Here is a 144,179-nt window from a genome sequence, read left to right as displayed (position 1 = left end):
TATAAATAAAAAATAAAAAGGAGAGTTAACTCATTGATACTAGCAATTAGAGGAAAAAAAATAACACCCCATGAAATAAAAAAGTAATTAAAATTCAAGTTTAGAAAATTGTAGCAATGAAGTTGTTATCAAAATATTAACATTAAGAAAATAATCCTTACCAAATGGTCCCTAATGTTGTGCCAGTAAATTATCACATAGTAATCTCTCTTTTGAAAATATATATGTATATATATATTGATGTAATGAAAATTTTGAGACTATGCATTCTTTATGTTTTTTGTCTATAATTTTATCCTTTTTCTTTGTTTAGCTAAATTATATTCCTAAAACCCATTATAACCTTAATAAAAGACCTTTTGATCTTTTTAATTGTGTGCATATTTTGGAGAATGGATGACTAATTTTACCTATGGAAATGTTAAAGTTATATGGTTAAACATCTTATTTAAAAGTTAATAATTTTTGTGAAAATTCATATTCTATTTGTCATAACTTGAAAAAATATTGGTGTTGAAGATCTTATTAACATATGTTTAAATTAAAGAATGTGTTTTGTTGAGAATTGAATTTTTGCAAGAAAATAATTAGTATATGAAACATTTGATTTATTCTCATGTGAATGATTTTTTGAAATTTTTGAGATTGTGAATAATTGTTCCCAACCATATTAAGCTAGTTTTGTTAATTTGTTTAATTTTATTTTGCTTTTAGTTTTATTGCTTAAGGACAAGTAATATTTTAAGTTTGAGGAATTTTGATAGTGCTATTTTTATATTATTTTTAATATAATTTTTATTATGATTTTTATTTACTTTAATTAGTTTTTATTTAATTTTATTTATATTTTTACTTAATTGTTAATTTTTACTTCCTTTATTGTTTTGATCTTGTTTTGGAAGGTTTTTGTAGGGATTTAATTAAGAATTTGCCAAAAATTAAATAAGGAAAAGTGGGGACCACAAAGTTACTATCTAATTCGAGCTCTATCCTGATTGATAAATTTGGACTTCTAATTGGGAAGAAATATAAGACTTAATTGTTTCCTATTGTAATTCTATTTCTTCCTCAACAAATTAGGTGGTTTTCCTAATTAGACTCAAAGAAGCCCTAAGAAGTCTATATAAAGAGAAATGTCTACAACAATAGGGGAGATGAACATCATTATTCATTTTATATTCTATCTCTTGTACTATTATTTTCTACATAGTTTTCTCTCTCTTTAAAACTTCGAGTACTCAAATTGGTGACAAGATTCAAAGAAGCCGCTTAAGTCAATCGTTGACTAGTTTTTATTTCTAAACTCTCTTTTTGTTTATTATTCTTTATGAGATTATTTACAAATTTAATTGAGTTTGATTTATTTACTATGTCGAATTAAATCTCTTTACTAGGAATATGATATAGCTTAAATTCAATTCCAGTTTGTAATATTAGATTTGATATCTTTATTCAAGTAAAGTTTATTATTGATCTTAATGCTTCTAGGTATAATTTCTCTCCTGAATTGATTTATTTCATTAATCATTGTCGAGAGAAAGATTTTTTATATGAACATGGTAATAAATTTCATCAGAATAACAATTTGATGGGAGAGTTAGATGGTTTGACTCATGGGAGATTTTCATAACATTTAAAGCCTTAATTTGTAAATTCCTAAATAATCATAGAACTTAATGATTTGATCTATATTTGGTTGTGCCATTGGAGATGAGTAATTGAATTGGATTAAAATAGTTAATAAAACATTGAGAGAGCTTATTAGCGATTCTATGATTATTTCTCCTTTTTGAATAATTAAAATTGATTATCAAACTAATAGGATAAACTGGATATAATTAAGTGAAGTCAAAATCTCAAGTATCTTTTAAACCTTGATTCTTTTCTATAATTTCTTACTTGATCTTGTTCTTATTATTTTACTTTAATTCTTTTATTTTTAAATATATTTTCTTTATTGTCGTTTAAATAATAATAGGTTAACACAATTTTAGTACTTAGGTATATAATCTTCGTGGAGCGATACTCTACTCATTTTTTATTACTTGTTTGTGATTTCGTGCACTCACAAAAAAGCCTATCAATTTTTTGAGATGCGAGCAGGGGTTTATAATGTTATAGGAATAGGAAAAATGAAATGAAAAATTATTAAAAAGATCAAAATACATAATTTTATATCATAATTTAATTTATTCAATGGAAATATATAAACTTGTATAAAAAAACTAATTTTCAATGACTTTAACTTTTCTTTTGTTACATTACATTTTTTTTCCAACTTATTGTTTTTTAATTTTCTAGTCCAAAAAAGTTTATAGGTCTAAACACTCTTTAATTGCTTGATATAATGAACAACTTTTGATTCAAATATTTCTTTTTTATTAATAATGATGTGGTGGCAATGGTGGTGGTGGAGTGGTAATTATGGTGGTGGTGATAGTCGCAGAGCAGTAGTAGTGGTGGTGGAGATGGAGTGATGTTGGAGATGGTGTGCTAATTAGATAACATATTAGCGAACAAATATAAAAATTGAATGGCAATTATATTTCATAAATTTTCTGAACCCACTCCTTGTCATGGAGCGCCAAATAAGCCGATTTGACTGTGAACTTCCCATTGGCAGTGAATCCCCACTAACAAGAGTCAATTGTTCCTGGAATGGGGATATTACCAATATCTGCAATTTTTTGCAAGATAGTGAACGGAAGAAGATGTGAAAATTCCTGCCATTTCCATTTACCATTACCTTCAATTCAATCCTTCAAAGACCGATTTAATTCCAAGCGATTCAGTGGCGTGCTCAGAAAGGTCCAAAGAGGTGGAACATTATGAATCCACTTATCAAGCCAAAATTTAATAGTCTCACTGTTTCCAACTGTCCAGTAGAGACCTGTTTCCAACAAAGGCCAAACACGAACAATGCTTTTCCATAACCAGGATGAATTAGCACTAGCCTGAACGAAAGGGATCGGATTGTTATCTCTGACATATTTACTTCGGAGGATTCTGACCCATAAAACATCCTTCTTAGTGATCATACCCCATGCCAATTCTAATATGAAAGCATCATTAAGCTATGCAATTTCTTCAGGCCAAGCCCACCCAACGATTTAGGCTGATGAAGAGTCTTCCAGTTAACCAAGGAAATGCCTTTTTTCTCATTATTGCCACCCTAAATAAAATTTCTACAATATTTCTCAATTTCCACACAAACCGAAATGGGAATCGAAACCGTTTAAAACACATAGGTAGGAAGAGCTAAAAGAACTGCCTTAACTAGACTGATCCTGCCCTATAAGGAAAGATGTTTGCTTTCCAACCAGACAACTTGGAATGAACTTTCTCCAAGATGAAGGAAAAAGCCTCTTTTTTAGATCTGCCATACATAAGCGGGATACCAAGGTACTTCCCTAAGTCGGAGGTAACTTTAAAATGGCAAGCTTCGCTAATCTCTCTTACCTCCCGAGGCGTGCGTTCTTAGAGAAGTATAGCCACATTTTGGACATATTAAATTTCTGGCCCGATGCAACTGCATAATCCGAGGAAATACCCATAATAACATTTATATGTCTTCTAGATGCTTCCACAAAAAGAAAAAGGTCATTTGTGAAGAACAAGTGAGTAAGCGCAGGTCCATTTTGATTAAGGTGAATCAGCCTCCAAGAATTATTATCAACTGCAGATTTAATGCCTTGAAAAAACCTCTCCATGCATAGGAAAAACAAATATAAGGTGATTGGGGATCGCCTTGTCTAAAACCACGGGAAGGATTAAAATATTCAGATTGTGTACCGTTCCAGGAAACATTAAGGAAGAACAATGTGATACATCTCATAATTACAGTAATAAGAGAATCTGGGAAGCCAATATCGTGGAGCGTCTGATCAACGAAACTCCAACCCAATCTGTCAAATGCTTTTTCTAAATCAATCTTAATTGCCATCCATCGATTCCCTATTCTTTTAGATTTCATGGAATGAACCACTTCCTGTGCTATAACCACATTATCGAAAATATGCCTTCCTGCTACAAAGCTAACTTGTTCCGGACCCATCAACTTCGTCATAAGAGGCTTGAGCCTGTTGACCACTACTTTGGTAATTATTTTATAGATGGTGTTACACAGGCTAATTGGCCTAAAGTGGGAGATATCATTCAGCTACTTAACCTTAGGAATAAGAACCAACATGGTTTTATTTAATTGTGCCACATCAAAAGTACCCTGAAAAACCAAACTCACTAGTTTGAAAATATCCTGACCAATAATATTCCAGTTGCTCTGAAAGAAAAAAGCGTTGTAACCATCTATTCTAGGAGCCTTTAAAGGATCTAACTAGAATAGAGCCATTTGCACTTCCTCCAACACCATATTGCAGCTCAACAAATCTCGGTCAGTCATGCTAAAAGAGGGAAAGAGATTGGGATAGTTGTAACTAGATCAATGAGTCCGATCCTCAGTATAAAGGTTAACAAAATAATCCACTACCCACTTACAAAGAGTAGTCTGATCATTGCAACATAGATCGTCAGGTCCTTTTAGCTGTAAAATTCGATTACTTTGATGATGATTCATGGTAATGGCATGAAGATATTGAGTATTTCTATCCCCACTCTGAATCCATTTACTTCTCGACTTCTGAAACCAACAAAGTTCCTTGTCTGATAGGAGCTATTCAAACTCCTCTGAGATTGGTCTCTAAATTAACCAAGTAGTCCCAAGGATTTCTTTCCAAAGCACGTTAAACCGCCGCTAGCTCGAACCCCCGCTAGCCGAGCTAGCAGCATCTTTTTCCTATTCCGAATGCTCCCCACTAACTTAGAATCCATTGCTAAAATGCTTGAGCTAACTTATCCAGATTATGAAAAGATTGCCCCCTGTTTGCCAGTTTTTATTTAAGAGCTCTTGAAACCCATCCTTCGATTGCCACAAAACAAGGAACTTGAACTTCTTAAGGGTGGGAGATAAGGAATCGTCCCTGCCAAAGGAAAGCAAGATAGGAGAATGATCTGACTGAACCCTAAGGAGATGAGTAACTAGGGTATTAAGAAAGGCTGTTGTCCAGAGAGTGTTACACAGGACCTTATCCAATCGCTCAAACAGTAAACCCCGTCTCCAAGTAAAATGAAAGCCTTGGAAACCAAGATCAACAAGCCTCACGTTATCAAAGAAGGATTGATTACAGAAAGAGAAGTCTTTAACACTACCTTTTTTCTCGTTAAGGGGAAGAACGACATTGAAATCACTAGCTAAAGCGCAAGGACTTGAGCAAGAGTTTTTCATATCCATTAACTGCCCCCAAAGATCTCTCCTAATTGAGGGATTAGGACTTCCATAGATAGTAATGAAGCAAAAGAGAGGGAGATTAACTAAATGTTCCAAGTGGATGAACTGCTAGTGGTTTAGAAAGATATTAATTTTTAGCCAAAGAAGCCAAATACCCCCCGAGAAACCCCTCGCCTCAAATTTGTGGGAAAAAGGAAACCCCAAATTGGATATCACCCCATCTGCTTTAACTCCACTAACTCTAGTTTCCAGCAAGACAAGAAGAGAAATACGGTTTAGCTCCACCAAGCTCTTCATGTTTCAGACAAAACTATTACTAGCTGCCCCTTGGTAGTTCCAAATGAGAAATTTAAAATCCATAGATCAATTTCACTTGCATGGATGCCCAGGATCCCCATGACAATCCTCAAAATCCTCAATGGTATCATTCTCCTCTTGGGTATCAATAACCGTGTCGGCATTATGGCCAAGATTAGCCAAACTATCTGAAATTTCGTTCACAAAATCAGCCAATGGAACAAAATCAGCTACTGTAGGAAGAGGCGGCTTGCGTTTAAAAGCAAAACCTTTTTTTTTTTTATCCTAGTACCCTTCCTAGGATTAGGAGGTTTCTTATTAAGATCAAAGCGCTGGGAGGGGAGGGGCAAATCTTTGGAAGACCGAACCACGTTATTTGAAACCAGGGAAATAGTGTCAAGCAAAATACTCTCACAATAGCTACAACAGTATGATTTTCATCCAGGGTTGTAGGGATTGCCATGATGGAGTTGGGTGGGGTATTTCAAAGGGGCCAACTCACTATTACTTAGCCCAGGAGTAGGCTTCTTCTCTTTGTTAATCTTTTGGACTGCATTATTAATACTTAGGCGGGCTGCCATGTTAATTCTAGATGGGCTCAGAGGTCTAACAGGCCTATTTTGAACATGAGACATAAAGCCATCTGTTTTATGAAATGTAAATGGGCTAGATACCTGCTGGTTTGAACCACTTGGCTCGCCTTGAGAATTTCTAGTATCCTATCTTGCAATTTCAATAACTTGCACCTCTTGAAATGTCTACTGAATATCTGCAAGAAGGCCAAATCCAGATCCCAACTGATCTTTACTCTTGTCCTGCACATTCCAATCGGCTTTTTTTGCACTTACCTTATTTGGACCCTGCCTCCTTCGCCTGGCCGGAGCAATCATCCCCTCCTCAAATAGCTCCTCTTTAGGTTTATGCTCTTCTGGGGATGGCACAACAAGCCCTCGCTTATAATTCTCAGTTGTAGCCGGAAGAGTATGAGGAACCTTAACACACCAGTCTTTGGTATGACCAAAGCAGCCGCATGCAAAGCATATGTGATGGAGATTTTCATACTCAAGTCTTTGAATGTGCCTATCAATTCTTTAGATCAAGCTCAAGAGCTACCCAAATAAACCTCCCATGACTCATCTCTTCTGTGTTGTAGTTTATATGAAGTAGCTTGCGTACACAATCGGCAATAGTTCGTAAGACTTTCTTGTTATAATGGTCCAACGGCATATCGTGAAATCTTACCTAGGCCACAATTGACGTCAAAGAATCATCTGAGGTTCTAAAGGAGGGGCTATAGGGATGACAGTCAGATAATGGCCACAGATCAGCCAAGGGCTGTTCAATATCACATAATATCTGTTTGAAGGCCGATCAAAGTTCACTAGAAAAAAGTTATTAGTTAGGTCAATAACTTTATACGCCCCACAAGGTTTCCATAAACTTTTTGAATCTTGGTGCAGAACCCTTTGTAGCCAATATCCCCTCCTAAATCTCACAATCACTGCATTCTCCCAAGGTCGGCAAATAATATCTCGTGCTTTGTCCCTAAGAATGATTCGGAGGATTGATCCAGACTTACCTACCCTAATATCATCAGAGCTCTGGTTAGGGTTAAGGTTTTCAGGCTGTAATTCATACCCTAAGTCTGCATTGTCTTCCTCAGGTAGATTCTCATGTTTTTCATGTATAACACTATCCATGTCATCGGTGGTTCTGTCATCCTCAAATAGAGGGTTTAAGGACCCTCTACGGTTCCCGTTAACAATAGAAGAATCCTTTAATCCTTTGCGGTTCTCGTTCCAAGGAGTCGTGCGCCATATTTGCTTCATCCTAGGTTCTAAATTTAACCATCTTGGTTGGACGATCATCCATAGGCGACAGAGAGGCAGTTTTCTCGAGGTTTCCCGCGAGAGAGAGCATGAGAGAAGACATTAAAGGGGATTAGCTTTTTCCTTTTACAACCCTTTTATAATTTTATCCACATTTACTTTATAATTTTTTGCATATTTCAATGCGCAATAATGCAAATCTAAGTAGTTTGAAATCATGACGGAGAAGGCTTTTTTAATATTATTGTATTTCAAAGATCGATTTTCCTTTTTTAACTTTATTCAAATAAAATAAATTGACTTTTGAAAAAATTTATTGCTAAACTAATTTTTAACTATAATAAAATCATTAAAAAACATACTTACTTTAAAAATAAAACTAAAGTTAAAAGAATTTACGCCTTATTCCTTTTTGTCTCTATTCAACTTTTCAATTTTTTTTAAATAAAAATATCATCTAAAATAAAAGGAAAATATAAGTTTTTTTTTATATATGTTTTATTTTTAAGATTTTAATTTATATTGAAAATTTTATATGTTAAATTTTTTTATATATATAAAAACAATTTTTAAATCACACACCAGAAAAAGATCGGTATTTACTAAAGGAAATTTCCATTGATGAATTAATAAATTCGGTTAGTAAATTAATATACTGATGGATTGCTGACAACCAAAATCCGTCACTGTTGACGCGTGTCTTTATGCTCCCGCTTGATCCAATGAGGATACGAGGATGCGGAATGAAGAGTTAATGCTATCTAGAAGTCTTTTAATCCAAGGATTTAAATTAAACCGATTTTAAGTTTCTGGTTGGGTCAAAGTTGCGTCACATAGCTAAGCAGGCGCGTGACGGCACTGTCAGCTGCGTCACGCAGCTCTAATCCAAATGCAATTCGGATTTGTATAACGTCACCAAAAATGACGATATAACGGTTTTTTATTCTGTCTGAGCGACACGTGGCTGTGGTCCAGAAAGGAAGCTGCGTCACGCATCTAACCAGATCTGTTACGTAGCCGTAAGCTGCTTGACGCAGCTACCCACTGCTGCCCTACATCTATAAATTGATCTTTTTCTCTCATTTGAGGGGGCTTTTTGAAAAACTCACTTTCAGTTATATTTTTCTCCAGAGACTCTTCTGAGTTCATTAGATATCAATTTAGGTAAAAACAAAATCATAAAAAAGAAAAAAATCAAGAGAAAAGAATAAGTGTTGGAATCCTTGGTGATAAAGCTTCTGGAAGGCCTTAACTATCATTTTTTAAGGCATTTAAGCCACTTACAATCCTCAATCTGAGGATTAGGTAACTCCTTTACCCTTCTTTGTATTTTTATTTATTTTTGTGGTTTTAGTAGTTTAAGCTTCTTTAAACTGTATTCTGTTCATCTTTGGTCATTTTAGGTTTTCTTAAAGCATATTTAGAAAAAAAAAATGATCTAAACAAATCATTTGAAAAATAAGCTTGGGCCAGAGCTGTTGCGTCACGCAACTAATGGATCTGAAAGATGCGTGACGGATTTATTCATATCTAAAATTTTATTTCTAAACCCAATGTTCTATTTTCTAGATTGTGGATTTAAAATAAGTTTCTAATGGATCTGGAGTTTTAGGGACAGTTCCGTCACGGAACTATTAGATCTATCACGGAACTAGAAGATCCGTGATGCAACTGTTCTAAGATTCCATAAATAATTTTTTTTTAAATAATAAATTTTGCTCAAAATGAAGTTTAATTTCTCCAATAAATCCGAAGATGTCCAATTATGAACAGATTGCAATTTAATTAAGTTTAGAGTACTAAAATGTAATTTTGCGTATTTACTTGTATGAATTTTACAATTTTAGGTTGAATGAAAAATGAAATTAAATTTATGTATTTGTTAATAATTTGCATGTTTAGGATTAAATTAAAAAATAAAATGTGATTTAGGTGCTAAATAATAATTATGCATGATTTTGGTTTTTGGTTTTTGGGTTTAATTTTGAATCAGGTAGAATGTATTTTAGGTTCGGTTTGTTACCCTCCTTGAACCATAAGGCAAGAGCGGGTCTTTTATTTATTCGATTTAATTGCTTTAGTTTGAATGATTATAAATGCGATAATTGGATTTGATTGGGGCGATTAAGTAATTTTTCATATAAGAACTTGGTCCAATTCATTTGGTTTGGGTTTAAGTAAATAAATAATTTGGCTTTTCTAACTAAAATAAATTAGAAATTATAGGTTAAAAGAGGACGGTTTTTCCGTGCGTCGGTTCGAACGGGCCGACGTACCCAATTCCCTTATCCAGAATCGCATTGGTGCGCCTGACCAGTCTTTTTAATAATTTGGCCTCAAATAAAATTGGGTTTAAAATGGAGTCATTTTTATAAAATAAAATTGAAAATGGTGCCACTGCCGAAATAATGGGTGGCGACTCAAAAACTGTTTATAAGACCGATTTATCGGCATTGTATCCAATAAAGTGTTTTATCACCATTTTTCATAATAAGATTACTTTCCACATCAAAATAAAATAAACAACATAAAAATAATAAATAAAAAGGATGTTTTCGAGTCACCCGGGGGTGTGGTACGAAAACAGATTAGCGACTTCACTAGGGACATGCACCCGCTAATCCCCGATTATTTTTAATAATTAATCGGTTGTAATTAGGAATTAACTCTAAAAACCTACGTTTTCTAAAATTGGAAATAAAATTAGTTAGAAAGCCGTCGAAAAATTCTTTAATCGTCCTTGTTTGTTTATTTGCTTTCCTTTATTTTTCTAAGTTCTTGCATCCATACTGCATTCCTTTCTTCTCACCACTTTCTACCCGAAATTATCCCTCGGTATTGTTGTCAACTTCGGAGGTGGATCCAGCCTAAACCTTGCGTTTTAGGCACATCCACCCGAGAATTAGCAATTTTACCAACCGCAAGCCCAGTACCTTAAAAAGTGCGTCAAAAGGAGTATGCCCACGTGAAAGCCCGAATCCTGTTTGCGGAACCCAGACCTTGTAAGCCCAATGGATCAAAGCCCATGCATGTAGTTGAAAGCCCTAGTCACTTCCCTATAAGGAAAACCTGAGTCTGTTTGCTGTTGTTCTGTCGCATTCATTCCGAGAGTTTATATCGCCAATCTCAAAACCCCCTACTGGTTGTCGAGATTAGACTAAATCCTAGGAAACAGATGTCGAAATTTTTACCAACGGAATTCGTGTGCGGGAGAGATAAGGTTGGAAGGCATGCATTTCCCAACTCCCGTTCCCTGCATGTTATAAACTGTTCATATGCTGTGACATTCATGCATCACGTGATATTTTCGTTTCAGCCATGCATTAATAAGAGCTAATTTTCGGTATGGACATTTGATCTTGATTTTGAGAGTGGACCTCTAATTCGTTTTGAATAACATAATGCAATCATTTATAGTGAATTGATATCCAAAAGAAAAGGGAGTTATAAGGGGTTGCGATTCCTTTGAATTTTCACATTTCTCGCGTTATTTGAAAGTAAGCGTGAGATTGCAAAAAATTTGTAATTAATCAAAATAAGATCCTGCTTGGGACCATCTGTTCCAAGGTAAAAAGTAAGGACACAAAAACAAAAATAATAATAAGAAATATCTCGCTTGGGAATTCTTTCATTCCAAGGCAAAAATTAGGGACTCGAGAGAAAATAGCCGACTGTAAAATCCAAAAGGAGCGGTCGACGACAGATAATGCCGAAAATGTTTGAGTACAAAGTAAATTATTGCTATGTTATTCATGCAGAATTTTAGGTCCAGTCGTAAAAAACGAGATCTTATTTCCATACTGGTTATTAGCACATTAGATTTGCATTTCTCATCCTATGTGCCTATATTCTTTATGCATACATGCAGAACCCCCTTTAACTTAGGTCCTTTTATCTATCAGCCGGAATTGATACGTCCCGAGAAATCACTTCGGGAGTTTGGCACCGACATCCTGGTCAACGTCTGGTCAGAGTGTCCCCAATCCCCGAGCGTGCTCTGGTTAGTTCTGTGGTTAGTTTAAGTTTGTCTGGTTTGATTTTTGGTTCAGATCTGGTTGTAGTTGAGATGGCTGACAGTGGTGTGAATGAGACTGATTTTTCTCCGGCCCAGTTAAAGGCTACATCTGATATAATAGCCACTGCTTTTGCTCAAGAGAGGGCACAGAATCAGGTTCCTCCTTCTTCAAGTAATCAACCGTCTTCTCCTGTAGTTGTGGAAAGGGAGGCTCCAGAACCCACTTTGGGTAACCAAGCATAAGTTGGTAATGTTAGTCCGGTTGAGAACGATCTGATAAAGCAGTTAGCAGAATTGAAGGATAAGTGGAGAAGATGTTTGTTTTGAAAGAAAAAGATCTAGTCACCAATTTTCATGTGGTCGAATATGTCTTGAAGCCCACAAGTTCTACTTCTTCCAAGACCTTTAAACATACCTTATTCGAAGGAGATAATGACCCAAGGTCTCATTTGTCTGAGTTCATTCGTGTTGCCTAGATGAACCGGTATGATGAAGAGGATGTGTTACGGGCATTTCCTCAGACGTTGCACAAGAGCTATCAGAAATGGTATGACGGTTTGGATGTGGAGATACAGAGAGATTGGGTCAAGCTTCAGACTGCTTTTCTCAAGAATTTTTAAATAGATGATAGTTTGATGAGTTTGGTCTCTGCGATTTGGAGAGTTTAAAGCAAGGGAAGGATGAAAGCTTCTCCGATTACTATAGAAGATGGAGAACAAAGTTGTTTATGGTCTAGATGAGGCCAAAGGATCAAGAGTTGATCCGGATTTTTAGTCGAAGCTTATTACCTTATTATAAGGAGAGGATGTTGGCTCAACCTCTCACCGACTTTTCTCTAGTATAAAGGGCTGGATTAAATATTGAAGAGATGTACAACGAAGAGAAAAAGAAAAGTCGGGGGTTTGGTAATTATCAGTCTTCCTACGGTGATCAGAATAGAAATGCTGGTAATGCTGCTACAAACCAGTCGGGGAGTAGCAATACAGTTGGAGTTGTTAATGAGAAAATGAGAAGGGAATTCACTAATTTAGGTAGACCTTTAAGCACAGTTATGAGATCTTGCATCAAGAATGGTGTATTGTCAAAGTTACCAATTGATCTGTCTAGGCCTATTCGGGGTAGTTTTGTTGATCAAGACTGTGAGTATCATCAATGCAAAGGTCATTCTACCGATGATTACTTCAGTTTCAGACATGATATACAAAATTTGATAGATAGTGGGAAGATCTCTAAGCCTTCTGAGCGTAGTAAGCTGAGCACACGGAATAATCCTTTGTCGCAGTACCAGTATAACTATCCATCTCACAAGTCTCAAACAAGTGGATCAGTTAATGCGATTGGAAGTGGTTTGCCTGAAGAGTTGGTATTGGCAGAGGCGAAGTTGGAAGAGAGGATGTGTGCTATGTCAAACATTTGGGATGACTGCGCAGTGAAGCAGAAGTGGAAAGGAAGCCAGTGAAAGTCGAGATAGAAAAGAGTATCACAGTCAAGATTGGGGAGATACCAGACAATGAAGATGAACAGGTTCAACTAGCAATTCAGAACAGTTTGGCTGATCAAGTGAACCAGTGGTATTACAGTAGTGATGATGATGTGAATGAAGTTGGTGTCCAGAGTTTGACCCGGAGCGGTCATGTATACAATCCTAACAACAATTCCCTGGTCAGAGGAAATGGAATTGTCATTGATGGGACAGAAAAGAAGATATCAGAGAAGGGTGAAGAGCAACTCAAAGAGAAGAAAAAGGAAGTTGAAGCGGATAAAGCACAGAAGAAGGTTACTGAAATAGGTGAAAGTAGCCATAATCGAGTACCGAGTGAGGTGACAGCAAATTCAGTACTAAGTCAATTACAGAGGACTAAGGCTGACATCTCATTATGGGATTTATTGGTAGCTTCGAAGAACATAGAGAAGCTCTGTTGGAGGCTATGACGTTCGTCAGAGTTCCTGCAAGAATTCAAAGTGTGGATGTGATTAACGTGCTGCAGCGGAGGATAGGTGAGGTAACTTTCTTCAATTTCGATCTTCCTCCCGAAGGTAGGAACCATTTTAAACCTCTGTACATCCAAGTTGGTGTTAATGGAAGAGAGACCCGTAATGTGATGATTGATAATGGGTCAGCATTGTGCGTTTTTTCAATAAAAATGTTATCCAAATTCAAGATTGAAGAGTCGGAGCTCGAGCCATCTACCATGATTGTAAAAGCTATGATAACACCATGCGTAGTGCTAAGGGAATATTCAGAGCAAAGATTTCAACAGGAGTAGTAGAGAGTTGAGTGGAAGTGATAGTCTTGGACATCTTGGCTAATTATGCTTTACTATTGGGAAGGCCGTGGCTTATTCCTTTGGGTGCGATTCCATCCACATGGCACAAAAAGGTCAAGATACCTTGGGGCACTGATGTTGTAATGATTAATGCTCAGGAAGAACTTAATGTTGCTATTGTGGAAGGTTTAGAGGCAGTTGTGCCCTTATCTGGATTTCAAGTAGCTGTAATTGACAACGTTATAATCACTGAAGAGAAAAGTGCAGTTCTCCTGAAAGATGATGAAGAAAATGCAGTGGAAGTACGGCAAGGGGTTAGGCCGAGATTTGCAAGGCAGGTTTGAACCAGTGCCATCTTCATGTGGTCAGAAGCACCGATACGGTTTGGGGTACTTAAAGAACAGGAAGAAAGAGAAGTGTGAGTTCAGTCTCTGAAGAAAGAGCCGAGATTGAACAGGATTTTCTTTATCCTAGAGGTTTTCGAAGTGTTTCAGAGCAGAGGAAAGACGTATCTAGGCTTGGAGATTTTTATGATAGATTTTGAGGAACAGATCATCAAGTCTCCACGGCCTTCCTTTGAGCAATTAGTGGATGGCACACAATTTATGATTGGCATGGTTCAGGCAGGAAGTGGGTCAGAATGGTCCTAGAAGATGCCAGAGTTTGAAGACTTTCTCGAGATTGGGTACAAAGCTTTAAAGATGATTCAAGAGCAGAAGTCCAAGGCGAGGATCCTCCACTCATTGCTAGCACTAAGAGATGCAGAGGAAGCTGAGAGGAAGATGCTGGAGATGTCAAAGCACACAGAGATGAAAGAAAAAGCTGCCCTAGAGACTGAGGATGCTCCTGGTGCCGATGAAGTAGTACAAACCATTAAAGATAGTTGTGTTGAGTGTATTGAACAAGCTCTGAATCCTGTTTTTTGTTTTTCTGAATGTTGCATTGAGAACGATCTGGATGGATTTCCTTTACTATTTCAATCAATGGAAGTGAATTTTGATTACTTGTTTTCTTGTTTTCCTGATTGTCGTGTTCATAGCATTGATTATACCACACACATATTTAACATAAATGCATTCCATCATTTCGCATTTAACCTAAGCACCGCCGAAGATCCCAAAATAATCGAAATCAGATCAGACTTTAAGCTTGAGCTCAGAAAGGATCTCCAAGAATGTCTCGAGAGGAATTTAAAAATCTTTGCTTAGAGTTATGCTGATATGTCGGGGATTGACAGGTCAATTGCAGAGCATTTCATCCCTACTGATCCGAATATCAAGCCAGTAAAGCAGAAAAGAAGACTGGTCAGACCAGAGTGGCAAGACAAGATCAAGGCTGAGGTTCAGAAGCAGCTAGATGCAGGTTTCTTGGAGGTAGTGCATTACCCTGAGTGGTTAGCAAACATAGTCCCTGTGCTTAAGAAGGATGGGAGACTAAGAGTCCGTGTCGACTACAGAGATTTAAACAAAGCCTCGCCCAAAGATGACTTCCCACTTCCCTATATAGATGTTCTGATCAACAGTGCTGCAGGAATGGGATGTTATTCCATTATGGACGGATTCTCTAGGTACAACCAAATCCTGATGGCTTTAATTGACAAGCACAAGACCGCCTTCACTACCGATTTTGGGACCTTCTGTTATAGGGTGATGCCGTTTGGGTTGAAGAATGCCAGAGCAACATATCAGAGAATGGCTACAACCTTGTTTCATGATATGATCCATAAAGGATTGGAGGTATATGTGGATGATATGGTGATCATGAAAAAAACACAAGAAGAATATACGGAGATGTTGGAAAAGTTCTTCGCGCGGGTCAAACAATACAATTTAAGACTCAATCCCAAAAAGTGCATATTTAGAGTAATGAAGGGGAAGTTGTTAGGTTTTGTTGTGGGACCTAACGGGATGGAGATTGACCTAGATAAAATAAAAGCCATTCAAGACATGGAACCGCCGAGAATAGAGCATCAGGTGAGAAGTTTCTTGGGGAAGATCTAGTATATAAGCAGGTTCATTTCCAAATTATCTATTACCTGTGCTCCAATCTTCAAGTTGCTTAGGAAGAACCAGCCGGTCAAATGGAACGAGGGTTGTCAGAAGGCCTTTAACCATATAAAGGATTACTTGATGAATCCACCAGTGTTAAGTTCTCCTAAACCGGGAGAACCTTTGATTCTATACTTGTCTGTAGAGGATGCAGGAGTTGGAACTATGTTGGCACAGCCAGATGCTGCTGGAGTAGAAAAGGGCCATCTATTATATCAGTAAGAAATTACTGCCTATTGAGAAGAAGTGTAATTTGATAGAGAAGACATGTATAGCAGTGGTGTGGTCGATCAAGAAGTTGAGGTCTTATTTTGATTCTTTCAAGATCACCTTTGTTTCTAAAATTGATCCTATGAAGTATCTTTAGAAAACACCTACTTTAGAAGGACGGTTGTCCAAATGGTTAATTCAGATGTCCAGTGTAGATGCGGAGTTTGTCACAAAGAAGACGGTCAAAGGTCGGGTTGTTGTAGAATTACTGGCTGAGAATCCCATCGCAGATGATGAACCATGGGAACTAGAATTTCTAGACGAACATTTGTTATGTGTTGAAAAAGGGGTCTGGAAACTATACATTAATGGATCAGCCAATAGGAATCGAGCTGGAGCTGGTATTGTGATAGAAGCGCCCAATGGCGAGGTGAAAACAATGTGCAGAGGGTTGTTGTTCCCAGTCACCAACAATACGGCAGAATACGAAGCATGTATTATGGGAATCGAGTCTCTTCTTACTGTTGTTTATTGAACATGCCAGTGAAAAATGGAAAGTTAAGGAAGATAGGCTGAAGCCCTATGTTGAATACTTGTTAAAGAAAGCAGCACTCTTTGACAAGATCACTTTTACTCACATAGGTAGAACTCATAACAGAATCCCAAATGCTTTGGCAAACCTAGCCTCAGCGTGGCAGGATTTGAGTAAGATCCCAAAGAAGCCATTTCATTACCGCAGCAAATATGCCATGCTATGAAGAACATTTTGTGAATCAGGTTGAGTCAGAGGAAGAACCTTGGTTTATGGATATTATGTAGTACATGAAAGATGGAACCTTTTCTGATGATGCAATAAAAGAAAACCGATCGGTTAGAAGGAAAATGGCTTTGAAGTATGTCCTAGCCGACGATGAACTGTATAGGAAGGCCTGGAATAGAATGCTTCTAAAATGTGTAGGCAAGAAGGAAGGAGAAGAGATAATGAAGAAGATCCATGATGGAGTCTGTGGTACTCATTTGAGTGGCATGAGTTTGGCCAGAAAGATTATGAGGCAAGGCTACTTTTGGGTGCAGATAGAAGGTGACTGTGTCAGTTATGTTTGTCATTGCAAAGCCTGCCAGTACCACGATAACAAAAATCATTTGCCTACTGTTGAGCTCCATCCAACAACTCCTTCTTGGCCTTTTTCAGCCTGGGTTATAGATGTTATTGGCAAGATCACGCCGGCAGCATCAAATGGTCATCAGTATATCTTAGTCGCTGCGGACTACTTTGCCAGATGGATTGAAGCTCAGTCCTACAAAACTTTGACTGCCAAACAGGTGGCTAGATTTATTGAGCAGAACATTTTATGTCGCTATGGTGTTCCTCATCACATAGTTACAGACAATGGTTCTCACTTCTAAGCAAACGTCAGTCAGTTGTTATACAGATATAAGGTTAAGCATCACCACTCTTCTCCTTATCGACCTCAAGCTAATGGTGCAGTGGAAGCCGCCAATAAGGAGATTAAGAGAATTCTGTCCAAAATGTGCGAGAAGTATAGAAGCTGGGCTGAGAAACTTCCTTTCGCACTGTGGGGGCATCGAACTATCTCCAAATCAGTGAATGGAGCTTCTCCTTTTGAGCTTGTATTTGGGATGGAGGCAGTGTTACCAGTAGAGCTCGAAAAGAAGTCTCTTAGGGTTCTTGTGGAAGCTGGTCTGATCGAAGAAGAGTGGGTCAAGAAAAGATATGAAGATCTGGCACTTTTAGATGGCAAAATATTGAATGCTAGATTCCAAGATTAGATGAGAAAGAGAAGGATTACTCGTTTCTACAATAAGCAGGTACATCCAAGGGCTTTGAAAAATGGAGATTTAGTGTTGGTCAGATTGTTAGACCACGAAGCCCAGAGCCATCCTGAAGGGAAATTTAGACCCAACTGGCATGGACCGTTCAGAATTCAGAAGCTGTTGGCCAAGGGTGCCGCTGAATTGGTAATAAGCGGGTACATCCAAGGGCTTTGAAAAATGGAGATTTAGTGTTGGTCAGATTGTTAGACCATGAAGCCCAGAGTCATCCTGGAGGGAAATTTAGACCCAACTGGCATGGACCGTTCAGAATTCAGAAGCTGTTGGCCAAGGGTGTCGCTGAATTGGTCACTATGGAAGGGAAGCCTTTTAATCGGATCGTTAATCAAGACTAGATGAAAAGGTTCTATGTCTGAGATGATGATTTTGATCATTAAAAAAAATAAATAAATAAATAAAAATTGAGATTAACGCATGGTGCTTAGTTTAAATGCGAAATCTATGCCAAGCATTTGTGACATACTTGCGACTGGTTGCTCAATGCCATCAACCTGACTAGAAGGAGAATAGGCGAATGAGTAGTTAGAATGAACGACTATTGTATTAAAGTAGTTTATTTTTACTTCTGTATGATGTTGAAAGAAGTAAGATCAATAAAGAGCTTGATTTTCAGATTTTTCTTCCCTTTTGCTTCTGGGGTATGATTGTTGATTACAAGACCTTCCTCTCTGCTTATTTGGTCAGAATTTGCTAATTTGTTTTGAAGATTTTTGGCTGTTGGTCCTGCCTGAGTGTTGGATTCTTTTGGACGGCGATCAGGAGGTCAAATGCTATTTTCTCGGTGATTTCCTTGGAAGGATCGATAAAGAAAAACCATGAATAAAATCCCTAGCACTTAAATAGGTTCATGCATACATGAGGGAGTTGGATATCTTATCTCTTTTTGAATATTACAGGTGATAAAAATGTAAGTTTCTGTCCGTAATTAAATAATCCACTTTAATGTGCTTTCATTTCTTAATCCAAGGGCAGGAGGCCCAAATGCTAATCCAGCAAATAATTTCGAAAGAAAAGATCTGTTGTTGTCTTTTGCTTTCTCTAAGTGCAGAAAACATGAATCAATAAGAAGAGAACCGATTTAATTATTCATTGAAAAGAAAGAGAAAAAAAGGATACAATGATTGGGAGTTCATAGCCCTCCGAAATAAAGGAAATTGAATAAAAAGAAAAGTAGCAACAGCAATCATCACAGTGGTTGGATCATCAAACACCAACCCCTCCAAGACCCAGTTTCATCACTAGGAATAAAACCAATCAGCATACTCGGGTGTCACGATCTCATGCATCACCCCCTGACCCATGTACAAGGTATTTCGATTCTGCCAATGATCAGCTAGGTTGGTCAACAGACTCTGCATCATGGGACCGCTTTCGAAGTAATGGACTCTGGGAACATGCTGAACGCCACCATACTGGTGGTTGACTCTGTCTAGAAAGTAGGCCATGGAGCAATCAAGACTAGCATATAGCACATAGTTGAGGTTCATGCTCTTGGCAATAACCAGTCTAATCCTCCACCAAGGGCAAGTCCACCGAATCACGGAGTTATCTCCAAAATCAAAGTGTCCTCGGCAGCGGGTGCGAAAATTGGCAGGACCATAAGTTGGGATTGAACGAGCTGGGACTGGAGGAATCATGCTCAGTTTATTTAAAGCCCAGGCTTGTAGTAACATCGGGCAACCCTGATGGTGAACGTTGAAGTTGGTGACCTGAAGGGCAATGTACCTAGCCCAGCACGTGGTCTCTCCCATGATCATCATGAAGACGGTGCAATGATACACCTGCATGTCTCAGACAATGATCAGTAGTCGAAAATCTCCAATTCCAGGTTGGCGATTTTTCATAGTATACATGTTCAGCAACAGGAAACAATAAGCTCGAACCCAAGAGTTCACATCCATGGACAGAACCCTATTTAGGAAAGGCTCTAAGGGAAGACCTTGGTCCGGATCTATTCCACAAGAAAGGTAAACTGGCCATAGAGCAGAAACCTCAGTCAGATCATATCTTGGGCCTTGGGGCAAAGCTGGAGTTTCATCCTGTTCAGGGTGGTGACCCATTATGGCGCACATCTCCTCGTAGGTCGGCGTCACTTCAGAATCGTCAAATAAAAAAACGATAGTATTGGGGTTGAAGTGCCTTACAAGCCAGGATAAGAAACCATGGTTAGGCTTCAAGTCTTTGAAGTATTTCAGTCAGGCTAGTTGATTCATAGGGTGGATCCCCCATAGGTTATTAGGAAATGATTAAACAAAAGATGAGACTTGATTTCTGAAAGCCATGGAAGAAAAGAGTTGTTAAAACAGTTTGTTTCGAATGCGGTGGAATGAGGAGAGAATGAAGAATGGAACTCCTATTTATAGGAGGGGGAAGGCCTTACTGGGTTGAAAATGATGCTCATCACTAGCTGGCTAACATCTGCTTTCGATTGGTGATAGGGTGCGGATTCACCATTACAAGGAATCAAATAGGAAAAAGTAGCAGTGGAAGCATCCGGAGATACAACAGATGGGCAATTGGCATCCGAATAAAGCGGTAACTCTTATTTTGTGTCAATTCTAGCTTTCATTTTATTGTCTTTTGTCAATTTTGGAATAAAGTAGATGGGCATTTATGCCCGCGTTAACAAGGTGGACCATTCTTGCAAGTGAGTGGGATGCCTCCTTTTTGTTTCTGTGGTTTTGTTTTCTTTATGCAAGAATAAAGCAAAGTCTCAAAAAATATATATATCATAAATAAAATCAAAATGCCTACAAATAAAATAAATGTGCAGAAACCAAAAGAAATGTAAATAATACTGTAATGAGCTCAAAGGAGCTACAAAATATCAAAAAATCTAGTCAAAAATGAGGAGCCTAAGATCGCCTCCGACTGGGACCAGCTGGCGCTTACCTGACAGAAGATGGTGGAGGTGGTGGAGCATCGTCAGACGAAGCATCATCATCATCCTCCTCCTCTTCATCTGAGAAGTCTAAGGGAATCCCCTCAACCTCCAGTCTGGTGCGGAGCCTGTCATTCTCCATCTGGAGACGAGAAACAGCAGCGGCCTGGTGAGTCTGATGTCTCCATAGCCTGCCAATCTCTAACTCTTATGAAATAAAAAAGGGAAGAAAGGTAAGAGAAGTACACAAAGCAAGAAAGCAAAAAGAAAAGAGTGAAAGAACCATACCATCTCGCGGTGCTCCGGGTACAATGTGGCAATATAGGTTCGGGCAAAGCAGAACCTCTGATGTAGCTCCTGATACCTCTGAGCAGGCACCTGCAAGTGAAGAAAGGCACTCAATGAAGAATCCTCCAGTAAATATTCCTGACTTAATAAATTCATTTTTATACTTACATGTGTGGCATGCTCAGGATCCAGCTATAGCTGTGGCGGAACCTGCCTGAGATCAGCAGGAATAGCAAGGGTTGGTGCAAGCCCTAGAGTAGGATCCAAGGTAACCTCCATGCTCGGAGGGAAAAATCATCAAATTTACCAAAATACCCTCAGGTAAGTTTTCTTTCAACACCGTATCAGGAAGAGTATACCTGAAAATTTAGGACTAGAAAAATTTAACAAAATTTTTGCTAAAATTTTTGCAATGAATAAAAAAATAAATAAAAATAAAAATAATAAAATAATAGATAAATAAATAAAAATAAGATTTTCAAGGTTTGCTTAAAAGATAATATTTTTGGTCTCGGGACGGAATTCCAGACTGGGGGCAAAAATAAAATCTTTTGCCCTAATGCAAAATTTCAAATTTTAAAGTTTATGATTATTAATGCATGGAGGCATGTGACACTCCAACATTTAACAAAGGCAAGATCTGTTTGTACACAGAAATTGCTCTTTTCTGACTTAGTAAATTCATTTTTATACTTACATGTGTGGCATGCTCGAGATCCAGCTATAGCTATGGCGGAACCTGCATGAGATCAGCAGGAATAGCAAGGGTCGATCCAAGCCCCAGAGTAGGATCCAAGGTAACCTCCATGCCTGGAGGGAAAAATCATCAAATTTACCAAAATACCCTTAGGTAATTTTTCTTTCAACACCGTATCAGGAAGAGTATACCTGAAAATTTAGGACTAGAAAAATTTAACAAAATTTTTGCTAAAATTTTTGCAATGAATAAAAAAATAAATAAAAATAAAAATAATAAAATAATAGATGAATAAATAAAAATAAGATTTTCAAGGTTTGCTTAAAAGATAATACTTTTGGTCTCGGGACGGAATTCCAGACTGGGGGCAAAAATAAAATCTTTTGCCCTAATGCAAAATTTCAAATTTTAAAGTTTATGATTATTAATGCATGGAGGCATGTGACGCTCCAACATTTAACAAAGGCAAGATCTATTTGTACACAGAAATTGCTCTTTTCTGACTTAGTAAATTCATTTTTATACTTACATGTGTGGCATGCTCAGGATCCAGCTATAGCTATGGCGGAACCTGCCTGAGATCAGCAGGAATAGCAAGGGTTGGTCCAAGCCCCAGAGTAGGATCTAAGGTAACCTTCATGCCTGGAGGGAAAAATCATCAAATTTACCAAAATACCCTTAGGTAATTTTTCTTTCAACACCATATCAGGAAGAGTATACCTGAAAATTTAGGAATAGGAAAATTTAACAAAATTTTTGCTAAAATTTTTGCAATGAATAAAAAAATAAATAATAATAAAAATAATAAAATAATAGATAAATAAATAAAAATAAGATTTTCAAGGTTTGCTTAAAAGATAATATCTCGGGACGAAATTCCAGACTGGGGCAAAAATAAAATCTTTTGCCCTAATGCAAAATTTCAAATTTCAAAGTTTATGATTATTAATGCATGGGGGCATGTGACGCTCCAACATTTAACAAAGGCAAGATCTGTTTGTGCACAGAAAATGGTCTTTTCTCTTAAAAATATTTTCAGGCCAACTGGTGATGGTTTCTCAAAGCCGTTTAGTCCCACCAAGTAGTGATGGTGTATTGCAAAGTTGTTTGGATCCTTTTCTCAATTAGTGATAATGCATTACGAAACTGATCGAGTCAATCCTTAATCGAGTCAGTGATAGTTTTTTGAAGCTAACTCTAATCCTGATTAGTGATAGTGTATTACGAAGATGATCAGGACAATCTCAGTACCTATTAGTGATGATGCATTACGAAACTGAATGGTCAATAGAACATTGGACGTGACCAGATGACTACTGACACTTAGAACGCTGATGTAGTCCGACTGGAGCATTCAAGTCAACACAACCAAACCCTCTAAAGCTGATCAGACTGAGCTGAGGAGGTGAACAACAAAGCCGATTAGACTGAGATTTGGACATAACTAAAATCTTTCAAGCTAATCAGACCGAGCTTCGGAGGTGACTTCAAAGCCAATTAGACCGAGCTTTGGAGATGATTACAGATCCGACTAGAACATTCAAGTCAACTCAACCAAACTCTCTAAAGTCGATCAGACTGAGCTGAGAAGGTGAACAACAAAGCCGATCAGACGAAGCTTTGGACATAACTACAATCCTTCGAGCCAATTAGATCGAGCTTCGGAGGTGACTTCAAAGCCAATTAGACCGAGCTTTGGAGATGATTACAGATCTGACTGGAGCCAACAAAGTCGATCAGACTGAGCTTTGGACGTGATTAGATGATCAAGACAGCTACTTCATTCAACCCAAGATTGAAGGTGCGTCAGTGAGCCACTTTAACATTAATTGTTTACACGATTAATGATAAAGTGGGGGGGGGCAAACTGTTGACGCATGTCTTTATGCCCCCGCTTGATCCGATGAGGATACGAGGATGCGGAATGAAGGGTTAATGCTATCTAGAAGTCTTTTAATCCAAGGATTTAAATTAAACCAATTTTAAGTTTCTGGTTGGGTCAGAGTTGCGTCACGCAGCTAAGCAGGCGCGTGACGGCACTGTCAGCTGCATCACGCAACGCTAATCCAAATGCAATTCGGATTTGTATGACGTCACCAAAAATGATGACATAACAGTTTTTTATTCTGTCTGAGTGACACGTGGCTGTGGTCCAGAAAAGATGCTGCGTCATGCATCTAACCAGATCCGTCACGTGGCCACAAGCTGCGTGACGCAGCTACCCTCTGCTGCCCTACTTCTATAAATTGATCTTTTTCTCTCATTTGAGGGGGCTTTTTGAAAAACTCACTTTCGGCTATATTTTTCTCCAGAGACTCTTCTGAGTTCATTTGAAGAAAAATTGCCATTAGATATGAATTTAGGTAAAAATAAAATCATAAAAAAGAAAAAAAATCAAGAGAAAAGAATAAGTGTTGGAATACTTGGTGATAAAGCTTCTGGGAGGCCTTAGCTATCATTTATTAAGGCATTTAAGCCACTTACAATCCTCAATTTGAGGATTAGGTAACTCCTTTACCCTTCTTTGTATTTTTATTTACTTTTGTGGTTTTAGTAGTTTAAGCTTCTTTAAACTGTATTCTGTTCATCTTTGGTCATTTTAGGTTTTGTTAAAGCATATTTAGAAAAAAATGATCTAAACAAATCATTTGAAAAATAAGCTTGGGCCAGAGTAGTTGCGTCACGCAACCAACGGATCTGGAAGATGCGTGACGGATATTTTCATATCCAAAAATTTATTTCTATACCCAGTCTTCTATTTTCCAGATTATGGATTTAAAATAAGTTTCTAATGGATCTGAAGTTTTAGGGACAGTTCCGTCATAGAACTATTAGATCTGTCACGGAACTAGAAGATTCGTGACGCAGCTGTTCTAAGATTCCAGAAATAATTTTTTTAAAAAAATAATAAATTTTGCACAAAATGAAGTTTAATTTCTTCAATAAATCTGAATATGTCCAATTATGAACAGATTGCAATTTAATTAAGTTTAGAGTACTAAAATGTAATTTTGCGTATTTACTCGTATGAATTTTACAATTTTAGGTTGAATAAAAAATGAAATTAAATTCATGGATTTGTTAGTAATTTGCATGTTTTGGATTAAATTAAAAAAATAAAATGTGATTTGGGCGCTAAATAATAATTATGCATGATTTTGGTTTTTGGTTTTTGGGTTTAATTTTGAATCGAGTAGAATGTATTTTAGGTTCGGTTTGTTACCCACCTTGAACCATAAGGCAAGAGCGGGTCTTTTATTTATTCGATTTAATCGCTTTGGTTTGAGTGATTATAAATGCGATAATTGGATTTGATTGGGGCGATTAAGTAATTTTCCATATAAGAACTCGGTCCGATTCATTTGGGTTGGGTTTAAGTAAATAAATAATTTGGCTTTTCTAACTAAAATAAATTAGAAATCATAGATTAAAAGAGGCCGGTTTTTCCCAGCGTCAGCTTCCAACGGGCCGGCGTACCCAATTCCCTTACCCAAAATCGCATTGGTGCACCTGACCAGTCTTTTTAATAATTTGGCCTTAAATAAAATTGGGTTTAAAATGGAGTCACTTTTTTATAAAATAAAATTAAAAACGATCCCATTGCCGAAATAATGGGTGGCGACTCAAAAACTATTTATAATACCGATTTATCGGCATTGTTTCCAATAAAGTGTTTTATCACCACTTTTCATAATAAGATTACTTTCCACATCAAAATAAAATAAAATAAACAACATAAAAATAATAAATAAAAAGGATGTTTTCGAGTCACCCGGGGGCGCGGTACGAAAACAGTCACTAAATAAATGGACAGTATGAAACGAGATTTGATTGAAGGAAAATGAAATCTTATATTTATTAATCTGTAAGTTTTGATTATATACAAGAATAAAAAGATAACGAAAAAGCAATAACAAAGGAGGAAGTTGTAACTACCTGTAGAGCTGTGCTAACAAACTAAATAAGTTACAGCTAATCTAACAAACTAAATAAGTTACAGCTAATCTATTGCTAGTTAAGCAATTAGTTACTTAGTGGGCCAGTCTCTTTCTTTTGCTTTCTTTTCATTTTGTTTTCGTCTGCTGTGAATTTTTCATTATCATTTATGGTTAATACCCCCTCGCAAGCTGGAGAATGGATATTCACCATTCCCAGCTTGAGCACAAATGAGTGGAAGGATGAGGAAGGAAGGGGTTGGTGAAAATGTCGGCTAGTTGGTTGAGGAGGAGATGGGAAGGAGGTGAATGAAACCTGAATTAACTTTTTCCCTGACAATATGGCAATCAAGCTCAATATGCTTGGTTCTCTCATGGAATGTAGGGTTGGCAGCAATGTGTATAGCTAATTGGTTATCACAGTAAATGATAATAGGTTGAGGGTGTGGGATAGAAAGCTCAGTCAACATGTATTTTAACTGTTGGACTTCACAAGTTACTGCTGCAAGGGCTCTGTACTCAGCCTCAGAGGATGATCTAGAGACAGTTTGTTGTTTCTTAGATTTCCAACTGATTAAGGAATTTCCAAGATAAACACTAAAGCTAGAGATGGATCTTCTAGTATCAACACAGCCTGCCCAATCTGAATCACTGAAGGCTTTGAGAGTGCAGGAAGAAGTAGGGAAGAAAAGGCCTTTTCCTGGGGCTGATTTGATGTACCTCAGTATTCTATGGTGTGCTTGTAAATGAACTGTGGTAGGCTTGGATAAAAATTGACATAAGTGGTTGGCTGAGAATGTGATGTCGGGCCTTGTCGTTGTGAGGTAAAGAAGTTTCGCTACCAATCTTCGATAAACAATTGAATCTGGTAATGGGGATCCAGAATGAGAGTTAAACTTATGGTGGGAATCCATGGGAGTGGAAGTAGGCTTAGCTGTAAGATAGCTCGTGTTTGAGAGAAGCTCTAAAGCGTATTTCCATTGACATAAAGAAATACCTCTTTGTGACCTTACAATTTCAAGACCTAAGAAAAACTTCAAAGGACCTAGATATTTAATCTTGAATAAAGAATCAAGGTTTTGTTTGACCAAATCAATCTTAGAAATCACCTGTCAAGAGTATATCATCAACATATACAAGCAAAATGGTAAAGGAAGCTAACTTATTTTTTGTGAACATAGAATGATCATTTGAGGACTGTGAGTAGCTAGAATAGATAAGGACTTCAGATAACTTTAAAAACCATTGCCTGCTTGCCTGTTTGAGGCCATCAAGGGACTTTTGTAAAAGGCAAACTTGCTTAGGATTAGAGAAAATTAAGCCTAGGTTGGGGTCATATACACTTCCTCTTTGAGATCCCCATGCAAAAAAGAATTATTCGTCTCTAATTAGGTAATATGCAATGAGTGAATGGAGGCTAGAGCCAATAGTAATCTAAGTGTAGTCATTTTTGCAACTGGTGAAAAAGTTTCCAAGTAATCAAGACCCTTTACTTGAGTGTACCGTTTGGCCACAAGCCTAGCCTTGTTCCTCTCTATTGAACCATCAGACCTATGCTTTATTTTGTATACCCACTTGCAGCCAGTAGGAATTTTCCCTACAGGTAAATCAACTAGCTTCCAGGTTTTAGTGCATGTAAGGGCTTGAAGTTCAGCAGCCATAGCATCTTTCCATTGAGCATGATTGTTTGCTTTAGCTAATGTTTTAGGTTCAAGAGAAGTGGAAATGTTAAGAATATAATGAGAATAAGAGGGGGAAAGGTGAGTATAGGAAATGACAGAGGAGAGAGGATACCTTGTACTTGAGTATGCTAATTCTGCTGAAACTAAGTTGCAATAATAATCTTGCAGGTATGGGTGGGTTTTCCTAACTCTAGTGGAGTGACGTGTAGCTAAGGGAAGGGGTTGTGTAACAGGATAGGTAGTAGCTGGGTTTTGGGATTGCAAATTGGGTGACTAGGAATATGTTTGTGGGGTAGCTGAATGTGTATGAAATGGGGAATTGGGAGGTGTGAAGTTCTGCTGTGTATTTGGAAAAGGATATAAGGTGTCAGCAAGGGAATTCAACGAGGGAATTACAAGTGTGGAAGATGGGTGAGAAAAAGGGAAGTGACTTTCATAGAACTTAACATGTCTAGAAAGAAAATTTTCTCTAGTTTTCAAATCTAGGAGAATGTAACCCTTTGTGCCAGGTTTGAAACCTAAAAAATACACATTTCCTAGCCCTGGTGTCAAGCTTAGTTTTGTGATTACTTAGAGTGGATGTAAAGCATAGAGTGCTAAAAACTCTGAGTTCATTAAAATCTGGTAAAGTATTATAGAGTTTTTGTGAAAGGGCTTTTATTTTGAATAAGGGGGCTAGGAATTCTATTAATAAGAAAAACTGAGTGAAGGACAACATAGGACCAAAAGGCTTTGGGAAGGCTGGACTAAAACATAAGGGCTCTTGTGATATTTAAGAGATGCTGGTGTTTTCGCTCTACAATACCATTCTGCTGGGGAGTCTCAATATAGGTAGTTTGGTGGGAAATACCTTTGTAATCGTAAAATTCATTCATTAAGAACTCAGGTCCATTATCACTTCTAATGGATTTGACTTTAGTATTAAACTGATTCTCAACTAGATTAACGAAAGCTTGAAGTAATGATCTAGTTTCTAACTTAGCTTTCATAGGATAAATCCAGGTGTGCCTAATTCTATGATAGTGAGAAAATATTTGTGATCATTTATAGATGGAATGGACAAAGGTCCCCAAATATCAACATGTAATAATTGAAAAATAACAATTGAAGTAGTGGTGCTAAGGGAAAAATAGAGTTTTCTTTGTTTTGAAAAATTACAAACATCACATGGTTCATGTGTATTATTGTTACAATTAACAAAAGAAAAATCTTTAGAAATAGCCTCAATTCTGGAATGATATGGATGGCCTAGTCTAAAATGCCATAGATGATTAGGAGAGAAAGTTGAAATGGATTGTACTGTTGAATTGAAGACTGAAGCACTCTTGGTTGTGTTTGAAACTTGTTGCTGCAAGATGTATAAAGCGTCTCTAATTTCAGCTGAACCAATCATCCTCAAGGTAGTTTGATCTTGTATAAGGCAATAATTATCTTGTAAGTGTAGCATACAATGTAAAGTTTTGATAAGTTTGGTAATGGAGATAAGATTGAAATGAAATTCTGGCACATACAACACATCAACAAGAAACAAATCATTACTAAAATGCATTGTGCCTGAATAGCAAGCTATTACATAGGTATTGTTGGGTAATTTCACTTTAATTGGTCTGATTTTCTTATATGAGGTAAAAAGCGAAAGAGAAGTGGATATATGGTCTGTGGCACCTGTATCTAAAATCCAAGATCAAAGGTCTATCACAGAAGCAAGGAGAAAATGATTACCTGCAATTTTTTGATTACCTTCTGAAGTAATTTATTCTAGTTATTTGGTTGGAATATCATTTGCAGTGGTCGGAGCTGTTAGACATAGATTGATCTTGAATCAAAGATAGGAGTTTCTGGTGTTGCTCAGGGGTGAAAAGCATAGCTTCATGATAGTTTTGCGTATGAAAAGAGGGCTGCAAACCAAAGTTATTTGATTTTTCAACCTTTTCTACAGAAACAGCATTGGCACTTGCAATAGAAAAATTAGGATTCTTAAACTTAAATCCTGGTGGAAAGCCATGCTTTCTATAACAAGTTTCAATGGCGTGCCTTTCCCTTCCACAATAAGAACAAACTTTTAACACTAGTATTGCTATGAAAAACTCTTCCTCTAAAGGAATTGTATTGTCCTCTGCCTGTTCCTTTGGAAACTCAGATTTTGTGTTCCCAAGGTTGTTATAATTTCTCATTACTCGATTAACAAGAACTTTGGGCTCCACAGACCCTGCGATCTGCCATTCTTGTTGTATTACTAAGGAGAAAACCTTGTTAATTGAAGGCAAGGGTTCAATTAAAATGATCTGAGTTTTGACATTTGAAAAATTCTCATTGAGTCCCTTCAAAAACCTAACTACGTAATCTGCTTGCATATAGCTCTTAAAAGTCAAAATTGCACCACAATTACAGGCTATTTCACATGAACAAATAGGTATTGGCCTAAAATTCAACAGTTCATCCCATAAGATCTTTAACTGTGTAAAATATTTAGTAACTGAAAGATTACCTTGCTTGAAGCTATAGATTTCTTCTTGCAAGTCTCAAATTGGTATAATGTCGCCTTGAGAAAAACGATCTTGCAAATCATTCCAAACATCAGCAGCGATGTCTATCCACAAAACACTCTGAGCAATTGAAGGTGAAAGTAATTTAGTAATCCAAGATAACACCATAGTGTTGCATCTCTCCCAAGTTGAGTGCATTGGGTCTGTTTTTGCTGGGACTATGATTGAACCATCTATAAAAGAGAGTTTGTTTTTGGAAGCCAACGCCATTTTCATTGCCCTGGTCCAAGAATGGTAATTTGATCCATCAAGAAGAGGTGATACAAGAATCAATGCAGGATTCTCGTTTGGGTTAAGGAAGAAAGGATTGGAAGGATTTTGAAGGTGATCCGCATTGCAAATTAAAGGAAAATTTCTGTAACTATTCAAGTATAAGTTAATAAGAAGAAGCAAATGAAGAAGCTTCTAGAGAAACGAACGCAGGAAAAGCAATTACTCTAATGCCATGAAATAAGATTTGATTGAAGGAAAATGAAATCTTACATTTATTAATCTGTGAGTTTTGATTATATACAAGATTAAGAAGATAACAGAAAAGCAATAACAAAGGAGGAAGTTGTAACTACCTGTAGAGTTGTGCTAACAAACTAAATAAGTTACAGCTAATCTAACAAACTAAATAAGTTACAGCTAATCTATTGCTAGTTAAGTAATTAGTTACTTAGTGGGCCGGTCTCTTTCTTTTGCTTTCTTTTCATTTTGTTTTCGTTTGCTGTAAATTTTTCACTGTCGTTTATGGTTAATATAGTAAAACATTTACCGACCAATTTGAAACCCATTGGTAATTACTGACAGATATTTTGTTAGATTTGTATTGGTAAATTGTTGTATTATTGGCAAAATGTTGTCGCTATTTTGACAATAAAGTTTTCCATTGCTATGTCATCGATAATCGGTCGGTATTCTATTGAAGTAAAAAAAATTATGACCAAGGTCCGTTAGTAATCCATTGGTAAATTTTGAGATCTGAAATATATTATGGCGTTGAAACTTTGATAACTCAGCTTAATTGATTAAAAGTAAAAACAAACTAAAAAAATAAATTGGCTAAAATGTTTTCTCGTCTAAAACTATGAAATACTTTGCACATGACAAACTCATAAATTAGCAAATTTTCACATGGTAAATAAAATGACTCAAAATCAACCAGCCAGAGAGTAGAAAAATAGTAAATTTTCTATAACGTTAAAACATTCATAAATTCCATAATTTTCAACTAATTTCCACCTCCACTAGTCAAACAATTTGCTTTACGGAATAAAACATCAAATGTAAAATATTTAAACAAAAGCAAATTCCTGAATCCCACAAAACAGAGAAAAAAAAAAAAGACCAGTGAAGAACAAAGTAGCGAGATCTTCCCATAAGTGAAGCAATCCTCTGGTTTTTAAATTAATCAAGTTCCAATATTTGGATTCTACATCTAGTGGTGGCTGAAGGTGGTGATAAGGGAGAAAGGTGGTGGAGATGACTGAGGATGGCGCGAGTTTGTGGAGAGAGAAAGCGAAAAAGGGAGAGTTAGATAGATTTAGTACCCTCCATTGGTACTATTTAAATCTCCATCGATAAATAACAACCACAAATAATTGCCACCTTGCACTTCAAATCCGTCGGTAATATACCAAATTTTATCAGTAAATTAGTAACCCCTAATTTCTCTCACCATCTTAAATTCGTTGGTGTATTAACCAACGAAAAAAGTGGTTGGTAACATTTATGCAGCACAATCTTTTTGTTCTGCCACAGTCTGTCAATGAATCAGTCGATACTTTCACGGTAAAACTTCCACCTAAAGCTAGCGCCAAGTTTACCGACCGAATTTCTTTTGTCGGTAATTTTAGTCAGCATTTCATTAGTATTCTGTCGCTTCATATTTCTATAATTTTTTAAATTTTTTTGTCATTCATCAGTGTTAAGTCGTTATATACCAAGGTAGTTGTTCCGCCGGCAAATGCCTATTATTTTGTAGTGATATTTCTTAAAAAAAAAAAAAAATCAAACATTTGGATAGTTATTAAATTTTTTATATTATTATTATTGTTATTATTATTAAATATGATATAATATTTAAAAGACTATATATATATATATATATATATATATATATATATATAATCTAAATATTTTGAAAAAATAATATTAGAAATAAAAAATACATTGTAAAGATATTTAGAAATTTTAAGTCTTACTTAAATAAATTTATTTTTTCAAATAAGTACAAAAAATTATCTATAAATATTTAACTTAAAAATTATATATGTCAAATTACAAATCTTATTGTGCAATTGATATTCAGAAACTTGATCAATTTAAAGCAATAGCATTAATAATTATTTCTACAAATTACAATTATCATATATAAAATCAAAATCGATGAAATCAAAATTTAAAATATAAACTGACAACATTAGAAATACTTTTTTAAAAATTTCAGTTTCTAGCAAAACTTTCTCTCAAATTACTTTAACTAAATACAATATGCATACAAAAGTTTCTTATAAATCATGTTTTCCTTTTTATCTAACACTAAATCTTTTAATTTTAATAGCTATTTTTTTTTTTATGTCCTTATCTTCTTTCTTTTGTATACATTCTAAAACAAATATGATTATTTAGTAAATACATTTATAGTTTTCAAATTACATATACATGCAAAGTCATAGTCACGGTCACATTTATCTATATTACTTTGAAATATGTATACATTCTATTTATGTATTATTATTATTAGTAACAAAACCCAATTTGATCTCCGAACTTATTTAACAAGATGAAAAAAGATTAGATTTGACTTTTTGGGCCAATTTAGCCCTTGAATTTGTATAAAATGATTAAAAGGAATCAATTTCACTTTTTAGGCGAATTCAACACCTAAATTTATTTTAAATGATTAAAAAAATCATATTTGTCATTTTGAGTCAATTTAACCTCTAATTTTTATTGTACTTACAATGTAAAAATCAATGTATAGACATTTATTAAAAATGTAGCTAGGATCGAGTTGACTAATTTATTAAAAAACTAATTAATTATAAAATATAGAAAAATGATATATGAAATATATTATATCTCATAGTTTTGAGTTTATAAATATGTATTAATTTGAATATTTTAAAATTAACCTCTACTGCTGGGTTATTGCTTATGAAATTATTTTCATGTTAGAATAAATTAAAGTTATAATGCATGTTTATAATTTTATTATATTATAAGGAATGCTGTTTTTATGGATTTTAAATTTATATTCATAAGTGTTAGAAAAGTTTGATCTGAGTGTTATGGTGTAGGACAAAAAGAGATGAAAAGTCAATCATGTTAATTAAATTAATTATTAATTTATAAAAATCAAAACAAATTCAAGGGTTAAATTGACCGAAAAAATGAAATAAGATCTTTTTAATCATTTTAGATGAATTAGTCTAAAATGTTAAATCTAGCCTTTTTAATCCTGCTAAACAAGTTCATGGATCAAATTGAGCTTTATTTCATTATTATTATTATGTTGTAATTTCCATGGTTTAGAAAATTGGACCGAACCGGCCAGTTTGATCGAAAATCGGACTATAATCTAGTCCGAGTTAGGTACATAAAACGGGAGGTAAAAAAATCACTCAGAATCTGTGTGAATCGGGTAAAAATCGGCGCACTGGTTTGAATAATTATTACGGTTCAAATCAAACCAGCAAATGGAAAAAAAAAAAAATGGAAAGAGAAGATTACAGCGTGTGGGTTGGTCCGGAAGCGGATCAGCGAGATGCTTCGCCAGGTGCCGACAGTGAGACCCAATTCCCGGTGGTCGGACTTCAATTTATGATTGAAAATTTCTCTCTCCTGCTATTTATCAACAGTCAGAGAGAAAGTCTCCTGGGTATTATCAACCATTCAGCACAAGTTCTTTTCTGTGAAACAAAACTAACGCCTTTAACACTGCATCCCTTATTCAATGCTTGAACTTTTTATTAGCCACGTGCTTTCACTACGTTGTTTTTTTTTTTTTCTTTTTTTCTTTTTTTAGATGAACTATGTTGTTTTATTTTTGTATATGTTAGTTTTTTTTAATTAGCAATAGTTATTGTAGAGTTATAATAATATTATTGGTATAATAATAATAATAATAATTGTTATTATTATTATTATTATTATTATTATTGTAAAATAGTAGTAATTATTTTATTTTATTGTTATAGTAATCCAAACTAAACCAAAATTTTATTTTGTGTATTGTTATAATTAGTTAAAAGTTGTATTAGATTAGGCGTTATATTTAATATTATTCGGCTTATATAAGTTAAAGGATATATCATATATACTTTTTTTTTATTCTTGTTGTAAAATATTTCGTACTTACAAATTCTATATTTTTAATTTTTTTTAAAAATATATTTCAATATTAGATATAAATATTCTGTTAAACTGTATTGAATCCGATTAAACCTTTTGATACATTGAACCTTTATCTTTACCGGTTTAATGACCATTATCAGACTATTGGTAATTTCTTTTATATATTTTGCTTGCTAGGATATGAAATTAAAGGGGAATCTCTTTACTATAGAAGTTATATATCAAAGTATATATTATTTATAAGGGGAAAAAATAGAAAAATAATAAATTTAAAATACCAAAAGAAATTTATAAGATAACATTAAAAATAAATAAATACATTTAATAAATTAAAAAGGAATTGAGATATTTATTATTTCAATTTTAATTTTATTATCCAAATATTATAAAATTATATCTAATAACTATATTTTAAAAATTAATGTTCATTTACAATACTTATCTATATTTATATTTTAAATTTTAAAATTTTCAATTTTGAACTTTATTTTTTTATTTTTTTATTTTTTATTTTTTATTAGATCATTTAAGATACTTTTTAAAGTTTAAATATTATTATTTATTTAAAATAATTATCTATATTCATATTTAAATTTTTATTTTTAAACTTTTAGATTTAATTTTTTTTGTCCATTTATTTATAATAATTATCTGTTTTTATATCTATATATCTTTGTTGTTGTCTTTATTGTTCTTTTGCTCTTAACTTATTTGCGAAAAGTGTGGAGACAGATGGAATTTTATGGTTTTGCAAAAACAATTTAGCTAATGCTTATTTTCCAGGACTTCTGTATTCTATACATTTACGCTATTTTAGTTTATATGTATATCTTCTATAAATTTTTTATTTGTTTTTTTTTTATTTTCTGGATTTATTATTTACAAATATTTATTTTTATATGTACAGTAAAAAAAATTTCTAATACAATTCACAATAACAAAGCAAGAAGTAATTTGCACAAGGCGCATACCTCCACCTAATTAGTAATATAGCTGAAACATTATCTTAGACAAATTTATTAATGTAATATCTATAGTAAGTTTTCAAAAATAGATAATTTTAGTTAAAATAGTAACTAACATTGATTTTCATTTAACTACAATTGCATTATTTGAGTTTGTTGCAGTCAAACTTGTATACAAGAAAGATCAATTTCAATTATATATTATAAAAAATAAAAGAAATATTACACACAATAGATATCAGTGAGTTGTCATAATCTTCATAATTAAAAGAACTTGGTATAAAGTTTTGAGTAAATTTTCTTTCAGTACATGAGTTCTAATTCTAGCCACAGTGAGACTATTTTTTTTATTTGAACTCTTGAGGATAGAATCTTTTAACAAGCTCTGGATCATGACCGTGCTCCAGAATTATAGAGTCTATATATATCTACCAATCTGAACTCATAAAACTTATATTTTTGGTAATCAAATCAAGAGCAAAATGACAATTTTGGCGAAAATACTTTTTGAGTAACTTCTAAAAAGTTTGAAAATTTAGTATATTCTTTTTTAATATAGGTAATAGGTAATTTTATATCCTTATTAATTTAAGGATAATTAGTTGTGAATAATGAAAAACCGGTAAGGGCGTTATGATAATTGGTTGGTTTGTTTATAAAAGTAAAATTTGTAAGAAATAAGCAAACGAGCTATGTGCTCGTTTTTTACTATTCTACATTTTTTACTACTCATTTTTTCAAAAAATCTATAAACAATTTTTTTTAAAATTTTAAATCTATTCTTTTAATTCTAACAATTAAAAATATATACTCTAAATTTTATCAATTTTCTTAATTTTCCATCTTAGTAATTTAAAAATCAAAAACAAAAATACAATTACAACAAAGTACAAATGAAAAATCCAACTTCTATAAAGTGAAAATTCTCAAAATGATTTTTACTGTTTCAAAACATGTGGGAATATAATTAATCAACTCATTTGTGCATAGATATTGCTTTACTTTATCTGATTTATACTACTAGCGATATATTCAATCTATGCTCGGTTTTAATAAATATTTTTTCTTTTTTCTTTTTGAAGTATTTTTAAAATAATATTAGAGCCGCTACAAAATAATTCTTTTCCAACATTTATGCAGATTTTCCGAAACCAAGACCTGTTTTTGTTGGAGGTATAATCAAATGACTTTCTCTTGAAGGTAACACAACTTTGGAAACCCATTGTGGACGCTCAATTTTTGCCGAAAAAGGACTCAGTACTAATAACATTTCTTGTATAAAACGAAATTGGACGTCCGATTGCTCTGATTCTTGGACCGATGGTCCATGTTTAAGGAAAATGATTTATTTGACCGTTTTTAATTTTTTTTTTTTTTTAGGTTTTTAGGGGTTTCGCAATGAAATCGGGCTTGGGAAGCATCTCGGATTCACCAGGACGCATACCGGCGTGCCACCTCATTTTGTGTGCTAATTGGACCATTTTAGTAAAAACAAGCCCGGTGGCACTTGCCACCTAAGCTCTAAAAGGCCACCTCATCTTCACATTTGCCTATAAATAGGCAAGGGTTTGAGAGATGGAAAAAATGAATTTTTTTTTTGTCATAGAGGGGAAACTCTATTATTTTCATTTCTCAATCTTTGATTTAAGGCTACACCTCTTATTCCTAGCTTGAATCAAAAATTCATTGACTCATTTTTGTTAAAACCCCCTATAATTTGTGATCAAATACCCTCAAACAATTTCATTTAAACAAAGTTGGACCATTCAACAATCATTAGAACATTTGGGTTTCTTGGTTCCTTTCCGCAAAAAGTTTTTAGATTCTCTCTATAACCATGTAACCTTTGAGAGTTTTGACTCTTCTTTGTCTTTTTTTAATCTTTTTAAGCGTTAAAAATGCCTAAAGTCCTGTGATCAACCAAGTTTTGTATCCTTAATCATAGTGGCACACGCCACATGATGGACGCGCCATGCCACTACATGTGGCGCACACCACTGTGGTTAGCTAAACAAAGCAAAAGAAAGAGTTTTTGGGCTTCTGATCTGGGCAAGACTCCTACATGCCACTACGTGTGGTGCATGCCATTTTTAGTGGCATACGGGTCTTCAATTGAGGTCCTAGAATCAATCCTTTCAAATCATATGTCATGATTCCAAGATCCAATTGAGTTGAGCATTAAGCGCCTTTGCTTAAAATGTGTGTAGAACTCATTTTTGGCCCGAATGAAAAAAATAAAGAACAAGAAGTGGCAGTGATAGTCATAGTTGTTTATCGTTCATGATGAATAATAAATTCTTGAATTCAAATCTTGTTTCAAATTAATAGTCAACATTTTGTTTTACTTTACTGTCATTTAGTTTGTTGTTCTATAAATTTTAGTAATTTAAATTCCAAGTTCATTTATGTTTATGCATTCTTTACTATTTTTGCTCTTTATTCATTTATGCACTAACCTCTAATCATTAATGTTGTTAATATTTATTTTGTTTCCTTTATTGTTGTTCCTGCTTTATGCTATTTCTTGATCATGGTTGTGTTTAATTCATGTTGAATGCATGGCTTTGATTCTCTCATGTTGGGTTCTTTCTTTTCTTTTTATTATATTGAGCATTACGTAAAGGGTTCATAATGAATCCTCTTAATTGCTTTGTAACTCTATTCTCCTCCCCCCTTTTCTTTGCTTTGATTGTTTTTCATGTTACGCTCAATTATAATTGCTCATGATTGCCATATTCCAAAAAATGCATTAAAATATATTTTACACCTCAATTGGAGTTAATCATATTATTAAGATTGTGAATGAATGGACAACGAAGAAGGCCAGTTTCCAACTGGTCGGTCCGGGTTCCTAACACCTTCCTCTGACTATATCTAACTCGTTGACCTAGTCTTTGGTTAAGACCGGATTAGTCATTTGCAAAGAAATGATTAGTTTGTGAGTTTTTTTCCTAAAGAGAGTGGCGAATCTAAAAATAAAATTCTTACCAAAATAAGAGTTATTTTTATAAAAATTCCTTTTTCAAAATAAGGTTGCTCCCTAAGACCGTTAAATTGAGTCTAATAAAAGAAAATCAACTTTTATAAAATTAAAATAAACCAAGCCCATTTTTTCCTTTTAGTCATTTGAAAAATGACTAACACCCTCACCTATTTTCTGAAGAAAAATAAAGATGGCAGTGTGGAGTTATGCCTCTTCTAAGGCTCTAGATCCTGATGATTACATAATGGATTTTTACAAGCAAAGTTGAGAGATTATTAAAAGGGATTTGTTTAGATTAATCCAAGAATTTTTCCAGCATGGTAAATTCACAAAAGGGATCAACTATAGTTTTCTCAATCTAGTTCTAAAGAACTTATCTCCATAAAATCTTAATGACTTCAGGCTCATCTCTCTAATAAGTAATATGTATAAGGTAATTGCAAAACTACTTGCTATACAATTGAAAAAGTTAATGAACTCCATCATTGGAAAATCTTAGTTAGCTTTTATTAGAGGTAGGCAGATTATTGATGGTATCCTTATTTGTGATGAAATAATACATGAATTAAAGCTACACAAGATAAAAGGTGTACTATTTAAAACTGGTTTTGATAAAGCATAGGATCAAGTCATCGTGAGTTTTTATTGGATATGATATCAAAAATGGGGCTTGCTTCAAAATGGAGTTGGATAGAAGAGTGCCTTAAAAGCTCTAAATTACCTGTGCTATCTAATGGTTCCCCAACTAAGGAGTTTCCAATGTCTAGAAGTCTTAAGCAGGGAGACCCATTCTTCCCCTTTCTTTTCCTAATTGTTGCTAAGGGTCTTAATGTGCTAATTCAAAATTTTGTAAGACTTGATTCTTTTTCTAGGGTAAACATATGGAATGAAGATGTTACTGTTTCACACCTTCAGTTTGCTGATGACTTAATAATTTTTAACTATGCAAATAGTGATCAAATTCAAAATCTTAAGAGGATATTGCTATGTTTTCAACTGTTGTTAGGCCTTTTGAATTGTTTAGCAGGCGATTTGCTACAAAGTACTTAGGGATACCTATTGGATGTAGTCCAAGAAAAGTGAAGACTTAGCAACCCGTTATTGAGAAATTTGCACCCAAGTTATCAAAATGGAAAGCTAGGCACTTTTCTTTAAGAGGAAAGGTGTCCTTATGAAATCATTATTATCTACTCTCCCTCTTTATTTTGTGTCTATTTTCAAATTTCAAGAAAAGATTAGGACAATATTGAAAGAAATTTCTATGGGGAAAAGGTTTGGAGGGAGAAAGACCTCCAAATTGGGTGGCTTGCATACTATCTCTTCAAGTAGAAAATATGGAGGTTTAGAAATATAGGTTGTTAAAAGGAAAAATTTAGCTCTCTTTGGTAAATGGTGGTGGCTTTTCAAGTCAGAGAAAGGTTTTCTATGGAAAAAATTTCTTGTGATAAAATATGTTGAGGAGGCTTTGCTTAAATCAAATTCATATGTTATGTTATGGAGAAAACTATCCCCTATTTGGCATGATATTTCTGCAATTGGCGAGAGTTCTTATATTATTTTTGGTATTCTTAAATATGGGTTTGGATTGGTGCTTGGAAATAGGGCTCAAGTTCTTTTTTGGCTAGACTCCTCATTGTATGACATCCCTATCAGCTTTATTTTTCTAGACTTTTTTGACTTGCAACAAATAAAAAAAAGCTTCTATTTGTGATTTTGGTTATTCCACGGAAGGAAAAATAGGCATGGATAATAGGTTGGATTCAGATCTCAGAAGCTTTGAGGAACATAGTTCAGAGTAGTTATCATTTAGTTTGAAAGGTATTTCAATCATACCTAAAGATGAGGATAGATTAATAGTGTGAACTTTCAATAAAAGAGATTTGTTTTTAGTTAAAAACTTCTGTTATTTAATGAAAGGAAAAGAAATGGGTTATCTTGGGTAAATTTCAATCTAAAAATCCTGTGATCTTCTTTTATTCCAGTAAAAAACTCTATTTTCATTTGGAAATACTTTTTAAATAAGACTCCTTGTAGATTGAATTTGCTTAATAAAAACATCATTCAAAATTTGGAGCCAGTACTTATCTTTTGTGCGATAATTAAGTCGAGTCTATTGATCATTATCTTCTTACGTGTTACATGGTAAGAGAGATCTAGATTATTTTAACTGGTTAGAAATTTCTGGTGTTCTGCCTTGTAGTCTAGTTAGCTTAGGTTGGTAATGGGAGAACCTTATATGGTTAAGAGGATCTCAATTAGTTTGGAATGCTTTGTTTTTTGAAATTGTTTGGTCCTTAAGGTTAAGGAGGAATAGAATTATTTTCTCAAATGAAAAACTAAACCCAGCTAAGGTTTTGGGCATTATAAAAGTGAAGAGTTTTGAACTTCTCAAAATCAAGTTCCGTTTTTATTTCCTATTGTATCTCAGATTAGTTCTCTTTTCCTCTGCAGGTGTGTTCTAGTATGAGAATTATGCATGATGAGGTTGTTGCCACTCCTTCTATTGGTATATGGGAAAATCCTCCAGTTGGTATTTTAATGTTGATTGATGGTTTGGAGAAAGGGAAGCCAAGAGGCTACAAGTGTTGAAGGAGTTTTTAGGAACTCCTTCGGCTTGGTTATCTGTATTTTCTACAAATCGATGGGTATGATAGATCCAATGAAGCAAAATATTTAGCCACTCTTCATATAATTGAAAATTTTTTTGCGGATTCTAGTAATGCAGTTGGATGGATTTTTCAAAAGAAAAAGAGATTTTGGTATGGTGAAAACATATTAACAAGTTAGATTCTTTTGTCTCCTATTTAACTTATGTTAGTTTCTTCCATATTAAGAAAAAAATTAATTGTTTTACTGATTCTCTTACAAAGAAAAAGGTTGAGGTTGAAGATCTTTTTTTAACTTGGATTTAGTTTTTGTCATTATCTTTATTCATATACTCTCTTTTCCTAACTCAAGAAAAGGAGTTTTTTTTTTTTTTTTTTTTTGTTCTATTTTAATCTATTTTGGTCTCTAGATTTTTTACTTAACATCTTCAGATTAGGTTTGCGTGTATAGAATACAAGTGGTCTAAGAGAGAAACCCTAGTCTCTCTCCTTTCTTTATTTTCTCTTTAGTTTTATAAACCTTGTTTTAGTTTGAAGCTAATCCCTGTTTATCAATGGTAGCCTTTACCTTCAATTTTCTTTCACTTCACATTCTTTTACTTTTAATTTTGAATTCATTTTAATAAACTCAAACCTATTTTTCCTATAACATATCTGTCTTTTTTTTGTTTTTATTATTGTTGTTTTGTCTATATATTTCAATTTTTTTGTCCCTTTTTTATGAGAACCCCTTCATTGTGAGGGTTCATTATGACATAAAATATGATATTTAACATTATTTGGTTAGAGATTGTAGATCTTTGGTTTGCAGGTGTCAATGTCCAATCAATTGAGCCAAATAGTGCGAGATATTCCTCCATTGATGCTATTGATACATAGTGGCAGAAACTCATTTATATTCTTATATGTTGCAAATTCTTTGAGCAATCCATGTTTAGAAAATTTAGAGAAATTATTATTTCATTGTTGAAATCATTACAAAAAAAATGCCGAATGGCAATGGATATTTAGCAACGGATGTATCTGTTGCTGATTAGAAATGGATACGAAACGGACTGGCGACGGAAAATGAACTTCAATATCTGACTAACTTTAGGGACGGATCAGAAACGGACGTGAAACGGATATTTCCATTGCTAATTTTGGCACGAAATCAGGGCGCGTTTAGGAACGGATAGAAACGGATTTATGTATCCGTTTCTAAAAGCTTTGGCGAAGGATTCGACTTATAGCCACGGGTTAGAAACGGAGTAGAAACACTGCTAGAAACGGATGTAATATCCGTTGCTAATTCTTTCCAACATATTTTGTTGTGTTTTTTTTTAAAGGGAAAATTATTATTTATTTACAAATTATTTACATTGAATAAAAATTTCAAAATAAAGATTGGATTAAGATTTTTTAATTAAATAAAATTATTTTGAATATCAATTATTGATGATATTTTTCATTTTTTTAATTACAATTAAAACTAATATGATCATTAATCTATTTTAATGTACATTAATGCATTTCTATGTTCAAGTTATTTTAATCGCATTTTTTATTTTTTAATAATTTTTTCACTTGGGTTGTTACTTTTGTAAAGGAAAAAATATGAAAAAATTTCTTTACTTTAATTTAGCTTAATAAAGGAAAAAAATTCGAATATTAATTAAAATGAAAATTAATTTAGCTTATAGAATAAAAAAATTTCAAAATATTAATTAAAATGAAAATTAATATATTTGACGTAAGTAATTAAATGTTAATTAAGCAATTTAAATAGAATTAATGAGGACTTTAAAAAAAATAATAAGGAATAAAACAATTTGAAATGACCACGTTTTAGAGAATTTCCCCTTCCTTGCCATTCCCAATTTGTCAAATCTGAAATCCCTACTACACACTCTCACTCTCTTTCTCTTTCCCTCGCTCTTGCTCTCTGTGTTGTTCCCTCGCTTGTGCTCTCGCTGTCCCCTGAGCTCTCCTTCTATCATTCTCTATCCATTTTACATCTTGTAATCTCTTACTTTAAGTATCTCAATTGGACGGCAATTGCTAGTAAGCTTGCTTTTCCTTTTTTTTTTGCTTTTCCTTTCTGTTTAGTTTGTTTGCCTTGAAAATCTGTAGTTAAAGCCATTGCTGGAGAGTCTTGTTCCATTTTATCTTTTGCCATCGCCGAAAAATCTGTGTTTAGTGTGTTTTAACGTGCCATGTTTTGAAAATCTGGGTTTAATTGACATGCACTAATTAAATATTTGATGCAGAGGATAATAGAGACTTGAGAGAGGAAGGATTTGTAGGCATTAGAAAAGCTTAGGCATTATTTGTTTCTCATTGGACAATATTTACATGCACATACTTATTTTCATGAAAGATATTATATTAGAATCATAAACTTCAATATTTTGTGATATTGCAATTATTTTAATTCTAGTTAAATTATTTTCTTTAAATCATGATAATAGGCAAAATGAATACAAATCATGAATGGATGTATAGAAGGTTAATAGATGGTCTACCAAATAGAGAATTTAAGATGGGCATCCTAGAATTTCTTAATTTTGCTTTGAATCATGTGGAAGGTAAGGATGGTGATAATATAAGGTGTCCATGTAATAGGAAGAGGTGTCAAAACCGAAACTTCGAAGACATGTTTATGCTTGAGAAACACATATTCGAACATGATTTTGTACCAGGCTATTATGTTTAGAGCATGCATGGGGAAGCTAAAGTTACGGCAAATGGGGACCAGCCTGAAGTGAGGGATCAAATTATGAATGATTCACAGAAAATGCTGGTGCATTTGATGAGCCTTTTACTGAATATCATAGAATGGTCCATGATGCTGTTGGTCCCTCATTCAACCCCAATGATATGGAAGAAGCACCAAATCCTAATGCTCAACAATTTGATAATATGTTGAGTTCTGTAAATGAAGCAGTGTGGCACGGTTGCAAAAGCCATTATAAGTTGTCAGTTATTGCGCGTATGTTGCACATAAAGTTAGAACATCACATCTTCATGTTTTGATGACATGTGTCAGTTAATGAAAGAGTTGATGCTAAGGGATAATGTTATGACACAAAATTTCTACCAAACCAAGAAGCTAGTTCAAGGTCTAAACATGCATGTTCAAAAGATTCATAGTTGTAATAACGGGTGCATGATTTAGAAGGGTGAAGACAGTGAGTTGGCTTATTGTAAGTTCTATAATCATCCGCGATATAAGCCAACAACACATCCTTTTTCTAAGTAGAAATCTCTTATTCCTTATAAACAAATGTATTACTTTCCCATCACTCATAGGCTATGATTATTGTGTGCATCTAAAGCCATTGCAGATCATATGGAATGGTACGCTGAGCATGCAACTGAGGAAGGTGTGATGCATCATTGTTCAGACTCACCGGCATGGAAACATTTTGATTAGATGCATCCTTCTTTTGCATATGAAAGCTAAAAGGTGGGATGCATCCTTCTTTTCAATCATTTGGACAATCAGGACAACAGTATTCATCATGGCTAGTTATAGTTATGCCATATAATTTGCCTCTTTGGATGTGCATGAAAGAGCCTTACATGTTCTTGTCTATAATTGTTCCTGGTCCTAAAATCCAAAGGAAAATCTAGATGTGTTCTTGCAACCTCTTATTGCAGTACTTCAATATTTCTGGGAAGTTGGTGTGATCATATATGACATTTCTGAAAAGCAAAATTTTATGATGAAAGTTGCCTTAATATGGACAATTACTGACTTTCCTGCATTGTCGATGTTGGCTAGGTGGAGTAATACAGGTAGATTAGCATGTCTGTATTGTATGGAGAATTCAGATGCCTTTACCCTCACAAAAGGTGGTAAGCAATCATGGTTTGACAATCATCGCAAGTTCTCACCTTTAGATCATCCATTTAGAAGAAACAAAAATTGATTTAAAAAGAAAAAAGTGGTGACAACACATCCTCCACCAATTTGATCTGGTGCTGATATCTTAAGGGAATTTGAGGAGTTAGGCTTGAAGAAGGTCGTAGAACTTGATGCTAATGAAGTTAATGGTCGGATTAGTAAGATTCATGGTGAAAAGAAATGGAGCATTTTTTGGGATTTGCCTTACTGGAGTACAAACCTTGTTCGGAATAATCTAAATGTCATGCACATCGAGAAAAATTTCTTTGAAAATATATTTAATACAGTTATGAATATTAAAAGGAAAACAAAAGAAAACGCCAAGTCAAGAAAAGACTTGAAGGAGTTTTATCGACGCCCCAGGTTGCATGCTGTTGATGGGAAGTATCCAAAAGCATGCTACACACTTGATAAACTGGGGAAAAAAGTGTTGTTTGAATGAGTGAAAAAATTAAGATTCCCAAATGGATATGCATCTAATATGGGAAGGTGTGTAGATATGAGGAAATATAAGATGTTCGGTATGAAAAGCCATGATTGCAATGTCTTCATGCAAAGATTGATGCTTATTGCATTCCTTGAACTATTGCCCCAAAATGTATGGCACACACTTACTGAAATAAGTCTTTTCTTCAGAGATCTCACTTGCACCGTAATTAATGAAGAAGATATGAATAGACTCCAACAAGAGATTCCTATAATACTTACAAATAGACCAAGAATTTTCACAAAAATTATTAACCTTTAAATAAGATGTTTAACAATATATATTCAACATTCTCATAGACAAAATTAGTCATCCCTTCTCCACAATCGAAATGCACACAATTAAAAAGATCATAAGGTCTTTATTAAGGTTATAATGGGTTTTAGGGGTATAATTTAGCTAAACAAGGGAAATGATAAAAGGATAGATAAAAAGCACAAAGAATGCATAATCTCAAGATTTTCATTACATCAAAACAAAATTTTATTTGTAAAGGGAGATTAACTTGAAGTTCTTTACTAGCTCAAAATTAGAGATACTTTAGCAAGGTCTTTTCATAATACTTTGATAATTTCTTCCTTGCTTCAATTCCCCAAACTTGAATTCTTGATTGATTGCTTCTTTTATGGGGTGCTTTTCTTTGATTTTTCTAATTGCTCCACTTGCTAGCATTCAAAAAAAAAAAAAAAATTCTCTTCCCTTTTATTGCTATGTTTTACTAAAATCAAATCCTTCAATTATACATTATAGCACTTAGGGTAAGAATTGAAGTTGGCTTAATGGTTAGGCTTAATAAGGGTAAACGAGAAAAAAATTTGGTTATAAGCTTCAAATTGGTTGCAAAAGTCATAATTTAACCTAGGTGGCCTACGCTAGGTAAGTAGTTCAATAAAGAATGCCTAAATCATCTCTTTCTAAATGTGAGCATTTAAAATTTTACCTCAAAGGGAATTCTAATTTGTTGTAGGACTGCCAATGTTAAATAAATTTTGATTAAAAACATACCTATATACCATAAAATTCACAAAATCAGTGTTCATGATCTTGAAAACAAATGGTTAAATCAAAGAATCATGTTAAGTTAAAAATTTAAATTAAAGCTTAAACATACTAGAACAGAAAAACAACTAAATTTATCACAAGTTACGAAATTATGATAATTTTCAAGTTTGCTCACAATTATTCCAACTATATTAAGCTAATGCAACAAATAACACTAAAATGTTAAATAAAATTTTCCTTCCTCCAACTTAATTTAACACATTATTCCCAATGTGTATAAAATCAATTCCCCAAACTTATCATATTATCAAAAATGTGGCAAAAGAATATGAGAGCTAAGAAAACGTTACCACCAGTGTATTGAAAAATACAATAAAAATGAAGGAAAAGATACGATAAGAGTTGGACGCTGGGAATTCTCAAAGCTATGAAAAAGAAACACTAAAAACTAAACACATTATATGCGAAATACTTAATACGAACAAGAACGCGGTCTGAATAAAAATTAAGAACTAAAAGAAGTACAAACCAATAAAATAAACACAAAACGAAAAATCATGAAAAACAATCATTCCTTAGGTGGTGCAGGTGGATGCGGCTGCAGCAACTGTATCACAGTTTGGAGTTGACTGGCGAGTCCCTGATATTGGCTTTGCATGGTATCTATTCGAGAGTCGAGGCTCCCTTACATAATTTCTATGGATTGGAACGGGTCAAAAATCATTGTCTCCATTCCTTGAAAGTGAGCATCAAACATGTCCATTCTAAACATCATACGTGCAAGAACCTCTTCGTTGGACAATTCTGATGCTCCTTGAAAGGAAGGACTAGCTCCAGATATACTTGTAACAGAAAAAGTACAAAAATCGGGACAGGTATGTGGAATATCGTCCTCTATATTAGTATCACTAGCCTCTTTAGTTTCCTCAACATTAGGTCTTGCTTCTTGGGATCCCACAATACGGAACGCATCCCTCACCTTCTCTACTAACCTCATATGTACCATGACATCTATGTCAAGTCTAGTATCCTTTCCACCTCCCATAATGTCATAGACTGGTCGGACAGGGGTCCACGCTCTTAAGTAAGAAGCAATACGAGTCACAAAGCATCTCATCATAATAGCTCCCTTTTCTACCCTTGTGATTCTAGACCATCATTGGCATAACCAAAGACAAACATGAAGAAGTATTCCCTGGTCCATTGCCCAAATAAAGTATAGTTCATTCAGGCTTAACACCCCATCGCTCTCACTACGTCCAAAATCGTGTTAGCCAAAAATTTATGAATATACCTATATGCTGGGTTTCTCAAATTTTAGGCTTTCGATAATCTAGGATTGTACCCAATTGCCCTAGTCAGTCTTATCCTTGTTCCACAATCATTAAAATCTTTGGGGATTTGCTTAAGGGCATTCTCAGTGGGAAAACCAAATATATTGCTAACCTCATTCACTGATAGTTCATAATTTCTGCCAAAAACTCTGAACTTTATCTTACATGGATATTCATCAGGCAATACAAAAATATTAGTAGAATAAGAACTTAAAATTATAAAGTTATTGGTGCATACACGAAATCCTTCATAGCAATAAATTTCTCCCTTGCAATTAGCTTAAGAGGTTCTAATACAGCATCTCTAAGTCCTATTTTTGCTAAAGCATTTTCATCAATGAAGTGATTGGGAAAAATACGCTAGAGAGAGAGTTTAGTGTACCTTTATTGCTGCTGGGGCATGCCAATTTTGAATGGTGGAGGAGTAGGAGCCGTGGGAGGAGGTGGTGATGGAGGAGCCGTGGGTTGGACGCTTGTTGCTACTGAAGCGACAGATCTGCTTCTCTTGTATCGTGGAGGCATGGTGAAAATCAAAGAAAGAGAGGAAGATGAAGAGTTTGCTAAGGTTTTGGTAGAGAGAAAATGAAAGAGAGTTGAGGGTGAGGAGAGGTGAGGGTGTGCTATTTAAAAAGAAAAGGAGTTAGGGTTTTCGCGGTAACCAAAAAGTCACAGCACGCCGTTTTAAAAATTAATTTTGGAGCATGGCACGATCATGCTACTGAGCACGGCTTGGGCATGTTGGGCTCTAGACCTTGCAAGGTGGTGGCAGCATGGGCATGCTGAGGTGAGTACAGCTAGAGATCGACAGTTCCTCCTAGCATGGGCATGCTGTTGGCACACAGTCTGGGCGTGTTAGCCTCTGAACCCGCCGGACAAAATTTCGTTACCTAATATGGGCATGTAACGCCCCAAAATTTTTGAATTTTAAAATAATATTATTTTATCGGGTCATGAATGGTGCTACAGAAAGGGGGATAATATTTTATTTAAATCCGAGGAAGATATTGAGTATGATTAACTATGAATGGGTAGTGATTTACCAGTCTATGAATAGTACCACCGGTTTGTGAATAGTACTACCGGTCCGGGAGTCGATATTATTTTGGTCCGGAAAAATTACTATATATGTTTTATATTTTCTTTAATATTTTTGGAGTATGTATGCATGATTTTTATGGGTAGAAAGTAAGTAATGAATATTTTTGGAGAATTTAGATAATTAGTAAATAGTGAATTATGGTGCTTTATTAATTAAGGAAATTTAAGGAATAATTTTTATGGAGTAATTTGAGAAATTTGTAGAGATAAATAATATTGTGAAGGAATTGAATTGGAGAATATTTTTAGCCATTAGATGAGCTTAATCTTAGCCATCCAATTATGGGGAAAAGACGAAAATACCCTTTGATCACTTTATAAGGTCAACTTCAATTATTGAGCAACCACTTTTCCTCTTCTTCTTCTTCTCTTCAACGCCACTTCCTCTTCTTCTTCTCTTCTTTGTTTTTCTTCACTTCTTACTTGTTAAATCCATCAAATTAAACCCACCCAACTTGATTTAAGTAATTAATCTTAGAGAATTAAGCTTGAGAAGTGATTTGTGGTGATTAGTTTCAAGAAATTTGGAGATTCTCTACTTAAGCCAAAGGTTGGGGAAACCTCTACCATGGAGTAAAGGCAAAGTTAGAGCTTAGAAAGCTTTAATTTAAGCTTGCTAAAGCTTATTTTTAAGGTTAGTGTTCATAAACACACTTACCTTACTTGAATTTTTGATTTTGTGCATTTATGCCATCATACATGTATTTTGGGATTTTGTATGAAATGATTGATTTGTTGAACTTTGGTTACAATAACATGCTCTTGGGTGATGTTTGATGAGTATTTAGTATGTGGTAGAAATCTCTACCTTGTATCTTTGTTGTTCATGTTTTTTTTCATGGTTAAAGTAAGCTGAATTTTGGAAAAAGTGTTATTGGGTGAGATTAAGGACTAGTTTTTGACCATTTCTATTTTCCATTTGTGTCTGAGTCCTTCATGAAATTTGTAGGTCTACGTCTTAGCTTTCCAACCCATCCTCTTGTGTCCAATTTGGAGATACATAGCTCAACTTATGGCTGAAATACCTAAACTGACTCTGTTATGTCGGGCCACATGCATCACTGAATTGAGTGCCCATTTTGACCACTATAATGACAAGATTTGGTTCTGAGGTCTTCATGAAAGTTGTTTCCCTGTGTCTTGAGACTTCCGTGGTCCTGGATTGGTTTAATTTGAGTGTTTGGTTAAGTAGGAATTCAATAAACATTGGACTTAGTTCTGCTGAATCGGGTCTGGACTATTGGTTTGTGTTCCTAGCTTCTATGTACCACCTTATACATTGATCTGGGCTGTGGTCCCTTCATAAAATTTGTAGAATTTTATCTTAGCTTTTTAATGAATCTAATTTCATGCAATTTGGAGACCTATAACTCAAGTTATGTCTTAAAAACACAGCAAAGGTCAAGGATATTTTAATGCTGGAAATTTGCTATGCCTTGACTCATAGGGTTATTTGGATAAATGTATGTATGAATCATGTGTGATGAGGTTCTCTTGATTATTTGTATGTTTGAGGATTGATTTGACAAAAATAAGATATAAGGTTGAAAAGTGGTATTGTGGATATGTTTAAATGGATATAAATGGGAACAATTGTTGGAAATTTTGGGATAAAGTGTGGAATTAGTTTAGATAATGCATGATGAGGATAGAAATGGATACCTTGATGCGTAAGAGTTATGTTAGTATGCTTGGTTGGAGAAGGAAATTCCTCCCCTTGGTTTTCATTAGGAGGCCAAACCACTCTAGGGTGGTAAGGCTTACTTAATTTTTTTTTTTTTTTTGGTATAATATAAGTATGACATAAGTATGATTTTATATGATAAGAAGTTTCTTATGATAAATTTCATTATGATGTTAAGAAAGTTTTAAAAGAAAAGGAATTTATGAGAAATTTTCCTATATTAAGTATATATATCTATATATATATTTTCAATATTTCCTTTGAAGAATGTGGTAATTTTTGTAAGTTGTAAGTTGAGAAATTTGAAATTATGGGTATTAAGTAATGAAGAGGTTTTGATTAAGAATTATTGCTTTTGTGAAAGAATGATTTTGATTTGGGCTCTACTATGCATGATTGAAACGTGATATGATGAGATTGATTTTGTTATGTGAAGCTATGATCAGATGCTAGGGTTATCAGCCCTTATAAATAGGCGGACGCGCTTATTTGTGTGATGGGGGTGGTGCTTTCATAGGCCACGGTGGTGCTTTCATAGGCCATGATTGTGTGATGGGGGTGGTGCTTTCATAGGCCATGGTGGTGCTTTCATGGGCCACGATTGTGTGATGGGGGTGGCGCTAACATAGGCCACGATCAAATCTGCTTATGTTCATTCTATATTAGTACAAGCCTTAACTAAAGAATTAACATATTTGTATTTATAATCGTCTTATTACTTTCAAAATATTTGAATTAAACGAATGAGATCATATTATTTTAGTAAACCTTACTTTGGAAATTAATGATTATGTTATCAAATAAATTTTCAAAGCATGATATTCCGGTACATGGTTTTAAACATAAATAGTATATGTATTGGTATAATAAATGTGCAAGTAATGAATTTATGAGTTGAAAGAATTAAATTCTTTATGTTATTAATTAATAGTTTATTTGATATTTCTTTTGCTATAAATGTACATGTATGTTGAAATTTAATGATTTTATGTCATTTGTGTTTTAAGTAAGTTGTCATCACAACTTTAGTAAGTATGTGAATTATGAGCACCACTGAGTTTTATACTCAGCGCGTTGATTTTTATCACGCGCAGGTTAAAGACTGTGGTTGCTGATTGAAGACTAGAAGAGTAGCATCAGGGCAGAAGTGACTATTGTGCTAGTAGTAGATTGAGATTTATGTACTTAAGAACTATGGCATGTATAAGTATTATATATTCAGAGATTGTATTATTTGAATTATAACTTAAGCATGTAATTAGCAATTATGTTGGTGTCTATATTCGGAGATAAGCATAAGATTCATTAAATGATTGAATATAAAATATTTCAAGAGAGTTGGTATGATTAGTTTATTAAGACTTGATATATATATACTGAATGCAATTACAGGGCATCATCCGTCGTCGGGTCTCACGAGACTCGGCGGAGGGTGTTACAGGGCATGCTAATGTGCATGGCTGGGGCGTGCTAGCCTCTGACTTGGAAAGAATTCTCCCTTTAAATAGCACGACCGTGCTTAGGGCATGCTAGAGCTTGAGTCCTTGTTTCACCTGAAAATTTTTAGACTAACAATACAAGATAAGAATGATTAAAAAATTTGGGAGATAAAAAAAATAACAAAATAAAACAAAATGGGAGAATTTAAAGGAAAGAACATGGATTGTCTCCCATAAGCGCTTTTGGTTAACATTGTTAAGTTCAACGCACTAGACTCAATTTAGGCAAGACTTATAGTGGTTTTGACTGGATCAAAACCTCCATCTTGGTAAACTTTCAATCGTTGCTCATTGACTTTGAAGCTCTAGTCTCCATTCAATATTTCAACCACTCCATGTGGAAAAATTTCTTTGATTGTGAATGGTCCAGACCACCTAGAGTGCAATTTTCCTCGTTGGCATTAAAGTTAAGAAACTTGATTGTCCAATATGCTTCTAACTTAACAAGTAGATGACATGCCTTACCATAGACCATTCGATAAGGAGACATATAAATTGCTGTTTTAAATGCAGTTCTATATGCCCAAAGTGCATCATTGAGCTTCTTGGACTAGTCCTTCCTTGATTGTCCAACTGTAGTTTCCAAAATTTTCTTGATTTCCCTATTTATGACCTATACTTGTCCATTTGTTTGTGGATGTTATGGGTACCTAGACGATGAGTAACGCCATATTTTGAAAGAAGAGAATCTAGGTACTTATTGTAGAAAGCTTACCTCCGTCCGTGATTATTGCTCTAGGAGTACCATGACATGTGAAGATGTATTTTTTTTTTTATGATGTTCATCACACTCTTGGCATTATTGTTGGGAAGAGCAACTGCCTCCGCCCATTTGGAGATATAATCCACCGCCACTAAAATGTATTGGTTGGAATAAGAAGATGGAAAAGGTCCCATGAAATCTAAACCCCAAACATAAAAAGTCTCCACTTCAAGGATGTTGTTTAATGGCATCTCATGTCTCTTGGAGATATTCCCTAACCTTTAACAACGATCATAAAGACGAACAAAGTTAAAAGCATCTTTAAATAAGTTAGGCCAATACAAATCGCTTTCTAGAACACGCGTCGCCGTCTTGCTTGCTCCAAAATGTCCCCCACATTCCATTGAATGACAGAAACAAAGAACACTTTCCATCTCTTCTTTTGGCACACATCGTCTAAAGAGTTGGTCACTATAATACTTGAACAAGAAAGACTCCTCCCAATAATAATATTTAAGATCATGAAAGAATTTTTTTTTCTTTTGTTGATAAGAAAGATTGGAAGGAGTAATTTTGCAAGCAAAATAGTTAACTATATTGGCATACCATGGAGCTTGCATATTGGCTAGAAGAAGAAGATGTTCATGGGGGAAGTCTTTATTGATTTGCAACTCTTCTTGCTTATCTTCCCCTAACTCAAGCCTTGATAAGTGATTAGCTACAAGGTTCTCGGTTCCCTTTTTATCATGAATCTCCAAATTAAATTCCTACAAAAGAAGAACCAAACTAATTGGTCTAGGCTTTGCATCTTTCTTTTCTAACAAATACTTAATAGTGAAGTGATCAATGTAGACTATTGCTTTAGCTCTAATCAAATATGCTCTAAATTTATCAAATGCAAAAACAATAGTAAGAAGCTCCTTTTTAGTGGTGGCATAATTTAAATTGCATCATTCAATGTACGACTAGCATAATAAATGACATGCAACTTCTTTTCTCTTCTTTGCCCAAGAATAGCTCCTATAGCATGATCACTAACATCACACATGAGTTCAAAAGGTAGGCTCCAATTCGGTGTAGTGATGATAGGAGCTGAAATCAATTCATTCTTCAACCTGTTAAAGGCATTCAAACACTCTTTGTTAAAATCAAAAGGAACATCCTTAACTAATAAATTACAAAGAGGTTTTGTGATTTTTGAGAAATCCTTGATAAATCTCCTATAGAAACCTGCATGACCAAGAAAACTCCTTACTCCCCTCATTGAATTTGGAGGCGGTAGCTTTTCAATTACCTCTATCTTGGCTTTGTCCACTTCAATCCCTTTTTCTAAGATTTTATGCCCTAAAGCAATACCTTCACTAACAATAAAATGACATTTTTCCCAATTCAAAACAAGGTTAGTGTCCTTACATCGTTTCATTACAAGAGAACGGTTATAGAGACAAGAATCAAAAGAAGAACCAAACACAGAAAAATCATCCATAAATATTTCAATGAATTTTTCAACCATGTCAGAAAATATGGACATCATACAAGTCACAGGTGCATTACACAACCTAAAAGGCATTCTCCTATAAGCAAAAGTACCATAAGGGCAAGTGAAAGTAGTCTTTTCTTGATCCTCAAGAGCTCTAGGTATTTGAAAATACCTAGAATAACCATCTAGAAAACAATAGTAAGGGTAACCTGCAAGTCTTTCATGCATTTGATCAATACAAGGTAAAGGGAAGTGATCTTTGTGTGTTGCTTTGTTCAACTTTCGATAATCAATACATACACACCAACCTGTGACAATTCTAGTAGGAATTAATTCATTATTCTTGTTAGAAATAACTGTCATACCTTCCTTCTTTGGAATAACTTGAACGGGACTTACCCAACTACTAGCTGAGATTGGATAGATAATGCGAGCATCCAAAAGCTTAATGAGTTCAGCTTTGACTACTTCCTTCATGTTTGGATTTAATGTCCATTGATGCTTAATTGTAGGTTTGTAGTCTTCTTCCATCAAGATCTTGTGCAGGCACACACTTGGACTTATCCCCGTCAAATCTGAAATTGACCATCTTAAAGCCTTTTTATGCTTTCTTAGAACCTGCAACAACCTTTTCTCTTGATCAAGTGATAAGTGAGAGGAAATAATAATAGGAAAAGAATTCTTCTCACCTAAGAATTCATATTTTAAATGAAATGGAAGTTGTTTAAATTCTTGCTTCAGTGGTTCACTTACTTCCTCACCTTTGATGCTTTGATCATTAATGTCACCTTTATCAATGGTAACTTTATTTTTAACATTCAAGGTGTCTTTTACACTATCATCAATAACATCAATTCTAAAGCAATCATTATAATCCATAGGAAGCTCACAAGATTTAAGAACATCAAAAGCAACTTCCTCTTCACCTACCTTTAAGGTTAACTTACCCTCATAGACATCAATCAATGCTCTTGCATTTGCAAGGAAAGATCTTATAAGGATTAGGGATCCTTCTCTATCTTCATCAATGTCAAGAATAACAAAATCAACAGGAAAAATAAATTTACCTATCTTGACAAGCACATCTTCTACAATTCCTATTGAATATTTGATTCATCGATCTGCCAATTATAAAGACTTTCTTATTGGTTTCTGCTCTCCCATCCTTAGCATCTTGAAAACTTCATAAGATATAAGATTAATGCTTGCACCTAAATTTGCTAAAGCTTTTTCAAAATCAAGATTTCCAATATTACAAGGGATAGAAAAACTTCCTGGATCTTTTAACTTTGGAGGTAATTTATTTTAAATGATTGCACTACACTCCTCTGTTAACATTATCGTTCCTTGATCATTGATCTTCCTTTTCTTGCTCAGGATCTCCTTCAAGAATTTTGCATAGTTGGGCATTTGAGCAAGGGCTTCAGCAAAAGGGATGTTTATTTGAAGCATTTTGAAAACATGAAGAAACTTGAGGAAACTCTTAGCATCTTGTGATTTCTTGAGCCTTTGTGGGAAAGGAACAGGTGGAACATGGGGTTTCACTTCCTCTTTCTCTTCAAGGTCAATGATGAGGATCTTTTTCTACTCCTTCTTTTCGTCCTCCTTCCTGGGTGGATCCTCCAATTGTTTGCCTTTCCTCAAAGTGATAGCTTGTACCTATTCTTTGCGATTTTTCTTAGTGTTACTCGATAACGTACCTTGAGGTCTAGAAGCCATCATGTTAGCAAACTGCCCTAGTTGAATCTCCAAGTTCCTTATCTCAGCTTGATGGATTTTGTGATTTTCCCGAGTTTTGTTCATGAACTCCATATGAGATTTAGAGAGATTAGTAAGAAGATCATTATGAGTCTTTTTCTCTTGGGAAAGGAAACCTGGTGGTGCATTCAAAGCATTGTTTACATTCCCATAAGAAAGATTAGGATGATTCCTCAACATGTTATCATAAGAGTTAGAATATGGGTAGTTCTTTCTTCCTTGATGCATCACATAGTTGACTTGCTCCAAAGTTTGCGGATTTAAATAATCCAACATACACTCTCCAATTCCATGTTGTCCATTACACTCGTCACATGCTTGCACAATATAATTAACAGAGTTAGTAGTCAACAAATCTTTCCTTGCTTACCGTATTGTCCACTTTGGCATTGAGTACGGTAATGGCATCAATCTCATAAACTCTTGCAGGCTTCTTCTTTTCAGAATTATTTTGATAATGGTTGTTGCTTGCCATCTCTTCTATCAAATTATATGCCTCACCAATTTCCTTTCTTTCAAAAGATACACTGCAGTTGCATCTAAATTAATCTTTATGTTAGGAGATAATGCATTATAAAACGTTTGTACCTATAACCACTTGTGTAAGCTATGATATGGGCACTTCCTTAATAGGTCCTTAAATCTCTCCAAAGCTTCATACAAACTCTCTTGATCTTAGTGGGCGAAAATCATTATCTCATTGCAAAGCTTTATGGTCTTTGAAGATGGAAAGAATTTCGCCAAGAATTTTAGGCTAGTTCCTCCAATGTAGTAAAACTTCCAGTAGGGCATGATTGTAACCAAGACTGTGCTTTATCCCTTAGAGTGAAAGGAAACAGTCTCAAGGTTATGGCATCCTTAGAAACTCCATTTTGCTTGAATATATCGCAAATCTCTAAGAAATTTGTGATATGGGCATTAAGATCTTCATTGGGCAAACCTCGATATTGAATTAAGGTAGAAAGCATTTGAATAATTGCAGGATTGATCTCAAAATTTTTAGCTTCCACCCTAGGCCTAGTGATACTTGAGGTGGCTCCATTCAGAGAAGGAGTTGTGTAGTCTCACAAGGTGCGGACAGGAAGTTGAGTTCTTCTATTGTTATTATCGGGCTGTGGTGGTAAAATCTAATGCTCTTCTTGTAGAGGATCATTCCCTATCTCTAAATCATCAGCCATATTTGCTTGTTGCTCTTGTTCTTTCCTTTGTACTCTACTAGCAGCGTTGTTTCTGTGACAAGTTTTTTCAATTTCTAGGTTAAAGAACTAAGGGCTCAGTTCTACCGGATCTTCTTTGTATAAACACCTGAAATAATCTTCTAGAAAAAGTAAAAGTGAAAATAAAAATAAATGTCTAAATTAATAATAAGGTAATTAGTATTGACATTGGTAATGCCAATCCCTAGCAACGGCATCAAAAACTTGACAGGCTTTTCGCAAGTCCACGAAATTGCGACAAGTAATAAAGAATGAGTAAAGTTTCATCCCACAAGGATTGTATACCAAGTTCCAAAATTTTGTGTTAACTTACTATTATTTAGACGACAATAAGGAGAATTATTTTAAAAATTTAAATAAGTAAAAGAAAATAAAAAGAAATCAAGCAAGACAATTCGATGAAAAGGAATCAAGGATTAGAAGCTACAAGAGATTTTTATTTCACTTAATTCTATCCAATTTATTTTATTAGTTTAAAAATCAATTTTAATTGTTAAATAGGGAAAACAACCCTAAAATCACTAACAAACTCTCTTGATGTATTATTAGCTATTTTAACCCTGTCTAATTACCTATCTTCCAATAGTGCAATCAAACATGAATTAAATCATTAAGTTTTATGGTTTGTTTATGAATTCATAACCTAAGGTCATTAACATATGAACACCCCTCATGAGTCAAACCATATAGCTTTCGCATCAAGTTATTATTCTCATGTAAATTATTACCTTTTTCATATGAAAAACCCTTCTCTCGATAGTGATTAATGAAATAAATCAATCTAGGGGAAAAACTCGGCTTGGAAGCATTAAGCTCAACAATAAATTATACTTTGAACAAAGAAAAGCAAATCTAATATTATAAATTGGAATCGAAATTAAGTTACATCAAATCCCTAGTATAAGAGTTTAGTTCGACATAGTAATTAAATAAAACTCAATTAAATTTGTAAATAATCCCATAAAGAATAATAAACAAAAAGAGAGTTTAGAATAAAAACTAGTTGACAATAAGCTTGAATGACTTCCTTAAATGTTAACACCAATCCTCAACACTTGACGTCTTGAAGAGAGAAAACAATGTAGAAATTAATAGAATAAGAGATGGAATATGAAAATCACCCTCAATCATGGCTAGTCTCTCTCTTTATATAAACTTTCTGAAAATATCTTCGTGTTCGTTTAGGAAAGTGGATCTCCATTGAGTAAGAAATCTTATTGAGATAGAAAACTGTTTAGGCTTTGTATTTCTTCCCAATTAGGACACTTCCCGTGTCTAAATAGGATTTAAACTTAATTGGCATGTCAGAAAAGCATCTCATGAGGGTCCATGCAAAGCGGCACGGCTAGAACTAACATTCTCGGCCCAAGGTAAAATCTGGTCTTCAGCACAGGTGTGCTATCTAGCGCGGTCTTTGCATGCTAGGCTCTGAGTCCCTGATGTGGTTGCAGCATGGGCTGTCCTTGGGTGAGCACGCTCAAGGATCGACAGCCTCTTGTAGCACAGGCGTGGTCTATGGCACAACTTGGGCATGCTAAGGCCTGGGGACCTGAAGGTAAATGCAGTACGGGCCATGCTGGAGTGTGCACACTCAAAGTTCGACAGCCTCTTGTAGCACAAGCGTGCTCTCTGGCACGGTCTGGGCATGCTAGCTTCTGAGTCTCTGTTTAATGCAACACAGCACGGGGGTGCTAGATAACACGCTCAGGGCATGCTAGCTTCTGAACCTAGGAGCACTCTTTCCTGTATTTTTGGCTGGTTTTCTATAGAAATGCTGGACAATTCCCCAAGGTTAAGTGAAATGTGATTCAAGGAAGCTTTAAACTCTAATTAAAAAAAATTAAAAATACTAAAATTCCTAATAAAAAATATTTTAAAAATACTATAAAAATAACATCTATCACTTTTCCTCTCCTTGGACTATATTTTCCTCAAGATATTATATGACTTGTACATTAATAATAGACTATATAATCTAACTTGTACATTTTTGTGTCTATTTTTTTTTTTTTTGTTCTTTATGTGATAACTTGCAAATCCAATTTTCTTTTATTGTTATATTTGTGTTGATTTGGTGTCATTTTGTGCTTAAAAGAGTGGTTTAACTTGATTTATTGTTTTTATGCTAGGAAAAGTTGGATTTGATATGAATGAAGCAAAAAGGAGCACAATTGAAATGTTTTGGAGCAAGGAAGGAGCTGCTGGAATTTTGGAACACAAATGCAAGCTGTTAGGCTCTTAGCCTTGGGCAAGACTAAGCAGGAAATCAGACCAGCGGACTGATTGTGACATTATTGGCTGGTCACGACTTCTTCAACTAATTCCAGCACGTTTTACAGCCACATGATGATATTAGACACAGTTTTTAGTGGGTATTTTTATTGTATTAGTGGACCCCACCTTCTAGGGGCTATTTAAGTCGAAATTAGGTCTTTTTGTGGATCATCTTTTGCCTTCCTGGGGTTGTGACGAATTTGAGAGAATTTTTGAGAGATTTTTGCCGAACTTTCAATCCTTTAGATGATGTTTTCTTCTGTCGCCATGTGTGGCTAAACGTTCTGTTCAGTTAATGCTAAACCAAGGTAGAAGTTTGATTTCGATTGTGAGATTATATTGAACTTAATTGAATTTCTTTATTCTATTGCATTTATATTCTTTCTGTGATTTATTGGGAAAATATATCCCCTAGCGAAATTTTATTGAATGATTTAACAGGGCCCGTTATATTGTTTGGTAGAAATTTCCATAGCTATTCGGCGTAATCAAATCCGTAATTGTTTGGTTAGGTTGATGCAGTAGTAATTAATATAACGTAATTGGGTAGAATTTTTTAGGTTGTATTAAGAAAGAATATAATCAGATTTAAATGGATGCTCGTAGTTTCTGTTAATCTGGGCAGGGTTCTATTAGATTTTAAAGCAGTTAACAGTTAAATCCTTCGTTGTACTTAGGATTGCTAGTTAATTAGGGGTTGTTATTAAATCGTATCTTAGCAACCTATTCCTACGGTAGAATTGGTTGGGTTGACGTTCTTTCTGGCTATAACTTGTCTGTAATATGAATTAAGGAATTAATCTTGAATCAATGATCACTCGAATCAAATCTTCGAACCGCGATATGCCTTGGCTGAATTTACTATCAATTGTTCAGGTTCAATTTTTAATTTTATTGCATTTATTTCTTTGATTTAATTTTAATTCGTTTAGTTCGATTATTAAATTCCCCCGTTTCAATATCTATTTTTAATTTTATTTTCAGTTCTGGTTTATTTTCGACAAAGCTAATCCCTAGGGTTCGACCCTTCTCACCATATTTACAAGTTTTATTTTGTAGGAGAGCAGGTTAATTATTTTTGGCGGATTCGACGCCCGTCAAATTTTGGCGCCGTTGCCGGGGATTAGTTAACTTTACTGTTTGTTGTCTTTTTAAATGACCAGGTCTGAAAATTTGCCAATATTATTTGATCCTGAGATAGAGAAAACAGCCCGCTCACTAAGGAGACAAGCGAAGGAGCGAAAGTGGGCCGAATCGATTTCCGGAACTGAACCGGAAAGTCCAGCAGCTGGTCACCTTGATTTTACAGCTGAAACCGAAGAAGAAAGTCTTGAGCAGGAAGAGATTCTTACAGAAATTGACCAAGAGGAAGTTATGGCCGAAAACCGCATTGTTCGAGAGCTACAGGCTGCCCCTATAGAGAAAACCGCATTACTTACCCGGAGTTGGAAGCGCCATTTGAGCTTAAATCGGGTCTTATTCATCAACTTCCGACTTTCCATGGAAGGAAGACTGAAAACCCGCATAATCACTTGAAGGAATTCCAAGGAGTTTGTTCTAGCATGAGACCGCAGGGGGTAACTGAAGAGCAAATTAAGTTGAGGGCATTCCCGTTCTCACTTAAAGATGCTGCTAAGGAGTGGTTGCTTAATCTATCTCCAGGTTCCATTACCACATGGCCTGATATGGCCCGAGCATTCTTGGACAAGTATTTTCCCGCTTCTAGGGCAGCCATCATACGAAGAGAAATTTGTGGGGTTAGACAAAAGGCTGGAGAGAGTCTTTATGACTATTGGGAGAGATTCAAGAAGTTATGTGCAGCCTGCCCGCAACATGGGATGTCTGAGCAGTCCCTAATACAGTACTTTTATGAAGGGATGCTTGACATGGAAAGGAAGATGGTTGATGCAGCTAGTGGGGGAGCACTTGTTAATAAGACTCCATTCGCAGCAAGAGAGATTATTTCCACTATGGCCGCTAATTCACAACAATTTGGCCAAGTTGAAGAACCCTCCAGGAAGCTATATCAGGTATGTGATTCTTCCATTCAGTCCCAACTGAACGAACTAACCTCTATTGTTAAATCTATTGCTGCAGGGCAACCTGTGAAGAGAAGTGTGTGCGAGGTATGTTGCAGCGATCACCCAACTGACACATGTCCATCATGGTATGGTGATCAAGAGCAAGTTAACGCTATGGGAGGATATTCCGGGCAGCCCCAAAGACCGATGGGTAACACCTTCAATAATGCTTGGAAGAATCATCCTAATCTTAGCTATGGAAGCCACAACCAAAATTTCCAAGGATACCAACCAGCTAGACCACCTCCTCAACAAGCTCCTCCCCCAAAAATACCATTGGAAGATATTGTGAGGTCACTTGCCACTTCTCAACAAGAATTCCAGCAAGAAACGAGAAAGGGAATGCAGAATATGGAACAACAAATTAGTCAACTTGCATCTTCCTTGAGTAGACTGGAAACACAAGGGAAGCTTCCTTCCCAAACGGTGGTAAACCCAAGGGAAAATGCAAGTGCGATCACTTTGAGGAGTGGTAAAGAGCTAAACACAGCAGCCCCTAAAAAAGGCAGCAGCAGTTCTAAGGAAGAAGCTGAAAAGGAGGTAGAAATTCACCGAAATGGGCCTTCCGAACAGGCTGAAGTACGGCAGCCCCAAACCTTTACTATTCAGCCTCCTTTTCCCGAGAGATTGGCTAAAACAAGGAAGGAAAGTGAAGAGAAAGACATTTTGGAGACCTTTCGCAGGGTGGAGGTGAATATTCCATTGTTGGATGCTATTAAGCAAATACCCAAGTACGCAAAGTTTCTCAAGGAACTTTGTACCAACAAAAGGAAGGTAGATAGTGTTGAGAAGGTGGAGATGGGTGAAGTTTGCTCCGCCATGATTCAAAGAAAGAGGCTCCCACCAAAGTGTAAAGATCGAGGTATGTTTGCTATTCCTTATAAAATAGGCAATGTAGGGATTAAGAGATCTATGTGTGATTTAGGAGCTTCTATAAATGTCATGCCTTTATCTGTTTACTCATCTTTCAAGGGTTGTCCCTTGAAAGAAACGCGTATTATTATTCAATTGGCAGACAGGTCTATAGTGTATCCCGTGGGATTGCTAGAAGATGTTTTGGTTCAGGTTGGTGATTTAATTTTTCCAGCAGATTTTTATGTACTTAATATGGAGGATGATAAATCCTCAACTGTAGCTGATTTATTGCTTGGGAGACCTTTTCTCCGCACTGCAAGGACAAAAATTGATGCTTATGAAGGCACATTATCTATGGAGTTCGATGGTGAGAAAGTCGAATTTAATGTTTATGAGGCAATGAAGTACCCTAGTGATGTGTCTAGTATTTGTTCTATTGATGTAATTGATCCTTTAGCACAAGAAATGTTTGAATTAAATGCTGTTGACGAGCTTGATTTAGTGCTTTGCAGGAATATTAATATGGACAGTATTAAAGAGATTGAGGAAACCTTCTTAGTTAATAAAAATGTATAGGAAATTGTGTGCGAGATGGAGACAAATCAGCCCCTAACAAGCAGCCGCAGCCATATTGTTTTGCCTTCTCACCATGAGAAGCTTTTACCATCTGTTTTGCAGGCACCCAAGTTAGAGTTGAAACCGCTGCCCGGCCACTTAAAATATGCATTTTTGGGGAATGGAGACACATTGCCTGTTATCATCTCCAGCAAACTTAGTGAGGTTGAAGAAGAGAGCTTGGTTCAAGTTCTTAGGGAGTATAAAGAGGCCATAGGATGGACAATAGCAGATATTAAAGGGTTGAGTCCATCAACTTGTATGCACAAGATTCTTCTAGAAGAAGGCAGCAAACCCACAAGAGAAGCTCAAAGGAGGTTGAATCCACCTATGATGGAGATGGTGAAGAAGGAAATACTAAAGTTGTTAGATGCTGGTATGATTTACCCGATTTCTGACAGCAAATGGGTAAGCCCTGTACAGGTAGTGCCTAAGAAGACAGGAATTACTGTAGTGGAGAATGCTGAAGGAGAGTTGGTTCCTACAAGAGTTCAAAATGGGTGGAGGATGTGCATAGATTATAGGAAGTTAAATGCAGCCACAAGAAAAGATCACTTCCCACTTCCATTTATTGACCAAATGTTGGAAAGATTAGCTGGTCGTTCTCATTATTGTTGTCTTGATGGTTTTTCAGGTTTCTTTCAAATACCAGTGGCACCCGAAGACCAAGAGAGGACGACTTTCACTTGCCCTTTTGGTACATTTGCTTATCGACGGATGTCGTTCGGTCTTTGCAACGCACCAGCCACATTCCAAAGGTGTATGGTTAGTATATTTTCAGATTTTGTAGAGGAGATTATTGAGGTATTTATGGATGATTTTACTGTCTATGGTAATTGTTTTGATGAATGCTTAACTAACCTTACAAAAGTCTTAAAGAGATGTATAGAATCAAACCTAGTGCTAAATTATGAAAAATGCCATTTTATGGTAGACCAAGGTTTGATTCTAGGACACATTGTTTCATCAAGAGGCATTAAGGTTGACAAAGCTAAAATTGATGTAATTAAATCCTTACCTTACCCTGCAAGTGTGCGGGAGATTCGTTCTTTCCTTGGCCATGCAGGTTTCTACAGACGCTTTATTAAGGATTTTTCAAAGATAGCTCAACCGCTTTGCAAGCTTTTGCAAAAAGATGTGTCTTTTATGTTCGATGAGGAGTGTAGAAAAGCGTTTGATATGTTGAAGGAGAAGCTCATTTCTGCTCCAATAGTCCAACCACCGAATTGGAACTATCCTTTTGAGATTATGTGCGATGCGAGTAACTATGCTGTAGGGGCTGTTCTTGGACAGCGTATTGAGAAGAATCCTCATGTCATATACTATGCATCAAGAACACTGGACAATGCCCAATGCAACTACTCTACCACAGAGAAAGAGCTTTTGGCGATAGTGTTTGCTTTGGAAAAGTTCAGGTCGTATTTGTTAGGAACAAAGGTGATAGTTTTCTCTGACCATGCAGCATTGAGGTATTTGTTAAAGAAGAAGGATTCCAAGCCCCGTTTGATTCGCTGGATTCTTTTGCTTTAAGAGTTTGATATAGAGATAAGAGATAAAAAGGGGTCTGAGAATCTTGTTGCTGATCACCTTAGCCGGTTGATTTTGAATGAAAAGCCGTTACCATTGGACGATGATTTTCCGGATGAGCAACTCTTTAGCTTCCAAAAAGTTGTTCCATGGTATGCTGATATAGTGAATTATTTAGTTGCAGGTACTTTACCAGAAAACTTAACTAGAGCTGCAAAAGATAAAATCAAGAGAGATGCTAAGTATTTTATTTGGGATGATCCATACTTGTGGAAGTTTTGTTCTGACTAGGTGATTAGAAGATGTGTTATGGATGTGGAAGTGCCATCCATTCTGAAATTCTGCCATTCATCAGCTTGTGGAGGTCATTTTGGTCCTCAACGAACAGCTCGCAAGATTCTGGAGTGTGGACTTTTCTGGCCATCAATGTTTAAAGACTCGTACATTTATTGCAAATCTTGTGAAAATTGCCAGAAGACAGGTAATTTGAGTCGTAGAGATCAGATGCCCCTTACCTCTATTCTTATTTGTGAGATTTTTGATGTGTGGGGTATAGATTTTATGGGGCCATTCCCGTCATCATTCGGGAACAGCTACATATTGTTGGCAGTGGATTACGTGTCCAAATGGGTTGAAGCTAAGGCAACTCGGACTGATGATGCGAAGACAGTAGTGAATTTTGTCAAGAGCCATATTTTTTCTCGGTTTGGAATTCCAAGAGCAATTATAAGTGATCGAGGAACTCATTTTTGTAACAAGATTATGGAGAATCTGTTCAAGAAGTATGGTATTACGCATCGTGTCTTTACAGCCTACCACCCGCAGACAAGTGGACAAGCAGAAGTTTCGAATAGGGAAGTGAAGTCTATACTGGAAAAAACTGTGAGTCCTAATAGAAAAGATTGGAGTGTCAGGCTGGACGACGCTTTATGGGCTTATAGGACAGCGTATAAGACACAGATAGGAATGTCACCTTATCGCTTAGTTTATGGCAAACCATGTCATTTGCCTGTCGAGTTGGAGCACCGCGCATTTTGGGCTATTCAGCGCTGCAATATGCAGTATGGTGAAGCTGGTGATAACCGAAAATTACAATTGCAAGAGCTTGAGGAAATTCGCAATGAAGCTTATGAAAGCTCCAGAATATACAAAGAGAAGACTAAGGCTTTCCATGATGGCATGATATCCAGGAAGAGCTTTGTAGTTGGTCAAAAAGTTCTATTATTTCATTCTAAACTCAAATTATTTCCTGGTAAGTTAAGGTCCAAATGGACTGGTCCATTTGTTGTTACTAATGTTTTTGCTCATGGTGCAGTGGAAATTCAAAGTCTAGAGACCAATAAAATTTTTAAGGTGAATGGGCATCGATTGAAACCATTTTATGAAGGTTTTGGAGCTACTCAATCGGAGAATTTGAGGCTCGAAGAGCCAGGGGAATATAGCTGATTAGCTCAAGAACGTCTAGCCGGAGACGTTAAAATCAAGCGCTTACTGGGAGGCAACCCAGCATTTAGTTTCTGTTTCATTTTATTTTATATATATATATATTTTTCTCTCTGAATTTTCATTATTATTATTATTTTCTTTATTTATTATTTTTTTTTGAAAAAAAAAACAACAAAAAATTGCATGAACAGTGTCGTCCCTAACCTGGGGACACTGTGTTTTTCTGGGTTTAACTTCTACAAAGTTTTTAAATGGCATGGTTAAAGTTGTTTTATTTTCTATTTTGCTGTGTTCGTTGGGGTGAGTATAGGGCGTTTATTCATTTTAGCAAAGAGGGTATATTTGACTTAGAGTTTTTTTTTTTTCTTTTTCTTTTATTCAGCTACTTTGTTATTATATTGGGTAAAACAAAAAAAATTAACAACTCCTTATATTTGTGCGGCAACTGTAAAGAAAACAAAAAGGAAAAAAAAAAGAGAGAATAAGAGAACCCAAACAGGGGCAGCAGGCGCTCTTTGGACGAAATCTGCGTTGGCTGAGAGTCTTGAACGATGGCAGGAGTTCTGAAGAACGGCGACAAGAATTTTTTCACTCCGATCGACGACCTAAAACCCAAACAGACTTTCTTTTCGTCCTTAGCCCAATCCTACGTCACTCTACAGTGCGACGCAAAAACCCAACAGCAGCGTCTTCCTTCCTCATCTGATTCCTCTCCGTGCCAACTTCAGCAACAGGTATTAATTTACTTCCTATTAGAATAGAATCGTGATTTAAGATAGTGTCTGTGCTCCAATTTACTGCATTGTCATTGATTTCAATTGGTTTTTTTTTTAGTTAATCAGGGAAGAACTTAGCTATATTATAGATTGTTGGCTGAAGCTATTTGAGCACATTATGATTTATGGGTTTTGTTGTTTCGCAAGTTTTTATTGGGTTTTATTGTTTAACTTTGCAATACTTGCTGAAGGGGAAGTTTTTATAATTTTCTTGCTTGTTGATAATTCGAATTTTATTTAAATTCGAGTTGGAATTGATAACTGAGTGGTGTTCGATTGCTGAATATTATGATTTGGGTTTAATTCTAGGCTTTTATTGACTAAATTCAGTGTTCAATGCGATTTGGGATCAATTTATTGGGTTTAAAATTAGTATTCTGAATATGAGCTCTTAAAACTTAGAATCTGTTGTCATTGTTTGAACTAAGTTTGCTTGCCTATTTTGCTATGTTGTTTTAATGCCATGTTCAGTATTGAGAGTAATAGGTACAACATCAAACCCCATTGATTGAATTGCAGAAGTTGGTGGGATTGGAAATTTGCCATGTTTAGTATTGGAAATTTGATTGATAGTTGAGCAGAATTGTTTATTAAGTTGAACTGATTTTGCTTTGCTGGCTCTTTGCTTGGTTAACATCTTTGAGGTGATAGAAAGCTGAATAACATTTGCAGACTAACAACCATTTGGTTTGCATTTTGTTCTTTTGTTTTTCTTTTGGTTGTGTTTTTGTGTTTTCAGTTGCATTTCAGGATGAGCAAGAGCAATATTCTTAATGGCTAGAACAGGGCAGTTTCCTTCACAACAGGGCAGTTTCCTTCAACTTTACCTTTTATTTACATTTTAAGCCTTGAGTCCACATTGAGGACAATGTGTGGAGTAAGTGTGGGGAGGGGAATGTGACCATTTTTGCTGAATTTTTAATTTTATTGCTGAAACTGCTAATTTTGTTGGAATTTGTGCTTCAATTATGGATATATGCTGCTGCCATGTGCATATTTGGTCTGAAACTTGACCGGTTTTGACTGTTTTGTAAAAATGCTCCTAGAGTTTTTATTTACCACTTATCCCATGAATATTTTGAGTAAAATTTTTTATTTTTGAGCTGCATTTGGGATTACTCTGGGACTTAATTGTGTCTTTAAACATGATTTAGAATTTATAGGATATCTAGAGAGGAGAACTTTGCTTTTGAAACTTGGTCTGACTGTTGTGAGAGCCTTAGACGATAAGACTTAGCGAGCGAAAACCATAACTTGAAATTGACCGTCATTGCACTCGTGAATCTTGGTTTAAATTGCTTACACTTTGAATTCTCAAATCGGGTTTTCGAAACTTGGCCTCTTTTGATAAGTGTTTTTGAGAGCAATCGTTGAAGCAAAAAAAAAAAAAAAATTTAGGATAGCTTCCGAACACTAGAACTCTCTTCTACGTTCCCTTGAGGCGAAATCCTAGGTGAGTCTCGACTTTGGAAATGATCTAGGCATTCTTTGGTCGATCTAAAAAAAAAAAAATTTCTACGTTTTCCCACCTTGACGTTACCATCCTTTTTACCCCTTCTAGCCTACGAAGCATGCTAAATGCGTGTTTCCAAATTCTTTTCATAACCCCCAATATAACCATATAACCCAAAAAGCTCTTTGCCCACCACTTTTGAACAAGGAAATGCTCTTTTTAATCGTTGTTGAGCATGCATGTTTAAGTTTCAAGTTTTGGTGCGAATGCATTTTTGTTTCGTGTTTATGTTTGTGTTTTGGAATAAATAGTCATAGCGACTTATATGTAATTAGTCGTTGTGATGTCGAAAAAAAAAATTCCAGAAAAAAAAAGGGGAAAGAAAATCAGAAGAGAAATAAAAAAAAAAAGAAAGGAAGAGAGAATAAATAAACAGCAGCCAAAGAAAAAAAAAAAGGGGAAAAATAGAGGAAAAGGCTGCAATGTTATGTTTTGTTTTGTGAAGTTGCATTTGTTGCCATCTAAGCATTAAAGTTAATAACGTGCATTGCTCTTTGAACCTAATGTGAAAGACTTATTTTCTTATTATTCTCTAGCCTTACATTATCCTTTTCTTTTGTAACCATTACCCTAGCCTAACCCATACAAAAGACCTAATGATTCTTAGTTGAGACTTGTCCTACATTAGTGGAGAGGGAACCGCGAGGAGAGCTTATGGTTGTTCATTATCTTGTTTTCTTGAAGCTATGAAAATGTATTTTATATGCCTTGATTATTGCTCGACAAAACATTTGTTGATTCAAGCTTCATATGTGTGCGTGAGTATTTTAAGAATTCTTAGTGTAACCTTTTTCGATTGAGTTCACGATGATGGGATGATTTTGACAGCTTGGTATCCAATTGCGATGTTGCGTTGTTTGCGGTTTTTGCATATGTTGAATCGAGTTTCGTTGTGAAGTTGTGGTCTCCTATATAGATTAGATTTCGAATTCTAAGTCATGCTTGAGGACAAGCATGGGATAAGTGTGGGGAAATTTGATAACTTGCAAATCCAATTTTCTTTTATTGTTATATTTGTGTTGATTTGGTGTCATTTTGTGCTTAAAAGAGTGGTTTAACTTGATTTATTGTTTTTATGCTAGGAAAAGTTGGATTTGATATGAATGAAGCAAAAAGGAGCACAATTGAAATGTTTTGGAGCAAGGAAGGAGCTGCTGGAATTTTGGAACACAAATGCAAGATGTTAGGCTCTTAGCCTTGGGCAAGACTAAGCAGGAAATCAGACCAGCGGACTGATTGTGACATTATTGGCTGGTCACGACTTCTTCAACTAATTCCAGCACGTTTTACAGCCACATGATGATATTAGACACAGTTTTTAGTGGATATTTTTATTGTATTAGTGGACCCCACCTTCTAGGGGCTATTTAAGTCGAAATTAGGTCTTTTTGTGGATCATCTTTTGCCTCCTTGGGGTTGTGACGAATTTGAGAGAATTTTTGAGAGATTTTTGCCGAACTTTCAATCCTTTAGATGATGTTTTCTTCTGTAGCCATGTGTGGCTAAACGTTCTGTTCAGTTAAGGCTAAACCAAGGTAGAAGTTTGATTTCGATTGTGAGATTATATTGAACTTAATTGAATTTCTTTATTCTATTGCATTTATATTCTTTCACTGATTTATTGGGAAAATATATCCCCTAGCGAAATTTTATTGAATGATTTAACAGGGCCCGTTATATTGTTTGGTAGAAATTTCCATAGCTATTCGGCGTAATCAAATCCGTAATTGTTTGGTTAGGTTGATGCAGTAGTAATTAATATAACGTAATTGGGTAGAATTTTTTAGGTTGTATTAAGAAATAATATAATCAGATTTAAATGGATGCTCGTAGTTTCTGTTAATCTGGGCAGGGTTCTATTAGATTTTAAAGCGGTTAACAGTTAAATCCTTCGTCGTACTTAGGATTGCTAGTTAATTAGGGGTTGTTATTAGATCGTATCTTAGCAACCTATTCCTACGGTAGAATTGGTTGGGTTGACGTTCTTTCTAGCTATAACTTGTCTGTAATATGAATTAAGGAATTAATCTTGAATCAATGATCACTCGAATCTAATCTTCGAACCGCGGTATGCCTTGGCTGAATTTACTATCAATTGTTCAGGTTCAATTTTTAATTTTATTGCATTTATTTCTTTGATTTAATTTTAATTCGTTTAGTTCGATTATTAAATTTCCCCGTTTCAATATCTATTTTTAATTTTATTTTTAGTTCTGGTTTATTTTCGACAAAGCTAATCCCTAGGGTTCGACCCTTCTCACCATATTTACAAGTTTTATTTTGTAGAAGAGCAGGTTAATTATTTTTGGCGGATTCGACGCCCGTCATTATGGATTTACAAACATTAAGTGTGGGATGAGGAGATTGAGGCCTCTGTAAAAAAAAAATTTGGAGTAAGAAGGCTGCAAAACATTATAGAGGCACACTTGGTAAATGGCGGAAGAATAAGCCCAAATATATCCCAAATGATATTTGGAATAGTTGTAAGCCTCATTGGGAGACTCCTGAAATTAAAGTAAAATCTGAAAAATATTCCAAGAGTCGCCTTACTGAGACTAGTGGCCTAAGAGCCAGTCCTTCACGACATACAGGAGGCTCTATCCCTCATATAGTACATGCAAAACGTTTAGTATATTTTTTTTTCTGTTGGCTCAATGGTCAATTTTATCTTGAAATTTTGATGATTTTGCAAAACAAATAAATTTAATATTCTTGAATGTGCTAAAATTATTTTATGCATAATTTTAATATGAAAATTGCTAAAGAAGGCAAGTTCCTACAAGTCCAAGATTTTTTAAAGACCATGAAGATTATTAACGATTTTTTAGTAGTTAGTATTTTAGGATATATTGTAGGATAGAGAGTATATTTTTTTATAAGCACAAAAATATTTTCTTTCTCAAAATAATTTTTGGAAATTGCCTTAAAAAGAAAAGTCAAATCTTCCTCTTTTAATTTCACTTACCAAAATGAAAAGATTTTGGCTTAATTATTTTTGGCAAAAAATAATAAAGTATTTGTAAAAGATTCACATATTTTTATTTTAGGAAATTACCTTAGAAAGAAAAGTCAAAACTTTACTTTTTTAATTTTAATTACCTAAATGAAAAAGATTTTTGACTTAAATATTTTTGGCAACAAATAATTGAGTATTTACAAAAGATTCGTATATCTTTTTATTTTCAAAAAATCTAAATATTCTTTAAAACTAAAGATCATCGTCTTCTAAAAACGTGATCCTCACCCCTCTTATAAAAGATGTTTTTCTTCTTTTGAAAACGTGGAGATTTTTGCAAGGGTAAGAGTCCATTGAATAAAGTTTTAAATCTCTCGAAGCTCTCTCTTCAAACCCCCTTATTTATTTTCATCTATTTGCTTTAAGAAATATCTTTTAAAGAGAAAAGAAAATTTAATAACAATATTTTTTGAAGAACTGTTTTGAACTTCATTTCGATTTTCTAAATCTATTTTTCGTTCTTCCTGTGCTTATAATTGCATTTCTCTCTGTCTATATAGATTTTTGTAATCTATTGTAGACTAGAGTTTTTTTTTTAAATGAAAAACTTTTGTGTAATAGCTTAGGTGGAAAGCTGTGGTGTAATAGGTTATCAAGTGACTGTCTGTTTATGTGAATTCTAATGTCTTGATGTGAGTTTCTATTATCTGTAAAATCAGAAAGGGTTGATGTTGACTAGAACCTTTGAAAAATCTAGTGGGACAAAGGTTAGATCTAGGTGTTGACCTATTTCCTTGTAAAGTGGGTTTGTCTCTTACCCTTGAAAAGAGATAACATAGTAGAGGATCTCAAGATGAGTCTTGGGAGTGGATGTAGGCGAGTTAGTGCCAAAACACTGTAAATCTCTATTTTTATCTTCTTTTAATTTCTGAAGTTCTGCTTGATTATATTCTGTTTACACAACTGTTAATCTTTTTAGAAATGCAAAATTGTGAATGAATTTCTATTTCTAAACGTGAATAAGCTTTACCTCTATAGAACATTAGAACTCTAGATTTCTGTATTTTGATTATACCAAGTTCTAATCTTTCCTTTTACATTCAGTATAAATCATAATTTGAGTAATAATCAGTTTTCTAATTTTGCTTAAAGCTTTGTGAAGCAATTCTAAAATGCAATCACTATTTTTCATAGAATCTTTCTAAATAGCAATAAGCTTTATGAAGCAGTTCTAAATGCAATAATTGATTCTTCACAGAGTCTTTCTAAATTTGCTTAAGCTTCGTGAAGTAGTTCTAAATGCAATAATGGTTCTTCACAGAGTCTTTCTAGACTTGCAACAAGCTTTATGAGGAAGTTCTAAACTTGATAACTGACTCTCACAAATGCTTTCTATTTCCGCTGCAACATAATTCTAATTTTGTTTTTGAAAGTCAAATTTTTAGAAAACCCAATTCACCCCCGCTTAAGTTGTGCCATACATAAACGGGACCCATATTTTCCTTAATACAAATTACTTTAATGCTCAGTTACTTTTTTTTCCAAGGATAATGTAATAACTATGGTCAAAATTTTAGGAGGCCGAATTATGGAGACCCCCACTTCCACATGAGGTTTTAGAGGTGACACACACTAGAAAGAAGGATCGGCAATTCATGGATCAAAGGTCTAAAAACATTTGTAAGTTGATAATCATTGAAAATTAATATTATTCTGCATATATTTCAGCAGTTAAAGTGTCAGTACTTATCATTACATGTTTTTATTTCTTTCAGGAGGCTGTTGTATCTAAAATTCAAATTGAATCTCAACTTGAAGAGGGGCTAGTCAACCACTCTCAGTTGACGCTACTTAGATATACCTTCAACAAGTTGGTAGCAATAAGAAGCAGCAAGTATATGGTCTCAGTTCACAGGCATCTTTTTTCTTTGGTCAATCTAGTACCTCTAGTTCTTTTGCTACATCTTGCCTTTAAGAACAAGATGGTGAAAATACTAATGCTCGAATTTAGGAGATATTAGAGCAATGAATGAAAGAGCTAGAGATGCAATATCAACAGGAGTTACGACAGCAATAATAGTTGATGCAGGATAAGTTGCAACAGTAATTACAGCAACAAGTTGCAGAGCTTGTTTTCACTCATTTGGTACCTACAATTTCGCCAGCTCCTACTTCACAGCATCTTTCATTATAGACCCCTTCAGAGACTCACACTAATGCTCAGGGTGATGGTACTATCTAAGGGTGGCCATATTACGGTTTCGGGAACCGGAACCGTCGGTTCGAACCAGTCCCGAACCGTAATCGGAACTGGTGAGAACCGGAATCGATCCAAATTGGAATCAGAACCAGAGATTTTCGGTTCGGTTTCGGTTCTAGGTTTCTAGAATCGAAACCGGCGGTTCCACAAAATCGGTCGGAACCGGATTGGAACCGCTGGTTCTCCGGCCGGTTAGAACCGCCGGTTCGAATCGGTTCGAACCGGCGGTTCTAGTCGTTATAAACTGTCAGTTGTGTTTTTTTTTTTAATTTTGTTGTGAAATCTCTTAATTACCTCTCCCAACAGCCATAAACGGCTACATAACAGCTAGTTTCAAGGGTATTTTTGGAAAAATAATTTTTTGGATTTATTATAAATACCTCATTTCATTTATAAATTAATTACAAAAAAATCTCTACTCTCTCTACTTACTTTCTCTACAATATACTACACTCTACTACACTCTACTCTATATTATTCTTCTCTACTCTACAATATCTCTTATTAAGTTATTATTCTCTCTAATTTTTTTATTCAATTTTCCAAATTATATCTTATTATCATATAATGGCAAGTGGAGGAAACTCAAATTCGAGTAAGGGCAAGGGAAAGATTGGAGAAACACAATATTCATCTATCCCTACAAACGACATCTATGATTTCACTCCCAACCAATTTAATTTTGAGGGATATCCAAATGAAAATTTGGAAATTCCAACTCAAGAATCTGAATTTAATGAGCAATTACAAGAAGAGGAAGAGCAACGAGCACAAATTGTTGGAAGAGCAAGACAAAGTTCCGACATATTCGCCATTCATTTCACGAAAAAATTCAAAGGTGAGAAAATGTACGATGTAATTTGCAATTATTGTGGAAAATCTTATAAATTTAAACAAGCGGGCGGCTATGGATCATTTTAGAAGCATTTGGAGACAAAACATCCAACAAAAATAAGAGTTGATCGTTCTCAAACACAAATTTCCGGGTACGCATCTTCTAACCTTTCTTTATTTCAATATTCTGAAAAAATACAAAAAAAAGAATTAGCAAAAATGATTTCTATGGAACATTTAGCTTTTAGTTTTGGTGAAAAAGTAGGTTTTAATAATTATTGTCAAAAAGCTTTAAATCCTTCTGCTAAAAGAGTGCCAAGAAATACTGTAAAACGAACTATTATTTTTTTATATAATAAAGGAAAAAATGAGTTAGAGCTTTTATTTTCTCAAATGAAAATTCGTGTTTCAATTTGTTGTGATATTTGGAGTGATCATTGGCAAATGCATTCTTATATGGGCATTACATGTCATTGGATTGATGATGATTGGAAAATTCAAAAAAGAATTATTGCATTTCGTGTTTTTGATGATAAACATACTGCAAATAATATTTATAAAATAATTGTTTCAATTTTAGATGAATATAAGTTGACAAAAAAAATTTTTTCAATTTCATTTGATAATGCTTCTGCTAATACTAAATCAATTATTGAACTTAAAAATATTTGTGAACCAAATATTGGTGGAAAATTTTTTCATATAAGATGTGCATGCCATGTTTTAAATTTATGTGTACAAGATGGTTTAAAAATTCTTGAATCTTTTATTTCTCCAATTAAAAAATCTCTTTCATATTTATGGGGACATCCCCAAGTGATGAAAAGTTAAGCTAAATTTTGTAAAGAAAATAATAAAAGACCAAAACGTTTTTTAAGGGATGTCCTAACTCGTTGGAATTTAACATATGAATTACTAAACGAGTCTTTTTCTTATAAAGAATTATTATGCTTTTTTGTTATTAATAATATTGAGGATATTAATTTATATCCACAAAATTGGGATATTTGTGCAAAAATTTTAGATATTTTAAAAATTTTTAATGATGCTACCTATAAATTTAGTGGGGTTTATTATCCCACATCTCATTTATTTTTACCTATATGTATTAATATTGTTAGTGTACTCCAAGAATTTGAAAATGATTGTATATTAAAAGATTGTATTTTTTCAATGAAAAAAAATGGTTATCTTATTTTAAAAATATACCACCCCTTTATCTTGTTGCTATTGTATTTGATCCTAGATGTAAACTTGATGTTTTATGTGATTATTTGACTATTTATTATGAAGTATTAAATCTTGATTTAGAAGATAATCTTAATATAAATGTAGTATTGCATGAAGTTAAACAAAATATTATGCAATTATATAATGAATTTGTTCAATTTTCTAGTTCATCTACTTCTAATTCTTCTCAATCTAATATTTAATAATTTCCAACACAAAGGGTAAGTGTTGTTGGTGTTGCTCAACAAGTTTTACTACAAAGACAAAAAAGAATAAGGGGATCCAGTTCTTTTTCTGAATTTGATAATTATCTAACCACTTCTTTTGAGTTTGGTGATGATTATGCAAATACTGATTTTTCAATTTTAGATTGGTGGAGTCGTCACGCCAATACTTTTCCAATACTTTTTTTAATTGCAAAACAAGTTTTAGCAGCTCCGGTCTCCACTGTTGCGGTTGAACAAGCTTTTAGTCAAGAAGGAAACATACTTGATGAAACACGATCTCGTATAAGACCCGATTCATTAGAAGCACAATCATGCGTGAATGATTGAAGCAAGGCCGAACTAAGAGCACAAGAAATCTAAAAGAAAATGAAGATTTATATGATTTATACGATGGGTCCTCAACGGGAACATCAACTGGTGGTGCAAATAGCGATTAAGGTAAATGGGGTAAAATTGGCATAAGGTAAGTGAGAACTACATGGGCTTTGATTCCTCTAAACCCCAAGAGGATACGTAGGCACCTTAATTTTTTTTTTTTTAAAAAAATTAAGTTCAAGCCCTTTTTTTTTTAAATTATGTTCAAATTTTTTTAAACAAAAAATAAATTCAGTTGAAGAATTTTTTTTTTTTAAATAATTATGTTCAAGTCTTAAAAAAATAAATTTAATTGAAGTATTTTTTTAATTTTTTAGGTGTATTTTTTTACAAATAACTTTCACAAATTTATTAAATTTTGAAAACCGGTCTTCAAAATTTAAAATTTAAAATTATGCGATTCACCGAAAAACCGATCGGAACCGTTGGTTTTGTCACCGTACCGGAACCAGAACCGTTCGGTTCCAAACCGGAACCGGAACAAGACCTTTTCGGTTCGGTTTCGGAACCGTGGCCACCCTTAGTACTATCTACATAAACTTTAGTTGATTTATATTGAAAGATATAAGTTTATTAGTACCTATGAGACTTATTAAACCTGTGTTTGTATTTGTGAAATAATTTTTGTTGTCTTGATATTTTATGTATACTTGAAAATTATTTAAATATTTACTTAAAATTATTTAAATTTTATGTTAATTTTCTCCATTTGATTTTAAATTAATTTCGTTACAAATGCATAAATTAAAAAATTAGAAACAGGGCAGGATTAAAATATTCAAAATTATGGAATTTTTTCAACTGGACAAATAGAAACGGATTTAGAAACGGAACTAAAATGTATTATATTTTCACCCACACGATTAGAAACGAGTTTAGCAGCGGAATATAACTTAGCAACGAAATTAGAAACGGATTTAGTAACGGCTAAATTTTCAGATTACGTTTTCTTAGATGTTAGAAACAAATATCAGAAACGAACAAAATAATTAGAAACTTAAATAGTAATGGATTAGCAACGATGAGAAATGAATATAGAGAAGGAATGGAAACAGACCGGAAACGAAATTTGTTGCTATGAGGTTAGAATATAGAAACGGATTTATGGGCAACTAGAAACGATGTAAAAATCCGTTTCTAAATGATTTAGGAACGCCCCAAGTTGTCATGGACACGATTCGTTTTTGATCCATTTTTAAATAGCTTTAGCATGGATATCGTTCATTTAGAAATGGAAATTTCAGTTGCTATTCAGTGATTTTCTTGTGCTGAAAAGTAACCTAAGTACAGAAAATCTAGAGAAATTATTTTGTTGTTTAATGGACTAGTTATTACTATGAAGACTTATATTATTTTTGAATTTTGGAGTTGATTTATTTTTGTGTAAATATCTACTCCAAAGGAAATATTTTAATATTTTTTTAATTTTAATTTCATTATTAAAAAATTTCATTAACAAATCAGTGAACTTTATTAATTATTTAGTTACTAGTAGAGAAAACAAAAAATTGCATTTTCAAAAAAGAAATTTAGATATATTGTAAAGCTGGATAGCTTGCGTTTAGTTGCCTCAAAATATTAAATTTTTCTTGATTTATATTAATAAAATAAAACTAATTTACCAGTAAAAAAATAAATATTAAACACATTTTTAATATAAAATTTTCATTCACAAGCTTCTACTAACTACATTTATTTCAAAGCTATACTTAAATTCAAATCTATGTTTAATCTCTTTTTTTTATATTATTTAAAGAGCAATTAAATTTAACTAATTTAAGCTATTCCACAAATAATTCTATTTAAACATTTTATATAATATTCAAATCACAAGATTAGATTCTACTACATATCAAGCTAATGAATTATAATTCAAAATTTACATTTAAAACATAGATTTCAAAAAATGAATTGTAATTTAAAACATAAATAAAGCACACTTTAAAGTTCTCATTATAAAAAAAACTTCCAACTATAATTATTTTAAAGTTATATTTAAAATTTTTTACAAATTATATGGTTATTTTTTATATTTACAAAAACTATTATTGCACAAAAAATTTATTAAATTAATTTCAAGAGAATATTTAATTGATTATTAATATTTATTATCAGTTATTTCCTATGATAAATATATTAACCATAATAATCATCTACTTGATTGTAATAATTATTAATATAACTTTATCACAATTAATAAAAAATAAAAAATTAAACTAATCTTTATAGGTTATTAATATAACTATTTAATTGTTAATATAACTATTTGTTATATTAACTACTTGTTCTGTAGGTATTTCATGGGGCTTAAATATTGAAATTTCTGGTTTTAGTAATTGGTAAGGGTCTTTGAATAGGAGAAGTATAAGATACAGGAGTTTGAATTTCTAATCTATCTAATTGTGATGTTGTTGTGTTGAGAATTTGGTGCGTGTAATTGTTTTGAAATTGAACATTTTTAATATCTTTTAATATAGGATTTTTTTTTATCATCATCTACTGTATTTATCGTGTTAAAAGAAGAACCTCTAACTATCTGATTTTGACGATCAAATTTAATTTCTTCTAAAGGAGGATGAACGGATTTAATAATATCACTAGATGTAGTTATCCATTCCTTAGTTACCTTTTAATTAACTAAGACTTCTTGAAAAATGTATTTTATACTATTCTCAATGGAATAAATAGAAAACCACTGAAGGAAAGGAATATTAACTTTATATTGATTCATGTGACCTTAATATAATTCTCTAATTTGGTTTCTTTTTTCTTTCGAATAATTTTCAAAAAACCAATGATCCTTATCTAAATTATAATCACTAGTCATTTCTTTCCTAAGAAATTCTTTATTAATTGAAAATTCATTTTCACTAATAACATTTAATTGAGATATATGTTCCATAGCGGATCTTGTAGGAGACAAAGATCTCATAGGAGAGGAAGGTAAAGAGTTAAATGGTTGTTCTACTTCTTGATATATGAGTGTAGGCATAGATCTTTTCTTTCCTAAGAAATTCTTTATTAATTGAAAATTCATTTTCACTAATAACATTTAATTGAGATATATGTTCCATAGCTGATCTTGTAGGAGACAAAGGTCTCATAGGAGAGGAAGGTAAAGAGTTAAATGGTTGTTCTACTTCTTGATATATGATTGTAGGTATAGATATATTAAAATCTACACTTTGTAATTGAATATTTGGTGTTTGGGTAGATGTAGATAACCTATTGTTCTCGTAACTAAATACTTGTCTAACAGGGTTTTCCAAAGGAAGGAATTGAACATGAATGCTTCCATCGGTATCTTCTACAATACTACAGGAAGTAGAGATATTTTCAATAGATACTGGATGATTAATTTCTTGTAGATTCCATGAATTTTCTTGGATTAATTCATGACACTTTAACCTTTTAGGAGTGTGTACTTTTGTATGTTGGGTATTAGCTTCAAAAATAATTGTTTCATTCCTAGTTAAAGCGTATCTATATCTAGGATCTAGGATAGTTGTCATAACTTTGTAGTAAATTCTATATATAACTATTATAGACCTAATATTATTAGAAAAATTCATATTTTTAGATTTAATTATTAAAATTAAAGCATCTAGAATATTTGGATCATAAAGAAACAAAGAAAAGTTTTGGATAACATTAAAATAGATAGGACTATTAGCTAAATTAGATTCAATCATAGATAAAATAGAGAATTTGAAAAATTAAAATGTCTTGGATATCATAAACATACAAAAATAAGAATATCTAAACCAACTTGAAATAAAGGTTTAATTGCAACTTGAACCATAACTATATGCAAATTTGTATTTCTCTTTGTTCTTCAAAATAACTTGGAGAGAAAATAATTGAATATTTTCATGCATATAACTTAATGGAACAGACTGTTCGATTTATTTAATTGAATAATTAGAAAGAAAATAAAAGAGCTAATTTTATAAATAGTATTAACGTCATGTTTTGAGATAGATAAATTATGTAGCATTGAGATAGACCAATTATGTAGCTGATTCTACACATATGCGTTATTCCTCTCTTGGGTATTCAGATCACTAAGACTAGAACTAGGATTATTAATATTTAAAAACTTATTATTAGATAGAAAATTTAGTAATTTACTCATTTTGCCGATTAATAGTCGTAATTAGAGACTATTAATTAATGGGACCATCTTTGCAAGACCATCTATCGCACGGCTAACCAACGCTTATCAATTGACCAACAATAAACCTATAGCTTCGTAATCACAACTAGTAACAACTTAGCTAGTAGATTTCTATATCTTATTTTTAATAATTAATCCAGTAACAACTTAGCTAGTAGATTTCTATATCTTATTTTTAATAATTAATCCGTACGATAATTAATGACTTTGCCTCCACAACCTATTAATAATTAATCCGTACAATAATGAATAACCTTACCTCTACAACCTAATTTTAAGTTCTGATATGAGAAGGAAGCTGACTGAAAGTATAGAGAGACGAAAGAAGAGATGTATGTTTTATGTTTAGTTTTAATTGTAGAGTAAGAGTAATAGCACAACCAATTTCTAACACTTTGTTCCTACTTGTTTATTATATACTGCTGATTGTAATAATTATTTATATAATTGCAATTCAAACAATGATGATATAGTATAGAAAAGGATGGAGCTGATTAACAAGTTCATGAAAAGTATAAACTTTGATACCTATAGTTTGCATCCAAGCATTATTTGAAAGCCAAGTGAGAAAGAGAGATATTCATCTTTGAAATAATCCTAACGTTTGCCCCTGAATGCAGAAAAACTTTTAGTTACAGGAACTTCAAATTAGACCAACTAGGCATTATTACTTCTGTTATTTTGGTACTGAGTGAAGCTTTTCTTTATATTATACACTGTAATTCAGGAAAGACCATTGTACTTATAAAGTACTTCTTCTCATCTGATTACCAAAGACAACAAAAGATTCTGATAACATTAGTATTATCAAACCAAAATAGCCACTTCAAACTCTTGCAAAAAAAAAAAAAAAAAAAAAAAAACTTCAAATTTCTGACATTATTATATGATTTTTTTTTTTTTAAGTATTAAGTGTAACACTTGATATAGATCTCTCTCTCTCTCTCTCTCTCTCTCTCTCTCTCTATATATATATATATATATATATAACTCACAAAATACTTAGTAGGAGTATATAGAGTCGACTTGAAAGAGCCTGTTCTTCATTTTCAGTCTTTAAGAGCTACAGGTAGGACACGTGCAACCAACGCCACACTTGCAATTCGCCCTACCAGCCGCAATAGTCTCTCTACCTTTCGGACATGTGCACGGATTGCAACCGCAATGCTCGCCGCACGAGCACCGGCTGTGTTCATATCCCGTTCCCATAGCGCCACCACCGCTTGCCGTCTCACTTACTGTTCTGCACCTGCATGCTGTGCCGCCGGGGCATGGAACTGGGCATCCGCACCGGTCAGTGCAGGCAAATACGCTCGTTCCTCTGACCTCTGCCATTATGGCCTTCTAAGAGCTTGAGTTAATTTTGATAATTGTACACCTTCTAAATAATGGATTGGGGATGGTTACAGGTGGCAAGTGAAATACGTAGAGACTGACACGTGGATTTTACGTGGCTGATGGTTTTTTTTTCACGTTAATTTACTGAAACGTGGACTAATAACGTGGCTGTAGCATTTCATGGCTCTGCTGCCACTTGTTAACCACTCGAGTATCATTTCTTACGGATCACCGAACCAATGTAATTTAAATAGCATACGAATTCTCTGCAACTGGTGTATGAATAGACTATTCATATGCTAAATAAATCAATATTATTACTGTTTTATTTATATTTTATTTTTTAGTAAATAGTCATGAATACTATTATTTAAATAAAAAATTATTTTTTATTAATTTAATTTATAAATGACGTCCATAAACTAGATGTTGATAGGTATTTCCTATTTAAATATTTAGCACAAATGATACTGTGGTATGTTTTCACTGAACAAATATCAAACAATGATTATAGGATTGCTCAAAATGTGTCAGAACAACCCAATATATTTAAATTATAGGCTATTCTTTTGTAACAAAGTTAATATCCCTTTTATTAATACGAAGTAACTATTTTTTAAATTTTACGATAGGTAAAATTTCTCAAAATTGAAATCGGATTTAATAATCCCACGCGATCAAACGATAAAGTTTGATATTGATTACGCCAATTTATAGCTGCAACTGTACTTTTTTTTTTATTGGGATTGGATCGGAGGATGTTCGTTTTGTAAAAACTCTCGAAAATAGATTTAGGTATTAATTAAATGAGTATTCGTTATAGTTTTCTTTTTGCATCTGATAAAAAATGTGGGTTATATATCAGGAGTAGTTCTCCCTTTTAAATAATATTTACTAAATTTATGATAAATTTTTGTGGTGGAGAACATTCAAACTCGAGACTCTCTCACTTCACATATCTTTTACAAGACTTGAGAAAACCAACTAGACCATACATAATTGACATTCACCGTGGTTTAGGTTAGGTGTGAGTTTAAAGCTAGACCTTACTTTGGTTAGTTTCACAGCAGAAGCTATTAGGTAACAGGGAAATATGTCGTCGTCATTTAGCTACGGATGCTTGCTGTTCGCTGCTGGCATGAGGATGAGACGATTCCGCATCTCTTGGGGAGCTGCAGTATGTTGGACGAAATTTGGCGACAATTGGTCCCGGCTGGATATGCTTCTGTGTTTCTACTGCAACTGGAGTTTTATACATTTGTTGAATGTTGATATCCTTGTTAATGATATTCCTTGGACTGTTATGTTTGCTGTTACTTGTTGGAGTTTATGGAGATGGAGGAATGCTATTGTGTTTGACAGTGCTGGAGGGTGTGTTTTGCACCATAAACAGAGTATCTTGGCCTTTGCTCATCAAGTGCACAACGCTAATTTGCAGGAGACTCTCTCTCCTCGTAATGCTTCTAGGCAGGAGGTATGGATGGGTTGGTCCCTCCCTGGGCTTGGGCATGTTAAGATTAACTCTGACGGTTTCTATATTGTGCAGTCGGGTTTGGCTTCTGCCGGGGGTTTAATTAGGGACTACAGGGGCTCTTGGCTTGGTGGATTTGCAGCCAACGTTGCTGCTTGCTCCGTTTTCATGGCAGAATTGTGGGGTTTGTATTATGGCTCGGAGTTAGCTTGGTCTAAGGGTTTCAAATCTGCGATTTTTGAAGTTGACAGCCAGGTGATTTTTCAGTGTGTTACCAATGCATCTGTTGTGCCTTTGGCGTTTCAGGAATGGTTGCTCGAATTCAAAGCTTGTTGCAAAGAGAATGGAAAGTGTCTGTATGTCATATTTATAGAGAAAGTAACAGGTGTGCAGACTGGATGGCAAGGTTTGGGTCCCAACAATTGCTTGTTGTTCATTACTTTGATTCCTCTCCTCTTGGTTTAGAATCTCTTCTCTTTTATGACGTTTGTGGGATTACTTACCCACGTCATACTATGGCTGAATAATATGTTTTCTTCCTCCTTCCAAATAAAAAAGCTACGAGTACCTGCTATCGAATGACGGATGGATGGTTGCAAGGGAGATATAACCCTAACCCAATTTGTTTTTTAGAAGAAAATTATGCATAAAATATTTGAAGTTTTCAATTTTACCCCTCTTAAATTTAAAAAAAAAAAAAAAATACCATCTCTACCTTTTGTTTTTGAATCCGTCATTGTCATTTCCTTAAGTGTATAAAATATTCAAAATTTTCAATTTTACCCCTCTGATATATATCACAAAATATTTCGAGTGAAAATTAAGTGCATATAGAATGGTAAAATAATTTGTACCCAATATTTTATTAAAATAAAAATAAATTAAATCCACATTCAAAGCTCTCAACCTTAATATCATCAAATATCAAATAAATCAATCACCCAAAAAATATTAAAGAATTTTAAATGATTAGAATTTTGAAATTTTCTTTTTAGTACATTTTCTTTATAATTTTCTAGTCAAACCTGTTTAAACCAAGTGTGTGTGTTAGTTAAACAGATTGGAGCAAGTGCAAATATTAAAATTTTAAACGAGTTTAGAGATAAATATTTCAAAAAAAATTTTAAACGGAATTGGAATGTGTATATGTATTAAAATTTTAAATGAATTTGGATGGACGATGTATTGGAGGTTGATTCAATAGTTTACATCTGAATCGAGTATTTTGAATAATTGACAATTGGGTATTTGACTATGTCTTTAGTTTGTATATATATTTTTCCTATAATTTTTGAATTGTTGTTAGTAGTGAAGCACTTGGATTTAGTGCCAAAAAATTCTGCTATTTTCTTGATTTCCTTTATCTTAAAGTTCCCTTTCAAAAAAAGTTAATCTAGTTGATGAGAAAAATAAGTAATCTGATGCAAAATTTCAGTAAATAGTTTTGTGTCCAATACATATTTGAGTTAATTCCTCTTAGAATAATTCCTTATTCTACTTTCTTTAACTTGAATTTGTTATGTTATTTCATTTTGGAGCAAGTGTGAGTTGTAGTGAGCTTTCTAAGTCCCCTTAACAAAATCGGTATCAGAGCCAAGTTCGTTTGTGACTGGGCGTATGACTCATGGCAACCAATGACAACGCGATGGTCATTTATCAACCATCAATTTCGATCTTTAAAGGTGAATGCTATGAATTCTAGAGCATGAAAATGATGACCATATTCAAGTCTTAAGATTTGTAGGAATTGATTGAGAATGGATATCCGAATGGGATGAATAGGCCAGATTAAAAGAAAATGAGAACTCCAATGCAATATTTTTCATCCAACAAGTAGTGCGTGAGTCCATTTTTTCTAAAATTGCAACAATAAAAAGAACCAATGAAGCATGGACGACATTGCAGGCCACATTCCAAAGCTCCTAAAAAATAATCACGGTGAAACTCTAAACTCTTCATCATGATTTTCAGAACTTGCAGATGAAATATAGAAAATCGGTGCAAGATTATTTATCTAGAATAGCTGCAATTGTTCATCAGATGAGATCTTATGCAAAAGATGTTATTGATGAGACTGTTGTTACAAAAGTTTTGTTGAGTTTGACTCCAAAATTTGACCATGTAGTTGCAGCTATTGAGGAGCCAAAAAAATTTACCTACATACCCTTTTGATGAACTTATGGGATTCTTATAAATCCATGAGGCAAGATTGAACAGGACAGTTAAAAGAGTGATGAAAAGGTCTTTCAGGTGATGGGGGAGTCATTTAAAAAAAAAAGATAATTCGAGAAAAGCATCAAGTAAAGGATGTGGTAGAGGATGCATGACACCGTGGCAGAGGTGGACAAGATGAACAAAGGCAAACAAACGACAAGCAAAAAATATCGTAAACGAAATATTCAATGCTGGAATTATAAGGGGTACGAGAATATAAAGGTTGAATGCTGGAAAAAAGAAACGCAAGCCAATTATGCATAAAATGAGGAAGATGTTAAGCTATTCATTGCCTAGGAAAATGACACTAGGGATCAAAGAGGTGCGGTTACCCACAAATTTTGAGCTATCTATACTTGTATTGTTTAAAATTTTACTATTTGTACTCATGCTAAATCCATTTTAATATCTGTTTAAATACTCATATTCGAACCACTTCAAATTTATACTATATAAACCGGTGCCAAACCCATTGAAGACACCTTTTAAATGGGTAGATATGCACTAATTTTAAGCTATCTAAAGCCGAGCTTGTTAGAAGTACATATTTTATTAATAAATGAGTTAAGTACTCGTTGTTACATATGACCAAAATCTTTTAATATAACCGGTAACAGGTAGCGGGTACTTAGAAACTACACTCATATCCTTTGCATATATTAATTTCATTACTCATACCTATCCTAAACCCATTTACAGCTAACTGTAACCTGGGAAGGTAGCAAAAAATATCCATTTTGCTTCCATCCCTATATGACACCATAGCTTCAAGTGATATCTGGTTTCTGGATAGCAGATGCTCCGATAATATGACCAGGGTAAAATCCTTGTTTAAGGAGCTTGACGAGTTATACAAGGTGAAATTAGACTTAGTGATGACAAACAAGTACAAGTTGAAGGCAAAAAGGCACACTGGTAATAAGTAAAGGGCCACGACAATGTAGCTCCTTTACAATGTCTATTTTATTCCTAGTTTTATTCCTAGTTTATCAAAAAACTTGTTGAGTGTGGGGCAACTTATGGTCAGTGGATACTCAATTATGTTTGACGATAGCTCATATGTGATCAAAGATAAAAAAATCAGATTGGGTTATTGCTGAAGTCCACATAGCACCAAATAAACTCTTTTCGCATAAAGTGTTAAGCGTTGAAAATCGTGCTCTTGCTGTCAAAGGAAGTAGTGAGTCTAAATTATGGCATCTATATTATGGGCGTTTGAATTTAAAAGGCTTGAAATTACTAAGTAAAAAAGAATGGTATTTGAGCTTCTTAGAATTGAGTCTTTAGACTTGTGTTAAGGGTGTATATATGGGAAACAATATGAAAAATCATTTCCTATGGGAAAGTGTAGAAGAGTAACTACGTGTCTTGAACTTGTACATGTTGATTTATGCAATCCCTAAGAATATAGTCGTTGGTGGGAATCATTATTTTTTTGTTGTTTACAGATGATTATACTCGTACGAGCTGGGTTTTCTTTATACAAAACTTTTGAGACCTTCAAGAAGTTCAAGGCACTCGCTGAGAAACCAAGTGGAAGAAATATAAAAGCACTTCGAACTGACAGAGGCGAGTTTGTGTCTCATGAATTCAATCGATTTTATGAAGAACAGGGCCTGTACAAAGAATTGATAGCATCATATACGCCGGAGTGAAATGGAGTGGCTGAGCGTAAAAATTGCATGGTTGTTGTGGAAAGAAGTCTGCTAAAAGCAAAAGGGTTTCCAGATCATTTTTGGCTGAAGGTGTTGCTACTGTTATCTATTACTTGTCATCGATAAAGGCTGTCCAAGACCAAACACCATATGAGGCTTGGTATGAAAGAAGAACTAGCGTAAGCTACTTAAAAATATTTGGTTGTGTTGCATCTTTGCTAGATTAACATAATCACAGTAAACTCGATGAAAAATATGTGGAATGTATTTTTGTTGGTTATTGTACTCGATCCAAAGAATATAAGCTCTACAATCTTGTGACTGGCAAGCAAGTTAGAGTTGGCTTGAGAAATCAGATGACATTATCAATAGAAAATGAAGATTCACCAATTGTTGGACACCAACTGGCAAGGTGATCATCATCAACTTTACCAAGCTCCACCACATCAAGTTCCAGCAATGAAAGTTCAACCGAAGATGATCCTCTAAGAAAATTTAGGTCATTTTATAAAGCTACCCAAACTTTATTGGTAGTAGATCCAAGAACATTTGAGGAGGCGATAAAAAAAGAAGAATGCAATGTTGAAAGACCATAAAGCAATCCAAGAGAATGAGACATGGGAATTGGTGGATCTCCCTGAAAATAAGAAAGCCATTAGAGTTAAATAGGCTTTCAGAATAAAGTTTCAAGTAGATGGCATCATAAATTAACATAAGGCATCACTAGTTGTGGAAGGTTATACACAACAACAAGGCGTAGATTATATGACGACACATTCTCTCCGATTGCACCGTTTGAAACAGTGAAAACTTTATTAGCCTTAACTGCTCAATTAAATTGGCTCATCTATTAATTTGATGTTAAATCAACATTTCTGAATGAGGAATTAGAAAAAGAATTATATGTCAGTCATCCTAAGGGTTTTATAGTTCGTAGGAAATAAAATCAAGCGTACAAGCTGCAAAAAGCACTACATAGGTTAAAGTAGTCTCCACAAGCATAGTACAATAAGATAGACTGCTTTCTTGGAAACAGTTTTGAAAGAAGCAAGAATGAACCCACTCTTTACATAAAGCGGCAAGGTAAAAATGATCTTTTCATTATTTGTCTTTATGTTGATGATATGATCTATACGAGGTCTTCTTCTTCTTCTCTCATTAATGAATTCAAAGATTGTACGAAGAAAAGTTTTGAAATGTCAGATTTGGGTGTTGCATAATTCCTTGGGTTAGCAAGTTGAAGATGGAGATTTAGTCATAAAGGAAATATGCAACTGATTTACTTAAAAGATTGAACATGCTGAATTGCGAAGTTGCTCCAACACCCATGAATTTAAATGGTAAGTTGCAGGTTGATGATGGCACTGAATTAGCAAATGCAAGTACTTCGAAAGCTTGGTTGGTGGCCTTATTTACTTAACCCTGATAGAGATATACTATTAACCATGCATATGTAATAGTATAGCTATGAATGATTTTCTATTGACAATTATTTCTTTATATTTAATTGGAAATTTGCATTAAATAAATGTTATTAGCATATGAACAATAATTGTGATTAGTACATTTTGTATGTATTTAATTGGACCAAGTAGAGAATGGATGTTTAGTACTGACTGTTAAACATATTCTCTAGGACATTAGAAATAATGTTTATTGATCTTAATCTTGATTTATTTTAATATGAGCAAACATTGATTGTCTTGTGCTTTGATTCATTAAAGGGTGAGTTTCATTATTGGAATAATATTCTCGGTGAATTGGGCAAAGATATTTTGTGTTTGTGAAATATTAATTAATGATAGAATCCATGTCTCGGTTTAGAGATTGATGATGCACTTTAAGTAAGCTTATAAGGTTTCATAGTGTAAACCCTGCAGGTGGATATTGAATCCGACACATGAAATCAGTTGAGCGACAATTTTAAAGTTATATTGTGATTTAAATAAATTGTCAGTAAGTTATTTAAATGACAGCATCTGTAATCTTAACTTGGGGAACATTATTTTATTATGTTGTGGAATAGTAAAATAAATAAGGAGTTCAGTCATGAGTTTTTAGTGGAATAATTCATGATTAATTATAATAAGAATATGTTGGTCTACATAGGTTCTTATTATAATTAGTAGCCTGATTTATTTTATTCCTGCGGTCCCTGTAGTGCCCTAATTATTTGGAAAGTTAAGGGTGTATTAAATAATAGATAAATTATTTAGTTTTAAAATAATTGATTTTATTTTAATTAAATAATTTTTTATTTAATTTATTTTATATTAAAAAATATCTTCCTATCGAAGAGAGGTTTTTTAATATAAGATTGGAAAACCCTAAGAATAAATAGACGCACGTTATTCTATTCTCTGCCACTCAGAGAGTTCCAAAAAAGAGATAATTAGAGATTACTGCAGAAGATCGTGGGTGACTCCAAGATCTCTGGAAAGAAGACCGGTGAGCGATTCTGCGCTTCAAGAGGTCAGTTTATTGATTTGTTCGATAATATTTTTAGTTTGCCTCATATGGTTTCGTTAAGGGTTGTTTCCGTTTTATACCCGCTCCTATCAATTGGTATCAGAGCCATACGAAACTATATGATGGTGGCTATTTTGTCATGTTTCAATCGTGTATCTATTATCTGTTTTGATTATTTGATTGGTACATGGTTGAGAGAGCTTCAAGAGTTTTTGAAGGACAGCAGCACAAAAGTGCAGTACCTGTTACAAACTTTTTTTGAAACTGTAGTTTTTAATGGGCAATTAATATATATAAAAAAAAGCATATATATATATATATATATATATATATATATATATATATATATATATTTTGGGTGTTGTTTCGATGAACAAGAGAGGGGCAAGAAAAGACAAAATTTGGTTTTTGTTTTGAAGATCAGTAGAGGGGCAAGCAAAAAAAAAAAAAAAAAAAAAGCGCCAGCAGCGTTAATGGACGTTGAAGGGAAAAGGGGCAGCGGCTAGGGCTTCTTCGTGAAGAAGAAGCTGCTGCTTGCCAAATTTCCCTTCTGGTCCCTCAATTTGTTAAATTTTATATTTTGACCCCTTATCTTTAAGTTTTTATTTTTTGACACTAGATCTTTTGTTTATTATATTTTAACCTCTGGACTTTAATTTTTTATATTTTGACCCAGAAAGTATCCGTTATTCCGTTTTGGCCCCTGGAGTTATTTAAATTATAAAGTGACCCTGATTGTTTCTGGTATTATTAAAATTGCCTAGACTGTTTCCGATTTTTGCAATTTTGGCCCAATAGTTTCTGTTTTATGCAAAATAGTCCAAACAAGTTATGAAATTTGCGAAATGGCCTAGAATGTTTCTGTTTTTGCAAGATAAACCCAGAATGTTTTAATTTATTTGCATAAATAGACCAGAACACTAAATTTTAACAGTTTCAACCAAAAATGTTAATTTTATTTGCAAAATTGTCTTAAAAATATATTATTTTGCAATTTTGATTATAATTAATTTATTTTAATTATATGAATTAATTTGTGAGTGGTTTTTTTGTTACTTTCTAGTTGTAATTATTTGCATTTCTTCCCCATCGGAAGATGTCATGTTTTAATATAATTACTGAGCTAGTCTAATTTGTCTGTATTGATTTAACTCTCCATCTGAGTAAATTAATTAGTGACATGAATCAGATGTAATATTTTCTCACACATTAATGTTAATTTAAGAGGCATGTTATCTCCCATCGAGTAGTATGTGCCGGTCTTATCTAATTATAATATGCAAAACATGTGATTGGTTGAATTCTCCCATCGAGGTTGTTATTCATGAATGTTGTGAATGTGTATTGTTTTTGAATTGTGATATCAATGTTGTATATTTGCAATTTGATTTATTCAATGTTTATTATTGATATGCTATTTTTGTTTAATGCATGATATAGAAATGGCATCATTCAGTCCCCTTGCATACATCTTAACCCAAAACAAACTTGAGGGTCCAAACTATGTTGACTGGAAGAGGAATTTGGACATTTTGCTTACTGCTGAGGAGTATAAATTTGTGCTTACTGAAGTTTGTCCTGAAAAACCCGGTGAGGGTGCCTCTGAGGAGGTCACCAGAGCTTACCAGAAATGGGTTAAAGCTGATGAGATGGCGCGATGTTACATTTTGGCTTCTGTGTCAAATGTTTTGCAACATCAGCATCAGAAGATGGACACAGCTTTTGACATGCTCGAAAATCTCAAGGAGATGTTTGGAGATCAAACTAGTGCAGCAAGGCAAAATGCACTGAGGGAGATTCTTACTTCCAAAATGGAGGAGGGAACTCCAGTTAGAACTCATGTCTTGAAGATGATGAGTCTTCTGAATGACATGGAGGTTCTTGGTGCTGAGGTTGACAATGCTACATAGATAGAAATGATCTTGAACACTTTGCCAGCCAGTTTTCAGCAGTTTCGTTTGAACTATAACATGAATAAGATGGATTTCACTCTGTCTAAGTTGCTGAATGAGCTGGTGGCTGCTGAGACTATCATTAAGCAAGGAGCTGCACCTGTTGTGCTTAATGTTGAGCGAGGTTCTTCTTCTGCCCAAAACAAGGGTAAGAAGAAGAAAAATGCTCACAAGACTAAGCCTAAAACAAGTGGTGCATCTACTAGTGCAAGTGTTGCTGTGAAAAAGCCTAAGGGTAAGTGTTTTCACTGCAAGCAACCTGGGCACTGGAAGTCACAATGTCCAACCTGGTTAGCCAAGAAAAAGCAAGGTATGTCTCTGTTTTATATGCTGATAGTTGAAACTTGTTTAGCGGTGTTGACTACACTCCAATGGTGTGTAGATTCTGAAGCCACTAATCATGTCTGCAATTCATTGCAGGGGTTTCAGGTAACTCGTCAGCTAAATAAAGGAGATGTAAGCATTTTTCTGGGAAATGGCACAGAAGTTGCAGTTCTAGCTATAGGAAATATTTCTTTGAATTTTGAGAATAATAGAACTTTGTTTTTGAAGGATGTTTTATATGTACCTTCAATTAGAAGGAATTTAATTTCAGTTTCTAGTTTGAGCAAGAATGGATATTCGGTTTGTTTTAATGAATTTTATGATGATTCAGTCGTTATTAAATTTAGAAAACAAATGATATGTTCTGGCTCAATGATTGATGATTTTTTTATTCTTAAAGTTTCACCTGAATTGCAAATTCCTAATTCTGAAGTTAATAACTTTGATGTCATTGTTCCATTGAAAAGAAAACGTCCTATTGAATTTAGTCATACTTATTTGTGGCATTTAAGGCTTGGTCATATTAATTTAGATAGGATTTCTAGGTTGGTCAAGGATGGACCATTGAGTTCATTGAAAGTGGAGGCACTACCAACTTGTGAATCTTGTTTAGAAGGTAAAATGACTAAGAGGCCTTTTCCTATAAAGGGTAATAGAACTAATGATGTACTTGAATTAATTCATTCTGATTTGTGTGGTCCAATGAGTGTCCAAGCTAGGGGTGGTTTTGAGTATTTTGTGACTTTCACAGATGATTACTCAAGATATGGATACATTTACCTGTTGCGCCGTAAGTCTGAATGCTTTGAGAAATTCAAAGAGTTCAAGGCAGAAACGGAGAAACGACATGGAAAATATATCAAGTCGTTACGGTCTGACCGTGGTGGCGAATACCTCTCTAGGGAATTCATTACTTATTTATCAGAATAAGGAATTACTTCACAGTTGTCTGCACCTGGTATGCCACAACAGAATGGTGTAGCAGAAAGAAGAAATAGGACGCTTATGGAAATGGTTAGATCAATGATGAGTTATTCAGATTTGCCCATTTCGTTTTGGGGGTATGCCATAGAAACGGCAGCATATATTCTGAATTTGGTTCCATCTAAGTCAGTACCTAAAACTCCTACAAAACTGTGGACTGGGCGCAAGCCAAGTCTAAGACATGTTCGGATGTGGGGTTGTCCAGCCCATGTGCTGAAAGGGAAAGCAGATAAGTTGGAATCAAAAACAGACTTATGCTTCTTTATTGGATATCCTAGAGGAACGAAATGTGGTTTATTTTATAGTTCTCAAGATAAAACGGTCATTGTTAGCACCAATGCACATTATCTTGAGGAAGACTATATTAAAAACCATATTCCCAAAAGTCAATTAGCCTTGTATGAATTGAGAGGAGAAAATATACCAACTAGAACCTTTCCATTAGAATAACAACCTAAACCATCAATGGTTGGAGCTGACATTCCATTGCCTAGTCGTAGTGGAAGAAATGTTAGTCGACCAGTAAATCAACATCAGCCTGAATATTCAGTACCTAACATTTCACTACCACCTGAAAGTAGTGGGAGTTATGTAGAAACTGAAGTGGCAGCTGTTGATCCAAATATACAGGAGCACAATGTTGGGGCTTCGAACATTTCATTGCCTCCTGGTGATGACAGACATGTTGAAGTTCCAGAACATGATCAAGATGTAGTCCCACCAGTCATGGACTTGCCGGCTTTACAGCCACAGCAAAATGAAGGTGTGATTGCAGAACCTGTAGTACTTCGTCGTAGTGGGAGAATTAGACGACCACCGGTTCGATATACACTTTTGGGAGAAGCTTTTGATAGAATCCCTGAAGAAGTGAATATTGAACCTGTCTGTTACGATGAAGCACTACAAGATAAAGATGCTGATAACTGGCTTGTAGCTATGAAATCTGAGATGGAGTCCATGTACTCTAATCAAGTCTGGGAACTTGTAGAACCACCTGAAGGGGTTAAACCCATCGGATGTAAGTGGATCTATAAGAAAAAGAGGGGTATAGATGGTAAAGTGCAAACTTATAAGGCAAGGCTTGTTGCGAAAGGGTTTACTCAGAAAGAAGGGATCGATTATGAGGAAACTTTTTCGCCGGTAGCCATGCTAAAGTCTATTAGAACTCTTCTATCCATTGCAGCTCATTATGATTATGAGATTTGGCAAATGGATGTCAAGACAGCTTTCCTAAATGGAAGTCTTGATGAATGCATCTATATGAAGCAACCAGAAGGTTTCATAAACAATGGACAAGAAAATTTGCTTTGCAAATTGAATAGGTCCATTTATGGGCTTAAACAAGCATCTAGGTCATGGAATACTTGTTTTGACCAGGCGATCAAAAGTTTTGGCTTTGATCAGTGTCATGATGAGTCTTGTGTGTATAAGAAATGGAATGGTAGTAAGGTTGTTTTTCTGGTACTATATGTGGATGATATTCTGCTTATAGGGAATTGTGTAGGTATGTTGAATTCTGTCAAAGATTGGCTATCCCAACGTTTTGATATGAAGGATTTGGGAGAGGCTGCTCATATTCTTGGGATTAAGCTTATGTGAGATCGCAAGAAAAGGATGATTCGCTTATCTCAAGCACTTTATATTGATACCATTCTTGCTCGTTTCAGCATACAGGATTCCAAGAAGGGTTTTCTTCCCTTCAGACATGGAATCACTCTATCTAAGGACCAATGTCCTAAGACACCTGAGGAGATAGAGAACATGAAGGCAGTTCCATATGCTTCTGCAGTTGGAAGCCTTATGTATGCAATGTTGTGTACCAGACCTGATATCTGTTTTGTTGTTGGCATGGTTAGCAGATTTCAATCTAATCCTGGGCGAGAACACTGGACTGCAGTCAAACATATAATCAAGTACTTGAAAAGGACTAGGGATTATATGTTAGTTTATCAATCTGATGATCTTGTACCCATTGGGTATACAGATTCAGATTTTCAGACTGATAAGGACTCTCGGAAGTCAACCTCTGGTAATGTTTTTGTCTTGGGAGGTGGAGCCATAAGTTGGAGGAGTATTAAGCAAACTTGTGTTGCTGACTCCACCATGGAAGCTGAATATGTGGCAGCTTTTGAAGCTGCAAAGGAAGCTGTATGGCTTAGGAACTTCCTTATGGATCTAGGTGTAGTTTCTTCAGTGCAATTGCCTATTACACTTTATTGTGATAATAGTGGGGCAGTTGCAAACTCGAAGGAGCCACGGAGCCATAAAAGGGCAAAACACATTGAGAGGAAGTATCATTTGATACGAGACATAGTTCAAAGGGGAGATGTGATAGTGACAAAGATTGCATCGGAAAACAACCTGGCAGATCCTTTTACAAAAAGCTTACCAGCAAAGACTTTTGACAGTCATGTAGAAGGAATGGGAGTTAAAGTTATAGATGCATGGTTATGAGTCTAAGTGGGAGATTGATAGAGATATACTATTAACCATGCATATGTAATAGTATAGCTATGAATGATTTTCTATTGACAATTATTTCTTTGTATTTAATTGGAAATTTGCATTAAATAAATGTTATTAGCATATGAACAATAATTGTGATTAGTACATTTTGTATGTATTTAATTGGACCAAGTAGAGAATGAATGTTTAGTACTGACTATTAAACATATTCTCTAGGACATTAGAAATAATGTTTATTGTTCTTAATCTTGATTTATTTTAATATGAGCAAACATTGATTGTCTTGTGCTTTGATTCATTAAAGGGTGAGTTTCATTATTAGAATAATATTCTCGGTGAATTGGGCAAAGATATTTTGTGTTTGTGAAATATTAATTAATGATAGAATCCATGTCTCGGTTTAGAGATTGATGATGCACTTTAAGCAAGCTTATAAGGTTTCATAGTGTAAACCATGCAGGTGGATATTGAATCCGACACATGAAATAAGTTGAGCGACAATCTTAAAGTTATATTGTGATTTAAATAAATTGTCAGTAAGTTATTTAAATGACAGCATCTGTAATCTTAACGTGGGGAACATTATTTTATTATGTTGTGGAATAGTAAAATAAATAAGGAGTTCAGTCATGAGTTTTTAGTGGAATAATTCATGATTAATTATAATAAGAATATGTTGGTCTACATAGGTTCTTATTATAATTAGTAGCCTGATTTATTTTATTCCTGCGGTCCCTGTAGTGCCCTAATTATTTGGAAAGTTAAGGGTGTATTAAATAATAGATAAATTATTTAGTTTTAAAATAATTGATTTTATTTTAATTAAATAATTTTTTATTTAATTTATTTTATATTAAAAAATATCTTCCTATCGAAGAGAGGTTTTTTAATATAAGATTGGAAAACCCTAAGAATAAATAGACGCACGTTATTCTATTCTCTGCCACTCAGAGAGTTCCAAAAGAGAGATAATTAGGGATTACTGCAGAAGATCGTGGGTGACTCCAAGATCTCTGGAAAGAAGACCGGTGAGCGATTCTGCGCTTCAAGAGGTCAGTTTATTGATTTGTTCGATAATGTTTTTACATTGCCTCATATGGTTTCGTTAAGGGTTGTTTCCGCTTTATACCCACTCCCATCAAAGCCATCATGACTAGATGTTGGATATTCAAACAGAGTCAGTTCCAAGTTCATGCACAATCCTCAAAGCATCACCTTGGGGCAATAAAAGAGTTCTACGTTATGTAGCTAGAACAGTTGATATGATGGTATTGAAGAGCATCAGATTTCAGGTTGATTGGATACATAGATAGTGATTGGGTTAGGTGCTAGAAGTATAAAAAGAGCACTTCAGGATGCATGTTTAATCTTAGGTGTAGTGCTATTTCTGGTGTTTAAAGAAGCAAAGTACCACAAGCTTGCCTTCATCAGAAGCTGAATATCCAGCTACAACTTCATCAACATGTCAAGGAGTATGGCTAAGAAGAATCCTTGTTGATCTTTGTCAAGAACAAATTGGACCAACTAAAATCTTTTGTCACAATCAAGATGCAATTGCTATGACAAAAAATCTGATGTTCCACGGTCGAACAAAGCATATAGATATACATGTCCATTTTACTAAAGAACTTATGGCGAATGAGTTAGTCAAATTGGAGTACTGCGATTCAAATAAATAAGTGACTGACATTCTGACAAAGTCTCTTACACATGATAAGCATGTCTACTTGAGAAATCATCTTGGAGTCTAACTTTGAATCAAAGGGGAGTATTGGAGGTTGATTCAATAGTTGACAGCTATATTAGGTATTTTGAATAATTGAAAGCTGGGTATTTGACTGTCTTTATTTTGTTTAAATATTTTTCCTATAATTTCTGATTAGTTGTTACTAGTGAAAGCACCTTAATTTAGTATCAACTAATTCTACTATTTTGTTGATTTTTTTTTTTTTTTAATCTTATAAAGCCTATTTAAAGGCAATCCAGTTGACGAGAATAAGAAACAACTTGATGCGGAATTCCAACAAACTACATATTTGATTTAATTCCTTTAAAGTAACTCTTTATCTTTCTACTATCTTTACCTTTAGTTTTGTTATGTTTACTTTATTTTGCAGCATATGTTGTAGTGAGCTTTCTAAGTCACTCTTACCCTACACAATATAAAGATTTTGCGGTTGCCAGCTATATTTCTATCCAATTGAATATATTTGATAAGTTGTAATAAAATAAGTATGACATGCATTGATTTATAAAATATAATGAAAGGAATACGTAAAGTTTATTTTTACGAATGTATATGATATATATACAGTATTGTATGTGTATGAAATCAATAGGAAGAGCAAGAAAATATTTTTCCAAAAAACTATTTCAAATTTCCACATTTTAAAAAAAATATATGGGCATCAATCTAAACAAGAAAATATCTATATGGATTTACTTTTCATCCATAGAAGATTTCACGCTAAAAATCTTAGGATGGTAGGCGGTCAAGGCGGATAACTAATATAGAAAACAAATTTGATAAGGGTGTATAGGGATGACAATTTTACTCGACCCGACAGGTACCTCATTCGATTTTGGCGGGTGCAGGTAATGAATAAATGGGTATGGGACGAGCTCTGATAGCTTTTTTACTACCCATATTAAGTTCAGGTTAAATTCGAGTTCAAAGATTCTGGTGTCCGCTACCCGTTTAATAAATATTAAAAAATATTTACAATGATTATTTTTTTCAAAGAAAATTTATATATAGACTACTTTTAATTATAATTAATGCTATATTATATTTAATATTTGTATTATATTTTTTATTAAGTGAAGAAAATAATTTTCTAAATGTTTATTTACTTTTCATTTTTAAAACTAAAAAAAAATATATTTTTAATACTAAACGGGTTCGGGTATTTTAACGGATAATCGAATTTGGAACTAATTCAGGTATTTAATTTATAATATGGTTTGGATTCGGATAATTCATTTTAAGCGGCTATCGATCCATTAAGTCCCTATTCAAGTTGACTTTCTAACTTCATTGGAGAGGTGCCAACTCTTGAAGGGGGTGGTGAAAGACGTTGGTTTGTTTAATTTAATAGAAGGAAAAATTATAAACATGTTCTATATTAATCAAGAATTGATTACTCTGTTCTTATATTTTATAAAATATACTACTTTATTCTTATATTTTGACTCCATTCAATTATTCTGTCCTTCCATCAATATTTTTTATTTTTGCTCTCTCCTTCCTCATCTATCTCTCTCTCTCATCAATAGATTTGTAAATAAAAATTAAAACAAATTTATAAACAAATCAAGAACTACATATTCGCACACACACACAGATATATATATATATATATATATATATATATAAAGAATCGGACAAAGAGCTGTTAACAAGGAGCAATTCTTTCTTTATGATGTGTGTATTCATGGGTCTCCTGAAATGCAGAATTTGCAAAAGGATGCCAATATTTTAATGCAAATTATTGATGCTCATCATTTAAGTGTGACTTGATTTTCATTTCTAATTCAGTTAGCTGTGGCCAGATTTATGTTTTCATTATGTTGGTATGCTCTAGGTTATCTAAAGGATAAAATTTATATTTTATAGATGAGATTTGCAAGTGTTCGCTCTTTGGAATGTGCTCCACACGTGCATTCTCGTAGCATAGCGGGATTAAAAAATTGTTATGCCCATTCCTGAAGGAGAAATAATCTAAGATATCCGGATTCTTCTCTTAAGTTCAAATGAAATGTTACAATCATGTGATATGTACTCTCGTAGCATAACACGATTAAAACTCATTAAGCCGGTGTTATTTCTTTTTACCCTCAGAGGACTCTACCGTATCTCTAGGTCTAAAATCCTAGGCTTAATATGTAAGATCTGATCTAACGTATCAATTTCTCCATCTAACAAGTAGATTTAAAAGCATACAGATATAGGGCCTCCACATTCACAAGCATCAAGGCCAAACACATTAAATCAGAAATTTTTTCATTTTTAATATAAATCGAGCTATTCAAAGTTGCATTTTAAATTATTAGAAAATCCCATAATTAGATTTGGATATGTAGCCTAGCATTATTACAAATATATCAACCAAAATAAAATACACAAAAGAAGTAAGGGGCACATTAATAAAAACTTTGGGAAGTACTTTTGGATTGGCCTTTGTGTAGCATGTCCTAAGCTTGAGAAGTAGCTCCTCCACTTTTGTGTTCTAATAACTCCGATGGTCGCTGTCTCTCTTCGTGTGGCTATCTCTCAACTCTGATTGGCTCTCTCTTTTTTTTTTCTTTTCTATCTTGCATGGGCGACACAACTAGGTGCCAAGAAAGTCCAACCCTTCAATCCTCTCTTTCTTTCCTTTATGTAATACTTCATACTTAGCTATGATTGGTCACTTCGCCCACTTGCACAACTTGGTTTGAAAAGCTTATTTGCACCACCCATTTACTGCAAAAGGATTGATAAAATACAAGAAAGGGGAGATGCATCTAAAACTAGGTGTAATATTTCTTCAAAACGGTGCAATTTTTGTCCATAAGCTCTGTTAGAAGATCATTTCACATATCTTGTTGATGCACTGGTCCAAATTCCTCCAAGCCAAGCTTCTTCTTTTCTCTTTGTGCTGCATGTTTTGGGCCTCCAATTAGCTAATCTCCTTTGGTTTGGGTCATTATTTGGACTTCAAAAATTGTTAACGCCATGAGCCTTTTGTTCTGAAGAAAGCATCAATTGGACCATGGTTTGATCCATTCTTTCCTTAAAACAAAGAGTGTTGATATTGCTCAGGTGACAATCAAACTAAAGAGAGAAAATCATGCAAATGGGTTTTATTCTTATTTTATAATCAAAATGTAACTAAATTTTATTAAAATAAATCGCAAAACATATGCATATTTTTTGCTATCAAAATCTCCCACACTTGAACAAGAACAATGCAAAATATCTTTTATACAATGAATGAAAAATCCAACTCAATCCATACTCACGTATGAAATTCAAGGAAAACTCAATCATGAGATTGATCAATCCTAGAGCTTTATCATGCTCAAAGAAGCATTCGACACTCAACTAAGATCATGTTCCTTCTCAACAAGTCTTGCCATTACCTCAATCATGCAGGCATAGATGAACTTAGGGGAATGCAAATATGCTTTTGAAAAAAAATGTGTGCTCAATATATAGACAGGTGGTTTTATGATTGAATTTCCAAATTCCATAAGTAAATTTTCCAATGCTTTGTTTACTAGTGAAGGAAAGATAGCTTCAAGGAATCAACAGGTCTTTTCAGGGTTGTAATAGGGTAAAAGGGAATAAATATGGTTCTATATCAAAGAAAGGTTTTGAATAAGGCTCAATGTGAAAAATTATTATTTTCATTCTCAGAGCTGAAAAATAAGAAAGATTTAAACTATTGAATTTAGAGAATCTCTAGTTCATGCACATATAAGTTCTCTTTTGTTTCTTCTTTTGCTTCTTTCCTTTCTTTCTCCTCTTGTTTCCTTCCTTTATTTTTTTATACATATATATATATTATATTTTTTTTATTATTTATTTTATGCATATAAGGAGATACTTAGAAGAAATAAATATGGGTACTGGAGAACTTTTGTGCACACGACCTTTCTTTATCCTGATTTATGGTGTGTCCCACTTGCTATTTGGGATTTTTGATTTCTTATTGCAATATTCTAGCAAATGGTTCTTTATGGTCTTATTTCCATTTCATTTGAACTTCTCAACCTTAATAGACCTTCTCATGTAGGCCTTTAAAAAAAGAAAAATGCTCCCATATAATGGTTTCCAATCTTCTTTAAGTTTCCAGCTTAGAAATCAAAAAAATAATTTTCTCAAGGTGGATAGTTAAAAGGCTTTTGGGTCAGGGTTTTCAATACCGGTTTATTTGAAAAAAAAATGGATATTTTAAAAGGCTCAAAGGGCTAGCAAGGGTTAAATTCTTAAAGGATAGATTGGAAGGTAAAATGACATTCAAAGAAATACCTGAATCATTTTCCTTTAAGCGCGTAAACCTTAAAATTTCACTTTGAAAGTTTTGAAAAACAATTTTGTTCTAACATCTTTTAGACATAGATTTCCTTAGGCAAATTTTTATTCTACCTATTTAACATCTAATTCTTACAATCATGAAGGTAAATTGGAACCTCAAGTCTTAAGATCCAATTCCAAAGTGAGTGGTCTTATACTTAAAAGAGAAATCAAAGCTAAAAGATCAACTAATTCTCATTCTTAAAAGAAACTAAGAATTCAATTTCAAGAGCAAAATTGAGCTGTTTTGAAAATGATTTCAAGCACGTTCACCGGAAGGATTTTGCCTCTTATTATGTATCATTAAATTGATGAGCAGAAATGCATGAATTTCAAACAAAATTATGGGGACAGTTCTGTTGAAACAATGTATCTGCTAAATTAATGAGAGTTTCAGCAGAAACAAATTTAAAAGATTAAAAAATATGAGAGGAAGAAGATATATTTTACTTCAATGTAATTGAGAATTTATACAAGTTGAAATAACAGATTCTCCTCAAATAATGGAATCCAAATAACACAAAATAATAAACTGAGATTCTAAGCCTGGAAATTAGGAACTCCAGCAGTGTTATTGAAAACTGATAAAACAGAAAAATATTTGATGAAACAGAATGCTAGCACTTCAACACTCCTCCATGGCATTTTGATGACAAGCACCAATATTTTTCCTCAGAGCTTCAAATCTTTCTTTTGGTAAGGATTTTGTGAAAATGTCAAATAATTGTTCTTCAGATGAGCAGGTAACAAGTAACACTTCATTATATTGTTGAACTTCTCTAATAAAATGAAATTTAATCTTGATGTGCTTGGTTCACCCATGAAAAACAGGATTCTTTGCCATCGAAACAGCAGAGATATTATCACACATAATTCTGGTTGCTTGAGCTTGTTCATACCCCAAATCTTTCAGCAACTTTCTTAACCAGGTGGCATGATTTACAGTAGAGGCAGCAACAATGTACTCTGCTTCTGCCGTCGATTGAGCTGTAGTTTCTTGTTTTCTTGAACTCCAAGTGAAATACCCAGACCCTAAAGAAAATAGATACCCTGAGGTACCTCTCGAATCATCAACACAACCTCCCCAATCGCTATCGGAATAACCGATCAACTTCAAACTTTCATTAGACTTAGGGAAAAAAAAATGCCAAGATTAACAGTACCTTTAATGTACCTCAACACCCTTTTAGCAGCTGAAAAATGGGTTTCTTTAGGAGAGTTCATGAATCTAGAAAGCACATTCACAGCAGACAATATATCAGGTCTGCTTGCTGTAAGATACAAAAGACTACCCACCAAGCTTCTGTACATGCTTCCATCCACTTTATTAGCACCATCATCTTTGCTAAGTTTCAAATTAGTTGCCATAGGTATTCCAACGGGCTTACACTCCATCTTGAACCTTTTTAGTACATCAGAAGCAAATTTTTGCTGACATATGAAAAAACCACAACTAGACTGTGTCACTTCCATACCGAGAAAGTACTTCATGATGCTAAGATCAGTCATCTAAAAACAACGTTTCATTTCATCTTTGAACTGTTGAATTAGTTCAAATTGACTTCCTGTTATAAGCATGTCGTCGACATAAATTGAAACAATTAAAGAATGACCACCACATGTTTTCACATACAAGGTTGCTTCACTTTGACTTCTGCAAAAATCAAGTTGGAGGAGATGACTGTCCATCCTGTCGTACCAAGCCCGAGGGGCTTGTTTGAGGCCATATAAAGCCTTGTTTAAAAGATAAACATGACCTTCTTTACCAGGTACTAAATACCCATCAGGTTGTTCTATGAAAATTTCTTCAGCAAGAAATCCATTCAAGAAAGCAGATTTAACATCAAGTTGATGTATCTGCCATGAATTATGTGCCGCAAGAGCAATAAGGAGTCTGATTGTGTCATACCTTGCCACTGGAGCAAATGTTTCCTGGTAGTCCACACCATATTATTGGGCATAACCCTTCACCACCAATCTGGCTTTATGTTTACATATTGAACCATCAGGATTGAGTTTTGTCTTAAAAACCCATTTGACTCCGATAACTTTGCGATCTTTTGGTCTTTCCACCAATTGTTATGTTTCATTTTTGTTAATCAACTGAAGCTCTTCTTCCATTGCACTCCTCCATGCTTGAGACTCATGAGCTTCTTCATAGCTATTAGGTTCAATGAGAACTGCTGTATTACATTTTTGATAAATGTCTTCTAAGGACCTGACACCTCTTACAGGAACATCATCCACAAGATCATTAGAAAAAAAAATCAGCAGTAAAATCATCATTATGGGACTTTTTATCTAAGGAATTTTTCAAGGAAAAATCATGGTGCAATGGGTTTAGATTTTTCCAATCAAAAATTGCTGTGTAACACCCACTGACCAATCCCGGAGAACCAGACGGTGGATGCCACAATCGGTGCCGGAGCACCATCTTATATCACTATAAAAGCTAGATCACAAATTAGAAGTGGTTAAATTTTCATAAGGAGGCAAGTAATTAACATTTTGTTTTTTTTTTTTTTTGTTTTTTTACAAAAATAATGTTTAAGGAAATTCCTACGAAAATTTCGCAAGAGTTTCCCCTAAAAATTAACTTGCCACACAAAGAAAATATACACACTTCCAATTTTCTCCAAACCCCCAAAACTCCAATTCAACACAACATACCACAAGCACTTCTAAATATCCATCAACATACGCATAATATTCAAAACACATTCTTTTCAAGGGATCTATAATCATCATACACCAAAAAATATAATACGATATTATTTCCTTAAATAATCATAACTCTTAATACATTATCAACTTATTATATACAACCTTCACAATACAATATTTATATACATGCCAAAAATCACCATTTACAAAATATCCTACCCAAAATGTGATATCTACTCTGATGCTCGTCCTCTGGTCTTGAAGAACACCCTCCGCTCCTAACCTGCGCGTGATAAAAATCAACGCGCTGAGTGGAAGACTCAGTGGTGCTAAATAACCAACAATTTAATTAACAATAATAGCCAAGGCAAAACTTAAATTACTCAACTATATAAATACCGAAATCGCATTCATTTAATTCAAATACTTTGAAAGCAATGAGAAGATTATAAATACAAATATGTCTTCATTCTTTTATAGCAACAATAAAATTTCATTTTTCGTTAAGGCTCATACTCATGCAGAATGAACATAAGCAGATTTGATCGTGGCCTATGTTAGCGCCACCCCCCTCACATACTCGTGGCCTATGAAAGCACCACCGTGGCCTATGAAAGCACCACCCCCATCACACAATCGTGGCCTATGAAAGCACCACCCCATCACACAATAAGCGCGTCCGCCTATTTATAAGGGCTGATAACCCTAGCATATGATCATAGCTTCACAATAAGAAAATCCATCTCATCATACCACGTTTCAATCATGCATAGTAGAGCCCAAATCAAAAACATTCTTTCACAAAAGCAATAATTATAACTCAAAACCTCTTCATTTAGTACTCATCAGTTCAAAAGTTTTACTCAAAACACTAGAAATGTATATATACTTAATATAGTATAAAAGTACATAAATCAAGAACTTTTCAGCATTTCCATAAACTTGACCTCTGCTAGGTTTTTAACACATAAATTGAGTTATGGGTCTCCAAATTGAATGAAATCAGATTCATTAGAAAGCTAAGACAAAATGCTACAAATGTTCAGAAGGGACCACAGCCCAGATCACAGAGTAAGATAGTAAACAAAAGCTCAGAACACAGACCAACAGATCAGACCTGATTCAGCAGAACCAAGTCCAATGTTTCTTGAATTCCTACTTCACCAAACACTCAAATGAAACCAATCCAAAACGAGAGAATTTTCAAGACACAGGGAAACAACTTTTATGAAGAACTCAGAACCTAATCTTATCATTATAGTGGTCAAAATGGGCACTCAATTTAGTAATGCATGTGGCCTGACACAACAGAGTCAGTTTGGGTGTTTCAGCCATAAGTTGAGCTATGTATCTCCAATTTGAACACAAGAGGATGGGTCGGAAAGATAAGAAGTAAATCTATAACTTTTATGAAGAACCTAAAACGTTATTTTGCCATTTGAGTGGTCAAAATGGACAATCATTTAGGATATACAGGGAAAACACCATAACAGAACCAGTTTTGGTATTTCAATCATAAGTTGAGCTACAAGTATTGGAATTAGACATAAAAATATGTATTGGAAAGCTGAGAAATAGAGATACAACTTTCATGAAGAAGTCAGAAACAAATGGGAAGTATAAAGAGGTCAAAAAGGAGTTCCAATACCACGGCAGAACACATCTCACATTAAAATTCAGCAATTTCAACAACAAAACATACAAAGTTCCCAAAATATATTCAAAACCCTATCCATGTAAAAACAACTTAAACAAGTGAAATTATGATTGCACTAACCTTATTAACAAGCTTGAAAAGCTTGGAAAGCCTTACTCCTTGGCTTTCTCTTTACCCTTTGAGGATGGTTCTCCAACCTCTTCAAAGCATGAAAAATCAACATTACAAGTAAAACTTGACAAAAGAAATAGTTGGAGCATGATTTAATGCATCAATAACATGTCTAAACCATGAATTCTACTTAACAATTCACAAAACTCAAAAACCACAACTTACTTGCTTCAATGGTAACTTCACTTCTCTTTGCTTTTAATCACCAAACTCAACTTCTACTTCTTAATTCTTAAGAATTAAGTACTAATCTATGGTTTAATTAGGTAGTTTCGTGGTAAATTTGGAGGTAAGAAAATGAAGAAAATGAAAGAAGAAGAAAGAAGATGGAAATGGCGTGGAGAAGAGAAGAGAAGAGAAGAAAGAAAACAAATGTTGTGGTGTCACTTTAAGTGCCAAAGTCAAATTTTACTTCCTAAAATCATGCAAAATGTGTGGCTAAGATCAAGTCCTAAGTAAACTCATCCAATGGCTCTAAATATTCCTCAAATACTTCTCTTCTACTTCTTATTTAACTCCACCAATTAATTAAATTAACTCCACTAAAATAATTCCTCATTTATTTCTTAATATACCACACTAGAAATATTATGCATTTAATGCATAAACTCTCCAAAAAATATTCATTAAATATTTTCTACCCACCTAAATCATGCAAACATGCTCCAAAAATAGTAAATAAAATATTAACTATGCATAGTAATTTTTCCGGACTAAAATAATACCAAGTCCCGGACCGATGGGACTATTCACAGACCGGTAAATCACTATTACCGACACTAAAAGAAAATCAGTCTGTTACATGCTGCTTCATCAAATTTCACATCCCTAGATACAATAATTTTTTCTGTTTGCAGACAAAAAATTCAATAACTTTTTGTTGATGTCCCATAACCAATGAAAATACCCTTTTGAGCTTTACCATCCAGCTTGCTCCTTTTAGTCTTTGGCACTTGATAAAAACAAATGCTGCCAAATATGCAAATATGGCCAACAGAAGGTTTAACTCCAAACCAAGCTTCATATGGTGTCAAGTTCACTAATGCTCTTGTGGGAAGTCGGTTGAGCAAATAAACCGAGGTGTTAACAGCCTCTGCCCAAAACTTCATTGGCATTTCTTTCTCCATTAAAAGACATCTAGCCATCTCCATCACGGTCCTGTTCTTCCTTTTAGAGACACCGTTCTGCTGAGGTGTGTATGGAACAGTGAATTGATGTTCAATACCAGCTGCTTTGCAAAAATCAATAAATTGGCTTGAACTGTATTCAGCCCCATTATCGGATCTCAAGATTTTAATTGTGAGATTACATTGATTTTCCACAAGAGCTTTAAACTCTTTAAAAACAGTAAAAACTTCACTCTTAAATTTGATAAAATATACCCAACACATCCTGGTATAATCATCAATAAAAAGAATAAAGTAATTGTTACCATTGAGGGAAGCAATTTTCATGGGTCCGCACACATCAGTGTGAATGAGATGAAGTTTTTGAGTGGCTCTTAAAGCTTGTTTTTTCGGAAACGACATCCTTGCTTGTTTTCCAAATTGGCATGTCTCACAAATTTGATCGACGAGATTAATTGTAGGCATGTCTATGATTAAATCTTTTTGTTTCATCTCCAACAAACTTCTCTGATTGAAATGCCCAAACCTTTTATGCCACAAGTCTGATTTACTCAAGGTGGTGCCAGTAAATGCATGCTCATCAGTTTCCTCCCAATTGATAAAGAAATTGATGTTTTTCATTGTTACAAAGAACATTTTTTTTCCTGCAGGATTAAAAACTGTGCACTTCCGCTTTCTAAATTCAAAAGCATAATCTTTTTCCAGCATCTGTCCAATACTCAAGAGATTTTGGCTGATTTTAGGTATATATAAAACATCAAAAATTGTTTTTGTACCTGATAGTTTGGATAGTAACAGAACCACTGCCTTCAACTTTAATATATTGGCCGTTACCCACCTTCACTTTAGATTTATAAGTTTCATCAAGAGTGCTGAATACAGAATCATCTTTGCACATATGATGAGTGCACCCACTATCAATAAGCCACAAATCACCTGCACCATCAATAGAAAAACAAAAAGCAACAACAGCTCGCTCTTCATGTACCTCCGGTTCATCGTTGGAAAGACAGAGAGCCATAAAAGCTTGCTCCTCCTGCACATCTACATCATCCGCCACTTGTGCTTGTTGGGTTTGAACATCTTTCTTTGATTTGCAGACCTTGGCAACATGTCCAAGTTGTTTGCATTTGCCACATACTGCATCTGGTCTCCACCAACAAAATTTTTCAAGATGAGTAGTTTTTTTACAATGAGAACAAGGGTGATATTTTTTCTATTTGGACCCTTCTTTATTGCCTTTGTTCTTTTGGTTAGAAATCTTCTTACTTTTTTCAGCATGCTGTTTATGCATAGAAAATGCCCCTCCTATGGTGTTGTCTTGCCTTAAAAGTCTTCGCTGCTCCTGTGCTTGAAGAGCACTCATCAATTCAGCCAATGAAATGTTATTAAGATCCTTGGACTCTTCTAGAGAAGAGATTTTTTACTCAAACCTCTCAGGAAGGGTCACAAGTACCTTTTCGACAATTCGATTGTCGGGGAAATCTTCACCAAGTAGCCTAATATTGTTGACAATTAAAGAAATTCTATCAGTATACTTGGCAAGAGTTTCATCTTCTTGCATGGTTAAGGCCTCGAAACTCCTCTTTAAATTCAACACTTGCATTTGTTTTGTTCTATCACTGCCTTGATATTCTTGTTTCAGTCTATCCCAAGCTTCTTTTGGAGTTTTACAAGCCATAATTCTGTAAAAAACAGCTTCACCAACAGAATTTTGGATAAGTGTTTTCGCCTTCGATCGCTTGGCTTTTTCATCTGAATTGTGCTTAATTTGAGTTAGAGTTGGATCTCTAGGTAAAGGAGGAATTGGTTTGTCTTCAGTAACGATTTCCCAAAGATCAAAGGCTTCCAAATAGCATTGCATCTTTACTGACCAAATTTGATAGTTTTAACCTGTGAAAATTTCAGGAGGGTTGATAGAAAGGTTACTGGAGGCCATATTTTTGTGTGGCTGGTTTTGGTTTTAAAAGGTTGAGAGAAGAGGGATTGAGAGACAGTTTAAAAAAATTGGTTTAAAAGGTTTAAATGTTTAAAAGGCATGTCCCGAAAGACCATGTGGCTCTGACACCACTGTTGAAACAATGTATCTGCTAAATTAATGAGAGTTTCAGCAGAAATAAATTTAAAAGATTAAAAAATATGAGAGAAAGAAGATATATTTTACTTCAATGTAATTGAGAATTTATACAAGTTGAAATAACATATTCTCCTCAAATAATGGAATCCAAATAACACAAAATAATAAACTGAGATTCTAAGGCTGGAAATTAGGAACTCCAGCAATGTTATTGAAAACTGATAAAACAGAAAAATATTTGATGAAACAGAATGCCAGCACTTTAACAAGTTCAAAAAGAAATATGCAGGGAAGTAACAGCAGAAGATGTGATGCCAAATGATCTATGAAAAGCTCTTTTAGGAAAACATTTTGCATGAGGAAAGTATAAATTGATTAGTTTGAGCATACCTTCCACACTTATTTTCAACATTATCCTCAATGTTGTCATCAATTCTACTATTATGCTCAAATTTCGAACAAAACTCGAGAAGATATCAAGGTGAGCATCATTCAATCCATAAGCAACATATACATTCATGCATATAATGAAATGATAAAACGAAATAAATAAGAAAATGGAGTAAGATGAAATTAAAGATAACAAAAGTGCAGAGGATAAATTAAAAAGACAATCAAATAACTCAACAATTTAAAGAATTAAGTACGTATGAAAATGAAAACACATTTAAGTTCTAGAAAAGATAACTAAAAACAAGAAAACAAGAAATACATAAATATATCCTCGGATGTTAATTTCAGATTGATGGTGAGCGGTTGGTATCAAGGAGGAGGCGGAGGATGGTTCAGGTCAACTGATGCAACTCTCCTCGATGTGGTCCAATGAAAATTTAGAAGTGGAACAGGCCTCTCAGGATCATCTGGTTGGTCATTTGGGATGGCAGCAGGGTCGGTTGTGAGGCTTTTGGAGGAAAAGGAGTAGAAAGAGTGCACTGACTTGTGTGTCTTCTTTAGCGAGTGCAGAAGAAAGGAGTTGTTAACGTTGCATGCAAAACTTGGAAAGATTCTAAGGAAAATGAATCAATTTCTTATATACCATGCAAAAGGAATGATTCAAATGAGTGGTGGCAAGTGTGAAGGTGTATAAAGTACAACTGTCTTCATTGTGAGAAAGACAATGACACCTAATATTCTTAATTAGTTGGAACTGCACACCTGTAAAGTGAGTTTTTGCATATCTGTTTTCACAAGGGACGAGATGATCTGCGAAACAACCTACTAACTAGTCGTTGTCGTTTCGCCTGTGTTGTGTCCAGTTTTCATGCAAATCGCGTTCTCTCCTTGCCACGTATTTTCCACCTCATTTTTTAAATTTAATTCAGCGAGACATCACCTTCTGCATTTCATGTGCTCCCTAGAGAAAGTCACATTCTCCACATCACCGTTAATTATGAAAAAAAAAAAAAAAAAACTCAATTAAAGTTTAAGAAATAAAAAATATATAAAGGAAAAGAAACATAAAAGCTACAAACCAAGGTAGTAAAATAGGATAATATAGAACAAAATTAGGATAATAAAATAAATAAATTAAAAGAAACAACTAAATACAACTCGCACATACACAATTTTTTTCTTTATATATATATCTTTTTTTGTATTTTTTATATTTTTTATTACTATTATTATTATTATTTATTTATTTTATTTATTGTTAGGTTGCCTCCCGATAAGTGCTAATTATTTGTCTTTCTGTCAAGGAGTAACTGGCTCCTTGGAATGTTTTTCGAGACATGGTAAAGTTTTAACCGCTGCCCATTGACTTTGAAGCTTCCAGACTTTTTGCTCCAAAGATCTACAACTCCACGAGGGAACGCTTGAATCACCTAAAAGGGGCCAGACCATACGGTGACTTTAACTTACCAAGAAAAAGCCGTTAATGCGAATTGATAATATCACTGAGTCTCCTTTTTTGAATTCTTTTCTCTGGATATGTTTTTCATGACAAGCCTTTGTCATTTCCTTGTAGATCCTCATATTTTCATATGAATCTCTTCTCAATTCCTCCAACTCATTCAGCTGTAGCAGTCTTTTTTCACCAGCTGCTTTCATGTCAAAATTGAAAGTTTTCATTGCCCAATAAAGCTTTGTGCTCTAATTCAACTGGTAGATGCCACAGTTTCCCAAAAATAAGCCGAAAGGTTGACATTCTAATGGGCATTTTATAGGCCATCCCATATGCCCACAGAGCATCGTTTAGCTTTAAAGCCTAGTCTTTTCCTGCACTGTTTACTGTTTTCTGCAAGATGCTTTTGATTTCTTGGTTGGAAATTTCCACTTGACCGCTGGTTTAAGGGTGATAAGGGGTCGCTGCTTTGTGGGTGACTCCGTATTTTTTCAAAAGTGTTTCCAGGGTCCAATTATAAAAATGAGTTCCGCCATCGCTGATGAGGACTCTCGATGCTCCATATCTAGTCAATACAAATTTCTTCAAAAATTTTATTACTACTCTTGCATCATTGGTTGCTGTAGCTACTGCCTCTACCCACCTAGAGACAGAGTCGACTACCAATAAAATGTACTTGTTCAAGTAAGATGATGTGAAAGGTCCACAAAGTCTATCCCCCAAACATCAAATATTTCAAACTCCAAAATTCCATGAAGTGGCATCTCGTCTCTTCTTGTCATGTTCCCTGTTCTTTGGTATTTGTCACAAGAAATCATAAAGTTTCTTGTACTTTTAAAAGGCTAGGCCCAAAGAACCACGCTTGCAACACCTTTGCAGTTGTCCTCGGTGTTCCAAAATGACCTCTATAAGGCGAAGAATGGTAGTGAGACAGTACTTCTTGAATTTCTTCCTCTGGCAAGCACCTTCTTACGATCCCATCTACGCATCTCTTGTACAGTAGTGGTTCTTCTCAATAATAATTTTTTACTTCAGCCAAGAACTTCTTTCACTAATTATAGCTCAAATTGGGTGGAACAACTTTACATACAAGATACCTTATAATTTTTGACGGCAAACATTTGCTCCTTAGGAAATGAGTCATCGATCGGAAGATTCATATCATCCCCAACATTTTCCTCTCTTCTGACTCTTGACAGATGATCAGCTACTATATTTTCTACTCCTTTCTTGTCCTTGATTCAATAATCAAACTATTGTAGGAGTAGTACCCAACGGATCAATCTCAGCTTTGCATCTTTCTTTGCTATCAAGTACCTGACAGCTGCATGATCTGTGAAGATGGTGACTTTTGATCCAAACAAATAATCTCTGAATTTGTCCAATGCCCATACTATTGCCATAAACTCTTTTTCTGTTATGGTGTAATTCATTTGGGCTCTATCAAGAGTCCTGGTGGCATAGTAAATAACATATGGCTTTTTGTCTTTTCGTTGTCCAAGAAAAGCTCCCATAGCATAATCACTTGCATCGCACATATCTCGAAAGGAAGATTCTCACTTGCATCGCACATTATCTCGAAAGGAAGATTCCAATTTGGTGGTTGAATAATCGGGGCTGACATCAGAGATTCCTTTAACCTACAAAAAGAGTCTAAACATTCCTTGTCAAAAATGAATGGAACAGTCTTTTGCTAAAAGATTGCATACAAGTTTAGAAATTTTAGAGAAATCTTTTATAAATCGTTGATAAAATCCTGCATGACCTAGAAAGCTCCAAATCTCCTTTCTTGAAGATTGTGGTGGCATTTTCTCGATGATTTCTACCTTTGCTTTATCAACCTCGATTCCTCTTTCGGCGACACTGTGTTCGAGAACTACTCCTTCTTGTACCATAAAGTGACACTTTTCCCCAATTCAGAATAAGGTTCACTTCCTCGCAACATCTCAGCACTTCTGATAGGTTAGTCAAACAATCATAAAGGAAGTTCCATACACATAAAAATCATCTATAAATACCTCCATGATCTTTTCGACAAAATCAGAAAAGATAGCAGTCATGCATCTTGGAAATGTAGCTAGCGCATTACAAAATCTAATGGGCGTTCGTCTAAAAGCAAACATACCATAAGAACAAGTAGTCTTCTCCTAGTCTAATGGATGAATATAAATTTGATAGAAACCAAAAAAACCATCAAGATAACAAAAGTGTGAATGACCAGCTAATCTTTCTAAAATTTGATAAAGCAAGGGGAAATGGTCTTTATGGGTGGCGCTATTCAACTTTCTATAATCAATACACATACGTCATCTCGTAACAATTCTGGTTGTTAAGATTTCATCATTCTCATTTTTCACTATTGTAATTCCTCTTTTCTTAGGTACTACATGGATTGGACTAACCTATGTACCATCTGAGATAAGGTATATGATGCCTACATCCAGCAACTTCGTTATGTCTTTCTTAACTACCTCTTCCATATTAGGATTCAATTTTCATTGGGGTTCAATTGAAGGTTTAAATCCTTCCTCCATTAATATTCTATGTGTGTATATGGAAGGATTTATACCTTTCAAATCGTGTATAATGTATCTTCAAATCCTCAAATAAAAGAAAGTGGACGTACTTAATGTAAAGAGAAAGAGAATATTTATTATTAAAAAAATTTGAAGATTTTAATTTTTTTTTTTTTTGAAAATAAATCAAAAGAAAATTTCCTAATTAATTGTTTCACAATTAAGTTAATATCTATTCTAGTCACCAATCCCCAGCAACAGCACCAAAAACTTGATGCAACTAGAAATGTTCTCCACAAGTGCACGGGTCGTACAAATAGTGAAAAGATTATCGTCCCACAGAAATTGGAGGATAGGCTATTAATTCTCTAATTCAACAATTATTAGGAAGACTGGATATGGTGAAAATGATTTAGACTAAGCTGCAAATTAAATTAAATAAATTCAAATTAAAATTAGCAAGTGGAGATAATCAAAAGTAAATTCAGCAAATAATGAGTTGAGTCAATCTACCAATGGGATCTCTATTAATTCTAATGCAAATCATGCACAGTTGATTTACGGTATCTAAATTCGTCTCATGAGTTTAAATGGACTGTTAAACCCACGCAACATATACTCTCGTAGCATAGCAGGATTAAAACATTGTTATGCCCATTCCTAAAAGAGAAATAACCTAAGGTATCTAGATTTCTCTCTTGAGTTTAAATGGAATGTTAAGATCATGTGACATCTACTCTCGTAGCATAACAAGATTAAAACTCATTAAGCCAATGTCATTTCTTTTTACTCTCTAAGGACTCTACCCTATCTCTAGGTCTAAAATCCTAGGCTTCATATGTGAGATCTCATCTAACTTATCAATTTCTCCATCTAACAAGCGGATCTAAAATCATACAAATATGGGGTCTAACACATTCACAAGCATTAAGCTCAAACACATTAAATCAGAGATTTTTTGCATTTTTAACATAAATCAAACTATTCAAGGTTGCATTTTAAATTACAAGAAAATCTCATAACTAGATATGGATATTTTGCTAACATTATTACAAATATAAAATACACAAAAGAAGTAAGGGGCATATTAAAAAAAACTTTGGGAAGTATTTTTGGATTGGCCTTTGTGTAGCACGTCCTAAGCTTAAGAAGTAGCTCCTCCCCTTTTGTGTTGTAATAACTCCTATGGCTCTTGTCTCTCTTCGTGCAGTTGTCTCTCAACTCTTATTAAGTGTCTCTCTCTCTCTCTCTCTCTCTCTCGCTCTCTTTTTCCTTTCTATCTTGCATGTGCGGCACAAGTAGGTGCCAAGAGAGTCCAACGGTTCACTCCTCTCTTTCTTTCCTTTATATGCTTCATACTTAGCTAAGATTAGTCCACTTCATCCACTTGCACAACTTAGTCTGAAAAACTGATTTGCATCGCCCATTTACTGCAAAAGAATTAATAAAATAGAAGAAAGGGGAGTTGCATCTAAAACCAGGGGCAATGTTTCTTCAAAACGACGCAGTTTTGGTCCATAAACTCCGTCAGAAGTGTTGGTTTAGAAGAGCAAAAAATTAATGAAGAGAAGGAAAAAACTACAGCTTTTGTAAGTGTGGAGAAACAAATATTCACATCTCATTAATTTCATTACAGCATAATGTAAATATTTATACTAAACTTATTCTAAAGTTTGTTCACCAACCTTCCATAAGTCAAGGAAGGTTGTTCACCAAACTTACCTAAAAGCAAGGTAGTTCAACTACTTCTTGACTTCAACAAAGTATAAAAAAATCTAAATGACTTTAACAAAATTTCTCCAAAAACTGTCAACAACACTTGCATCAATTTTACTTCAATGGAGTTATAGCTGTAACTTTAACACTCCTCCTTGATGCAAGAGTTGAGACAAACACCAACTCTATTCCTAAGAAATTCAAATCTTGGTTTTTTGCAATGCCTTGGTGAAAATATCTGCTGTTTGGTCTTCAGAACTGCAATGAACAATCTGAATTTTATTTTCCTTTTCAGCTTCACGCATTGCATGGTACTTGATTTTTGTATTCTTGGTTTTTCTATGGAAGATTGGATTCTTAACCATAGCAACAGCTGATTTATTGTCACAAAGTATTTCAGTTGGATTCTTTTGATGAAAATTCATAATCATCTTTAACTCCTCCTCCATGGCAACTCTCCACTCAGGCAATTTTACGGCTTCATCCACCTGAGTTGGTTCAAGTGAGACATCATTACTTCTGCTGTAAATTTCCTCTAGGGATCTTATTCCTCTAATTGCATAATCATCTTCATTTGATTCTTCTTCATTGTCAACTGGAAGTTCTTCCTCTTACTGAAAATGATCTTGTTCAAGAACTGATTTAGAATTTTTCGGTTCCATTTTACTCCAATCACTTTCACCTTTCTTATCGAATTTGACACTCTTGCCGACATACACCTATTTAGTAACAAGATTTAAAATTCTGTAGGCTTTGGATTCATTGTTGTTTTCAACTACAGTTGGCAAATCAGCAACTAACTTCTTGGATTGCATCAATTTTAATGAATTGAGATTGGTGTGACCAATTCTCTTATGCCACAAATCAGATTCTTCTTTGTGACTCAAGTAAGATTCTTCTTTGAATCTTCTTAAATTTAGAGGAAAGCTTCTCCGTTTCATTTTGACAGCAAATAACTTTGAGCCAGAAGGATCACTTATTTCACAAGTTTTATCTTTAAATAGCAAACTGTAATTCTTATCCAGCAATTGACCCACCGAAAACAAGATTTGATTTAGCTCAGGTACATAAAGAACATCGGAAACAAGCTTTGTACCTAAAGGAGTTTGTACAATCACATCTCCTTTGCCTTTGACATCAACAAGCCTACCATCTCCAAGTTTGACTTTTGAAGAATAGTTTGTATCCAAGCTATCGAAATTCACCAAGTTTGGTGTCATGTGGTTAGTGCAGCCACTATCAACAAGCCATGCTTCTTTAGCTTCAATTATGACATCACATTTTTCGATTTCTTTTGCAGTAAATAGTTGTTCTTCATACTTTTCAGAATTTTCGGTGACTTGTGCATGATGGGCTTGTGTTTGTTGATTTTGGTTTGTAAAACAAACTTTCTCGATGTGACCAAATTGCTTACAAACCTTACATTGAGCTCCAGGTCTGAACCAGCAGTAGTTCTCAGTGTGGTTTGTCTTTTTACAATGTGGACAAGGTGGAAATCTGTCATTCCTCCAATTTTTCTGAAATTCTTCTTCATTTTTGGTTGTTGAGTCACTACAAGAGCCTTCTCTCCAAAGGTTTCTTCTTCCCTATAGGCTTTTCTTTGTTTTACAGCTTGTAGAGCATTTGAAAGCACATTCAATGATATTTGTGACATGTCCCAAGTATCTTCAAGAGAAGAAATCTTAGCTTCAAATTTTTCAGGGAGAGTCACCATAACTTTCTCCACAATTCTCTTCTCTTCTAACTCTTCTCCTAACAATCGAATTTGGTTTACAATTTTCATAACTCTATCAACGTAATCTTTCACCTTTTCATTGTCCTTCATTTTCAACATTTCAAATTCTTTTCTTAAATTAAATACCTGCATCTTTCTAGTTTTTTCAGATCCATGATACTCAATTTTTAACTTCTCCCAAGCTTCATGTGATGTCTCACATGTCATAATCTTGGTGAAGACAGGATCTGCAACAGCTGCATGGATACAGGACAGAGCTTTCGGAGCCTCAGCAACCTCTTCTTCATGTTGTCTAATCTGCTGAAGGGTTGGATTTTGATTAAGAGGTGGAGGTACTCTGTTTTCCTCTACATACTGCCATAATCCAAGCCCCTTGAAATAAGCTCTCATCTTCACAGCCCAAACATGGTAGTTTTCCCCATTAAAATGAGGTGGTGAAAGAGACATGCTGCTAGAAGCCATTTGAGGAAAAGCAAATAAACAGAAAAACTTCATAAATTCTAGTTTTTTTGGTGGCTTTCTCTATGATTTTCACTCAAACACACACACAGCCCTTTGAGATCAAGGAATCTCTGATACCACTTGTTGGTTTAGGAAGAGCAGAAAATTAATGAAGAGAAGGAAAATTCTGCAGAGAAGGAAAAAACTGCAGCTTTTGTAAGTGTGGAGAAACAAATATTCACATCTCATTAATTTCATTACAGCATAATGTAAATATTTATACTAAACTTATTCTAAAGTTTGTTCACCAACCTTCCATAAGTCAAGGAAGGTTGTTCACCAAACTTACCTAAAAGCAAGGTAGTTCAACTACTTCTTGACTTCAACAAAGTACAAAAAAAATCTAAATGATTTTAACAAAATTTTTCCAAAAACTGTCAACAACACTTGCATCAATTTTACTTCAATGGAGTTGTAGCTGTAACTTTAACAAGAAGATCATTTCACAAAACTTGTTGCTGCACTTGTCCAGATTCCCCCACATCAAGCTTCTTCTTTTCTTTTTGGGCTACATCTTTTAGGCCTCCAATTAGCTAATCTCCTCTGGTTTGGGGCATTATTTGGACTCCAAATTTGCTAACTTCAAGAGCCTCCTTTTGTGTTGCTGAAAGCATCAATTGGACCATGATTTGATTCATTCTTTGCTTAAAGCAACAAGTGTTGATATTGCTCAAGTGACAATCAAACTAAAGAGAGAAAATCATGCAAATGGGGTTTAATTTTTATAAAAAAATGTAACTAAATTTAATTAAAATAAATGGCAAAACATATGCATATTTTATTGCTATCATGTAGCTAAGAACCCACTTTGATTTTCTGCAAGAGGGATTATTTTCGTCTTGATTTCATTTAACCATGGAGATGTTTCCATTGGTTGGTTCAAGAGATGTTCCCATTTAATCGTTATATCAGACTAATTCTTCAAGATGCATGCTGACTCCACAACTTGATCTGGTAATCACTAGGACGAGATCTAGTGCGCTTCAATCAGTAGACTAAGTTATCTTGGTTGTTTATGATTTTTTTTTTTTTATTATTGCATATGGGAAACTGGAAATGATCTAAAATCAAGGGAATGAGTTATCAACATGGGCCCATCCTATACACCAAAAGAAGCAAAAATATTTTGTAAGGGATATTGTACTAAATGTTAGTTTTTGAAATTTATTTTTAAAAATGTCAGTTTGATTTGAGATTTAAATTATTGTCATTTATGGTAAATATTTACTATTGTGCCATTTTTTATTGTTAGGCATTATTTTTGTTAATATTTCAGTGTTTTAATATTTTAGTGTTTCTTTTTTTTCCAGTGTTTCCTTTTTTCAATGTTTATTTTTTAGTTTACTATTCTTTTGTGTTGTCGTTGTTTTCAGTTGTGATTATATTTTTTGATTCTTTCTAGTGTTCCACGGTTTCATTTTTTAAACGCCATTATTTTTTTCCATTCTTTCTGTTTGTTTCTGTCGTTATTTTCAGCCGCCATTATATTTTCTCATTCTTTTTCCTGTTCCACGATTTCTTCTTTTGATTGATAAGGTATGTTGATTTTCTGTTTCTGTTGTATAAGCGTATCAACGACTTAATGTTCATCGGAAAACTGTCATTGTCATGGATGTTGTTTATGCTTTGAAGAGATAAGATATGACTCTCGATTCTATTTGGATTGATACTGATACAGTGTGTGTATATATTATGTATTTAATTGATTTTACATATGTATATATACTGTATATATCTTGTATATAATCATATATATTTTGTATATACTGTATATGTATATATCGTATATATACCATATATTATATCACATCTATGTATATAATGTATTTACTATGGTTGTTATTGTCATTGCTGTCACCAGTCACCGTTGCCGTTTCTCTCTTGTGCCTTCTATTTTTTTTTAGGGTGCTACAGATAGAATATTTCAGTATTTCTTTTTTTTTTAGTGTTTTCTTTTTTCAGAATTTTCTTCTTTTTTAGTGTTTCCTTCTTTTTTCAGAGTTTCCTTTTTTTCGTGTTTCCTTTTTCTAATATTTCCTTTTTGTCGTATCTCTTGTAAGGTTACTTTTGGTATTATTTAAATTTTTTTTATCAAAATTGTTATTATGTTAATTTGTATTTTTTTTTCTAACAATTTGTTAAAATTCAAACTTCATATATGACATTTGATAAATTGCCCATTTTTAAAAATCAAATGAAAGTATTTCCACTCATACGCAGGGAAATAAAATCAAACTATAACAATTTTCTAAAAAATCATTTTTCAATTGGCTTGTGTACCGTAGACCTCATCCCTAAAATCAATGTTTAAGAAAATTACTTTAATTCATATATATACTCATCAATGTTGGGAAAATCGCTATTTTTCCCGCCCTTCGGATCGGCTTCAAGCAGGAACAAATGAGAAAATAAAATAATGACTGAGAAATTAAAGAGAACACGATATTTTAACGTGGAAAACTCCCCAAGTGGAGAAAAACCACGGCCGTTGTCAAACGACAATCAAGAAAAATATTCACTATGCGGCAAATTGTTACAACCACAATTACAAAATATTTTTCTACCCGACACCCTCAAAACACCCCAAATATTTTATACTCCAAGGGATTCCAAAAGACTCCCTAATATAAAACACATTCAAGTGTTTTGGTGTGTTTTGGTGTGTTTAGAAAGCTAAACATTAGCTTCTTTTTATAACTAAACCTACAACCCTCAAAACTCAATCTCACCGATGTGGGATTGAGCAAAAACATTTTTTTTTTTTATATTTTTTTTCTTTTGTTTTCAACAATGGCGGCTAACAATCTCCACTTTGAAAATAAAATAAAAAAAAAACACAACATTGTCTGCTACCGACAATCATAATTCTTATCGTCAAGAATTATCATACTCCACCATAAAAGAGTATCGCCACTTGGAACCACTTTACCGACTCCAAGAATTTTCCATCGGCCATGTTGGATACCGCTAATAGTTTATGGTGCAACTCTCCTATTGACTTTTCCGAGAGTTCATTAGCCATCGACATATTTTTTTTTCACCACACACTTTGCATCAACTGTCAACCAATGCCGTGCGCATTTCCGTGGACCAGCTACCAATAATCCATCCTCTTCCATGGCATCTCAACGGGTAGCAATCATGCCATGAGGACACACATCTCTCAATTACAGAGAGAACACATCATCTCCTTCGCCACAGGAGATCACATTGGCAGCAACAACGTTAGAGCTTCTAGCCGAATCAGCTCCACCGTTCGGGCAATCCCTCCTCACGTGTCCAGTTTGACCACAAATCCAGCAGACAACCTTCCTCTTTCCGGAGCTTTTATTCTTTTTCTTGGTACCGACAAATAAAGCTGAATCCTCATATGATTTATTTTTCATTTCATTCAGTCTTCTCTCCTCAGTAAGGAGCTTACTAACCACATCCGCATACACCACTTCCTTACTACCATATTTCAGAACATGTTTCATGTGCTCATATGTCGAAGGAAGTGACAGGATGAGTCGGAGAGCTTTATCTTCATCTTCGGTTTGCACTCCAAGAGTTTCTAATTCAGAGACGATGCCATTAAGAACACTCAGATGATCTGACAGCTTTGTACCTTCCGCCATTTTCAACGTATGAAATTGCTCCTTCAAATATAACCTGTTGGATATATTTTTGCCCTGGTACAATTCTTCCAGTTTCTCCCACAACTCCTTTGTCGTGGACAATCCAAGCACATTAGCAAGAACATTTTTTGCTAGACACATGCGAATTTGACTTGCCGCTTTGATATCCAGCTCCTCCCATTCTTCATCGCTAATCTTGGATTTTTCTGAGTCTCCACTGCTACTGTCTTTTCCTGAATTCTTTCTGCTGACTGGTTTACCCTTCAAAACCTTATGCAGTCTAGACTGAATCAACACGTCTTTGACTTGCACTTGCCACAGTGCAAAATTCATTCTCCCGTCAAATTTCTCAATCTCACATCTCATAGCCGACATGCTTACTTGTGCTTATAACAGTGAACCCAATAATTAGTGAAGTAAACCGATTCGGCAATACCCAGGAAAGATCACAATGATCTCCTAGACAATATTACCATTCCACGTAAAATCTCAGTTGGACGGAGGGGTCACAAGTGGTCCCACTTAAAATCCGGCCTTCTAGACAGAAGTTACGTGCACGGTATATTATCAGAATAGAATAACTTCAATAATTATCGTCAGGACATTCACCACCGATACTCAAGCACACCAAAGCAAAGCTCCACCCGCTTCAAGACTTCCAAAACTCCACCTGCTTTTAAAATAAAATAATTTCTAACAACAGCATTTCTGATGTGGAAGATCAGACTAAGCCGCAACCACAGAGCATACTTATAATTACAAGAAATTATTTTAACACTAAAAGCTCCGCCTAACAACTTGGCTCTGATACCACTTGTTGGGAAAATCGCTATTTTTCCCGCCCTTCGGATCGGCTTCAAGCAGGAACAAATGAGAAAATAAAATAATGACTGAGAAATTAAAGAGAACACGATATTTTAACGTGGAAAACTCCCCAAGTGGAGAAAAACCACGGCCGTTGTCAAACGACAATCAAGAAAAATATTCACTATGCGGCAAATTGTTACAACCACAATTACAAAATATTTTTCTACCCGACACCCTCAAAACACCCCAAATATTTTATACTCCAAGGGATTCCAAAAGACTCCCTAATATAAAACACATTCAAGTGTTTTGGTGTGTTTTGGTATGTTTAGAAAGCTAAACATTAGCTTCTTTTTATAACTAAACTTACAACCCTCAAAACTCAATCTCACCGATGTGGGATTGAGCAAAAACATTTTTTTTTTATATTTTTTTTCTTTTGTTTTCAACAATGGCGGCTAACAATCAATTTGTTTTTTGAAGCAATTATTAACTTATATTTCTACCATTTAAAAAGGGAAGAATGTTATAGTACTATTTTTACTCTCAATCTAATTGTGACATGTATAACTTGCTATATATGTAAACCATCTTACACCTTTCCACAAAATTCATTCTTCATATATATTTTTTTTATATTGGTATGGGAAAATTATATCGTGCCCCATACATTTTGCAAAAACAATTATTTTACCCTTGTGTTTTTAAAACTAGACCGTTATACCTTTCTTTTTTGGAGTCTTTTACACTAGATTATTCTTCCGTCCAATATTTGCTATTTTGGAACATAAGTCAAATGACAAAATGACGAATTGTAAAGAAAGAGAAATAAATTTTTCTCCAAAATACTATTTTCTTCTTCCTTTTCATATTCATCCTCCTCACCATGAAGAGCCAAATAAATTACAAGTTCAATTACTAGAAATGCTTTGTCCATGAAAGCACCATCTTAAAAATTTGCTACTTACAGTGCGCTATCTCATTAACTTTTAATTTGATATTTTCTGCATGTAATTTATCTTTATTAACTGTAAATTTTATATCCTTTTCGAATAAAGAAAACGAAAAAAGCAACTCCCATTCCCTTGATTCAAAATTTAATTTTGAGCACAAAAGATCAATAGATAATCGTTGTGGAGGAATTCTAAAGAGGAATGATTTCAGTATAACAGAACGATAAATGAGGCAATGTCTGCACTCAATGGAATATAAACAGAATATTAAAATATAATTTATAAATAGAGCTTGCGATCGAACAAGTAGCAAAATGGAAACTCAAGAAAATCCTTGCTTTACTAATTAATTACATGACATTGCATTAGATTACCAATTAGAACTTAATAAAAGTTAGGAGCCATGAGATTACATTTAAGTAGTAATGTCAAAACGGGCTACGCCAGCGGACAGCCTGTGCTTTCCCGTAATTTTTCAGATATGTATAAAAAAATTAAGGCTGCCCGTAATTTTTCAGATATGTACAAAAAAATTAAGGCTTGTTTTTTAAACGGGCTTTTTTTACTCGGTCCGTTTTTTATCATAGCCTGCGCAGATGAGCCGGGCTTGAATATTGAAGGCCTGTTTTTTAACGTGATTTTTTGGTTCAGCCCGTTTTGTGATTGAATCCGTGCAGGCCGGGCAGGACAGCCCGTTTGGACAATGATACATTTAAGTGAAATGTCCAGTTAGCAAAAAGTAATGAATTGATCATTTTATTGCTAGATGTTGGATGTGCATGGTACAAGACACGGCTAGATACAAATATCCTCTTATTCCTGTCTTTACATCATTTCATGGTATCAACAAATTAAGGAGTTGTGACTGCGCTCGGACGAAGAAGAATGCCATGGCTATTGCAATAAGCAACGCTTTTTATAGAGGAAGCTCTACATAAGAACAGGAGAGAGAGGCCTAAGGGTAGGTTCTTTGCCATTAGAATCAAGGTCGTTTATATTATTTCATGACCATTTAATGTCTAAATCGCAAAAGATGGACAGAATGACAATACAGTGTAATGTACTCGAAATACAAGGATATAAAAATCTATTTTTAGAAAAACAAATGGAAAGTGAGTTTTTTTACATATAGGGATATAGTTATAATTTTCCCTATTACTATTATGCTTTGAAGATAATTTGGAAAAAAAAAATTGAAACCAAACACTATACATATTATGACCTCTAATTACATATTAATCAATTTTTTATTATTTGATTTCCATGTATATATGATCAAATTATCCATAAATGGAGGCGTATAAACACAAAATCCCGTACAAAATAAAGTAAGTAAAATGAATAATTAACTTGCCATTTTTTGCTAGGTTGAAGACAAATTAATGATGAGTTAGGATATGTATTTGCAGTGTTATTAGATTAATCAATCTAATACTAAACCATGTAAAAATACCTGGCAAAAGCTTTAGCTTTAGGACCGTCAATGATTTCTTCAATTGTACTATTTTGAACAGGTTGTTTTGGTCTCCTCCTGTGCGTCAAGAATATTTAATAATACCAAAAAAAAAAAAAAAAAGAATTATTTGCCTTTGAAACCTTTTTTCTCTTCTGAGTTTTGCCGTATAATTCTTCCTTTCGGACAGTTATTTTCCAGTACTTTCGCTTGCTATCAATTTAAGCTTCGTTTCGACTGTTGTGTAAGCAAAATGAAGCTTAAATTGATAGCAAGTGAAAGCATCGAAACATTTAGAGAGAAAAAAAGAAGTCAGTGTAAGTATAAGCGGAAGAGAAAACTGGTCATGTTAGGCTTTTTACATGATTCTAAACAAAAGGGCTACGGACGTATTTATAGGAAAATTTATGCGATAATATCAAGGCGAAATGTAATAGAAAAATATTTTTGAAACAACGTATTAGAAAGACGGTCCAAAAACATTCACGTGAGAAGAAGTAAATGGCTTTGTCTGTTTCTGAAACTAACAAGTACGTTATGTGAACAAGTTCAAACTTATTTGCATGTAATAATAGAGTGTGATTCACTTGTCTAGACATCATCTATGGATTTAAAAAATAATTTTTTATTGAAATAAGAGTACTTTAACTATTTAGTGCGAAAAAAAAAAAGATAAAGTGAAAATAATTTTAAGAAAATAATTACTGAAGGTAATAAACTACAAAGGTAAAAAAATAATCACTGAAGGTAATAAATACAAAGGTAAAAAAATAATTACTAAAGATAATAAACTATAAAGATAAAAAATTTTAGCAGACCAATATATAGGCTAATAGTAATCGCATGTATGATCTGACAATATATCTAAATTTGAATCCCTCCATTTTATATTTTTGGATACTAATTAATAGAAATGTCTTCATACAAAGAGGTTTTGATTTAGCCCTTGAGCTTGGATAAAATTATTAGAAAGATCTAATTTCATTTTTAAGCCAATTTAATCCTTGAATTTGTTTTGATTGTTATAAATTAATAATTGATTTAATTTAACATGATTGACTTTTTATCCTTTTTTATCCAACACTAAAAACACTAAGATCAAATTTTTTCAACACTTATGAATATAAATTTAAAATACATAAAAACATTATTTCTTGTAATATAATAAATTTATAAACATGCATTATAACTTTAATTTATTCAACATGAAAAATGCATAGATTTCATAAGCGATAACCTAGTAATAGAGATTAACTTTTAAAATGTTCAAATTAATATATATTTATAAAATCAAAACCATCAATCAAGGTAAAGAGAGATACAATATATTAAGGGTGGCATATTACGGTTTCGAGAACCGAAACTGTCGGTTCGAACCGGTCCCGAACCATAATCGGAACTGGAACCGGAACCGGAGATTTTCGATTCGGTTTCGGTTCCAGATTTGTGGAACTGCAAACCGACGGTTCTCCGGTTAGAACCGGCGGTTTGAACTGACTGTTCTAGCAGCTAGAAACTATCAGTTTTGTGTTTTTTTTTAATTTTGTTGTGAAATCTCTTAATTACCCCTCCCAACAGCCATAAACGGCTGCATAACGGCTAGTTTCAAGGGTATTTTTGGAAAAATAATTTTTGGATTTATTATAAATACCTCATTTCATTTACAAATTCATCACAAAAAAATCTCTACTCTCTCTACAATATACTACACTCTACTCTATATTATTCTTCTCTACTCTACAATCTCTTTTATTAAGTTATTATTCTCTCTAATTTTTTTATTCAATTTTCCAAATTATATCTTACTATCATATAATGGCAAGTGGAGGAAACTCAAATTCGAGTAAGGGTAAGGGAAAGATTGGAGAAACACAATATTCATCTATCCCAAAAGACATCTTTAATTTCACTCCCAACCAATTTAATTTTGAGGGATATCCAAATGAAAATTTAAAAATTTCAATTCAAGAATCTGAATTTAATAATGAGCAATTATAAGAAGAGGAAGAGCAAGAGCAAGAGCAACGAGCACAAATTGTTGGAAGAGCAAGACAAAGTTCCGACATATTCGCCATTCATTTCACGAAAAAATTCAAAGGTGAGAAAATGTACGATGTAATTTGCAATTATTGTGGAAAATCTTATAAATTTAAACAAGCGGGCTGCTATGGATCATTTTGGAAGCATTTGGAGACAAAACATCCAACAAAAATAGGAGTTGATCGGTCTCAAACACAAATTTCCGGGTAAGCATCTTCTAATCTTTCTTTATTTCAATATTTTGAAAAAATACAAAAAGAAGAATTAGCAAAAATGATTTCTATGGAACATTTATCTTTTAGTTTTGGTGAAAAAGTAGGTTTTAATAATTATTGTCAAAAAGTTTTAAATCCTTCTGCTAAAAGAGTGCCAAGAAATACTGTAAAACGAACAATTATTTCTTTATATAATAAAGGAAAAAAAGAGTTAGAGCTTTTATTTTCTCAAATGAAAATTCGTGTTTCAATTTGTTTGATATTTGGAGTGATCATTGGCAAATGCATTCTTACATGGGCATTACATGTTATTGGATTGATGATGATTGGAAAATTCAAAAAAGAATTATTGCATTTCGTGTTTTTGATGATAAACACACCGCAAATAATATTTATAGAATAATTGTTTCAATTTTAGATGAATATAAGTTGACAAAAAAATTTTTTAAATTTCATTTGATAATGCTTCTGCTAATACTAAATCAATAATTGAACTTAAAAATATTTGTGAATCAAATATTGGTGGAAAATCTTTTCATATAAGATGTGCATGCCATGTTTTAAATTTATGTGTACAAGATGGTTTAAAAATTATTGAATCTTTTATTTCTCCAATTACAAAAGCTATTTCATATTTATGGGGACATCCCCAAGTGATGAAAAGTTGGGCTAAATTTTGTAAGAAAAATAATAAAAGACCAAAACGTTTTCCAAGGGATGTCCCAACTCGTTGAAATTCAACATATGAATTACTAAATGAGTCTTTTTCTTATAAAGAATTATTATGCTTTTTTTTGTTACTAATAATATTGAAGATATTAATTTATATCCACAAATTTGGGATATTTGTGCAAAAATTTTAGATATTTTAAAAAATTTTAATGTTGCTACCTATAAATTTAGTGGGGTTTATTATCCCACATCTCATTTATTTTTACCTATGTGTATTAATATTGTTAGTGCACTCCAAGAATTTGAAAATGATTGTATATTAAAAGATTGTATTTTTTCAATAAAAAAAATGGTTATCTTATTTTAAAAATATACCGCCTTTTTATCTTGTTGCTATAGTATTTTATCCTAGATGTAAAATTGATGTTTTATGTGAATATTTGACTATTTATTATGAAGTATTAAATATTGATATAGGAGATAATGTTGATATAAATGTAGTATTGCATGAAGTTAAACAAAATATTATGCAATTATATAATGAATTTGTTCAATTTTGTAGTTCATCTACTTCTAATTCTTCTCAATCTAATATTCAACAATTTCCAACACAAAGGGTAAGTGGTGTTGGTGTTGCTGAACAGGTTTTATTATAAAGACAAAAAAGACCAAGGGAATCCAATTCTTTTTCTGAATTTGATAATTATCTAACCACTTCCTTTGAGTTTGGTGATGATTATGCAGATACTAATTTTACAATTTTAAATTGGTAGAGTCGTCACACCAATACTTTTCCAATACTTTCTTTAATTGCAAAATAAGTTTTAGCAGCTCCGGTCTCCACTGTTGCGGTTGAACAAGCTTTTAGTCAAGGAGGAAACATACTTGATGAAACACGATCTTGTATGACACCCGATTCATTAGAAGCACAAATCATGCGTGGATGATTGGAGTAAGGCCGAATTAAGAGCACAAGAAAATCTAAAAGAAAATGAAGATTTATATCATTTATACGATGGGTCCTCAACAGGAACATCAACCGGTGGTGCAAATAGCGAATAAGGTAAAAGAGGTGAAATTGGTATAAGGTAAAAGAGGTGAAATTGGTATAAGGTAAGTAAGAACTATGTGGGCTTTGATTCCTCTAAACCCCAAGAGGATATGTAGGCAACTTAATTTTTTTTTTAAAAATTATGTTCAAACTTTTTTAAACAAAAAATAAATTCAGTTGAAGAATTTTTTTTAAAAAAATAATTAAGTTCAAGTCTTTAAAAAAATAAATTTAATTGAACCATTTTTTAATTTTTTAGGTGTCTTTTTTTTACAAATAACTTTCACAAATTTATTAAATTTTGAAAACCGGTCTTCAAATTTTAAAATTTAAAATTATGCGATTTGCCGGAAAATTGACAGCTTATTTCGCAAGTGTACGAATCGCTACAAGTAATATACGATAAGTAAGATATCGTTCCCACGAGGATTGTAATCCAATTACCAAAATTATGTTATCTTGTTATTATTTAAACGATAATAGAGAGAATTGTTTTATAAATGTAGGATAAACAAGAGTAAAGTAAACAAAATTGATTAAAAGAAATCAAGGAGTTGAAACTACTAGGGGTTTTGATTTCACTTAACTCTATCCAATTTATTTCATTAGTTCATTGATCAATTTAATTATTCAAGTAGGGAAAACAACTCTGAATTCACTAACAAGCTCTTCCGATGTATTGTTAGCTATTTTAATTCCATTTAATTACCTATCTTCCAATAGCGCAATCAAATATGAATTAAATCATTAAGTCATGTAGTTGTTTATGAATTTACAATTTAAGGTTGATAAATCATAAAAACCCCCCCCATGAGTCAAACCATATAGCTTCCGCATCAAGTTATTATTCTCATGTGTTTTATTAACCTTGTCTTATCAAAGACCCTTCTTCCGATAATGATAATTGAAATAATTCAATCTAGGGGAAAATTCTGCCTAGAAGCATTAAGTTCATTAACAAATCATAACTTTGAATAAGGAAAAATAAATCTAATTGCATAAATTGGAAAAGAGATTAAGCTATGTCAAACCCCTAGTATAAGAATTTTAGTTACACATAGTACTTAAATAAAACTCAACAATACTTGATAAATATTCCATAATCAATAAGAATAATGAAAGAAATAAACAAGATTAAGAGTTTAGAAATAAGAATTAGTGATAATTTGCTTGGATGACTTCCTTGAAACTTTGCACAACTCTTGAATACCTAACTTCTAAAAGAAAAACTATATACAAGCTATAAAATGAGAGAAAGAATAGATGTAGAGTAATGGATGCGTGGGATTCTTCTTTGAGATGAACTCTACTCTTCTTTATGTAGACTTTTTTGAGAGAGGATTCCACATGGGTTAATGATCAAAGTCTTCTTTTGTTAGGTTGTAAAGCTCTCTTTTATGTATCCATTTTCTTCGATCATGACTTACCCATGTGCATAGATTGGACCTTGGTTTGCATGTGAGGAAAGTTGTCCAAGATTAGCTCCATAAATTGGTGGAAGTTGGTTGGCAACTTTTGACTAAGTTTAGGATTCCTTGCTTGGCATGGGCGTGCGCCCTAGCACGGTCTGGGGCGTGCGCACCTCTGGAAGCTTTTATGCAATAACAGCACGGGCGTGCTGATTAGCATGGGCTGACCGTACTAAATGAATTTTTACCTCATTTTTGTACTTTTCTTGCAAAACCCTGCATTTTTCCTCAAAATCAAGTGAGTTGTGTTTCAAGGAAGCTTTTAAATAAAAACATATCAATATTACATAAAAACTAATTTAAATAAATTAAAAGCAATAGAAATTTTAATCAAAATTACAATAAAAATACTATAAAAATAACACTTATCAAAATTCCCCAAACTTAAACCATTGCTTGTCCTCAAGCAACAAAACTAAAAATTAAGAAAGCTAGCTTAATATAGTAGGGAATAATTATTCACAATTTCAGTAAGTATCAAAAGTCATTAACATGAGAATAAATCATGTGTTTCCTATGCTAATTATATTCTAGCAAAAATTCAATTTTTAATAAAACACATTCCTTAATTTAAACATAAGTTAACAAGATTTTTAACACCAACAATTATTCAACTTATGATAGGTAGAGTATGAATTTTCACAAAAATCATTTAACCTTTAAATAAGAGGTTTCAATATAAGTTCAACATTCTCATAGGCAAAATTAGTCATCCCTTCTCCACAATTGAAATGCATACAATTTAAAAGATCAAAAGGTCTTTATTTAGGTTGTAATAGGGTTTTAGGGATATAATTTTAGCTAAGTAAAGAAAAGGATAACATGGTAGATAAAAATTACAAAGAATGCTTAATATCAGGATTTAAAAGATCAAAAGGTCTTATTTAGGTTGTAATAGGGTTTTAGGGATATAATTTTAGCTAAGTAAAGAAAAGGATAACATGGTAGATAAAAATTACAAAGAATGCTTAATATCAGGATTTTCATTTATATTAAAAATAATTTTTTATTTGTAAAGGGAGATTAACTTGAAGTCTCTTACTAGCTCAAAATTAGAAATATTTTCGACAATGTCTCTTCATAGCATTTTTTTTTTCTTTGCTAAAGTTTCCCAAACTTGAATTCTTGATTAATTGCTTCTCTTATGGGGTTTTTCTTTCTTTTTATTTATTTATTTATTTTTTTATTTTTTTCTCATTTGCTAGTATTAATGAAATTTTCTCCCTTTGTTGCTATGTTTTAATAAAAATCAAATCCTTCAATTTCACATTATTGAACTTAGGGTAGAAAATTAATTTGGTTTAATGGCTAGGTTTAAATATGGGTGAACAATAAATTTTTGATATAGGCTTCAAATTGGTTACAAGGGTCATACTTTAACTTAGGTGGTCCAAGCTAAATATGAAGTTTTAACCAAAAAAAAATGCCTAAATCATCTCTTTATAAATGTAAGCATTTAAAATTTTTGTCTTGAAGAGAATTTTAATTTGTTCTAGGAATGCCAAGGTTAAATAAATTTTGATTAAAACACATCTATTTATCATACAATTCACAAAATTAGTGTTTATAATCCAAGAAATAAATAGTTAAATCAAAGAATCATGTTAAGTCAAAAATTAAAATTTAAGCTGAAAAATAATTAACTTCGAAGAACAACTAAATTCATTGCAAGTTAATGAATTATGATAATTTTTTAAACTTGCTCATAATTATTCCAAACATATTAAACTAATGAAATAAACAAACAAAATAAAATAAAATAAAATAAAATTTTAACTAAAATTTTCCTTTCCCCAACTTAAACTAGCACATTGTCCCCAATGTGTGCAAAAATAAGATCAATTCCCCAAACTTATCATAATCATCAATGCAAGGCAAGAAAATAAAAATAAAGTAGAAAACATCTTACCACCATTACATTGACAAATATAATAAAAGACAAGGAAATAAAGAGCATGGTTTTAATGGCTAAATGCTGAAAATGGGAAGGAATAACATAACACAATAATAATAATAATAATAATAATAATAATAATAATAATAATAATAATAATAATATAGACCTAATTGTTAAGAAGAAAAAAAATTGAAATAAAAATAAAAAATCCTAATTAAAAGCAAATAATAAAAAAAAAGAAATGAATGTAAGTCTTTTTTTTTAAAAAAAAAAAGAAAGAAAAGAAAAAAAATTGAATCATTAAAAGCAAATGATTAAAGAAGAAGAAACAAAAAAAATGTGAACGATAAGTCAAAAAGAAAGGAAGAAAAAATGCAAAAGTGGGTAGAGTAGGACCATAAAAAGAAAGAAAGGAAGTAAGAAAAAATTAGAGTAAAACAAAAAAAAAAAAAAAGAAAGAAAGAAAAAGTAGGTAGAGTAAAAAATAAATAATAATAATTAAAAGTAAAGTAAAGCTGACCGTGCTGCCTGGGAGTGCTAGGTAGCGCGGGGGTGCTGTTAGGGGGTGCTGTGTAGCACGGAGGTGCTGGATAGCACGGTTTAGGGGTGCTAGAGTCCGATTATAAGTGTACTTTTCTGTGGAGGCAGCACGGGGGTGCTAGATAGCACGGCCTGGGGGGTGCTAGAGCCTGACTCTTGCAGTTTCAATCAGTTTTCAAGCCTTTTTAAATTTTTTTTTTTTGACCTACAATATGAGTATAAAACACTAAAATAAAAGAAAATAATGGTTTAAAGATGGGAGAACAAAATGAAAAATATAAGTAAAAATAAATAAAATAAAATAAAAATTTGCAAAGGAAGAGAAAGAAAAGGATGGGTTGCCTCCCATTAGCGTTTTGTTTAAAGTCTTTAAACTCGACTTTTGAGAAGTTTATCAAATAACGGCATTCGCCCATAGTATGTGTCATATAGTATCACACATGGGTCTTGGTTGAAAATGCCCTCAAGATTGGCAAGTTTGAGAAAATTTATGCTCGTCATACCAACAACATCTTGCTTTGAATGATGAACTTGGGGAAAAACCTGCATTAGATCATGAAGAACACAATTCATTAAATGTGGTATTATTGGAAAGAAAGGATCTTCTGGTGGTGTATATATAAAGACCATTAATGAGCTCAAATCAATAGTCTCAATTATTTCTTCATCCACCAATATTGCTTTCTGCTTATTTTCATTTAAACTCTCGTCCAATGTCCCTTTCAATTGTACCTCACCTTTTTCATGGTCATTAATAATCATATCTGAAAACAAGAAATTGAGATTTAATTCGTCTTCAAAAGAGTTGCATTTTTCACATGTAGGCTTTACTTCTTCTAAATGCGCAATTTCCCATGAAGTTTCCTCAGAATTGCACTCCTCATCTTGATATCCATTAATTGCCATGGTTATCAATTTCGTTGCTTGTACCTCTAAATTCTCTATTGCTGCTTGTTGGATTTTAAAATTCTCACGAGTTTCATTCATAAATTCAATGTGAGATTTAGTAAGGGCAGCAATCAAATCCTCTAAATTCTTTTGTTTTTCTTCTTCATATTCAAAATTTTGAGGATATTGGTAATTCCAGCCCTGCAATGAATGATCCCAATGCCAACAGTAGTCAAAATCTGCCATATCATTTAACATGTAAAGTACATCTTCATAGCTACTTTACAGAAAGTGAATATTGGTTGTTGAAAATCCATTATCTACCCAATTTCTACTTTCTTCATTTAATCCACAATAGAATATGTAAGTGAGATATTTATTAGTAAAATTATGATAAGGGCATTTTTCCAATAATTCATTAAATCTTGCCCAAGCTATATAAAATGGCTCTAAATGTTGTTGAATAAAACTTGCAACTACTTGTTGATGAAACATCTCAAAAATATTGTACAACAAAATAATGAAAGTAAAGATTAATAAAAACAAAGAATCAAGATACTACAAATAATATAAACAAATATTTCAATTAAGAAATAAAACAAAATGTCTAAATTAATAACAAGATAATTCGTATTGATATTGGTATTGCCAATCTCCAGCAACGGCGCCAAAAACTTGACAGCTTATTTCGCAAGTGTACGAATCACTACAAGTAATATATGATAAGTAAGATATCGTTCCCACGAGGATTGTAATCCAATTACCAAAATTATGTTATCTTGTTATTATTTAAACGATAATAGAGAGAATTTTTTTTTAAATGTAAGATAAACAAGAGTCAAGTAAACAAAAATTGATTAAAAGAAATCAAGGAGTTGAAACTACTAGGGGTTTTGATTTCACTTAACTCTATCCAATTTATTTCATTAGTTCATTGATCAATTTAATTATTCAAGTAGGGGAAACAACTCTAAATTCACTAACAAGCTCTTCCGATGTATTGTTAGCTATTTTAATTCCATTTAATTACTGTAATACCCCGAATTTCTATTTTCAAAACTTTTGAATTTTTATTAAATCAAAAATCTCAAATTTTGACCGCGTGGGTTGCAAATGAAATATAATCTCGATTCGAGCCCAAATTTTTGAATTGGGCCCAAGCCCAAAAGAGAATATGCAGAAATTTTCGATTTGAGAACAGTTAAATTTTTAAGAAATAATATGAAACACCAGTGATCAAATATCATTACTATTACTATTCTTATTATTATTGAGTAAATGAAGGAAATGTTTTCTAACCTAACTAAATAATCAAAATAAATCAAACCGGACCTAAAAATCAGTTTAATTTGTCGAGAACCACATGAAGGATCCGAAAATCGATTGGAAAACTCGAAAACCAAATGAAATGAGACCAAATCACTGAATCGAATCGAATCGGTTCGAATCGAACCGGACTAGCCCATTTCTTTTCTTTTCTTTTTCTTTCTTTTTCTTTTCTTTTCTTCCTTCTCCTTCCCCTAGATCACGCGACCTCCTCCTCCTCCTTCTCCTCCCTCTCCTTCAATCTCCGTCCTCTGGCCACCAAATCCGGCAAATGAATACTCTAAAAATATCTACTCAACGCAAGGAAGAAGATTATAGCCCAGATTTGAACTGAAATTGCGTCTATTTTGAAGAGGAAGAGCTTGAAGTTTCGGCCACCGTGGTGACACATTTTTTCGGCGATTCACGCCGTTTTAGGCGAGCCTAGAGCGCAAGGTGAGTACCAAATGACTCCTCTCTTCTTCCTCTTTCATTTGATGGCCTCCTCGTCGACTGTAATAGCCGGAATCGGAAAACCCAAAATGGGTATCACCGAACCTTTTTGGTCAATTTCCGGCCAACTGGTTCACACCCACCTTAATTTGAACACATATTAGTGATCCTCTCATCGAAACGAATAAAATGATGTATTGTTTGTCAATTTTGGTGAAGGTTAAATTTTCCGGCCACCGTGTATGGCGGCGACAGCGGTGGTCCGGCGAGGCTCCGGCGAACACCCCGAGAAGCAGAATGATCTCCTCTTCGCGCGGATCACGAAAATCAAATCCGATTTTTGATCGGTACATTGTAAGGCCTAGTTGCTTGTTTTCGGTATAAATTTCAAAACTTGAATTAATTAATTAATTGAATATAAGATTAATTGAATTAATCTAAATTGGAGATTTATGAATTTAGATACAGATAATTGAGGTATATGAACATTGATTATAGAATCGGACTTCTAGATAATAAAGATTTCCACCAAAAATAGAAATGCTTAAATTCTAAGATATCAATCAAATCAATACGTAAATATCTTTAAGTATGATTAATTAAAATAAACAAGACTAACGAATATATATATATATATATATATATATATATATTAATAATAATAAATCAAATAAAGATACACTATAGATATACATTTTAGTTTGATAAGTTAATAAACCGACGGGTAACGAAAACAAATAAATGAATGTAAACTGCTTCCCAAATTAGAATTCTTATTTAGAATTTTCTTATTATATAGATATTTATAAAGTGTCGGAATGGGAAGACAAAGGCTGGAAGCGCATAATAAGAAAGACAGTTCTTTTAAGGACAACAAAAACTGTGAGTAGTGTTAGATAATTCGCATCATCCGCCTGCATTCATGCATTCACGGCTAAATGTTATCATTTATATGGCCATATTATGTTGCACTATTTGTTGATATTAAATATTGCTTGATTACTTGTGATGTGATACTGCTGTGCCTTGTTTGTGTGGAATTAGGATGAAGTGGGTCACCATGGGTTTGTGAGACTGATTCTGTTATATGGATCCTGATTCTGTTTCTGATACTGATTTTGATTCTGATTCTGTTATATGGATCCTGATTCTTATTTCTATTAGCTGGGTAAATGGGAGATCGGCGCCCCCGTGTGCACCTACTGTTCTGATCTGTATATTCTGAAAAACCACAGGATGGCTTCTTGTTGTTGGCACCTGATAATCTAGATTTGATTGCAGCCCGCAGGGTGGCCTCCTGTTGTGAGCACTTGATGATCTGGACTGGATGGAGACCACCGAGTTTCCTCCTGTTGGTTTGTATATATATATATATATATATATATATATATATCAAGAGAAAAAGAAAAGAGAGAGAGACTAAAAAAATATATCAGAGGACCGGCAGTGTGAGGATTATACCGGTCAGCCAGAATGGGGGATTAGCTCCCTGGTGCACATGTGAGTGGATGGGCCATGTGCGAGGACGGCTCATCGGGTTTCGGTGACTCCACTAACTAATTTCCACGTGATATGATAATATGAAGGTGATAATACTTATGATTGCTGTTGTATTGCCATTTGTGTGACAAACTGCATGATCATATAATTAAACGGTGATCAGATAAAAATATTTTAGCATCTGTGTGACTGTGTGGGGTGAGAGGGTTATCTAACCCTACTCATTGAGTTTGGCGCTCACCCCTGCCTACTATTTTTTTTCCAGGTAATAGAAAGAAAGGAAAGCCTTATGGAGTTGAGACACTTATTATAGAAGACTGTTAATGATTGAAATAACGATGTAAATATAAAGGTAGAGTTTCGCAATTGTATTCCAGTTGGGTTGTAAATGAATAATAAAAGTCCATATTAAATATATGAACCGTATTTTGGATACATATGTGAAATGAGTAAATGGGCCTAAATCCATAATTATGAACAGAATGTGAGATTTAAATAAGTTAGGCTTACTACAGGATTCGGGGGCCTTAAGCCCACCCAAAATGGGTCGTGACAAAGTTGGTATCAGAGCATAAGTTGGGCCTTAGGAATCAATTGCGGAACATAGGAAATTAAATAGAGAGCTCCTATGTTGGGATCGGCCGTAACCAACAAAGGAGTTGTAGTCTGGATTGAATTTCATTTTAGTGCCGGTGGAAGCATCGTGCACGAGGATGGAAGGAAATCTGTATGAAACTTAGGACGAGAATTAAAAGTACAGAAATAATAGTAAATTATAAAAAGGTCTGGGTAATTGACGTTTATGAAAGAAATAACTATTGAGTTTTGCTAAACCCCTCCATCAATTTTGAAGCAGAAGATCAGTTGGAAATTGGTGTAATGGCCTGATCACTCAGTACACCTTGATTCGATAAGAGATACTGCTTCGAAAATTATTTGAAATGATTTAGAAAAGAATTCGAAGTTTTAAAGACAATATGAAAGTGAGTTTAATTGAACTATGGTTTGAGAAAAATGTTTTATTATTTGCTTATTGGAAATTGTTTTGAAGTTGCAATTAATTGTTTGGTTTTATTGTTCTGTCGGCATGTCAAAAATCTATTTGATTCTAGAATTTAAATTATTTACAATATTTGCATGTTTTATTTATTATCATTTTGTCTATCCCGAGGACTAAATTAGGCCTATAGGAATTAATAATAATAACTTAATATGGAATGGTAAGGAATATGAATTAGAATGATAAATTAATAGAGATCAAAATTCTAGAAGTGTTACTAGTTGGGATCAACAAAGTGGAGATTGTAATTTGAATTAAATTAAGTGTTAGAAAAAGGAGGATCTAGGACATATAAACGTATTAGATAAGAAATCCGCAATTAACCAAGACGAAACTCATGAATGTAAAAAGCAAACATTTGTAAATTGCTCAAGTATAATATTAAGGAGAATAGAGACTTATTGGAATAAGTATAAAGAGTCAGACGTAGAAATGACAAATTGTGTTGAAGTATAATTAAAGATATTAATTGAGGTGAATCTCGACATGTAGAATTTAAATGGAGTAATTAAAACCATATAAAAGAAAAGATAAATTAATTATGTGATTAAATGTGAAGAACATAATGTTAACTGGATAGGTCAAATTAATTAAAACAATATAAAATAATGTAAATATAATAAAGAAGCGGGTAAAACTTTCTTTGAAGAAATTAGTGTGAAGGGTAAAATTGGAGTGTTTTAACATAGAATTAAAAGTGGCTAGTGAATAATTGGGCAAAAGTTTGATTTTAAAATTTGATGAATATGGAAAAGATTGACTAATAGTTAATAGAAGTAATTACAAGCAATGAAATAATTATGAATCTATTATAATAAAATGAGCAATTAGATTGAAATGATAATAGACTTATGGAACTAGTGTGTATGTAAGGGATAGTTGGTATAATCTAAAAATTAATAAGGTGAAAGTCTAGTTTGTAATAAATTTATTAGACATTATATAATTAAGATCCTAGCACATGTAGGATATTTAATGGGCTAGACTAAGTTCGTGAATTTATTATAATAAAATGGATGTAGAAGATGATGAGTAACTTTAAATCACAAATGGGGAATGAATGGGGAAAAGAACGTGGATGCTGTAGGAAAACTTAATAATTACGGGAATTTGATATATCTAAATAGGGAGTTGTGTAGAAAAGACTAATACTATTTAGTAATCTAAGTTAAGTATAAGATAACTTATAATGATTATGTAGAGATTGAAAAATCAGAATAAGGAAATCTAAGAAGCAATGACCTTAGGAACATCATAGATTCATGTACACATCATTAAACTCTTTTACGGATAAAACTTAAATGAGATTGGGAACACTAAGAAGATATGGAGGATAAAAGAAAGATTAAAATGAATCAAAAATCTAAAGAACTTGGATAAAACTAGGGGGATGCTAAATAATAGTAAAGTCGATGATGATAATATGGTCAATTAATTTATCTACTGTGAAATACTAGAATAAATAATTAGAAACAAATTGGGAAAGAAGTAAAATTCAGATGTAAGAAATATGCAAAAAAAATGATGCTAAAATAAATAACTAAATAAATAAAGATAAAATAATAATAATAATAATAATAATAATAATAATAATAATAATAATAATAATATAAATATAAATATAAATATAAACATAAATAAGAAATCACGAATGAAAATAACTTTTGGAAAAATTTAAGGTGTGGACCAGTCTATTTGGGAGACTAGTAATAGCGAAAGGAATAGTACTGATGGGGATTAGAATGTTCTTGTTAGTTTAAGGGGATCATTTAGAGATGAATTATGTAACAGTAGATTGGAACTAGATGATTTAAGGATTGTCCTCGTGGAGATTGACAATTCATTTTTGTGAAATACCAAAGGGTTTTATAAATTACAATGGGGATTGATTTTCAAACTTGATGCAAATATTTTTATACTGCGATTGATATTGGTCTTGAAATGAAATAAAAGTAAATGCAAATTTTTATTACAAGAATTTCAAAGTTATGTGTGACTGACATGCCGATATTTTCTTTTAAAAGTGGAATAGGAAAATTATTTTGAAAGTTTTTAAATAGCCAGTTACCCATAGGATGGTCAACCTAGACTGTAGTTGTCAATTCAGTAGGCAAATTTTTTTTTTAAATAAACGATTAATTTAACAATTCATATCGATGGAATAATGTATATTAGGAATATTAATAAAGCAAAATGTGGAAATTGCTCAAAAACCCTTAGTTAGTAAACTCATTTGATGAAATTCACAAACATAAATGAATTTATTGAAATAGAAAATATAATATCGGTGGTACTTGGAGACAAATGCACTAAGAACTGAAGTTAGTGGTACTATACCTCATAGATTGTAAACAAATCAGAAGTAGAGGAAAATTGCTATTTAAATCTGAACCTTCGGATATTTTACTTGATCAAAAGAGAATTATTTAAATTTTAAGAAATCCTTTGTGACTTGAATTAAAAAATTGGAACTAATGAATTCCTTGTATCTGGTATGACTAATTGGTATTGTGATTATGTATAACTGATGAAAGGAAAATTTCATGAAGAAATTTCCAAGGAAAACTGAACCTATGTGGCTATGGTGATGATTGTTTTGCATTGAATAATATGAATATAATTAGATTTGATTGTGGGATTGGAATATAATTGTGATTTGAGGGGCTACTGGATTAATATATGATCTTTGGTTGGAATTGGTTTTAATGATGTCATAATGTGTAATCACATGAATTTGATAAAGAAAAGGATAAATCTAGTGAAAAGAAACTAGTGAAATGAACCGTGAGGTGATTGATAAGAATTTTGACATGCCAGCGGAAGGAGGAAAGACCTGAACTAAGTCAAATCTAGATAATCACATCATGTGGCCTTGTGCTAACCTGAGAAACTAGAGTTGATAAGGTTAAAGGAATAAATTAAAGGAAGTTATAAATACCTTGCTAGACTTAAATAAGAGAAAGATTAACGAAATAAAGACAGGTGAAATAGATAAGTTGATATTATATTTTAAAACTTTGATGAAAAGTGAAACAATTAGTCTATGTATTATAGATACTAATTAGAGATTTGTTATTATTTCATAATTAAGGCATGAACTGAAGTCCCATATAGAAATGAATAAATTATTTAGTTGACAGAGAATTTGACGCCTATTTATTTGATGTAATATTTGGATGGTAAGGTAACATAAAGTTGGGACTTAAGAAATTTCATTTAAGACTTTTATATATTGATAGGTATTAGGTAAAATGTAAATAGTTGGGGTAAGTAATAAATGTTAGGATGAAATATTGTTAACGAGAGAAATTACTATTAATGATTAATAGTAGATGGAATAATTAAAAAGTATGCTTCAATATTCTTAGGATGAATTAGTAAGCAACATACGTGAAATAGAGGATTGAAAAGCAAAAGATGTACTATAGAAGTCAACTTTTAAAGATACATGTTAAGATAATTTAAGGAATAAGTGGTAGATGTAAGTAAGGCGATTAAACAGAAGGTGAGGAGATCCCTATAGAGTAAGATAACTAATAGTGCGGGGATGTCCTTAGTAAATAAAGTATCTAAATACTTGCGCTAGCATACGATAAAATATTATAAGAAGAATAGAACTTGTATAAAAAGAACTGCTACTGTGAACTTGAATAACCCTGTGATATTATAGACAATTAAAATTACAAGAAAATTTTCTTAACATTTTGGATTAAAATAACAGTTTCTCAATCTTGATTAGCAAACGATTTAGTCATAACATATGTAAATTAAATGAATCAATTCTTATTATACATAAAATGAATTTCACATTGTTTTGCTTTTGTAAATATTATTACTATTACGTATTTATTGCTCAACTAGGTTAATTGAAAGATATTGAATTAAAGATCGATTTTCTAAAGATTTCAGTAACTGTTCGATTATAGTATTGGAGATTTCGGTAATAAAGTTAATAAAGTTTCTTATAAGCTTCAGCTAGGTGGTACTATGTAATGTGAATGAAATTTTAGTCTAAATATGATTGGTGGTAGAAGTACAATCAGAATACCCCACTCATTTCGTTTCCTTGATTTGTATTTTTGCTCTTGAGCTGTCTCCTTGGTATTAGAAGTAATTTCTTATAACTTTAAGTTTCCCATGCATCCATTCTTATTCTTTCCCACTAAATTCAATTCGAGGATGAATTGTCTTAAGGGGGGGAGATTGTAATACCCCGAATTTTTATTTTCAAAACTTTTGAATTTTTATTAAATCAAAAATTACAAATTTTGACCGCGTGGGTTGCAAATGAAATATAATCTCGATTCAAGCCCAAATTTTTGAATTGGGCCCAAGCCCAAAAGAGAATATGCGGAAATTTTTTATTTGAGAACAGTTAAATTTTCAAGAAATAATATGAAACACCAGTGATCAAATATCATTACTATTACTATTCTTATTATTATTGAGTAAATGAAGGAAATGTTTTCTAACCTAACTAAATAATCAAAATAAATCAAACCGGACCTAAAAATCAGTTTAATTTGTCGAGAACCACATGAAGGATCCGAAAATCGATTGGAAAACTCGAAAACCAAACGAAATGAGACCAAATCACTGAATCGGATCGAATCGATTCGAATCGAACCAGACTAGCCCATTTCTTTTCTTTTCTTTTTCTTTCTTTTTCTTTTCTTTTCTTCCTTCCCCTTCCCCTGGATCGCGCGACATCCTCCTTGTCCTTCTCCTCCCTCTCCTTCGATCTCCGTCCTCTGGCCACCAAATCTGGCAAATGAATACTCTAAAAATATCTACTCAACGCAAGGAAGAAGATTATAGCTTAGATTTGAACTAAAATTGCATCTATTTTGAAGGGGAAGAACTTGAAGTTTCGGCCACCGTGTTGACACCTTTTTTCGGCGATTCACGCCGTTTCAGGCGAGCCTAGAGCGCAAGGTGAGTACCAAATGACTCCTTTCTTCTTCCTCTTTCATTTGATGGCCTCCTCGTCGACTGTAATAGCCGAAATCGGAAAACCCCAAATGGGTATCACCGAACCTTTTCGGTTAATTTCCGGCCAACTGGTTCACACCCACCTTGATTTGAACACATATTAGTGATCCTCTCATCGAAACGAATAAAACGATGTATTGTTTGTCAATTTTGGTGAAGGTTAATTTTTCCGGCCACCGTGCACGGTGGCGACAGCGGTGGTCCGGCGAGGCTCCGGCGAAGACCCCGAGAGGCAGAATGATCTCCTCTTCGTGCGGATCACGAAAATCAAATTCGATTTTTGATCGGTACATTGTAAGGCCTAGTTGCTTGTTTTCGGTATAAATTTCAAAACTTGAATTAATTAATTAATTAATTGAATATAAGATTAATTGAATTAATCTAAATTGGAGATTTATGAATTTAGATACAGATAATTGAGGTATAAACATTGATTATAGAATCAGACTTCTAGATAATAAAGATTTCCACCAAAAATAGAAAAGCTTAAATTCTAAGATATCAATCAAATCAATACGTAAATATCTTTAAGTATGATTAATTAAAATAAACAAGAATAACAAATATATATATATATATATATATATATATATATATATATATATATATATATATATATATATATATATATATGTATATATATATAGTTTAATAAATTAAATACCGACTAAACTTATTATTGTTATGAATAATAATATGATCAATAATATTATCATTATTAATAATAATAAATCAAATAAAGATACACTATAGATATACATTTTAGTTTGATAAGTTAATGAACCGACGGGTAACGAAAACAAATAAATGAATGTAAACTGCTTCCCAAATTAGAATTCTTATTTAGAATTTTCTTATTATATAGATATTTATAAAGTGTCGGAATGAGAAGACAAAGGCTGGAAGCGCATGATAAGAATGGCAGTTCTTTTAAGGACAACAAAAACTGTGAGTAGTGTTAGATAATTCGCATCATCCACCTGCATTCATGCATTCATGGCTAAATGTTATCATGCATATGGCCATATTGTGCTGCACTATTTATTGATATTAAATATTGCTTGATTACTTGTGATGTGATACTGCTGTGCCTTGTTTGTGTGGAATTGGGATGAAGTGGGTCACCATGGGTTTGTGAGACTGATTCTGTTATATGGATCCTGGTTCTGTTTCTGATACTGATTCTGATTTTGATTCTGTTATATGGATCCTGATTTTGATTTCTATTAGCCGGGTAAATGGGAGGTCGGCGCCCCCGTGTGCACCTACTGTTCTGATCTGTATATTCTAAAAAACCACAGGATGGCTCCTTGTTGTTGGCACCTGATAATCTAGATTTGATTGCAGCCCGCCGGGTGGCCTCCTGTTGTGAGCACTTGATGATCTGGACTGGATGGAGACCACCGAGTTGCCTCCTGTTGGTTTGTATATATATATATAAAGAGAAAAAGAAAAGAGAGAGAGACTAAAAAAATATATCAGAGGACCGGCAGTGTGAGGATTATACCGGTCAGCCATAATGGGGGATTGGCTCTCTGGTGCACATGTGAGTGGATGGGCCATGTGGGAGGACGGCTCATCGGGTTTCGGTGACTCCATTGACTAATTTTCACGTGATATGATTATATGAAGGTAATAATACTTGTGATTGCTGTTGTATTGCCATTTGCATGACAAACTGCATGATCATATAATTAAATGGTGATCAGATAAAAATGTTTTAGTATCTGTGTGACTGTGTGGGGTGAGAGGGTTATCTAACCCTACTCATTGAGTTTGGCGCTCACCCCTGCCTACTATTTTTTTTCCAGGTAATAGAAAGAAAGGAAAGCACTATGGAGTTGAGACACTTATTATAGAAGACTGTTAATGATTGAAATAACGATGTAAATATAAAGGTAGAGTTCCGCAATTGTATTCCAGTTGGGTTATAAATGAATAATAAAAGTCCATATTAAATATATGAACTGTATTTTGGATACATATGTGAAATAAGTAAATGGGCCTGAATCCATAATTATGAACAAAATGTGAGATTTAAATAAGTTAGGCTTACTACGGGCTTCGGGGGCCTTAAGCTCACCCAGGTCCTAGTGCCGGTCCGACCCACGGAAATGGGTCGTGACAATTACCTATCTTCCAATAGCGCAATCAAATATGAATTAAATCATTAAGTCATGTAGTTGTTTATGAATTTACAATTTAAGGTTGATAAATCATAAAAACCCCCCATGAGTCAAACCATATAGCTTCCGCATCAAGTTATTATTCTCATGTGTTTTATTAACCTTTTTCTTA

The 144,179-nt window shown here is 33.7% G+C and overlaps 3 protein-coding genes, 2 non-coding genes and 1 pseudogene across 5 annotated transcripts; 3 read left to right on the top strand and 3 right to left on the bottom strand.

The window, feature by feature from the left end:
* The first annotated feature begins 15,557 nt into the window (after positions 1 to 15,557).
* On the top strand, positions 15,558 to 16,485 carry LOC149499181 (uncharacterized). Its single transcript, XM_089722150.1, has 3 exons — positions 15,558 to 15,665; positions 15,747 to 15,932; positions 16,153 to 16,485. The coding sequence occupies exons 1-3, from the start codon at positions 15,558 to 15,560 to the stop codon at positions 16,483 to 16,485; spliced, it is 627 nt and encodes a 208-aa protein (XP_089578276.1).
* Positions 16,486 to 29,065: 12,580 nt separating this feature from the next.
* LOC149499180 (uncharacterized) lies at positions 29,066 to 30,043 on the bottom strand. The gene is made up of 2 exons (XM_089722145.1): positions 29,830 to 30,043; positions 29,066 to 29,679 (listed from the first exon to the last, which is right to left on the bottom strand). Exons 1-2 carry the CDS (start codon positions 30,041 to 30,043, stop codon positions 29,066 to 29,068), a joined length of 828 nt encoding a protein of 275 aa, XP_089578271.1.
* A 26,226-nt stretch (positions 30,044 to 56,269) lies between these two features.
* LOC149499179 (small nucleolar RNA R71) lies at positions 56,270 to 56,376 on the top strand. The gene has a single exon (XR_016319066.1). It is a non-coding gene; the product is annotated as a small nucleolar RNA R71 (small nucleolar RNA).
* A 4,342-nt stretch (positions 56,377 to 60,718) lies between these two features.
* Positions 60,719 to 65,680, top strand: LOC149499177 (uncharacterized; annotated as a pseudogene).
* On the bottom strand, positions 60,890 to 60,996 carry LOC149499178 (small nucleolar RNA R71). The gene has a single exon (XR_016319099.1). It is a non-coding gene; the product is annotated as a small nucleolar RNA R71 (small nucleolar RNA).
* Positions 65,681 to 80,750: 15,070 nt separating the features above from the next.
* LOC149499176 (EC protein III-like) lies at positions 80,751 to 81,401 on the bottom strand. Its single transcript, XM_089725261.1, has one exon. It carries the CDS (start codon positions 81,361 to 81,363, stop codon positions 81,085 to 81,087), a length of 279 nt encoding a protein of 92 aa, XP_089581387.1. The 5' UTR covers positions 81,364 to 81,401; the 3' UTR covers positions 80,751 to 81,084.
* Between the last annotated feature and the right edge of the window lie 62,778 nt (positions 81,402 to 144,179).

This window comes from Jatropha curcas, chromosome 1, assembly GCF_041381405.1.
Source record: "Jatropha curcas cultivar XTBG-Jc1 chromosome 1, XTBG_Jcur_1.0, whole genome shotgun sequence".
Taxonomy (NCBI): domain Eukaryota; kingdom Viridiplantae; phylum Streptophyta; class Magnoliopsida; order Malpighiales; family Euphorbiaceae; genus Jatropha; species Jatropha curcas.
The sequence above is the reverse complement of the archived record's forward strand: the minus strand, read 5'-3'. Positions and strand labels throughout refer to the sequence as shown.

Bases quoted from the DNA above. Each gene is read 5' to 3' on its own strand.
- LOC149499181 (XM_089722150.1), top strand. From the start codon at position 15,558: ATGAAGGGGAAGTTGTTAGGTTTTGTTGTGGGACCTAACGGGATGGAG. The intron at 15,666-15,746 runs GTGAGAAGTTTC...CCAATCTTCAAG, and splicing joins CGCCGAGAATAGAGCATCAG to TTGCTTAGGAAGAACCAGCC. The intron at 15,933-16,152 runs GTAGAAAAGGGC...TGGTTAATTCAG, and splicing joins CACAGCCAGATGCTGCTGGA to ATGTCCAGTGTAGATGCGGA.
- LOC149499180 (XM_089722145.1), bottom strand. From the start codon at position 30,043: ATGGCGTTGGCTTCCAAAAACAAACTCTCTTTTATAGATGGTTCAATC. The intron at 29,680-29,829 runs GCGACATTATAC...CATGTGAAATAG, and splicing joins GCAAGATCGTTTTTCTCAAG to CCTGTAATTGTGGTGCAATT.
- LOC149499176 (XM_089725261.1), bottom strand. From the start codon at position 81,363: ATGGCAGAGGTCAGAGGAACGAGCGTATTTGCCTGCACTGACCGGTGC.